Here is a 135,309-nt window from a genome sequence, read left to right on the forward strand (position 1 = left end):
TTCCTAACGAGCCTTTGACAGCTTGCCTTAGCCCCTGGTGGCAGTGTTATCTCAAAATTGCATGGCACGTCTAAGTCTCTCTCGTCTCCACCCGTTTCCACCTCTCATTGGCCAACACTTTTGCACGATGTGCAACACCGTTGATGGCCTAATCATAGCCTTACAGGGTTTGACAGGCCAACATACAACTGGGGCAACGTTCCTTCTAAATCGCACCTTCTTTCAAAACAATAACAAAATTGAAGTTCTAACGTCAACTGGGTTATAGATCAGCATCACGCTGTAACTTGACACGGAGGGCGTAACCGATCAGTGTCAAAAAGGAACTTGTCAATGAAATGAGCGTTCTAGACACGGCAGAAAATCATCACGCTTCTGATGTTTCATATTGTTGTACTTTTTTCATTGGAGTTTACCGCTGTAAATATTTTAAAAATCGCGCGCTTTTTTGTACGTTTGGTGGGCCTGTCAAACCCTGTAATGGGAGCACACATAGCGCGTTGGCCGCACCTATTAGACCGTTCGCACTATGGAGCGAAACGAGCATATTGCCGGGATAAAATTCAGAATCAAATGTTTTGCAATTTTTTCATTATAATATCGTGTAATACTATTATATTGTACGAAATTATGCATATTTTTAGAATTTTCTATGGGTGCATTATTTTTTCGATCTTTTTTTTATATTAATTAATATTTTTTTAAAGTTTGGTATAAAACAAACTAAATTTACAACAAAATTTCATTCAAAATATTTAAAATATAATATAATATTAAATATTCATCTGGAAAATAATTGATATTTAAAGCATCTAACTCGGACATAACGTTTCCTAACGAAGAGCTACTACCTGAATATTCTGAGCTTGTACCTTCATCTTCTTGGTTTTGAATTGGCAAGGGACTATTACTCGGAGTCCACACTACAGCGCGATTACGTTTTAATGTAATTAACCAAATGTAATTCAGTTATTAAACTCCGTTTTAATTGATATTTTTAACAAAGTCTTTTCAGGTGCCGAAACGTATACAAACCGCTCTTCAACAAGTAGGAGATGACGGAAAAATATATACACCTCCTAGGGTGGGGCAAAATATCGTCGATGTTTGTTTTAGGTTGTTTTCTCAGTGAATTTCCAATGTAGAAGCGCCAATGTTGTTTGTTACGGAATTGAATTCAAACGTCCATTACGAATGCTAGTTTTAATTATCATAAATTCCAAGATGGCGCTATGTTTACCTGTCAAATCGCTCCATATGAACCAACCTTGGGAATAATCCTGAATGTGCCGAAATTTGGTTTTGTTTTTGGTGGCGGTGTCTCCTATGAAACCGTATGCTATAGCTTAGGGGCAGAAACCCTTCGATTTGTCGAAAGAACCTAGTTGACATTCATTACTCGCTGGAGAACATCAAGCAAGGATTTTATTGGGGCCTGCTCGAGCAAGGCAAATTGTGCTTATCAGTGTTCCTTCACCATGGCATCAGGAAGGTCATCCATCTATCAGGATCTATCTGAGGTATGTTCTGCTATGGAAAACGCGTTTGAGATGTGCTTGTAGTTTAGTGAACAGAACAATTTAGGGAAAACTCTAAACATATCCACGATTTGTGTGCCTTTCATTTTGCGCGTGATACAATTGGCAATGGATTTTTCAAAATAGGCAGACTTTCCTATTTCATGAGTTTTAGTTCAGAGGCACTTGTACAGTATCACAGATACAAAGCATTAAAATAGGGTCTAAGCATTATCCTTCTGGGAGAAACGAAATAAAATATATACTGCTAATCTGTCAGCTCAAATTATAGGTTCTTAATTGCTTTTATCGATAACGTCTGTTTCAACACCAATTAAATTTCTAAAAAAGGCAATGTGAAACACTATCGTCTTGATGCGATCTCTGAGTAATGATAACCAGCTTTCTATTGAACTTAATTATCATGCAACCACGTTACAAATATAAAGATTCTTTCCTTATAAGTTTATCGATTTTTAGGGATGATGTAAGGGCCACGAGAAATCGATAGTAGATACTCGGACAGGTGCCCTGTGCTATACATTGCCCTGCATAGTAATCATTGGAAATGGAAAAATCGCACGCACAACTTCTACACGTCTTGGATGTTTGCATGTAGATAGTTTAGTTTTAAGAATGAAGCACTCCTGAATCTAATAATTACCCACACATATCCTACCAGCAGGCATTCCAAATACCCTTGGTAATGAATGTACATTTTCTTTTCTTGATTTGCCTCTGTTGTGTCCGGTTATTCTCCTCGCTCGTTTAGATTTATGATAATGTTATCAATAAGGTAAATTAAACATATTTTAGCCCGAAATGATGGCAAGAATTAATTAGTTTCCCTTCCTTAACGCTATTGTTTTAACAGGAACATCCTCGTAAGCTGATACCGGAGTTGTGCAAACAGTTTTATAATCTCGGATGGGTGACGGGCACTGGGGGCGGTATAAGCATTAAGCTAGAGTTCGTATCTTTACCTATATTCCCATGATATTACCAAGAAACATGTTGTTATCACTCATGTTAATCAAACATATAAAGTACAGCATTAAACCCTAGGCACTTATCTGGTTTATGTGTTTTACTTCAAGCGATGAGATCTACATTGCACCATCCGGTGTTCAGAAGGAAAGGATTCAACCCGACGATCTTTTCATACAAAACATCGAAGGAGATGATTTGCAAACCCCACCAGATTATAAGAAGTTTGTTATATTCGCCGACATATATATATTTTAATGATAAAATACAATTAGCTAGAACTATATCTTTTTTCATGTTATTTTAAGGTTGACCAAAAGCCAATGTACCCCGTTGTTTATGCTGGCTTACAAAGATCGCAATGCTGGTGCCGTTATTCACACTCATAGCCCGTCGGCCGTGATGGCGACACTACTGTGGCCCGGAAAGGAATTCCGTATCACACACCAAGAGATGATAAAGGTAAACAGGATAATTCTACTGTGTGGTGCTCAAAAATAATAATTTTATACTCACATTTTTCCAATTTTAATAGGGTATCTACGATTATGAATTGAATCGCAATTTGATGTATGATGAGGAGCTGGTGGTGCCCATAATTGAAAACACTTTGTTCGAGAGAGATCTTGAGAAGTCCATGGCGAATGCCCTGAAAGATTATCCTGGCACGTCAGCGATTCTTGTCCGTCGGCACGGTGTGTACGTCTGGGGCCACAATTGGCAGAAAGCCAAAACAATGTAAATAGGATGAACGATGGTTGATGGAGGTGAATGTTTGCTCCCAAACTAACGATCTAATTTTTCTTTTCCAGGGCTGAATGCTACGACTACCTATTCTCAATCGCGGTGGAGATGCATAAGGTCGGGCTTGATCCGAATGCAGTTCCGAAAGAATACTGAAAGTATGCACACGATGCTGTGTATGACACACATTCTTAAAACATATACCACTGTAGAATTTAGTGCAGTTAGTTGTTATCATGGACTGGTCATGAATTTGAAAGGCACATCTGGTCGCTATATTGTTTCAATCAAATGCACAATCACAGGGAGTAATGTTACTAGCATTTAATAGATTGTTGATCATCGAGTGCATTATAAATCCAATCAATATTATAGAACAACTGTTTTGTACGAAATATTAGTAGGATTCCAAACCAATACCGGGTTGCCTGCAACATGCCCGACACGACCAAGTTTTAATTCATAAGCACGAAACAACGGAGCGGTGATTTTATATAAACCATCTAATAAAGAAACAACCCCGATCTGATTGATTAATTTTGCAGTAACTGATTATTGTATTTTTTATAGTAATTAACTGACTTATTCGGGCGACTGTTTCGAGAATCCTACATTGGGTCGAGTATAAACCCGGCAAAAAAAAAATCAACCCGTTGATCCATAAGTTGATAACAACAAGCGAAGTACTTTGAAAAAAGTTTTGCCTATCTTATCATTAACAGTTCAAGGGTGTTTTACGAATTAATATTATTATATAAAATTGTCCCATGGCGTTTAATGGTAAGTGGGTTGGAGAAGATAACTTAGGCATGCATGGCATAATTGCACATCATTTGAATGCATACCAAATTTAACGTCCTTTATAATGTTGCTCAATTTACCTTTGCTATATATTTTTCGCACGATTTATGAAGCAAATCTTCCGGTCACGATAAGGACTGAATTGCCGTAATGGGAACAAACTACATTTCCCTTAGGTTTCGAATTTGCTGTATCTAAAAGCATGTTGAGTCAACCCGGCACTGGGGAGGTTCCGTTGAGGTATGAAATGCTTCATTTACATTTACATTTTGGGTGTAAAATTTTTAACAGTGTAAACCCGTACGGTTTTGGAATGGTTGGCCAATGAGCAATGTAGTTCAGCGTCGAAATGTCAAGTGAAAAGCGTTCGAAGATCCTTTCGCTCGTAAGTAGTCGAGGAAGTACGCCGTGTTTAAGAAGTTTACTGTGCCATTTCGTTGAGCAAATCAAACTATTGTTTGTAAGTAAGCAAATAGATATTTTATTTAGTACAACTAGACTATAAACTGCAATCAACATGTGAGGAGGAGTGTATTAGACAAAAATTGGAGCAATTTTTAAATGCTATTATAAATATAGTGTGCCTGTGCCAAAACACACATATTAAACCTTGCTAAAGTGCAGATTTCCTCCAGTGGGCCTCGAGTGCAATGTTCAAATCATTTTCCTAGTTTATTTTAATGCAAACGATACCATCCATGTAATACAGTCTATCGTTCTTAAAACTTGGCTTTTCGCAAAAGCTTTTCTAAGGTTTCATTCCTCGTAGATATTGTTGATCGATGGAAGGATGATGCAGATGTTTGCTGCTTTAAAGGTTATGTGGACAGTGCGTCATTATTGTTTAACCTAGGCTACCTTCGTCTTGCAATATGGTTTAAGAAATAATTCGAGTGGTACCAGCTTAGGCATTTGAGTTGTTGCCAGTATATATTTAATGTTGTATGTGCTGTGGATGGACATATTTCTTATAAGTGAAACATGTATTTTTCAACGCAATCTGGTTGCAAGCAAATTACCGAAGTAGTGCTAACCTGGTACAGTTTCTCTAAACAAATATTATTTATAAGGTTATCCGTGATAGGACACCAACTGTTAAACTGTTACTTTAAATAACAGGTCTAAACTTTTCTCATATGTCCTGTCCATTACGTCAGCGGAGTTGTCAGAATCGCGGCCATTGTTTTGTTTTGAATGTTGTAATTGCTGGGTATAAAAACATTGTATTGATATGCTGCGGATGGTTTAAAGGAGACTGTCCAAACAGGTAGCAACGTCGGTAATCCAAATTGAAAAATTCCCCAGAAATGGTAGAGAATCTTGACATATAGTTTTCGGATTCCTTAATTTAAAATTATTCATACGTTTAATGTATATATCATATTGTTTTCAAGCCTGCCTGACAATGCTGCAAATTCCCGGTAATCATGAGGAGTATGCCCCCTTGCCCTCGGATGTTCTACAGTACGTACAGTCGGTTCTTGGGGCAAGCGACCAGTACGGGCCGACTACGAGCATATCATACACAGCGGTTAATATTATCGGGAGGCCAACAAATTTCCCAACATACGGCGAGCACATTGATTCGTATATGCTAGTAAGGATTTGGCAAACGACCTTACAATCGGTAAAGGGGCGCGCTAATGTTTTCCACATCTTCTTCTTCGTTGCAGACAACACACGGCAACTGGTGGCGTGAAGCACCGTCGTTCCATCCCGAGTTCGGCCTGAAGAACGTACCGGAAAGCAAGAATCCACCGGTGCACGATTTCCTGGCCGTTGAGTTCGAACATGCCGTCGTACCCCGGATAATTGGCATCTACGAAACGTTCAATCCGGGATCCATACAGCGCATCTGGGCGTTCACTTGTACGAAAAGATGGGTGTTGCTGTGGGATGAACCGTCCGGTGCGAGCGATACCAACCCGACCGACTTAACGAGCCGCTTATTCTATCCGCAAATACGAAACATAAGATTCCACGTGCGGGTGCTGCGGCTGGAATTTAATACTAGCGAGCTCGATTACTTTCCAGCGCTCGATGGGATTTTGATGGTTGGCTCTCGGTCGTTGAGTTGCGCGAATGAAACTCTGGCAAGTTTCGCGGCACATGAAAGCGCGGCCCAGGTTCCTCCGCCTGGCACAATCAGTTTAATGCAACTGCCGAACGAAATATTGTTCGAAATATTTTCTTTCCTGGATATACCGTCGCTCAGCGCGGTAGAAATCGTGTGTCAGAAGTTCAATGCAGTCGCCCGCGATTCCCGACTCTATCGCGAGGTTAACCTCCGACCGTACTGGATGCAGGTGGACTGTAAGCGCATCAGGTGGCTAGAAACGCGCTGTACAGGGATACGCAAACTGGATCTCTCGTGGTGCGGCATGTTGACGGATCTTAACGCCAGGGATGTTATAAGGTAAGGCACGTGGTGATTTTCCAAACATTCGAAACTCTGCTACATTTGCTCACCTGTTGCAGACTCCTGAAAGCGTGCGGCGATACTATCACGCACCTTCGCTTGGATGACATGGGTTTGGAGTTTTCCGATGACGAAGTTTGCTGCATTCCCACGCTGTGCCCGAACCTGAGGGAAGTGAGCCTCCGTCAAATGACTATGACGTTGAATCCGGCGCTGCTCCACTTTCGAAATCTCACACGACTGAACTTAGCTCGCACCACGGTGGACACGGAGTGCCTTGTAGACTTGCTGCCTAGAAACCCGAGCTTGCAGCATCTCAATCTATCTTGCTGCATGAACGTCACCCCGCAGGCAATCGCTGCCACCGTCTCGGTGCACAACCGGGAACTGGTTAGCTTGAATTTGTGGAAAACCGAATTCATTTCGCCATCGGCAATACGGGCACTGCAGGCGTGCACTAAACTGAAGGAGCTTAACATCGGCTGGACCACCAATGGCACCACGAGCCTGGACGGGGCGATCGGCGATCTGCTGAAAGGCTGTCCCAACATGGAGACGCTCTTCCTCACCGGCTTCCGCTGCCTGCAGGATGCCGACCTGGCCTGCATCGCCGAGTACGGCCTCCAGCTGGCGCAGCTGGATATAATGGGGTGCATTAGCGTGACTGGTCCCATGGTTGAGCGTGTGCTGCAGCAGTGTAACAAGCTGCGCTTTCTCGACTGCGTCCACTGTGAAATCCCATCTATATACCTGCTACAGTGGAGCATATCCTACTTCAATGTCACCATCTGCCACGCGGACGACTTCTCGCGCGGCGTCTTTCCGTGGGATAATCCACTACGCAACCGTCCCATGAACTGACCGGCCCAATAGACGATAGAAGATGTGTCCTACATTGTTACCCATTCATTTATTTATCGTTGATTTAAAGTAATTTAACATGGAATTTGAATTACAATAAATTAGAGCATTTTTTCAGAGAACTATTGCTCATGGAACATACATCGCTTTTGGGGAATAGTTTCGATGCTCTTTGCTCGACATCATACTATTCAAGTTGATGGTATACATACATACACCATTCTTAATTGTTCAAATATTATTTAAGAGTTTGTTCTCTTCATCTTCTCCATTCTATTTTTATCGTTCGAATCATGTTATTTCATTAATATTTTATGTTTGATCTTTTCCACATCCAAAATGAAACTTATGAAACTGATTTATCTCAAAGTTGAACACATTTTCTCCCATAGTTTGTTTCGTAATACATATGGAGCGATTTCCATACGAATTAGTTGTTTAAGAATAATATCTCCCGTCTCAATCTTTCTTTTTCTTATATTCTCTGCTTAGTTTAAGGATTTCAGCACCTCATCAGTGATGATGGTTTTCCTCAGCAATGATTAAAATTTAATTTTGATTTAAGACCGAAAGCTATCGAGTGAGGATTTGGAGCAAAATTGGAGACGAAAGTGGAACCAACCCGTTTCACGTAAATTTGTAGCTGTTGATCGCGCTCAGAACCGCCGGAAGGTGGCGGTCGTCGATGGCGGACTCTCCGACTGGTGGTGTTTGGCGACGCGTCCGCTTCACCAGCACCCCCCCGGAGACGGGCGTTGCCGCCGTGAACGTGCTGTACGTGTAGTGCTTCGCCTTGATCGTGTTGATGACCTGCAACACGAGCTTGATGAGAAACACGGCGAAGGTGAGGAAGGAGATGGTCAACAGGGCGCCCTCGGCCGAGGGGAAGTCCATCGCGTGCGGGTCCCCTCCGTGCGGGTCCATCCAGCCGCGCTTCACCCGCCGCCGTCCGTGGCCCGCCGGAGCTGCCCAGAGAGCGGCTATACGTTTCTCTGCAAAGAGGCCCGCGACGGAAACTCGATTAACCGGGTTGACTGCTCGAATCATCTGAACTAATGTTGAACAAGGTAAGCGATTATATTTCAATCGCTAGAACATTACAAGCCTAGTAAAGTCACTTTCACACACATCGGAACCTGACATCGGAATTGAAGGATATCTTGTGATTAAAAATCTTCCCTTAGAACGCTGACATTACAACACTATCTAGAACTGAATTTCGAGAGGACTTCACGTACACACAGGGAAGCAAGGCTAGTAAGCCCTTAATGGGCAGGCATGACCAAACACGGTCGTTACGCCAAAAAGAAGAAGAATCGATAACAATGAATTTCGCTTATCACAGCTTCTTTGTCTATCTTTCAAAAAAAGGCATGTGCAAAAAGAGAGCTTAAAAGTCGGTCACCAAACGGCACAATGATGGAAAAAGTGCAAGCAGTTCTAATTTTGCCAGCCAAACGTAAAGTTGGACAGTTGCTTTTCAGATTTAATGCGTGGTTTGGTCAACTATTTTCAGGTGTTTTTTGATATTTAACACGTTAAGCGCTATGTGCAAATTGCACCGCTTTCCGTTCTGCCAGCAATTCGTAGAAACGCCGACCTACCTAACGGGCTTTGTCGGTCCGAGCAGACTGACGCCGGCTTACGGGAAAGAACACTGTCGGCTCTAAGGGACCGACGTAGCGCTTAACGTGTTAATATTGTTTCTGATGCCAAAGAAATCAGAAAACTGAAACTAGAGTACACTGAAACACTTACCTCAAGCGTATCGAACAAAATGAAATGTGCAAATAGTTACAGATGTTTGGAAACAAAAATTCAACGATTCCCTTACGAAATTACATTCCCGGATACCATTTTAGGGTTACAAAGTAAGATTTTAAAAAGGACGAGCTGATGAATTAAAAACGACGACCTCTTTTTGCTGATTGATAGTAGAATGATTGTAGGTGGTTGACAGGTGTATCTCCCTCATTCTATTCGTGAATTGGAGCTCAGGTTAAGTGCCGGTTAAGGAGGCTGGGTACATAATTTTTGTTTCGGTGTATCCTCCAGGATCGTTGGAAAATGTTCAGGAACCTTGCACGAACACGAAATGTGGTATGATGAACCCACAACCCCAAAGTTCGAGACTCGAACCTACGCACTGACGATTCGAATGAGAGAAAAAACACCTACCGATGCTGCTGAGCAGCTGATCCCGGAGGCCGGCCAGCGTCCGGATCTTGTCGCCGATGGTGTGCGCCGTTCGAAGCACAAAGTTGGCCTGCATGCGGCGAAGCATTTCGACGAACCCACCAAACCCGGCCACTGGGACGAGCGGCTTGCGCTTCCGGTGTACCACCGGCGACGCTGTTCCCGTCTCGTGCTCTTCCTGGTCGGAGTCGTCACTCTCCGCTGCGTTGATCGTACCCGGCGGTACGTGCTTTCGCTCGTCGTAATCGTCAAAGTCGTCAAAGTGCTCGACGGTGCCGGCCTCGGGACGTTGGACTGTGTACACACCAGGTTCGGATGGTGCAGACGCTTCGATCGATTCCTCCTCGTAGCGATTGCCGAAGGGTAGCAGTTGCGTTTCCTGTTGCTCCTCATCCTCGATCTCTTCCGGCTCCTGCTCGTCGTCGACGTCGTCGTCCGGTTCCCACGAATCCACCTTACTCGACACGTTGACCATCGCCACGCGTCGGTAGTCGTCGCCGAGGTGGAGGTCCACACTGGTCGGTCCACGCTCCCACTGTGGGTTGTTGTGTGTGTGCACTGCCGGGCCGGGCTCGTAGTCCAGCAGATCGCTGATAGGCGGCCGATCCGGGCCCCCCGGTCGCCACCGTCTCCGGACGGAGGTGCTCGGTTCGTGCGCGACGGACAGATGCGACAGCAGGTGCGGCGGTGTACTGTACCCTGTGTCATGCGTGCTACCACTACCCGACGGCTTCAGGTGCGGAATTTCGACCCAGTCCGTCCGACCGGCCGGACACCACAGAACCAACAGCACCGCCCACGCCAACGCTGGCCGCCCAACGCACACCGTGTACGCCGCCATTCCCGATGCCAACTGAACAGCGGACGCCACCGGAGATGCCAACCGAGGCATCGCTGCTCTCCGGCTGGCGGCCGTTTACCGCACCCAGCCGTGCATGGCATTGCGGGATTTGCAGCGCCGTTTAACGTGATCCAGATCGGCACGATGCGAGATAATGCACCGCGCCAGCGGAGTGTCATTTGTGGTGCACTCAAACTGCATTCGCCTCGGAGGACATTACCATCCGTCGACGAAGCGTATCGCCGGTAGGGTGAGTCGGGGCATAACCGTCAGGCAAACAAATTATACCGCCCATTGCGGTGTGCACATTATTTGCATGACAAAATAAAAACGACGATGGAAAAGGCCTTCAAGAAACAAACACATTAAGTGGAAGATGAAGGTAATCAACTAATTCTACAATCTTACGTCCCGAAGCTAATGTTTCGAAAGCAATTAGGGTGAAAATTCGTTGTGGACCGCTTGCAGGCACTGGGATGCTCTGGTAAAACTCCTCAAACCGAACGATGTTGTGTAAATATCTGCATGGAGGGCTTATCATATAGATCAGGGGTTGGCACTCGTTTCTGGAAACGATGGAAAAGAACCAAAAACCGCGGGCAAGATACCGATGTTTTAATGTTTGTAAAATTATGCTAACACATTTTAAAATATAATTTTAAGAACAATATACATATAATACAAGAGCATATTTTATAGTTTAACCATTAAATTTGAAAATTATCTTTGTTGAATTTTGTACATCTTCAACATGAATGTACGTTCACTGTACTTAAAATTAATCTGTTTTATTGTAACTAAAATTAACCAGCAGTCAAGTTATTTTTTCTGGCCTACGCTCGGTCATTTAAATAACTTAACTTTGGGATGTTTTGAATATTCTAAACCATATTCTGTTTATTAAATTTAATTATATCGAAAATTGCATTCTGGGAAAGTAGTAATTGTGCATGCAAAGTTAACATGTTATTTTACCGCTTGGACGAGATTCACGAGAGTTAGAAATCTAGAATCTAGATTTTAGATCTGATATGCGACCGAAAAAGCCTTATAGAAATAAACGAGGAAGTTCCCTCGGTATTCAATAGTTTCAACGTACATTTCAAGACGATAAACGAGCGATATCGTGAACCAATTCGATAAAAATGCTTGATTTTTTGTTTGTTTTTAATAAAATTTCTTACGGAGTGGATAGCCCATCAGCAAATGGACCGGATTCGGGCCGTGGGCCAGGACTTTACCGACCCCTGATATTGATGCGTGGCCAAACGATACTATACCTACCAACCTTACATTTTTTGGAAGCTGAAAAGCTATTTCCAACACTGTGGAAACGAGCCGCCCTGTTTACATTGCATTTTCCAACGAAATTGTAAATTAACTATGGCCTTTTCTATCAAACTAAACAGTGACTTGTAGAACTAATTGGAAACCAAAGCTTGTTGCAGCTGAACATGCATTGATCAGGGAACATAACACTTCAAGAATTACAAGAAATATACATACATCGGGGTCCGCGACAGCCGAGCGGTAGCGCCGGTTAGAACATCGGCCCATGAGCGCCGGGGCTCACCACCTCGACGGCGTGGGTTCGAATCCCAACCGAGACCGGACCCTCCCCTGTACGAGAGGACTGACTATCCACGTACAACAGGGAAACAAGTCTCGTAAGCCCTTAACGGGCAGGCATGACCAAGAGGTCGTTACGCCAAGAAGAAGATACATACATCGGCAATGTAAATTATGAGAATTTTAAACTATACTTTGTCATGCGATAATTTGAAGTTCTTTATTCTACACGTTTGACGAAAATTAATGAAATAAATTAATAATTCTTTACGTTCGTTTTGCGTTGGTAATTTTTCGAAGCGAGGATGAACACGCTAAAGAAGATTTGAACAACCAATTTACATCGATGCGAGCTTTCGATTGGTTAACGAAATGCGTGAGAAAGCCACAAATTTTCATTTACAAAACCAATAAATAAAACTGAAAGTAAAATCATAAGTGGTAATTTCAAAAGTAAGTTGTAATGGTTAATTCAATTTAAAGTTTAAAAGTTACTGTTGCGTTAAAACCTGGAAAATAAAAAGGATAGGACAGGTTTTGTAAAGGTATAACCGTCGCAAGAGTCAACCAAAAACCGATAAAAGGTATGATCGATACGTGTTACTCTTTGCGCCCTTGAATCCCCTATCAAGAATACGCGTCCTTTCAGCTCGTACGCTTCGTGTGTGGTGAAAGTTAACCCGCGTTTAAACTTTTAAAGCCGTCACACCACCACGTTCTACTAACCATCAGTAATCCAACCAACCGTTTATGGACAATTACTGCATCGCTGCTGCACTCTTTTTTTAAAGCTTCGTAGCTTCGTTTGAAGCTACTATCTTCTTAACAAGAGAGAAAAAGCATAGTGTTTGTCGAACTGCTTGTGAAATAGAAAGCTATAAAATAGTATCTATTTTCTGGATCATTATTTCTTCTGATATTATTTGCATGGAAAATGTGTCTTTCAGTGTAGGTACGCTATGCAAAGATGTATAATTATTTACGGCTGAACTAGGGATAATAATGCGACTAACAAGCAGCTGTGATATAGCGCACAAAGAGGAAACAACACGCAGTCGCTCGTTGATTTTTCCGATATTTTTTTTTTGTTTTTTGAATTCCGTTTTTGTGGGTTTCTTTCGTTTATTATACCTTGTTCATATATGAATGATAAAACATTGATTATATCGCTAAAAATCCTTGCTCTAACTTTGCCTCCTTCGCGCTACATCCGTGGGTGTGTGTGTGTGTATGTCTGTGTGTACGAGTTGAAATGTTCTTGCACACTTCTTGTTGCATTTGCTATGCTTAGTAATATGCTTGCTGCTTCTCGGCGTGATGGTTAGTACTTGTCCCGCATCCCGTATTCGCGCCCCCCCCCCCCTAACCAGGTCCTTCCTGCACCATTTTCCGATGCAATTTCCGCACTTGTGTTGTCGGTGTGTGGAAAGCGAACCGGGAACGCAAGGCGAAGGGCACACGGAGTCGAGGGCGAAGCAGGCCAGGAATGGAGGGGTTGGGTCGATGATGGTTCAAATTTAGGCTATGTATCGTGGGTTGCACCGTTCCAATTCCGTGGGTCGGTACGATTCCTTCAAAGACTCGATTGCGGACTCTTCCGGAAAAAAGGGTGAACCGTACGCTGCTCATATCCTGGAAGTACTCTGAGGTCCCACTATCCCAATCGAAGGGATAGTGCCAGAGGACAGGGCACAGAGACAGCAACGGTGCGACGGAAGGGGTGTCCTACTAAACTGATTTTGTCTTTCGCCTTCCTTTCCCTATCGCAAGAAACGTGTGTGAGGGGGTGGTGGTGGCTAGGGGTGAGTAAGCAGCTGTCTGGGATCTCTAGTCAACCTCAAAACAGAGGCGACGGGGTACACCGAAGGGTGGGCCGGAATTTTCTTTAAAACTTAAATTAGAATTATTTAAACAAACGTATAGATGTACGAAAAAAAATATATGGAAGTAGTAGTATGTAAGTATTAGTACTAGTAGCAGTAATATATTTGTTTTTATAAACCGGTTTTGCAGGAATATGATCGTGCCCGTAGGGAATATATTAAAAACTATGCTATGGATGATACACACACACAAAAGTGGGGAGGGGGGGGAAAACTTAAACGAAACCAAACGGAATCCTCGCCAACCGCTGCGCTCTACTTCTGGGCATTCGGCGGTTCACTCGATCTTCATCCTGCCTTTCGCACACCAAGGAAACCGTTTCGTCGGCGCTAGGCAAGGTTATGTTTCCATAGCATTTTATTTTTTAATTTTATTTTCCACCGAGCGCGGCAACTCGTTCAGGGGGGGGAGGGAGAGCAAGTCGTGGATAGTTGTGGAGCTGGAGAAGGGGGTGGGGAAGGCATTACATCAAACGGTTCGTGTATGTGTTTGTGTGTGTGTTTCGGTTTTCATAATTTTGTTGTTGATGTTGTTTGGAAGCACTTAATATTTATAATCATCGTATTATAAAAGTTGATTCTCTTATCCTCCTGATCCCCGGAGAGGTTAGCTTTTTTCATCTTTTTATACTAGAGTTATAATGTTGCTCTATCGATCGCTCTCTTTCTCTCTTTCTGCCGCATTGTTTCACACATACGCCCTCTCCTGCTGCTTCGCTGGCTATTTTTCCAGTACATTGTTAGTAGTTTCATGCATTCATGGCCCTACTCTAGTGCTCCTCGCGAGCTAAAGTGTTGCAGTTGGGAAAGAAAATAATAGTTTTTTTTTTTTGTTTACTATTCCTCCCCGGGGGGACGGAGGGGCATGATAAACAATATGAAATGGTCGAAACAAGCATATAAAAAGAAAATATATAAACTCGCCCATTGTGTGACGACGTTTCCATGCATAATCATTGCTAATGTATGGATCAATCTATTATTACTAGAGACGGTACGTGGCGGCAGCCATACGATACTCGTTTTACTTAATATTTCTCGTAAGTATGTTTCCTCGTGATACACATTTGCCATTATTCGTGGTTTATCAGGACGTGATAGTACAAGATAGGGAGAGAAACAGGAAGGAAAAATGTATCGATACACGTGAAACGGTGTACACGGGTTTCTACGCGTAGTAAGAATCGCAATAATCAAAGGGAAAAAGAGATAAAATAGCATATCCGTTCGATGACGGGTTGTGTACAATCGTATCTTGATGTTGAATCTGAATTTCGCAAACCGCTGACGCACTCTACTGCATTATGTGAAGTTGGACGATTTCAGCAACATGCGGCTGATTTCCTTCGCGGGTGCCTTCGCTGTGTTTACTCCTACAAAGACCCGAAGGCGATAGTTGCGATTGGTTGCGACACAAGGCAATGTAAAATGTAAATGTAAAGAAATCGTAATTGCCCCACACACTAAGCATTTTCGTAGCGTATGCTTGCTGTGCTGGTGGCGTGTGATGCTTGTTAAAATTTTGCATTCGATAATTCGTGAAACGAGAGCAACGGCTGCGGTGCGTGTTCACGCTGGGCGAACAATGTTTCAACGAGCGGATTAAAAAAATGGCTTACAAGCTAGAGATAGTTAATGAATCAATTCGCTGCCCCGCTTCAGAAAGCAGATAGTAGGACGGCCAATGGGCCGCTCTTTCGTTGCCCGCTGGTTGCCGTGGCCTACCACCGTGTCCCCGCTTAGAGATCGGTGTCGTACCAGGCGGCGACCTGGTTGTTGTCCTGCGGCGGCGACGGCATCACGTCCAGATGGTCGAACGTCAGCTCGCTCGCGTCCATCTCGCCGACGTCCATGTCCATGCCGTACGGGGAGGTGGGCTGGCCGGACGAGGACATACCGCTGGCTCCACCGCCCATCACCACCGAACCACCCGCGCCGCTACCGACCGACTGCTGCTGCTGGTGTTGCTGCTGCTGTTGCTGTTGCTGCTGCTGCTGCTGCTGCTGCTGTTGCTGCTGCTGCTGCTGCTGGTTGCCGAGCCCGTTGCCGGCCGGACCACCGTTGCCGACGCTGCTGCCACCACCACCGCCGATCTCAAGCCCCTGCATTGAATCTATCGGAAGAGTGTCGTACCCTGGGCGAACGGTGAAGGTCGTGAAAGAAAGCAAAACAAAAAAGATTAGATGGAAAGCGGAATATTATTGCAACAATGTGCCACACTACAATGTACAAACGAAAATAACTTAACACTAACAAGACCGGCGAACGAATAAAAACAAAGGAAATATAAAATAAAGAATTTTGCGCGTCTGGGGGAAAACATATGTCTAGCAGTACGCAGTACAAATTGAAAGAAAAAGTGAACCAAGGTGGAGAAAAAAACAAATCAATCAATCGAGTAAAACCATACACAAAGCGAACCAACTGAAGTGGTTGAAACGATAACTGATGGATGCGGAACTACAAACACAAGATATCGTAAACTTCACACAGTATAAACCAAGAGATGAAAAGCTAGTTCGCACATAATAATGCTTTACATCAGTTGGTGAACGAAAAGGAGGAAAACTAGGTAAAGGTACTAGCATACAAAAAAGGCATCCGAACGTAAAATTGGGAAGAACAAACGAAAGAGAAGAACGAAACAGCGCAAACGTTGGTCACGCTGTTCGTCTTACAGCTTTTAATCACCTCGTGCCGGACGCAACGAACAGCTCACGTTTGCTAGCAAACGCGAATACCGCCGGATGCTTGTTCTGGCCACCCCGCCACCTGTTGGCGCGCTGTTGCTGACTTGACTTGGCAGCTGACATCCGCTGGCCAACCGTTTCTTGTTGTGACGACTTTAAACCGAAAGGGTATAACATGGGCGATCAGGAAAAAGAGGATTGCCGGGGGTGGGAAGAAAGAAAGAGAGCGATAGGGAGGGAGAGAGAGAGAGAGAGAGAAGGGGACGCTGGGGAACAGGCAGGGCAAGGGGACTTTTCCCGCGGGAAAAGGTCATTGCTTCGGAGGGGTTTCCGTTCCGCCTGTTTCGTGCCACGCTCCTAATTACATTGCTTATCGTAATATCGTACTACCCAAAACAGGACATCGCTTGCCAATTGGATGTACCTTGTCCAGTTAAACGCTCTTGATTCTATCGAAATTGTCTCCACTCAAACTGCTTCACACGGGTTCCTGCTGAATTATCTACGCGCGCGGTTCCTTGCTGTTAGTTTGATTATTTACCGGTTCTACCTCAGTTTTGTCCAGCGTAAAACGATACACAAATAAAAACAAACCCAACAAACTAAAGCACACAAACTCGGTACCGATGTCATTCATATCATTCTACTTATCTACACTGGAGTAAGGATACACGTTTTACTTTGCTCTTCGCTCGGTTCTTCCTTCAATCGCGCTGCGGCGTTCTTTGCTAAGGTTACCACGGGAGACTTGGCGGTTTTTAAAAAATATCCAAACGTTCGACTGTCGCCTCCACCCCACCAATCCCTAACACGCTCGATAGCTAGATTTTGTGTTACTACGATTCATTTTTAAGTATACTAAACGCAAGAAAAGAAATACTTTGACCCCCCCCGTTCGATACCGTTTATTTTGCTACGCGTGTGTACGATCGATTTGCTCGCCGTTCACCGCACAGAGGGTGGGGGGAGAGGCTGAATGTAGGGGTAGGTTCAAAGATACACCCCCGCCACCGTAACTACTTATGACCTGTCGTATATCTACTACCGGGTTTTTCGTTGCGTAACTTTACAAACTAAAGGGAAGTGGTTTGGGTTCGAAAGGGAAAGGGGAAAGGGTTTTGGGGAAAACCAAAGAGAAAAAAAAACACATTCCCAACAGGACAAACGACGGGGAAGGAAAAAAATCGATACGGATTAATAGGTTGTTAACGGTTACGTTTTTAATCGTGAGATCTGTGATGAGTTGGCTGGTTACTTTTCAACGGTTTTTAGTGATGATATATGTTAGGCTGGTTTAGCTGGAATAAATAGAGAGAGAGAGAGCAGAAGAGATAGAAGCGTGAAACGGAAGCGAAGGAGACGGATATACAAATACTATCCAAAGAGTGTTATCCGGATATATCACAACCTGTGGTTTGAGATTAAAACCCTTCGCGACGTGGGAATATTCTAACATGAAAGGTTAAGATTGAAAATGGAAAGAGGCATGCAAAGGGTAAAAGAGTACACTTGTAACCCAAGGGAAAACATCGAAATGTGTTGAGATATCGTGGACGCCTTGGTAGAGATAATCTAAGAGCTATGTTGTCGAAAATGGTTACCAAAGGATAGACATTTTCTTACAGTTCGAATCGATAATTTGCTACATTCAATTACATTCCGCCAACATCCGGACGAGTCGATGGACAGTGAGAAACAACACGAACCAAACAAACAGAGACGGAATCGTGGTGAATCTGGAATTTACCCTATCAGTATACATCTTAATCTATAGGACCGTGCATAATGTACACACTAGACATTGGTTTGGTGCCGGTTTTGCTGCCGCTCTTAGCTAGGTTCTAGGTCCGGAATACGTACCTTGCTGGAATGCACGACCTCCGTGCGAGCTGTGCACGCTCGCGGGCCCCTGTCCGTAGAGACCCTCGTAGGCTTGCTCGGGGGACAGAATGTCCTGTGTGTGTGCCAATCAACCGGGCAACGCGTGTGGGTGTGTGGCGTGTGTTCATGGCGGGTGCGACGGATGTGTGCCGTGGCGCGGGAAATTACAAACCAACACAGCAAGCCCAAAACGTACATACATACCCCGGAGCGTCCCCAGGATTCGGGACGAAATACATCCGTTGATGTATTTTAGTTTGATTTGGTTTTCGCATATGTTTCCAATGGGACAATGGGAAGGGAGTGATGTCGGTAGTTGGTGTTGGTTGTTTGGTTGTTGTTGTGGCCAATTGCGATGCGATGCAGTGTGTATCGATGGTGCAGGGTGAGGGTCCAATGTTCAACCAATTGCGCCGTAGCCGCATTTCGTATTCCAATTTTTCCAGTGATTTTGGTTTCGTTTTTTCCACAATCCGCCCGACAGGTTTCCGATGCGCCGGTGTGTGTGTGTGTGGGTTGCCGATCATTGGGGTTTGTTTCAATTTTTCATGTTCGATTTTGGTGCCGATGGGGTGAAGTAATGGGAGCGGTGTAAAAATCAAACGCAAACGAAAAATTGCATCAGCCGGGATCAAATACATGAAATAAAAATAAAGAGGTAAAAGGAAAATTAAAAATATGAATAAATTATAACATGGCGAAGAAAGTGAATGACACCGGAATGGAGCAACGAGGTTATGATGGGGAGGAAAACAAAGAGAATAGTTGATTTGGTGAGAAAAGATGAGAAATTGATCAATAGAAACCAATATTTTAACGACGTACAAACGAAGCGTACGACAGATGAAGGTGGTGAAGTAAACCAGGAAGAGAAAAAGAGAGAGAAAGAGAACGGATATTGATGAAATTAAAACTGTTTTCTGCCACAACTTGGCACGAATGTACATCGCACTGTTGTGAAATGGGTTTGGTTTGGTTATTTTGCGGTAGCTCCAGTTGGCTTTCGAAAGGAACAGAGAGAATAACAGTTCGCAAACAATGGGAAAATTAAACGGCCTATATTTATGTGTACGTCTTTCGAAAGCCAACTCGAACTGAATTTGCCACATTTGCTTTAGTTTTTCTTTGCTTTTTTCCGTTCCAAATCGTGCTGGGGTTGTGTGTTGGGTTTTCGCGAAATGTTTTTGTTTTGATAGAAAATAGGCAAAATAAACTAAATGTGATCAGGAAAGTAAAAACTATGAATCATGGGGCGCGATTTTAATTTAGGGTTTGGTTGATCACATTCGAAACGAGTTAGTGTTTAGATTTCGACTCGTGTTTCGTTACCTTCGATATCTCCCATTCAACCATTCACCCATTGTGCCATTTGCAAGAGTTGTGGTGTTGGTGTTACGTGCCAGGAAAACAAAAAAGAAACACATCGGTACATTGTTGGGGCGACGTGTTTGTAACGTGTAGGGTTAGGAAATGTTAACACTAAATAATTAGAGCGCTAACAACGATCAAAAAAACGATGCGCCTATAAACTAACAACAAAGTAACGGAGGGAAGCTCGTTTACGGTGGAAAATGAAGTGTCCGGGCACGCAGAGTAGTAATGAGAGCAGTAGATGGTACACAATCGAGCGATATGCAAAAGAAAGGAAAAACACATTCGCAAAAGGGTAACGGCAGGGTCCTTCGATCGTCGAGGACGGGGTGCAGAGTTGTTGTGAGTGAGTTGGGGAATGGTGTGCCCTATTCGTCCGCGCCTGTTGCAACCACACAGTGTCCGATCGACCTTAGGAAAGACGTGCGGGTGCGCTTAGACTGACCTGCAGGTCCGGACCGATGCCGAGCTCGCCATTGTTCCACATGCTGTCGTCCCGGAACACGGGCAGGGTGGTCAGTTCGCTGGAGAAGCGCTTCTTGTAGTCCATCGATTTGTCCTCGCTCATCTTGAAGAGGACGGCGGCGGCGTACGTGGCGACGCCCTCGTTGGCCGAGTTGAGCAGCTCGGTCAGCGGTGCGGTGGCACCCTCGGCCTCAATCATCTCCGCCACCTCCTTGTCGACGGCCAGCTCGCACAGCACACCGGCGGCGACACGCTGCAAAACGAACAAAGCAAGAAAACGTTAGACGTTGGTTGGAACTAATCAGCTTCAAGCGTTTCGCACGAATGGGGACCGGGTTATCGAGACAAGGATACAGCGATAGTATCCCTTTTTCGCAGGGCGTTTAAAACCACGCCTCAAGAGTATGCCGATTGGCCGGTAGCCGCGTGCTAGTCTGCGTGACTGTGTGAGGGAGTCATGACAAAAATGGCAAACATCCTTTCTGGCATTCGCATTTGCGCAGAATCGCGTGTTCTCCATCTCCCATCGTGCACAGATCGTGTGTCCCTGTTTCGTACACACGCAAAGGAAAAAGCATACGGCAATTCCTTCCACGGCCAGCTGTGGATGTCCTTTCCCTTTGTCTGCTTGGGTTCCCTCGGTTCGAAGGATTTCAACTAGAGTTGGGCTTTATGAACCTTTCGACGAGATTCATCAAGGTGATTCTTTAATGAATGAATAGCGTATCTCCAACGATTCATGAACCTTTAGAGACTCCGACACGATACTTGTTCGCGCGAACGCATTGACAAATCACTTTTCCGGTAGAGAAACATACACGCCTTGTTTACAAATGTATGCGGGTTAAAAGTGGTATATGTTTGTACAGGAAACGCGGCTTGTCAAAATGTTCGTCACGGTTGAAAGATTCTTGGATCCCTAAAGATTCCGATTGCTTTTGTTTGACAGATTCATTCACGATGGAGGAATCGGAGCTACACGACTCTAATTTGACGCGACACGCACCTGAATGTTTTCGATGTCGTTGTAGAACAGCAGCTGCACAAAGATCGGGATGACGTTCTGCGAGCGGATCACTTGCCGGTTGTACTCTTCCTTGGCGAGAATGTGCAGCGCACCGACCGTACCCTCGACGATCTCCTCCATGCGTACTCCGTCGGCGTACGCACCCGGCGGCTGCGAGCCGTTCGTGGCAACTGATGCGCGTTGCTGCGTGAGTGAGAGAGAGAGAACAGAGTGTCAGTATGGTAATCGAAAGCAAGTGTCGTTTGCACTGTACCCGTTGCGTGTCCTGGAATGCCTTGAACAGCAGCCGCACGAGCAGATGGATGGCGCCGTGCTCGCGCAGTGGGGCCGCGTTGGCCGGGCACAGGGCCAGATTGCGGATCAGGCCGATGACGGCCTTGATGAGCGGCCAGCGCGACGGCGGATTGAGCAGCTTCACGATCACCGGCAGGCCGTAGCCGTTGCGGACGACGTTCTGGGCCGCCTCGGACTCCGGGTGGCGCGAGGTCAGGTGGCGCAGGGCGCACACGGCCGGCTCGGTGATCTCCTCCCGGTCGCCGGCGTTGATGATCGTGCCGACGAGCGCCTCGACGCCACCGACCTGGCAGACGGTCACCTTGTTGCGCTGGTTGTTGCACGTCAGGTTGGAGAGGATGCCGGCGGCGCACGTCACGACGTTGACGTCGGACGAGCCGAGCACGGTAACCAGCCCGGACAGCAGCGTCTCCAGCCCGTCGACCTTGGTGGCCGCGTCGGAGAGGTTGCGCAGCGTCCAGAGGCAGTTCTGCACCAGGCGCTGCGACGGATTGCCGAGGTGCATCGCGAGCGCCTGCATGCCGCCCGCCTCGACGATGGCCGGCTTGTTGCTGGAGCAGACGGACAGCACCTTCAGCACGCGCGACGTCGTCCACAGCAGCTTCTCGTAGTCGTAGGAGCGCATGATGCGCACCAGCTCGCTCGGCCCGGTCGACGCCAGGATGATCAGCTTGCTCTCCTGGTTGCCGTACGCCAGGATCTGCAGGCAGTCGGTGACGATAGCGAGAAACTTGACGTTGTTGCGCTGCAGCAGCGCGACCATCTTCTGCAGCCCGCCCGCCAGCCGGACCGCCATCTTGCTGCCGTCCTGGTGCAGCAGCAGGTTGTGCAGCGTGGTGATCGCGTAGAACAGCACCGACTCGACCGGCGACGACAGCAGCTTCACCAGCGCCGGGATGCCGCCCGACTTGAAGATCGCCAGCAGACCCTGCCGGTGGTGCGACAAGTTGTGCAGCGTGCCGACCGCCCCCTTGGTCGTCTCGAGGTCGTTCGAGTTGGAGAGGGCGCGCACGAGCGCGGCCACCATCTGCGGGCTGTTCATGATCGCGTGCCGGGACGCCTCCTTCTTCGACAGCTGGTGCACCATCATGGCGGCCTGCGACACCACCACCTGGTCCTCGTCGTTCAGCAGCTTGATCAGCTCGGGGATGGCGCGCGTCGCCAGGTCCGCGTCGTCCTGGTAGTTAATCAGGTTGACCACCGCGTGCTTGAGCATCTGGGACGGCTCGGCCAGCCGCTGGACCGCGGTCGGCTGCTGCGGGTCGAACTGCGTCGACGGGATCTCGATCCCCTCCTCCAGCGTCTCCGGGAACATGGCGGCCCGGACGCGCTGCGAGCGCGTCTGGCTCAGCTGCTGATTCATGTCGTCCACCTGGTCCTGGGTGAAGTTCTGCGAGAAGCCCTGGTCCATGTCGAACATCAGCGGGTCGTCCTCCATGTCGTCGTCCTTGCCGCTCAGCGACGGCACCTGCGTCACCGCACCCGAGTGGATGCCCGAGTCACCGAGGTAGGAGTTTTGCTGCCACATCAGGGTTTGCTCCTTGGCCGACGGCATCGGCATGTCCGACGGTTGATACGGATTGTGCGACACTGCGAAAACGAGAGCAACCGACAGGGCGTTACTTCTGGAACTTCTGGTTTCCAAGCAGGCGCTACATCTACCCGATTACTACTATTTCGACGGTGAGATAGGCAAAGTAAGTAATTTTGGAGCTACTACCAGGAAGGTCTATCCGACATGCACAAATCAAGAAATAGAAACGCTACCGGTTTGCAACAACTACAACCAATGCAATGCGATTGGTATCCTCTTCAGTAGTCCTCAAATACTCAAAAAAGATAGCTGTTAGTAGGGGACGTTATCAGTACCAGAACTCATGGAGGTTCCAACGAGCAAATGCCTTAGGTTCCCACAACTACTTATTTTGTGGAACGGCTGTTAGTAGCCCAGGTTAATTAGTAGTCGGCACACAGTTGCAGAATGGACCAAAACTTCGTACTTGGTTTCGTCGGGTCACCTTTAAGCTTCCACATATACCACCAGCCACTACTGCCGGACCGTTCCTTCGGTCGCGGGGTCTTCCCGACGCCCTCGGGAGCACTGCCCGGCGTCGGCTTTCGCTTGCCGCGCGTCAACAGCATCCGCAGCAGACCGTGCTTATTGTCAACCGGAGGCATACTGCCGCTTCCGATGGGACTAACAACACACTTCCTCACCCGAGTCGCCTACACAAAAGTTCACTGAATTTGGGGAATACGGCTGGTTGTACCCAAAACGCATGCGAATGTTAAGTGTCTCAGCTTTTCTCCCCTTTTTTTCTGATTGAGGAAAAGAATTAGCTATCTCTCCTTCGCTTTTTGCGGAACTTAGCTGAGTGATTTAGGTTTGCTGGAAACGATGTTAAGTATACGGGATTGTGTTCAGATATTAGGAATCAGGTACTTATGTTCGGAATTTAAAGATTGCATTCTATTCGCGGTAGAGAACGATGATCGAGTGGAGTCTAACCCACTCCACCGAAGCTCAGACCTTCGACGCAGTATCTAAAGATGACCTCAAAGCCCAATGTCGATGATAGCCACAGCTATCGAGTACTAACTTTCAATCTTTTCCAAAATGTAATCAAGCAACAAAGAATGGTGAAGTAAGGGATCGTTTCTAGAAAAAGACATCACAGTGAGATATGAGTACATTATAAACTAAATATTGGAAGTCACTAAAACCCATAAAAACGCGTAAACATGATTCATTGCCATTGTTATCATTTTTTATAGCCAGCTGTCATTAGCTCTAAACAGTTTTTGCCCCATAAATATGTAAAAATGCGAAAAAACGCTATAGTAACATTAAAAACAAATTCTTTAGTAGGCTAAGTCTTTGCTTGGTCTTTAAAAAAACATGTACTAAAAAAGTGTACTAAAAACGCTAGTCTGTCAACGTGTTATAAGATTGCATTTTAGCAGTAGAGAACGATGAGGCCATCGAGGTAGTATCGAGAGATGATGTTTGTTTATACTATTTTAGCTTCAATTCAATTCCAACACATGAGAAAGTAATCAAATTAAACCAGAAATTAATATCAGAAATCTGTTTCCAAAAATTAATCAAACAACGAAGAATGATAAAGAGTAAGAAACTTAATCCCAGTAAGATATGAGTACAATATAAACTAAACACTGGAAGTTGCTAAACCCATACAAACATGGTACAATATGACGCGTAGATATAATTCAAAAGCTGATAAATTAACTTAAACATCGCAAAGAAGATAAAAAGATGGAGGACAATTGAAAGAGATCTTTTAATTGCATGCAAATAAACATGAAGGGCGTCTCCTAAATGTTACCATGAAAAAAGAAAAGCACGCATGGTGGAAAATTATCGTAGCCAAAGGAAATGAAGAAAATGGTAAACGCCTAAATCGGGTAATGCAATCGCGAATTATCCTCCTTTCGGCGCGGCACGGGGAAGCCGGAGTTGGGGGAATTGAACTGGATCAAGGTCCACCTACGCCTTGCAAGGATTCTCCCTCCCTCCCACCATCAACATCAACGAGAAGAATCAACATAAGAAGCTCAGCTGCCTTCTTCCCGACTGCCCAGCTGGGTGTGGGTGGGGATGGGAGGTTAGGTTTTTTTTCCTCCTCTCAGTTTCCTAGACCATTTTCTTATGTATTTAAGAAGCGAACCAAAGGAGCGGAAAGAAAACCGATTAGGAAGTTGCGGTTGGTTTGCTTCGGGGCAAAGGTAAACAACGGTCTCCTTAATCTTTCCTCTGCATCTTCCTGTGCGTGCGTGTGTGTGTGTGTGTGTTTGCTATCGTCTTCGAGAGGAAGCACTTCAAAGGAAAGCAATAGCAACAATTTGGGGGGGCCAAGAAATGGCAATAGCCATAAAAAAAAACACACATCAAATGAGACAAAAACACAGGGAAGAGAAATAAGTCAATACAAACGACGCTGTGACGCAAGGTATTCTTCAACCGGCATGCCCCGTTAGCCAGGGATAAGTAACGCTAACACGCTCTTGATCCTCTCGAGAGGATAAATCTTTTCTTTGGCAGTTTCCGGTTGTTGCGACTAATTCCGCAAAAGGTGCTCCTTCCGTCTGGAGGAGATAAATTGCCCTCGGGGCGGGCGCGTTCCGGAGTATATGTTAGGTGTAATGCTTTGTTTGCACCTGCAAATCATCGGCTGAGGGAGGGGAAGTGGAAGGAATCACCGGTCGAATTATACTTTCTTGACCACGACAGGACAGTTCGTCTTGCCTTGCGGAGAGGCGGAATAGCGGAGAACAATCTCTTGAATCAGAAGCATTAAGAAACAAACAAAAACATTCTCAAGAGGAGGGCCTCTTGTACGCGCAGCATTGATTTTGATGGCAAAGGCGTCCTGGCAAAGGAAATCACACGGCCGGGAGGGGGAAATTGCCGAAGCGCCGGTCGAATTTCCGAAGCAACGCTCAAACGCGAAGCGAAGATATCTTGACGGTTTGGAAGAGCAACAAAAAGTCACCAAAAACGAAATTACCCCTCTCGAGCGCTTCTTCCAACGTCTTGAGTTGGGCACTCTCTGTCTCTTCATCCCGCCATTCCCTCCCCCCCGCGTTCGAGCGCGACGCTGAGAGGACGAAACTAATGACGTGAAGAAAATGGACCGTTGACGGCGCGAAGTGCCATCATGATGATCAGCATCATTATTGTCATCAATCCGTCACGCTACCATTTATTGGCACCCATCGCGGGATTTTTCTCTTTCGCTTTTTTCTTTTGCTGGCGAATTCGGTTCTGTTTCCTTTTTACCGGAAAAGCTACATTTTACAGATGGGGATAATTCGATGTAACCATTTGTTTTGGCTCATAGATGTAAGACAAGATCTAAACTAATATTAAATTTTATATTTTTAATTATTAATCAAAATGGAGCATGGAATTTGGGTAACAAGAGTTTCTAATGATTTCTAAATAAATATTATGCTTTCAAATATGTTTCGTTGCCTAGTTCATGTTCAACTTTGCTTCGAAAGCGGGTGATGTTGTCTATAACGCACTTTATTTTGAAATAACTCATCGACTGGTATTGAAATAGCTCATCGACTGTTGTCTCTAACTCATCTGAGTTTGCCTCTAACTCGAACAACAAGGAATAAAACAAATAATAAACAAAGTAATTGTGGTTTGCAAAACATTGTAAAACATCCAAAGCAATAAACATTATTATTTTTGTATGCTTTAAAGATATTCTTATGTATTTTTTTTTTAAATTAGCTGTCAAGTGGCATTCATTGATAGAAGCAAGTATCTACGTTTATGCCACCGGTATTTCTGACATTTTTGATGTTTAAAAAACTTAAAGTCGTCATTTTCTGCATGAGCTATTCCAAATGGGTTGATGAACCGAATTAACCCCGTTTCTGGAATTTACTAAGTTAGGCAATCATTTTTGACAGATTCGTGTTATAAGAAATCTCCACAATATTATGACATCTGACACACATTTGGCGTATTTCTGAAATTTTTATCAATTGTAACATTGGTTTCTTTGTTTCAACTATTAAACTCGTTGTTTTATCTTAGGTTCACACAATTAAACTATGTTATTTTTGAATTTTTGTTACGAATGAACTCAAAAGTCCAGGTGGCAATAGGATTATTTCTGTTGTATATTTAGTTGGAAATGATAGAAAATGTACGCGCAAAGTTCCCCTGTGAAAACAAAATATCAAACACCTCCAGGTGAGAGACATTGACTGCTTCTTTAATTCTATTTTGATTAATTTTATAGCGACATTCGATCGAGCTCGCTCGCCGTTTGGGCAAACAGATCGCGTTTGTTGGCGCTCGGCAAATAATTCATCCACCAGTGGATTGTTTTTAAGTCTCCCAGCTACACTCGCATGCTCGGAAACATGCTGTTTCCGGGCCGATGCAGAGTCGACGACAGTGGAACAGTGGAAAGAACTCATAAAGAACAAAACCAGAGAACCAGCGGAACGACGCGGGGGGACAAAAAAAAAGCAGGCTCGCGTCGCGACACGCGCCACGTCACGTTGCCCGCCGTCGACATCATATCACTTCATCTCATCATCACCATCATCCGTCGTGCTTCTGCCGCTTGACGGCAAGCGCGACCAACATCAAACGATTCCCGTCGAGGGTGTGCATCAAAAACAGACAAATAAAAACCCGTGCCCACCGTGTGCTCGGATGGGCCCAAGTTCCGCGGGATTTTTTTCCCCGGCTTTTCAGTTTTCCCTATTTTTGTATTGCTCCTTGCTTGCTCGTTTTTCCATCATCCCTAACGATTATGGCGATGACGGCGCTTCGGCGACGGTCGTGGCTTAAAAGAAATAGCAACGGGAGATGGGATGGGTTCGTCCTGCGCGTCAAGGACGTCGCAGAGACGGAGGAGAAATTAAAGCGCTCTCTCCTTTAGCGCCGCTGGAAAATTGTACACGCAGGGGGAGGGGTAACGGGAACAAACGCGGGACGCGGAGGGAGGGGAGAACAAGACCCGGACAAGGATAAATCCCCCGGAATAAAGGCGAGGCGAAAAGATCAAAGGGTTTTGCCGTTCCGGGAAAACCGTGGATGTACGCCACCGCATACACATCCGTATCCCGGAGCATCTCCTCCACCCCACAACCCACCTCTTCTGCACCCCTTTTTCCCCACGCTGCGGATCTGTTTCCCCTGGTTTTTATTTCTGGTTTCAGTTTTGCGTCTGCGTTGCTTTATAAATCTAATTTCAATCCCCCAAAACGACCGGATACAGCGGGTCGGGAGCTGGTGGCGAGGAGGGGGAGGAGGCCGGAACACTGGAAGTAAAAATATGCTGGTAAAACTTTACTCTAACGAGCCAGACGTTTTAATAAATACCACGTCACAGGAACACCGCTTCTCACATTCCTTTCGCAAAGGAAATGAAACATTTTGTAATCGCACATTTTAAACTCGACCAACACTTTTAAACGACCTTTGAACGTCAATTGAAACATACTCGAAGGGAAGCCCTTGCTCTTCATCATTGATAATAAAGGGTTGCGGTACTAACACCGTATAATTACACCTGCAAGGCGTGCGATCGCTTGAATGTATTAATCAGTACCTTTGACCAGTTGGTGTATGCAGCACACCGTTCAAAAGCATTAGGCTCTGTTACCTTCACTCCGGTTTTGTTCAAACATTTAAAAGTAAGGTAGCGAACAAAGAAAAACGGAATAAATCACGGGAGTTGTGGGTAGAGTTTAGAAAACGAATGATAAAACTCGTCAAGCAAACTGACTAACGGATTAAAACACTCAAGAAGCGATTATAACGATCGTATCGAACTACAAGTATAAAAAGCTTGTTGTTTAATTTAGCACCTGCGTAAATTACAACATTTATTATTGAAGACGAGATAAAAAAAACATGAAACAAAACAAAAACAAAACAGAAAACTGTGAAAAACATTGAAAATTGTTCAAGGCAAACAATAAGAACAGGGACAAAAAAGTGCATAATCGAGATTTAACAAAAAAATTAAAGCTCAAAATAAAAGCTACGGACATAATAAATGGACCCGGGCCGGTTTGTAATTAATCTAAATGATCGGCATGAATACGTAACCACCGATGAAAAAGTAACCAACCACATCTGTTGCATCAGAAACTTTAGTTTTTCTTCCGCTCGAAAATTCTGGAGAAAGTAAGCTACGTAAGTAGGAAAGTGTGTGTGGGTGAAGCGAACAATTATTAAGCGATGTTCAGTTTTTATCTTTAAACTATCGTACAACGAGTAGTTAGTTCGATGAAGGGAAGGGATAAAGTGAGTAAGAAGTCGTTCGAATGCACGGAATTATCCTTACTGTTTCGTCTTCCCCTCAATACCTGCCAAACAGTCGTCAAACGCATCAAAGGAAAAGCGTTCAGTGCCACTCCACGCGTGGGGTGGAAAACGGGAAGGAAAAACGGCGCAAAAGGAAACGGGTGGGCGGCGATGAGCGTACATATCAATTACGCCATAATTACGGCACACAAACCGAGCGTGTGTGTGTGCCCTCTTGTCCCTGTGGGTTGTAGTGAGGTTTGTTTGGCGCCTGCCGGTGCTTGTGGAAAAACCGGTGTGGTGAGTTTTAAGCACTGGGGCGGTGACATATTTTTCCCCCTGCAGCCGGAACCTGTTCCTTCACAAGCCCTCGGCCTTTTTGTACCGGAGTCCTTCTTCCCTACAGCGCTAAGATCCCTCGTTCCTACGCGGTTTAAATCAATCACCCCTCACTCTGATTGCAGTTCGGCTTTCGAATTGCGTCGAAACTAAGCACGGGCCAAGCAGTGTAGTGCAGCTCCTATGGCTGAGTTTTCTTCAAAGCGTTCTCTGGTAAAAGGATTATCTACGATTACACCTCGAAAATGTCGCTCCATTCGAATTCGTTAATGGAAAACAACGTGCACTTGTGTTACATTTTATGCGCCAAAAATACAGTCGTCGCCATCTATATTTGGCTCTAACCCATCCAAGATTGTACAAACACATCAACTTTTGTCTCTAACACATCAGCGTTTGTCTCGTGTTCATCTGATTTTGTCTCATGATTTAAATGTTGTTCCTATCTAAAAATTTCTTTGTTTTTAGAAAGAATGTAACAATGAATATTATTGTTTCTACTAAAATGTATGTTATAAAGATACCTACACACAGAAAATGAGACAAAATTATTAACAAATGAAAAGTTTGGTACTGGCCAAAATTTGAAAAATATATGACAGCGATTATGAACAAACAAAATAAAGTGACGTTTAGCACCTATGAAAATAAGTTTATATCCCCGATTTCAACGCATCTGTGCGCAAACAAAAATGTAATCTTAAAATTGGTAAACAAATCATGGTAATAGGCGCAAGTAAGGGTTAAAGCATATATTAATTTGTGTTTATTGATTTTCCAACGTAAATAACTGGGAAAACTACAATCACCCTTTTTATTTTAATCTTTTGGGCAACAGACAAAAGCAGTCGAGTTAGAGACAAACTCAGATGCATTAGAGACAAAACCTATCTATTGGCGAAGTAATTCCGTAAACCTGTCAAGTTTCAATCAGTCCCGCACTTTAATCTGTTTCTGGTTGTTTCTAAAAGGCTCCTTATCAAATAAATATTAATGCAAAGCAAATTCTTCATGTTTTATTTCATGCTAAAAAACCAATTGTTTTGGATTGGATCAAAATTGAGACATTTATAGATGGCTACGAAACAAAAATGTATGCGTTGATATCTATCCTGTTTTGCTAAATTTTCGAGCTCTATAACTCCACCAGAAATGTTATAAATAACAAAACTATGCTGGAAATAGGATGAAGCCCAATTCTTCACAATTCCATTCAGGTCAACAACAAAACTGGAGTTGAAAACTTTGAGTATAAACAATGATGCTTCGTTTTTGAAAAAGGATAAAACCTGACACAAAAACAGCTTTCCACAACGAGCACACGACGTTTCGAGACCCTGCGAAAGGCCAAGGACAAGTGGAAAATATCACCTCGAAGTGGACCTTCCGGTTCGCCTACAAAAAAACGGCATGGCCGTTGCTCTGAGTCCGACCTTCTGCTCGCCGATTTCCACCGGCGTGCTGTTGGTGTACGTAATTATCCTCGGCATCGTGGCGCAGGCGAAGGCGGAAGCAAAGGCTCACACCTACGGATCTGTTCACACCGAGCCATGGCATTTTTAAGTTTATGCCTTTGGCCGTGCTCCTTTGTTTTACCACCCACGTTAGCTTTCCCTCCCACGCTGGATGTCCTTAACATTTTCATTTCACTACAGTTTTCCGTACCAACTACTGCTTTGAAGCCGAAGGCTGCTGGAGCCTGCCACCGCCGGCTGCCATTTTGCTTTACCACCGACTGCACTCCCCCCTCCCCTGCAGCAGTCGACGCCCATGGTTACCGCTTCAACGAGGCGGATTTTCCACTTCATCAGCATCAGCGATGTGAGGGTGGGAAAGGAGGAGCAGCACGACCGGAGCGGAGGATCGGGATTGCAAAAGATCAAAGGGACAACTTTTCCTATCAACAGGGTGTACAGGACGGAGAGCGTAACGCCTCGCCTCGGGTCCACCACCCCCGGCCTTCGAACTGCTTTCACGGTTGCTCAAAATGATTCGCATTGCCGAATGCCGGTGGCTGGTAGGGGGAGGAGGGGACGGGGGAAGGGTGAGGAAACGTGTTGGCAGAAAGATGGAAAACACCTCCGCCCCGCCCCGCCCCGGTAGCAGGCTTTTCTCGTTAAGTTAGTCCGCTTTTCCCGGAGCCCGTACGACCGCCGGCGCACGCACGCACACAAGCACGTGTAAGAGGATAAAAGGACACGTTTTAAATTGTGCTGCTTTTCAGCCGGTGAAGAAAGAAAAAGAGGCAGAAAGGGGGGAGAGAGAAAGAGAGAGAGAGAGGGAGAGAGAGCAAGTTTATGGTTCACCGAAACTCGAGCGCAGAGGCGAAGATAAGTTTATTTCAAATGTGAAAAGAGCCCCCGTCCCACCCGCTGGTCACGAGGCGATGCCCGGTGAAAATGGGGAAAACTATCCATCATCATTTAATTGAACCGCAGCACCGGTGATTGAATGCCATGGCTTTTTCCTCCAAAACACAAAACAAAGCAACCATTTTCTTTGAATTCCACCGAACTAACCTAACCATTGAAAGAAAAAAAAAAGGGATAAAAAACGAGGAACACTCGAGTGCATTTTATGTAGCATAACCAACATCCATTCACTAATTAAGAAACGTTAAACTGACCTCTGGAGAGGAACAGGAAAGGGGATGTCCAGCATGGGCGGACGGGATGCTGCGGTGAAGGACAACAAACAACAGGCAACGAAAAGATGAAAAGAACAACTGAAGAGATCAACCAAGCGAACAACCAAAAAGGTAAACACTAAAGGAGTGTGCAAACATGGGAATGAAGATGTTTTAATTTCATTCCGTGTGCCATCACTCTCCTAGCAGCGTTTAAGTGCTTTGTACTAAACGTCAAATGATCGGCTTAATTTCAATTTTATCAAAACCATGGTGGATTCGACATTAATAAATTAAATTGAGCAACAATTGAGTCCATCGAAGATATTGGAAGCTCTGCGCAAGGACAAAGAAACCTCGAGAAGAACATTTCAAGTGGAGATCAAGTGATAAAATCATAAAAAATAATCACTCGAAACATTTTTCGCTACAAAACGAAAACTGGGTGACAGTAACAATAAGTTCTAAAAAGTGTTTGATAAAAAGTGTTAAATAAATGGAAATGCAACATAAAAACCATAGTAAGATAAAACCAACTTCTTTGCGAAGTTAAGTCTTTATTTGGCTTTCGAAAACCGTTGGTTTAACAAATGTTCTAACCAAATTTTATTAGAAAGAATATTGTACTAAAAAGTATGCTAAAAACGCTTGGAAGTCAACGTGATATAGAAGTTGGCTATAAAAATGATTGAAATGCATCCTTTGGGAAGTCTAGTTTTGGCTTAGTTGGCGAAAACAATCGGTTCAGATGTTTTCTAACTAAATTTTATCAAAACATATTGTACTAAAAATCTGTACTAAAACAGCGTGGTAGTCAACGTGTTAATCGGAGACAATTTTAATCCCCGGGAACAGCTAGTACTCAGCGGACGCCGGAGAGGATTGCAGATGAAGATGAAAAACGAAAGAACAAAATAAAAACACACAAATATACACACCAAATCGGAAGATCTAGGTAATCTTTTTATCTCTAACAGCAGCCAACAGCAGTGTCGCCAAGCACCGATCAGCAAAGCCTCGAAAGGAAGGTAAAGCTGTTACAACAAGTTTTTCATTTCTCTCAAAAAGAAAGTTGACAAAAAAGAAAATGGAAGATCTCGGGAGTTCGAGTCAGGGGGCAGTGCACAGTCAAAGCCCTTCTCCCACCTCCCTGGAAAGAAAAAGGACCCATCCCATGGTCGCTCGCATTCAGTCGCTCTTTTCATCATTTTCCCGCGCAAAAAGGGAATGGATCTCCGACGACGTGTCCTTTGGTGGTTAGGGTGGGGAGAAAAGCTGAAGGTGGAGGAGGTACGGAGGAGAGAGTGGCTGAACAAATAAGGCACATAGCGGGGAGGAGTCTGCATGATGGGGGGGACGGGAAAGGCAGGAACCAACCCTCGTCTCATCGACGTGATTAGAGATTCTCTTTGAAGTTGGAACGCTGGAAAGCAGCAGCAGCAGGCAGCGGGCGTGGGCTTTTTTGCCATTTTCCCACCCGCCATCCTTTCCCCGCCACCATTCCGGCTCACAATTCTAAAGACAATTCAATTCGACCTGGGACGGATGCTGATTTTGGGACGAAACGAATAACGAGCAGAGTATTGCTCGAGCTCGCTTTTCCCCAAACACACACACACACACGACCAGCGAACCCATTGGGTGCAGGATGAAAATGGCAGCATGTTGTGATACGCTGCTGGAAAATAGCACATACAAGTCGTATTACTGCTGGTGCTTCTGACGAAAGCAATCGCAGAAAAACCCTTTTTCGGACGGTGTGTGTCGCATTCAAGCCATCCAGTTCGGTCCAGTATGATCCCTTCAGAGATCCCCTTGAATTTGTAGGGTAAAGTGGGGCAAGATGCACTGAAATTTGAGCTGGATTATGCCAATAGCGTGTCTAATACAGCCTGTGTTATTTTCACAGCTCTAGTACAACAATAAGTCTGAAATCGTGTAAACTGTTTATACCATATTGCAAAGTATTGCAAGTATTAACATTCCAAGCAGACATTCATATCTGACTTGATAATGTCATGTAATTAAATATTGAACAGAAAAACTGATTCAAAAAATTGCTATATCTTAAATAATAGACTAAAATCGAAAGTTTATCATGTGAGACAAAACGCACTAGCTTACAAAATATAAACAATTAGGCATAATTCACCACCAAAAAGGATTAACACAGAGCTGCGAACACTCTGCCTTCGTAATGATTGATTTTAATGTCTCACATTGCAGATACGTTGCAAATTTCATCGAATCGGTTATTTGTTCGGTTTTGACTCGCAAATTTGGTGATTTGCTTATGATAAACAACTGTGTTTTCGTATCGTGTATTTGCATTATAAAAAACTAATCTTGACTCTATCAGAAGTGATATCTATAACGTTGATTTTGAACGTTTCGTTGAACGTCTTTCTAATGCTACAACACGAAATTGTCAAACATGTTTGCTATTTCGAACTGTTGCCTTTGATAAGCAACCTTAGGCCTTCTACTTGTTGTTTTGGGTTGTGTTCACCAGTCCGACCATTTTGACCAACATTTGTCAATGCCGTACAGGCTAAAAAATAAACTTTAAACACCGTTGCTAACAAAAGGTTTGGTTGGTGTGCTGTTGGGTAATCGTATTTTTCGTTAACGAAACCAGAAATCTGTCGACATTAAGCAGTCGAATTGTGAAAATTTTGGATTATTTTATTGAATGGAGAATTATTGGGTTTCTCTAAAGAGGTGTATATTGCCTCATCTTCCCTTAAATTGTGAAATTCGAATTGTGACTGTCAAAGCCCTGTTTAAATTGATTAGCGATACTTTCATCTGAGAAAGTTCCAGTTGCATTGAAAAGGATGAACGTGAGGCGATGTAAGCTTTACTAGAAAATTCAAACGGAAAACGTCATTCCCTCCAGCCTGCCTGGTGTGTGCTTGGTCGGCGAAACAAACTGCCATTACACGGAACGGTGCCGCCAATGTGGGACGATCACAAGTTTTCCCCGAACATATACATAAACAATGACTCCCGGCCGGCGCAATTCGCAAGGCAGGGCGTACTATCAATTATCGCCTCGCAACTGCATCACTTCCCATCGGGAAAGTGTGCCCGCACCGACACACCAATTTTCCATTTCCCGAGAGACCCCCCGGCCGAAGCCATAATTAGCCCGTTTGCCCCGATCGGGTAGATATGTCGCAGTCTTTTTTGTGTCGGAAAATTGCGGGTCTGAAAATGTCATAATCAAACCACCCGTAATTTGAATGTGCCAATCTATATTTTCCTCACCGTTTTCTTTTCAAATGAACAACTCACTCGGAAATGATGGGGTGTTAAATTGGAGAAAAAAACGAGCAAGACTTGCGGTTTAAAAGGCAGGAAATGAAAGTCGGTACGGTGTTTGACATGTTCTAAATTGTAAAATGTTTTCATTATGGGTAAACACAATTTACCAAGATAGTTCATTACGATTTATCTGGTTTGCTAGCAATTGTGTGGTGAATGTTATTGAAATGTAAATTTTAGATCAACTGAAATCATCATGCACAAACTTATACTAAACATGATAGAGGAGAAAATAATATTGACAACGTACAAAGTGGAAAAACATTAAAGGACCTCCACCAAGAGCTATATGCAAAACACTTTGATCCGTACATTTTCCTTTCCCCAGCAGTGGCCCCACTTCCCGAAGCTCAAATTTCCATCTTCCAAGTTTCCATGGCTATGGTGAACTTCCACCCGAGTTGGCAACGGAATTGGGGTGCGTTTCCCTTTGATCTACGCAGGATACGGCTACTATGGTATATAGTGGAGTCGAATTGCTCCCCAAAAACTCGCTTAGTGGCGTGCAGCGGTGTCGAACCAATGCAATGCCAGAACGAGTTCGTTACCGTTCTCTTTATTGGCATATCTTTGATGATTACGCGTCTGTTCGAATCACATTTTTGGATTATATTTTCTTGTGGCGTTTTTTTGAAGTGGGAGATGTCTGATATGCAATTCCGTTATGACTTTAGTAATACTTCGTTTGTTCATTTGTTTGGTTTTTACTTGTTGGAGTTTGTTGCTAGAGGGCTGCAGGTTACCATTTAAAAATAAATTATTAACATACAATTCGAACTCATGCCGGCGTGAAGTAAACTTTTCATCGCGACGGGAAACCATCGTTACGACGTTACGGGATAGCAAAAACCTTGCGTAACTCTTACGAAGTCAACCACCGTTCATCAACTAAATGTTAAAAATGTAATGTCGCCTACCGTCAGCTTACTTACAGGCGGACTACTATTTCTGAATGGAAACTTTATGCAAAATACGACGGTAATAGAGCAAGCAACTCCAAAGGAATAAAATCATCACTTTGCCATACCGTTACGTAAATATAAAATTAGCCGGAAAATTATTATTGCTCCACCATTGGCGTCCGTAAGCGCTTAGTAGAATGTTTGCGTGCTTCACGAGTTGCGAAAAATCAGCAAAAGCAATCAACTTATTCTTAGTTTACGTAATTTTTATTTGCTTCCTAGTGTTCCCCTTCGTGTTGGTAGAATTTTAATTGTGTTTATTGAAATACAATAAACGACAGCTGCCGACAATAATCATCATCGTTACGGACTTGTTTTATATGTGTATATTGTTTGCAACAACAAGCACAATTTGCAAACAATCTCAAAAGAAAGCCAGCGTGCGGAAAAGAAATAATTGGCGCAGACAAAAAAAACAACGGGAGCAACAAGGGTTATCGAAAAAAAAAACTGGATGGTAGGCTTATCTGAGGGGAAAAGAGGGGGTATGGAGGGGGAGGCAAAGCGATCGCCACATACGCCGATCGGTTGTTGTACACATCGAACTCATTGTTATAAACAGTAAACATCTTTTTACGATCGGCGCACGATTGCAGTAAATGTACAAACATGGAGGACTCCGCAAAAAGGACACCTTGACGACGGGGCTAAAGCGATCACGGATCTAAACACAATAGTCGCTGCAGCGAGGCAAAGTTTATAAGGTTTATGATAACCACTCGACAGACAAACTAAGAAAGTTAGAAGGGAAACTGAGAGCACGAAACATGAACCAGAATAACACATAAGCTACATCCTCCTCAGAGAAATGAGAAAGAGAGTGAAGGAAGGAAAGTCCTCGAATTAACATAGACATGCACTAAAATTGTGTCCACCAACCAACCAAAGTCAGGTCTTTAAAGCACTTTTAAACAACAGCAACACCAACTGTCAAACGCTCATTTCACTCATCCCGAACGCTAAGTTAGTATGTCTAATCGCAAAATAAACAAATTATTGTAGTTGCCCAACTAAACTTTTACTAAACATAGCCAGGCTAGCAATGTATTTCACATCAATGAAACTTGTGTAACCACTTTGCTCCAATGACAGCTTTGAAAGGAAACATCAGTATAAAGCCTTTTTAAAATGATTGTTTCGTTTGTTGTTTTGCGATTGAAGTTCACTTGAATGAATGAAAATGAATATAGTTATGAACTTTAGAAACGAAATAACTAGGCTTATTTACAATTCTGCACAGTTTGTTTATCTTTCCAAGATACACAGTTAACGTTAATTTGTATTAAATATTATAGCTAGGTACCGGGTTCGGAAACTTTCAATCAACTTTAGTCTTAGAATTTGGACACCATTTGACCTGCCTATGTCGCTCGAATTTTTACATATCTTAAAGACCAAATTTCTATACTCTCACTACACTTATTTGGCTATTGTAGGCGACATTTCGCCTAAGAAGAGATATGTAAGTTTCGTGACAACAAGCGGTGAAATGTGTGTCTTAACCGAAAAGAGCTAATCAGGATCAACTTTAAGGCGTTGAGATCGGAGATCAACGGAAGTCTGGAATTCTCGCCTCAGCATATAGCGTAATGTTATTTTGAAAGTTCCGCTTAAGCGTAGATCTCTTCAAGGAACCATGAAGGTGATTCTGTTGGCGAATATCCCGCTCGACAAAATTCCACGAAAATTCTCACCTCCGTTAGGATCAAGGTTAGATTCGTTCCTCGGAAAGGAACTATCTGGCCATAAGAGTTCACCAGGAAACTGATATAACGGTAAGGAATATGCTATTGCGGTCCAAACCGAAAGGTTTTGAATTGGCTAGATTCTAGGAAGACGAGACTTTAGTCGGTTGACAGATGGAAGAACTTCGCGATATCAGATACTAGGAAACTCAGGCTTTAAAGACAGACTAATGAGATCAAATTGGGAAACGAAACAAATGTCCTCGGTCGGTGGGTACTGAATCTCCTGTATCGGGTACTGGACTCGCTTCGATAGGATTTAATTCTAAATATTTGTAATTTGTTAACCCTGGACTAAGGCACCTTAATGCGGTGGTTCCTTACGTTCTCCGAGATATTGCAGAAACTCCATCGCATCCAGCGCGGACGGTCTGTGGACAGTGGGTGCCCGTCTGCCCGCACTCCTGGCGGTAATGTCCTCACCCTTGACCCTCCCCCTCCCTCTAGCTTCTCTCGACACTTGATCTGGTGTTACTTTTAACTCTTAACAATTCAAATAGACCGTTACTAAACCCTGCTGTCATCGAAGAACCGCAACGATAGGCAACGCTTACCACCACTGCAACCACCACACCCGGTACTATGTGTCACTGTTCCTCAACCCTACCTCCGACCCCTCGAGAACGTCTGCTATCATGGTTTCACTTCCGTTTTTCGGGGGGGGGGGAGCTCATCCGGATGTCCTCGTTTTCGTGACCGGCGCGTAACACTCTCTCGCTCGCACTTTTCTTGGTTCCTGGGAGTATCTAATTTTGGTCTGGGTCGCCACACGCGAACGGAAGGACTTCGACGCGCTGGCAGACGACGAAACGACGAACTTTTCGAGGTCGCGCGCGAGGTGCGATTTGAGTTTTGAGGATGAAGGATGTGTCGGTTGATCGGTGTTTCGGTTCGGTTGATTGTTGGAGGGTCCTGTGGTTGATTTGATGTGCTTCCTTGCTGGCTCAGAAGACGCTTACTTTTACACTGTAACACTACGAGCTCTTGGAGAAAAAACAATGTCCACATTTAAACGCGCACGACCGGGGGGACGACGACAAATCGAGGATCTATGTGACACCGGTGGTTGAGAGTAGTTCTGGGAAGCGTCTCTATCGCGGTACTGTCTAGTAGGCGAGGATCGTAACGGCCTTCTACCAACTTGGACTGCAAGTCCGCCAGGAGCCGAAAGCACAACACGCCCCTGGCCACCCGTTCCCTCCTCCCCCTCCTCCGTGTGTCCTGGTGGACGGTAGGGACTCGTCTTCAGCAAAAGGGCGCAGCAGCCAACACACCACGCGACCGAGCGGGCGAACGTTCACTAAGCGAGTTGGGCTACACGCCGTTTGCATTTATAGAAAAAGCCCAGACCGTTTGGAGTTGGAGGGCCGCCCCCGGGGGGGAAACAGAGAAAGAGCGATAGACAGGGGCGGGGATGGGGGTGGGGGGGCCTTTGCTCGACCAGGATCAAAAGTCGCCCTCCTCCCCCTTCCGCCTCCCTTCCCTTCCTGTGGTCCCTTTTGTCATCCTTTGGGACTGGCCGCCCAGTATTTTTTGTCCCACTTGCCACAACTCGCGCCAATAAACGCAATCTGCGACGTCGTAAACGTCATCTCTCACTTGCCTTTCCCCCCCCCCCCACCCTTCTCCTCCACCATCATTCTCTTCCTAATGCAGCAAGCCCGACGGAAGTGGAGTGCAGCACGGAGAGGATGCGTGCGCGCGCGTCGTAAAAAAAATATCGCCATAAAAAGAAACACAAACATGCACACAACATCCCTCTTCGCTGCCCGATTTTTCCCATTCTGATTTTATTTGTTCTCATTTACATTTATATCAGTGTTGCTTTCGAGTTGTTTGTTTTCTTTTAATCCAGAACTCCCAGGGACGGTTCGAAGAGAGCAAAGACAGGTTTCGGGATTTTAATAATCTGCGGGCATAAAAAGTACTTCCACAGGTGATGATTGCATTTGCTTTTCGCAAACTAGAACCTCGTTATTTGCAGCGATAAAACGTCCATCTTGGAATCTGTGCAAAGAAGGAGAGGACCATGCTTTCGCTTCGACAAGGGAAGAAAACGATACGCAGCGAAAAGAAAAACCAAGAAGCCGAACGCGGTATAAAAAAAAAAACCCCTCGTGACGATAATCTACGCCCCAAACAAATTCGAAAAAAGTCGTGGGAGCGTGTGGAGGGGGGACGTCACAAGGGGGAGGGAGGGAGAGAAGCTGGATGTTGCGCATTATGCTGCCGGTGCGATATGGCGCATGCAATGTCGCCCTAGCGCTCCAACCAATCACCGGTGGAGCCAGAAATAGACTCCCATCCAAAAGACGCACACAAACACAAATACACACACGTGTACGGTGGTAATAAAACGTGTGTGCGCGCGCGCGCGCGTGCCAGGACACGAGGATGCCTTTGGACGAGAAAGTGTTTTCTCCTTTTCTTTACTCCTTCAACCTCATTTGCCAAAAAGCCGATTGGATGTTTGAACGGAAAGATTGATAAAATGCGCAGGATTGCTAGTGAAAGTTTAAATGAAACTGTCGTTGTGTGAAAATAGGAGTAGAAAATTATTTGAACAATATAAATTTGAGGAAATATAAAAGCTACGAAGTAATGCTAACAGAAAATTATAGTAACATCGAACCACGCAACGTCCTTAAACGTCGCAAAGATTGTTCTTTTAAAAGCGTTTCTTTTGCCAAACGAAATATGCAAATCAAATTCCTTCAGTGTTCGGTAACCCTTTTCACTCTAACAGGATTGTTTTTCATGTGGTTGAAATAAAGAGAATATCTCGTTTGTTTCTTTTGACTTCGAAGGGCATTTAACAAACATAAATTTCATGTTTTAAATAAATAACTGAGTTCAAGACTAGCAATCGACGTTTAAATTGATTTTAGAGCATGTTAAAATTGATAACTCCCAGTAACAGCCTATGAGAAGTCTAGATCGGGAGTAGGTTCCAAAGATTTGTAGCAAAACAAAAAAGAAATTTAAAAAAAAAACCACATCAAGAAACACTTAAGCACAGGCAACGAGAAAACAGCGACCGACAAGCAGTAGGGAGAACGTGTGCTGCATACCTACAAGCGAGCAGTACCAGGCGCTAAAATCCGGCAGAGGCTAATTCCGCAGCACACAACTGTTCGGGGCAGCTTCCGGTTTTGCGTTCTAACAGCGGAAGTGGCTGCTGCCGTGCGACATTATCTGTCTGCTTTTGCCCACTAGAATTACCGTTTGCAAGCGTTCACTGGAGGTGGTGGTGTCCGCCCAAAATATCTACCGGAGAAGGTGTTTGTAACCAACTAGAAAAGAGGACGTCAGTTAAAAACATATCCCTGTGCCGGAGTGTGCTTTGGATCTTTAAATTAAGATGGAGTACACCGAAAGGGTTGGAAAACGTTTTCCAGCCTAACCTAAAAGCACGATAAATTAAACAAAAAGCACCTGGTGACACACACAAAAACACACTCACATCACACACACCCACGGGCACGCACAGACTCGAACCTCACTGCCACCGGAAATGGAGGTCCTAAGTTCACTCTTCACTTTACTTTTTTGGGATTATCCGATAGGGGGTCGCTCTAGTATTCGGTGTCCACTTCTGCAATCTCTGCACGAACGAGAAACCTATCCGCACGGGATGGATTCCGAATTTCTAGCTCGCTGTCTGGTCGACTACCCTATCTGAACTTTACTAGATCCAGCGAGAGGACCGAACTAGGGACACGCACCCGCAACCGGCGTTGGCAGATAGACGAATGACACGCAACAACGTCGAACTCCGGATGGTCAACGGTACCCCGGAGAGTTTTTCCGATTTCCCGAAAATTTCCCCGGGCAGCAGCATGCGCCCGTCCCATTCTTCCGTACGCTCGAGCCAAGCGCTTCTCACTCGCTCGCGTCCGCAAGGACTTTCTCTGCCATCTCGTTCAGGCAGTCGTGCGCTACTTTCTTCCTTTCGTTTGCATGCCAAACTTTCTCTCTTTCGCACACGTTGGCTTTCGGCCGTAAGTTCCAGGCAGCGCCCAGGATAGGTCAATCTAGTTTCACTCGCGCGCCGACGGGGGAGTCTCGTCGCCATTTTGTAGCACGCCGACAATCTGTTGCCCCAACATCGCGCGGCCCAACAACAGTAGGCTTAGGCTCCACCTTCCGCGTTGTTGCTTTGTACCCAATAGCTCCTTGTTGGAGTTTCCAGCGTGGAAGGTCCTTTTGCTGAACCGATCCCAAAGTCTGGCGATTTGCTTAGGCGTGGAGACGAGAATAAGACCAAACACTGGACAAGCGCTACCGAAATGCCGGGTTGTTCTCACACGCCTAGCGTCTCTCTCTGGAAGTCCCGGGGGCATCATATTTCCCAGCGCGTGAAATATGGCTCGTAAACATGTCAGTCAAGGGTTTTGCGCTGTATGACGCTTCACACTCGGCTCGACTTCACTTCACACCAACGAAGGATGGAGAAGGCTAAAAGCAAATGCGCGATATGTTTAACATGTTCCTACTTGCAAGTAGCAGCGTCAAATTACTAAAACGACCCGCTTATCCAGGAACCTTCTGGTCGCTGGAAAGAGAAAGCCCTAGCACTGCCTCCTAGGTTGCCCTGGGAACCTACCGTTCCGGGAGAGTAGCACCGTTTTCGGGAGTGTCTTCGGACAAAAAAAAAAAAAAAATGAGAACGCTGCGTCCCTAGACAGTGTGACGCTTCACCGAAAGTGGCAGCTCGTCGACATCTGGTTCTTATTGAATTTCGCTCCTCTTTACCTTGCGGTTGTCTTGGCGAACCCATAACCTGGGGCAACAGTGACGAAGCAACCTAGATCGTGGAGTTGGAATCGTTCGGGACATAAATGACACACAGGCCCGGCTCGGCCCGCAGAACAGGGGGCAAATGTCGACGCTCTTGAAATTGCACCACCTTTTACGAGTGCTTCGTGTGCAGAACCGACTATTAACCGACTCGAGATGTAACCAAAGGCTCATATCGATACCTTTCCGTCAATTCTGAGCAGCTCCAAGACGAACGCCCTTAAGCCATATTGTTCCAGAACGTTTGGACGTAAAATGATTTAAGATCGAAAGGGCACGACGTCTGGGCTCTGGTATTCTGGACGAGGTGCATTATGGCTCTCTGAGAAGATTTGTGGGCACAGAGCTCTGATGGGGGAAGAGTGTTTTTACATGATCCCTGTGTCCATTCCTGATCTCCAATCCTATATCCCTGTGCATCCGTATAAGATGTGCTAGACTAATCCGTCAAAGATCTGAAACCGGGCACAGTGGCTCAGAAACCGGTCATTTGGTTTGACATATCATGTAACCCATGTCCAAAGTCGGTTTGTCATATGAAAGAACGATGCCAAAGTGGTATCTTAAACATTTTTCGTAGGAATCCTCAAGAAATAATTTAAAATAATAAAAAGAAACACAAAATCTTTACTGTGCAAAGTATTATAACGCAATGCGCAAAATAGCTGGAACTGGGTGAACTTGCGATTTTGCAAGTATGAGGTATATGAAATAGTAACATCGATGACCATTTCGATGGCTGATTTAGCTGCGGGGAGGTGTCTATGATAGGTAAATAGAGCTGGGTTCTGAGACATAAAGTAGAGAGTGTTTGCTTAGACAAGATATTTAGAATGGTTCAAACCACGATCAGGTAGATCTCGAAACATCTTTTCATACTTCCAACTTATTGCAGTAAATTCAGTAATATATAGCTCCGCCACCTTTCATTAGAGGGAAAACTTGTATTTTAGTACACCATTGGTCGAGCTATAAAATTGTCATCATGTTTTCAGCTCAAATCAGAACGCAAAATGGCCCGTTAATGCCGTCACAAATGGCAATCGAAAATGGTTACGCACATTTGATGGAAGATACATTTAAATACCACCAGTCGCGCCCGGATTGTGTCCCCTTCTACTTTTCCGATCCACAGATTCCTTCTCCCGTGGTTGTTGGCATTCGAAATTTACAATCGCACGCATGCAGTTGCGCTAATGAAATATGCCCCCGGTGCCTGCACATGCATCTGGATGGCAAGCGAAATTGCATTCCCGTGTCCCCCTCTACCAACGTCTCGCTTCTTCAGTGAGTTCATTGGTTTACAAGTTTCATATGGGTTATTACTTTTACAATAATTTTTTTTAATACGATCCAATTTACCGTATCTTAACGGCGCGAAGGATTAAAAGCAAACGGGCGATAGGCTGAGGATCAGCGGAGGCTTTTCGCAAGACATCCCCCCCCCCGTGTGTGACAAAATTGAAAATCCAAGGGGCAATAAAAACGCGGGACATAATAATAATAATATTACCCGGCTGGGCATATTTCTCCCGGGGCGAATTACGACGCTCGAGGCGCGATGAGCATCTCGTTCATCTCGCTCCCCACCACCAGAACCACGCGAGCGATCGCTTAATCCTTCGGGTCCTTACTCGAATCCAATTCGATTTCCAATAGAGTAATAAAATGACACTTAAATAAATAAAGCTGGATGTTTCCCCGGTTCCGAGCGAACCCGGTTCCGTTGGCCAACAGATTCGCGGATCGGCTTTACCAGCGCCTGGCTCTTGGGCGAGTGTAGTCGAGGTGACATTCTTCTACTCATCACAGTTTTCCGTCATCTATTCCACCCCATGCCTGCAAAAGGCCGAAGCCAAAAACCCAAACCCCGGAGTATCCCACGCGTGGAATAGATTAAAACACCTTGTTGTTCAGTTTGGCGAGCAATAAAAACATTTTAGTACTCAATTTCCATACCGGTCCTGGACCGGACTACCTTTGGTGCGTATTTTTATACCTTAGCCAGTCCGTTTGCAGTTCCCATCTGGAGGTAATTAGCATCTGCAGTCAAGAAAAACATTGCCGTGTGTCGCTTCTTAGCGTACGTTAAACGGGAATATAATAAAATAGGTTACGCAGACGCTTACACTTAATCCGGAATGGTCGGATTAACACGTTGACTGCCGTGTCACCCAAAAATGGGTGACAACAACATTTGTTCTAAAAAGTGTTTGCCTCATAAATAAATGAAAATGCAACATGAAACCCATAATAATATCAAAACCGAGTTCTTTGGAAAGCTAAGTCTTTGCTTGGCCTTCGAAATCTGGCTGTTTGATAAATGTTATGAACAAGTTTAATCAAAAGAGATTGTACTAAAAAAGTGTGCTAAAAACGCTCGGCAGTCAATGTGGTAAGGGAAATTGATTTGTACTGTGTGCAATGCATAAACCTGAAATTAGACTCTCTTCACAGTATCCAAACAAAAGTAATATAAAAGAAGTTCACTGAAGGATTGACGATTTTTAGAACATGCCACCGCAAAGTTAACGACTCTTCACTTGTTATTAAAGTCGCAACACCGTTTCGGCGAGGAAGGCTATAAACATTCAGATCTTGTTTCACAAAATCCAGTTTTTGACCCAGCTGTCCCAGCTTAACTTTCCAAGAACCGAACCATATCCCCGACGAACCGGATTTGCGAGGAGTTGCAAATAATATTAAAAACCAAAAAAATACATTGCTCAGACTACCAGTCATTGCCTGTTTATGAAAGTTTCGATTTGTAAAATAGATAATAAATAGTCCGGGGAAAGCCTTCCCTTTTCTAATCACTACAAACTACAGATTAAATTAAACATAACCCAGGGACGTACCGGGGCCCTGGGAACGGTAACATGCAAAACAAACTATACACTTGTACTCACTTGTTCTATTTTGCGGCATCTGATAGCTCATGCTGATGGCGCGTACGGGCGGCGAACAATCTCACGCCTGAGGCGGATGACGAGGTTTGTTGGTTCGATCGATCGAGATCGCCGGATCCATGGAAGAGAGAGAGAGAGAGAAGAAAAGAAGGGAAGAAAGTGTTAGACGGGTGGAAGTGGAGAGTTTTGTCACGCCCGCCGCACATCGCTGCAAAACATGTGCAACGCCATAAATCACTCATGGGGCTCAGCTTTTACAACCCAAGGCGCGGAGATCGAACGATTGATAGGCGAATGTATGTGTGTGTGTGTGTGTGTTCCGCGAATCCGTGCCGATGAGTGCGAGATCGCGATGTTCTAGCGGTTCCAACCTAACCTCGTTTTCGCGAAAATAATTGACGAAGCAAGCAAACAAGGTTTGTTTCATAACCTCTCGCCCGGGGCAAAGAGTATTTTTAAAACAAGCATCTTTCCATTCCCCTATGAAGTCCCGATTAGGGTCCGATGGAATTCTTGGAGAATCGAATTGTCTTTATAGTTTGGTAACGTGTTGCCGGCCTGTCTAGTCCCTCGCAGTGGTTAGAAGCGATGTAACTCAACACTTCTTCTGGTACAACACTGCTGGAGCTCAAGAGAAGGCCAATTTGACAGCTATGTATTTTCGGAAGGATAGTTTCCTCGGAAAAAATGTGTTTTTCCCGTTCACTGGGTTGTTATTGTTTCCAACGGGAGTCCCTTCGTCGCTTCTAAACGCCGTGGAAGGCGCAAACGATTTACGTAAGAGCCCATCGGACTCGTTATCATCGCGGGATCCGTTTGCCTTTCAAGGGGTTTCAACGAGACAAATTTATTGCAAACAGATGATGTTTGACCCGGAACTTGCACGCAGGTAGGTGGGCCCGAACGTTTCCAGCAGTGGTCCAGTGGCCCGAAGAAGTCGGGTGTCATCTTCGGAGCACCCGAACAGTCGACACATTTTATCCCTCATTTGTACCCGGCACCGCCTCTTCCTGTGTGAAGGTTGGTTTTTTTTTTACCTCTCCGCACGCAAAGCGGACACATAAAGCATTAGCATATCGGTTCGGAGTCCCTTCCCGGGACAGCTTCTGCACCTCCACGCCCATCGAAATCGGGCCTGGGAGTGAGACCGGGAAGTTTTCCCTTCGACGAAACGCTACATGTCCAACCATTTTTATGCATTTTATGGACCTCAATGAACCGCCATGAGAGCTCGACTGAGCCTCCGATGCTTCACGCTCGTCGGAAGATGTGATATTTTTACATAACCTTGAAACCCCGAGAAAATTGATTCTCCGTTCCACGAAGAAAGATCCACAAAGCAGAACGCAAAACAACAATATGTCGCACATATGGTACCAATTTTCTTTCTCCTACATGAATGGTGAAAATGAAATACACACAAAAAAAAACACATAAATTGTTCCCCCCTGCTAGCGGGGGAGGCGATCGGCCAGCAAAACGTTCTATTAATGACTCGTCTATCACGGCGTTCCATAAAGCAGCGAACATTGGGACGTGCCCCACACATGTGTCGACGTCTAGACGCTATTTGGCACAAGCCGGTATATTTATCCGCCAAACGGTTGCATGTGCAACAACGAGGGGGGTGGGAGGCGACGCTAGACGAAGCAGATGCGCGCTCTCCCGCAGGTAAACAAAACAAGTGTCAATCGCAATGAAGAGTGGACGCGAAATTGTTATTGCCACTTTTTAAAATAACGATAGCAACAGCAACATGTGGCGGAAGAAGGTGTTTGGAAAACACGATTGCTGGCCGAAGAACCGACCGGGAGGGCAACATATGGGGCATGCCCCTGACGCAAGGTTTACCACCACAGAGCCACGTGCTGTTCGCGCCAATTCCTATTTCAGAGGCTGGAACAAAAACTGGGGCAATCAGAATGCAGAATTATTCGCGATCACTTACAGATGCGGATCTAATGTTATAACAGCATTCGAACTAACTCCTTTGTGACGTTTGCTTCCCTTTTGAGATCGATGTAAGTTTTAAATGCGGAGAAAACATCCATAGACAACAGCGCTGTGCCTCATTGATCTTTAGGCGATATTCATTCATTTGAATCAACTAAGATTCATTCAGATTGATTCATGAATCTTTTGGGATTTCAATCTTAATACATTGATGAAACTTTCGAAACCTTAACACGTTCACTGCCAATGACCCACATAGACGGTAACAGGCAATCGGGAACTTGTCACGAAAATCAAATATTATTACACTAACACAGTAATAGCCTATGGTAAATGTACAAATTTATCCTTAGGAAAGCTTAGTTCATTTGTTATTTGTTTAAATCTCAAAAATGATTGTACTAAAATATTGTTCTAAAAATGCTCGGCTTTGAACGTGTTAATGAATCCTCATTATTCTTTCATGAATCTTTCAGGAATCTTCATGATTGTTTCATTGGCGTGGATTAGGGGATGAAAAAAGGGTGTGTCGATTCCCATGTTTTTTACTTTTCTTGTTTGTTAAAGGAATCTTTGGGATTCGTGAATCTCTCTAAAAAAGATTCATAAATCTCGAAAAAGAAGCAAAGATTTACGAATCTCAATCGGAATTACACAACTCTAATAGACAACTAAAGACCCCACCGTTCCGCGAGCGCTGAATCACTTCCAGTTACCAGTGAGAACAGTTCCGGGTGCTAAAGTTTATTCCAGGAAAGGGAGCAATAAAACAAACATAAAATACTGCAAGCGACACCGAAACGCGAGTGTACGAGATTGGCGAAGCTTTTTTCTGCGAATTTGTGATTAGCTGATTTCCTCGTAATAAAAAAAAACGAAAAATAGCGCAACAAAACCCTGGTACGTTCTTTTGGGAGGTTGTTTTACAGTAAATCCCACATCGTGTTTTGTGTTTTCCTACTTGAATAATAACACATATTTTATCGAAAGAAACGTGACAAAGACGGAGCAAGACCCAAATCATTTGAACCATTTCAAATACACAAGAAGGGGAAAGTTTTTGTGGAACTTACAAAACCCCTTTTCAAATTCTAGTCGGTTTTGTTCAAGATTATTCTTCCCTATAAACGGTCCAGTGAAACTGTTAAATATTGACGAGAAATTCAAACTGTTGACGAGATATTCCATACCATGGCAAACTTTTTCGATCGTATTTCAATACATTCAAAACTTATTGAAGCGACTAATTACTAAGAGTACGCTTTAAAGAAAAATCACTATGATAAAACAACTTTAGGACACGGTTTCAAATATAATAAAAGAAACCCATTTAAACTATAAAGAACAAACAATTACATGTTAAAGGCGTACAAAATCTCAGAATTAGTTTTCAAATTAATTAATGGTCAAAACTTCGCAAATTTTTAATTGATATCATTGTTTCATGCTGCTTTCCAGTTTAGAAAATTGGTGCTCTTTTTAAATCGTGGTTTAATATCACTTTCAAAGTATTAAAACATCATTCAAGGTATCTGGTTGCCAGTTTCGGGCGCTGTTCATCATCTGACACCTATCGGGAAACGTAAGCAGACTCCTGTTCTAAAGTATGACGCATTTCGCACGGGCCAACTGGAAAAAAGCTGTCTTTGCACATCACAACAAAACAATCGTGCCAGTAGTGCCGACTCCAAGTGACAAACTTTACCAGCACATGGCAATTGGTATCTCGCACCTGGAAACGTGCGTCACCAAGTTGGAATTATATCGAAGTTAGTCATTCGGGCACGGCGTCTCTGGTGTTACCCCCGAGCCGAGGACGGTCACGTTGCAAAGCGTTGAAAGAGTTTCTTCACAGCATACAGAAAACGTGCGCGGTGATGGCGTCTGTATACCTGGCACCAAGCGTGTCTGCATGCGCGATGGACCAACATTTGTCCGCTCCTGTATAATCGTCGAGCAGGAAGTGGCAATCTAGTTTGTCTTTAAATTTACCGTTTTAGTAAGCCGACATTTGAACCGCACGTGACTCACTCCTTCGAAGCACTGTTATTAAAACCCTAACAAACCAGAACAATGCGTTTGAAACTGGTTCGATTTAAACTGTAAAACTTAATCTTACTAACTGCAAAACATATGACAGCGTGTCACGAACCGTACGACTCGCCGGTTCTGTGCGAACTAATCATATTCTGCGAATTTGTAGAATGTGGAAGAAGGAAGTTTTACCGCTGCCCAGAACTTTACGGGTAGAAGACCTATTCTAAATATTCGCACATCTCCCCCGTGGCTTCGCTAAATCTCCCTCACAAAGGCATCCTCTGCCTCAGAGCCTTTTTCCGATTTTGCTACCAAAAAAAAAAAAAGGTATTCCTCTTCTCAAAGCATCGTAAACCGGACCAGTGTGCATTGGGACGGGCGGATGGTGCTAATTTCGCTTAAAACAAGTGAATTATTATTTATTTTTAGAGCGATGTTTACTAAACCACCGAGAGATAAACAAACGGTCCGCAAGAAACGTGATTTGGAGTGCGCTGGTTTGGGGAAAAAAGGCGTTAGAATAAATGCGCATAGTGTATGCCGTTCGCGATGTGGTTCGAGTAGATTGTTTGTTTATTTTCTTCGCGCACGGAAACGCTACCATATGATATAAGAAAAGCGAACCATGAAATACATGATTTGTAATGTATTTTCAGTGCTGCTGAATGCACTACGCCTGCAAGAAACTTATCTGGTTAAGATTATCTATCATTATTTTTATCAAGAAATAAATTTTAAGATTAGAATACATTTGAATTTTGGGTCGGGCGTAAAACTTTCAAATCATATGCTAATAAAACTAGAACCATTAAAATAGCAAGAAAAAGATCCCAATAAGAATGCATGGCTTGCTCACGAACCCAACAAACAAAGCCAAAAAATTGTTACAGCAGTGAAAACCCAAATATAACAATTGACCGGAAGAAAAGCGACCAGCTAGCCCACTGTGCGATGTTACCCATTCCAATTGGAATTCCCTTTCGCCGGGGAAGGTAAGGGGTGCGGAACATTTGAACGTTCTTTTTCCGGTGGCGATGTTTTTTTTTCTACCAATGAATGGAATGTGCATGGATGAAAACTTCTTGAAACCATATAAGAACTTTGACGGTGCGCAGAGTGAAAACGAAAGAGGATGCTGGTTGAGGTAGATAAATTCAGAATCGCGTGCTTGAACTTGGCCAGAACACACTCTTATTATTTATTGGGGTATGACGGACGTTGCCGTATTGTTAGAACACACTCTTCAATCAAGTTAAATTCCACCAACCAACTCGATTCGATGCGTCGATAGAATATGATTTTGGAAAACAGTTTTCCCTGACATTTTGATTGTTTTCAAACACAATATTCTACCAATTCGAATATTTCGATGCGATTCTCATTTGCCATTGGTCCACACACGATGGAAGTTTTATGTTTTAGGGATGATGTTTGGTCACTTACGCGCGCACACACAACACTCATACACAGGAGCTTTAACTTTGATTGTTTACCGCTATAACGCACTTCCAGTTTTTGCGGGATTTCTTTGATAAAACGGCTGCTCTCAGTCACAAATTAGCTCCAGCGGAAAATGGATTGTTTTGGGGTTGGCTTCTATTGGTTGTTTGACACAAGTGTTGAGTTTGTTGAGGCGTCTCGAGACAAAACGCATCCTAATAAACAACTTGCTCGTGCACGCACACAAGTTGCCTGTGTGTTTGAGGCAACTGCAATGAAATCATCGATGATGCGCATTCCTCACGCTTCAGACTTCTTCGCCTGACCATCCTGCCACCAACCAGCCGCCGCGTCCTGCACTATGCTACCCCTCGGACCATTCACATAAAACTCTGCCACACACACACACACCCGTATTACCAACAAACCCCAACACAACGATGCTATACCGTTAGAGGAAAAATAGATACGAATAGAGCGAGAGGGAGCAATTTGGAAGCATACAAAAATTCGGTGAAAATTTGATGGTGCGTTTTCCACGGTGCGGCAGGTAAACCTGCCAAATGCTGGCGAAAAGCGAGCATGCAGTTCTTGAGCTGCTAAAACGGATACGGTGGTCTCGGAACCTGCATTTTCTATGTTCCTGGTGATAGGCCTTGTATGTTTTATGGCTGGAAGCATAGGGAGGAAGTTTTCCGTTGGTGTATTGTGCACTTTTCATTCGCAGCATGGCTTCTGGTGCGAGCATAACACCACCAACACCACCACCGGTTCGACTGCTTAACACGCACCCACGAGCATCAAAGCACCAGCAGGCACTTTTCGGTGACTAACATCCCGCTGAGAAGCCGTTTACTTCCATCTCGGCCATGTGCCGTCCTTTTCCCTCCCATTCCAAACCTCCTCCTCCCTCGGGCCCACAACCCGGTGCAAACCAGTTTACGCACTGGAGGGCTAGCAGCCATTTTGAAATGCTGTTTACATACAGCATCCACGGTACTTGCCTGCGCGAGGTACCTGCCTGTAAAACGGGGAGAGAAAAAAACCCACCCTGAGGGCAACCATCTCGGCTGTAAAGGCAGAACATAGGTGACAGAAACCGATCTTCGTTTGGAAGATCTTTCGCTGGAATGGTGGTAGTTTTGCTTCCTCACACAAGCAAAACGAGGCCACCCAGTGCAATACCCGTTTGTGAATTGCACTTGCAGAACATCAATCAGAAATGACTCAGCAAGGTTTCCAGGGTAACTCTGCACCGAGGTTGTATGTTTTTATATCTTATTTGCATCCCCAGGCACTGGATGGATCGATGTTCTGCATTGGAACCCGTTTCCTTCGAACACATTAAAGCCACGACGAGTTCGCTGTTTTCTGCAACATTTTTAAAAGCAGCCTTTTGTTCAATTATTACCTAAAAAGGACGAGACAATTTCTTACAATAAAGGCGATAACGGTAACCATGCTAGTTACCAGAAAGGAACTGCTCGCGAAAGATCTCTGCTTGTTTCGATCTCCAAAGCCACTCTCCTTCTTGTATTGGCATAATATTCGATTGACTAACATGATCGCAGCACCGTGTTATTCATATGGCGTTTGTACAAGGGTTGTTTTCCTCCACCGGGTCTGGGAATAATGCCAATAATAATAATGGAAAGAGCTGAGAAAACATAGCCATGGTTTTAACCATCAAAGCACCTAGATGTGCTTCTGAAATTAATGTTACCAGAGTGATGCATGGTGTATGCCAGTTGAATCAAACAAGAACGGTTCATAGATGCTTTGGAGAAAAAAGTGCATTTCTAGATGCCTCCACTATTCATGGGTAGGTAGAAGGGTATGCACCAGGGAAGGGGGAGGGGGAGTGGGGAGACATCCACCCCAATGAGTGGGTACTTATTCGAGCAGGGGTCGTCTGGCCTATCTCCTGGTCGCTGGTTCTAGATGGCGCCCCCGCTCTCCTCCCCCCGCATCCAACCATCCTTCCCGTTTCCTGTTGCCCTTCAACTGCACGGCCAACGCTAAAAAAAAACAAGGGCTCCACTCCCTTCCGCCAGCTGGCCACACCTGGCTTGTGGTGGTAGTGGATACTGAGAGCGGTGCTCCAACCGAGCGCTCTCTCTCTCTCCCAAGTAGTAGTGTACATGGGGGAGCTGCAGCACAAACACTCTCATACACGGGTCAGCAAGCCAGCTCGAAGAGGCTGACGACGACGACGACGACGATGGCGGTGACGATGTTGACCGATGAACGTTGGGGTTCGCTTTATTTATGGCTTGTGTTATGGCTCCAGTTTTCGATCCGGTTTTCGGTTGCTTGAAATGATGAGCATTGATTGGTGTGAAATGGCTGCCCAGTCAAACAATTCCCCCCTTCGTTTGGCCATCGAGCGTTGCGGATGCCTAATCGATACGTGCCTATACTTTGCCCCCGTTTGCCAAGCACCACCACCGCCGGATTATTCATCCCATTTCGCGTTACCACCGCGCGCGCTACACGCCCAATTAAGATGAAGGCTGACTGTCTTCCCAGTAAAAAATAATTTAGGGTGCTGTAAAAACCTACCGTTACGGTCGTAGCCTGAGCCTGCGTTTGGAAATCCGTGCGGTATTAACTTAAGGAAAACCCGTACACACAACACCACGCACTACTGCCCGTTTTTGGCGAGCAGTTTTGCAGCAAAAAACAAGCGTAATAGCAATCACTTGTTCACGTCCAATATCTCACGACCGTCACCACCGTACACGAACGATTTCTATGTTTTGTCACGATGCGTTTTTTCTCGGCGGTAACGACCACTGTCGCTTTTTGTTGTTTTCCTTTTTTTTTTTGAACAGCGCCCTGTCCTCACATCACACCGTGATTTGGCGTGAAAATCACGAACCACTGCCTGCCTCTCCCCCGTCGCAGCCCCGTCAGACGGTTTTGCCGAAGAGCGCCGCGTGTATGATAAAACTGTGTGTTTTTCTTACAACCGTGATATTTCCGTTACCTCCTCTCAGATAAGACGCACAACTCAAGGTGCCAGGAGAACGTTAGATTTTTTCTTTTCATTCAGCAAAAGCAATAAACGGAACGCAGAAAACTCCGGGGCGCACCGATCGCACACTTTTGGGTCTTCCGTACGGCGACGACGACGGTGGAAAACTGCTGCCTTGCTGTGTAGCTTCTACCTTGCTGCTTGCTGCTGCCGTTGCTGCTGCTGCTGCTGCTGCTATTGCTGGAGAATCCTTGTTGGTCGTAACGAGGGGGCACGACGAAAAGAAAGCACAAACCAATTAAATCGGTTCGGCTTGTGCGATAGCGAGAACGGGAGGGCGATAACAAGACTGAATCGTTCAATCGCGCAGGGGGTGAGGTGGGTGGGTGACGGCACGTGAGCGGGGTTGTCCTGGTGTTAGGTTGCGGGGAAGGTGGAAGGTGTGGTGCATGGGAAGGGGACATCAGAAAACCCCGGAGCAAACACGGAACGCGAGCCAGAGCGAACCAAGTGCGAGCGAAAGCCATTTGTTTTCCTCTCATGCTGCCCTAAATTCTCACGCATACCACGTACACCTGTACATGAATGGTTCCTTTGTGTACCCCACGGGTACACGGATAGAGCGGATATTGGCGTACTACAAGCGCCATCGTTTTTACTACGATTCAATTCTTCTATTCGGCGCTCTCTCACCTATACCATCGTAAAATCGAACCGTGGGAAACGCGAGCGCATTCATACGCACGCACACACACACGCGAACGTTATCTATCGAACCGACATGAATCGATTGGCGTTACCATTACGTTCGATAACGCCTGTAACGCTTCACAGTTCGAACCGGTCCTAAAATCGGCAGAATTACCCGACGCTAAAAAACGCAGAATTCAAATTTAAAATTTTAAAAACAACACTTTTCACTTAGTTTCAGTTCTTAAAGTCTTATGACCAATAGAAATAAATTTAAAAACTTCTAACAACAAACGTTAATCGATGTCTAAATAAGATGTTTTGCCATAATCGGGTACGTTGGTAGCAATTCATGTAGAAACAGAAAAATGTATAATATATGTTCTTAGGATTTTCGATTTTGAACATGTTTTTTAAAGACGTATGATTTATAGAACCGAATATACCGACTTTAATCGTATAAATTGATAAATTTCCATACAAAATGATTCCAGAAATGCTGGTTGTTAATGTAAGGGGTGCAAAAAGGCAAATCAACTTTGGCGAACAAAATTTCACCCACTTCGTAAAAGCAATCACATGCAAGAACTTTTTCTTTTTTTTAAATATAGGAAGAAAGAGGGACTTTTGAGCTCATAAAAGCAGCGTCTGTATAAAAAAATGGTTGCGTTAATGGTATCGAGCATAAAGCGGCAAACTCGAGTGTAGAGTAATTCTAAGCTTTCGTTTCGTTTCATAGTTTTGAGTTTATGTAAAGTTTTCATTGAAAAATCATCAATTCCAGATCACGCTGTCTGTCGTTATTTTGGCGCAAACACTAATCCTAGAAACCACGTGCCGTTATTGCAAGATCACATTCGGCAAGGAGATGTGCTGCAAAATATGCACGAACAAGCGCAACATAGCTGCTTATGCAACATATCTCACGTCTCTAAGCTTCGAGATAAGTACTCTACAGAACCAAAGACGTCCCCATTGTATCTTCAGCTGTTTTATGCAAACTTCTTCCGTAATATATGTGAACGTTAGTCCCCTTTACATGTTGAAGTTAGTGCGTTCAACTCTTTTCAGTTTTGTACGATTGGACGAGAGGTCTTACTAATTCACGTACGCAAAAAAAAAACCCTTAACATATAGATATGACCGAAGACGATCATGGTACGCCTAAAATCGAATTTTTTCACCCTGGTTGGGTTACAAGATTTCAGTGGATATTTGAGGCAAGGGTAATTAAAGAGAGGAATGGAAATAACACTCTTTTCAGATGTTGTTAATTCTAGTCATAGTCTAGTCGTGTAATATATTGAAATTAATGCTTCAAACCTTCAAAGGGTGCTAGTAAAAGAATTTCGAAGCAGAGATGTGCTTTTCTTCGGATATCTCCAAGTTTAACTGATCTTGATCTGACGCTAAGGATGCCCATAAACATATGTTTGCTATTGAGCAGGAGTAATCGTTAAAATATTGTTCAACTTTTTATCAACCATCAATTTAGATTAATTTTATTTATATATAAAATGGATTTTTCTATATTTTTATTTTATGTATGTGCTTCCCTGTCTTGATTTACGTGAAATTATTGTTTAAATAATTTTACAATTGATTTCTTTCGAACTATATGATATGATGACAGTGAGGTAAATTTTGTAGCAATTTAGAACTTTTAGTGGACGTTATAGTATGGTTTCACATGTTGCAAATAGAAGCTGGTAAAGTTGGTCGGCGTAATACTTAGGGCAAATAATACATTGAATATGAATTTCGGAGGAAGTAGAACAACAATTGATTGTAACCGCACAGCAAAATTACTTGCTCAACAGGGCGAAGACTTCTAATTTCGTTTTGCATTTAATTGAAAAACTGTACTGTTGGAAATAATAACTTTATTGCCGATGAGCGGATAAAAAAATTTCTTTTATAATAATGTTTATTATTTCTTTAGAAAATTAAGTACACTGTTTACCCCTCAAGACACTTTTTGGAATGTTGGCACACATGATTCGAGATAGCTTCCCTAACTTTAATATCGTGGTAACTTGTTCTAATACTGCTAACCAGCGTGTATAAGATATGATGAGTAATATAATCACACGACATACGAAAAAGCCCAGTGATTAAAACCGAGATGAGTAATAATAATAATAACAATCTTATCCCCATATCTAAAACCATTCAAATACAAATATCAATACCGCATATTTAAATAATCAACAGTGATGAAAAGAAGCGCAGTTGCGGCTCTTTTCTACATTTCGCGTAAATATTCGCGAACATTTTCCAAGTTAAATTTGTTAGTGTATTCGTACATGCGTGACATGCTATAGTAGCCGGTAAGAAAGATCATGCCTATGATGGCCACCATTAGAAAAACACCGATGAGCAAACTTACGAGCATAACCGAGGCCGCAGTGATGAGGGCACCTTCAATCAGCACGAATCCGGTGAATGCCATTACAGCTGTGGTCATGGTGAAGAAGATAAACACCAGAAACGGAAGGGTGAAGGTGAAGATCACAATCGCAACGCCAAGTGCCAATAGGGGATACTCCTGAAGGCTGGTGAAAATTGCCTGTGCAATTTCCTGCAGTCTATATCGAGCAGCCATTTGCGACAGTGCTTTGTTGATCCGGGTGACTGGAAAACAAATGCAGTAACATGGATCAGATTTTAATCGATGGGGGGTACGTCCTACTTACGATAGATTGAAGAGCGGCTTAGAATGAATCGAGCCAGATCCTCATTTCTCCTCTGACGCCTTTCCATTTGTTCTCGTTTCTGGCTTTTATAGTCGACTTCATTGGCCTGGAATGAGAGAACTATGTACAGTGTTCGGCTAAAGGTTGTACCCAGCACACTGACCTCTACTTCAACGCCTTTTTCGGTGGTTTCTGAAGACATTTTTGCCGATAGAATTAGAATATAACTTGCAATTGTGCGGGACACTTTATTCCAGAGCCAAACCAAAGCTTGACACTGTCCAACGACTGTCAACAAGGTGTTTGTTTACTATCCGAAGCATTGTTGGTGGATGTCACTTGTTTGAATGAACGGGTACAAACAAGAAATTATCCAAAAATTGCTTAAATAACCCATACAATATCTTTTATTAATTTAGAAAATTAAATCAACAAATAAATTTCTTCCAAAACCATGCTATATTGGCCGTCAACGATCGTGAAAATGAGCTATATATTTGTGTGACCATACCCTACAATAAAATATGTTGTCATTTATATTACCACAGTAGAGCAACTAACCAAGGATGCTTGAAGCAAGGTTGGATTCGTTTCAGCAGCCTTGTAAAAGATAGACAAATAACCGTATGAAATTTCCCATACTTTTTGTCTGCAAAACGTTTTATTCTAGTATTATTTTAACGTATAAAAAGAAAAATATGTCTATTGTCTTCAAAATTGTATTTTAGACTATATATTAAAAGCATGAAGTCATCATTGGGTTGGAATTCGATAGATATTCGGCCATATGGTATTGATTAGTAATAAAAAAGTAGGTGCGTATATTCAATGGATTTTTTTTTATTTTTCATTTTAATTATTACTATTAAAGATCACATTAATTCCATAAATGAGAAATATTTTATGTTAGTACTGTTAAGGCAAAAAAAGGACGTTATTTCATTTGAAGCTTAATTTGAATGGTATGAGCTGAATCATAACTAAATTCAGTGCAAATAGTAATAGACTTTAGAATGAGGAATGACTATGACTGGTTGGCGATCCAACCAATTTACAGCTCGTCCTCCAGGGAAAATTCTTCTGGTGGAAAATCGCCTACTTCTACCGCTTTCACAGCTACGAAGCTGCCGTACTTGGGACCGCATTCAAAGTACCGTTTGCCATTAACACTGCCATCGTTAACCCCAAGCGGCTCATCAAACTTGACGCCGAAAAACTTTCCCTGCTTGCTGTCGAGTGATCCTTTGTACATGATCGTACCGAGACGCGTCGGTTGACCCTTGGTTGTAACACGGCAGCGCGCCCCGATGGCCGTCTCTGAGACTTTTTTCTCTTCCTCCTCCTCCTGCCGTTTGCGATCCTCTTCCAGCTTGCTCATTTCTTCCTCGTTGTACTTGCCGAGTTTGTTTTTCTTAAGAAAACTTCTCAAACTGTCCGCCTTTTTGTCGTATTCCTCCTGCGACAGCTCAAATTTGGCCACATTCTCTTGGATGAACTGAAAGTTGTCAGTAACGTGAATTCGCATGCCGTCCTCTATTGGAAAATTTGCGAGCGATTGGCTGTCGTCATCCAGCTTGCACACCAATCGGGAACCACTATACAGCTCCAGCTTCATCGTACCAGCGCATCCTCCTGTGATCGTTTCTAGTTTGCCCTAGAAAAAGGATGTATTGATGTTACAGATGAATAGGTCAGGAAACATTGAACAATCCTTACCTTAAGCTCGGCTATCGTCATCCCCCGACTATACTTCCGCTCGAAGGAAATCACATCGTTGTGCGAATTTGAAATGTTGATTGTGACTGTTTCAGATCTTTGAGCCGATTCGGTAGGAGCCATTGTAACTTTTCTGTGGATTTTAATGCGATGCGGCAACAGCAGGTTAAATATTCGACTACACCCGACCGAGTTTGATGTTCTTTCGTTTGACGTTTCCTTGGTGTTGTCGAGTGATGCGCGGTAGAAGCCACGCACACCGTCGCCGGCTTGGCTAGCAAAACAGAAAGGAAACTCAATTACATTTTCCGTTTTAATTTTTCCCCTATTTAGCTTCATATTTTATTTTTTTATCCTGCTTGGTAACTATCTACAAAGCCCACGATTTGTAGTTGTCTCTCGAGATGGACGGCGACAATTGAATTTAATTTAGTAGCGGTATGAACCTAGCAGAGCATTTACCGATTTATGTTAAACTGGTGGGTTCAACCCACATAGGTTTATATAAACAAAATTTGTTTAAAAAGTAAACCATAATTTCAAAATCTATTTTTCTTAGCTTGCTATGGTACAACGCAAATAGTTATATCGAACTATGCTGACATGTAGAATATCTAATTTAATCATTGTGAAAACTGAATCAGCAGAAAAATTGAATCACTATCTGTTTAGTTTCTATACCCATCTCCTCAATGTTCGCAGTGTTCGCTTTAGACCGACAAAGTAAGTGAACGTTTATTTAATTTGAAGCTGCACATATTGAGTTGGCCATAGTGCCACTGGTAGGTTGATGTATAAAATCGGGTTTGTAGAGAAGTTTTTGTTGCTTGAATAATTTCTGTCTATCCCTCACCCAACCAGTAGTTTTACGAAAAAATCGGTTTACAAAATTATATGGATATTTTTTATGGACATTATATACATAGTTTTTGTGCAAACATTCGATTCGTTAGAGCAATTTGATCAACAAAAATTTGGACTTCACGAAAATAAAACGAGTAAAGGGGTTTGCCAACGCTACATCACTGGTTAAGACCAGCATGTACTGTGTTGCACTCGCATCAACCAATTCCCCGTCGCTGCCAGACACTCGATCGGCGCGGCATCAAATTAATCAGTTCCGGTCGGTCATGACGGTTGACGCACAAGCTTCGGCAGCAATTGGAGCCAGCAAATAGCTAGATTCGTTCAGTCAACGCACTGTACCCGGAAGAGGAGCTGTCCGTTGGTTTCTGGTGTGCTGTCTACAGGTCCATTTCCGTGCCGTCAACGATGGAAGAGATAAAGACGGCGCTCGCTGAGGCGGATCCTTTCGCCAGCTGGTGGCCATTTGTGTTGGCTGGGATCGTATTCGTCGTTGGCACCGTCAGGTAAGGTTTCGCAGAGCCGGAGAGGAAGAAGGCTGCAAAGGCGGATGTGACTGCAATCAACACCTGCCCTTCCATTGTAGAACGTTCATGGGGGGTCAGCCGTGTCCGAATGGGAACACCATCCCCGATCGTGTGATCGTTGTGACAGGGGCATGCGGTGGAATCGGGCGCGAACTGTGTCGAGAGTTAGCGCGCCGGAAAGCGCACCAGCTGGTGCTCGGTTGCCGCAGCACGGAGAAAGGTGCAGCGCTGAAAGAACTGCTGCGTCGTGAAGCGGTCGAGTGTCGGGTGGATGTCCTCGCGCTTGATCTCCGTTCGTTCGACAGTGTCCGAAGGTTCGTGCGGCAAGTACAGGCATCGTATCGGGCGGTGGATGTACTGGTCAATTGCGCCGGCGTCATATTTCATCCACCGGAACGCACGCCCGATGGTTTCGAGCCGCATCTGCAGTGCAACTTCCTATCGCACTTTCTGCTGACGCAGCTGCTCCGCCCGAACCTGGTTCGTTCGCAGTATGGTGGTGGGCGAGTGGTAAACGTGTCCGCACACGGCTATACCGCTGGCAAGATAGCGAACCGTGAGGATCCACTCAACCTGCGCCTTTCGACGCCCGTCTCCGGGCGGGATGCGTTTGCCCACTCCAAGCTTGCGATCGTGCTGGCCACTCGGATACTGTCACATAAGTTTGCGGCCGGACTTCAGGGGGACCGCTCCAACGGTGTCACCGTCAACTGCTGCTCACCGGGGCTGGTCAGGGGTACCGGTCATCTGCGCCATTCGCCCATCATGAAAGCACTGTTCGCGAAGGTGCTCACCTACCCGTGGATGTGGCTGTTCATGAAAAGTCCCGTCCAGGGGGCGCAGACAATCGTACGGCTTGTTACAGACCCCGAGCTTGCTGGAACAAGTGGGGAGTTTTTCAAGTAAGTACCACCTTACATTACCCCCGTCCACTGGGCAATATCTAATAAGGCGATCTCCTCTTCCATTCTCACGCCATACGGACTTTGCACAGCGATTGCGAGCGCGTTGAACTCTCCGAGATTGCCAAGGATGACGAGCTGGCCGAGCGGTTATACCGGGAGGCAATGAAGGCGGTCGGTCTAGATGAGGATGCGCCAAAATTGTAGAACCCGGGGAACTACGGAGAAATCAATCATTAAATTCTTTTGTTTTTCAAATAATAGAACGTGGATTTAATAAATAAGTTTACCTACCTTGGGTGCCATCTACATAATCCCTTTACGGTTTAATTAGTTGTGCTAAAATTAGAAAAATGTTTAGATGTTAATGGATCTATAAAGAACGGACGTCGTATAAAAAATAGTTCTTACCAATCCTTGCCCTGTTAATTTACATCAGGATAGCCCTATGCCAGGACATTCGGCGAAAAATCTGCAAACCATCTTCCACGAGCGTTTCGGATCATCCAAAAACATAACATGGATTGTTTATGACATTTCGCTTTCGTCCATTTTATTAAATTCTGATATTTCTTCTATTTCTCTAGATTTTCTTTTTCTCTTGTGTATTTTCATCCCTCGTTTCTTATGTTTTGTTATTGTTGATTTTTTTATTTTTAGTTTTTGCACGTGTACAAACGATTCCCCAGTCCATTCGATATTTACGCTTCTTAAGACAAATACGTTCGGGTAATGTTTCCCTGATCGTTTTCTTTATCCCATCCGGCAAACAGGGTAGGGCGGTGCGATGTGCGACTGTGTGTTTGGAAAACGATGAGAGTGTAGTGTTCGAATATTGTGGGGGAGGCTAAGTAGCTTTGTGTCCGGCCACGTGTTTTGGTCTGAATATTATAACTAGTTTTGCTTAATTTTACACACTCCGTCAATACTGAGCTTTTCCTTTTTGGTTGGTTCGTTTTGATCACTCTTTCCGTGAAATGTTGGTTGCTAAATAGAATAGAATACTTTTTTGCTGTGTTTATTATTATCTAACTTGTTTTTTCCACTTTGTGAGCCGGTCTTGTGCTGGTGTATGATTGTATCGCTTTTCCCCTTTTGCTACTTGCATTTTGTGCAACCATTTTACTTCACATGATATTTACGCTAACGTTCGTTACACTGTTGTGCGTACACGTTCCCGGGGTGGGGAAATATGATGTTGAGGATTTTTCGACGACGTTCGAAAAATGGAGGGTCAACGGGTTGAGATTGTACACATGGATGCAAAACGAAAATACTAAACAGTACACTGCAAGATGATCTAAATAATGGAGGAGTCGAACAAAAAAAAAAATGAACCGTTATGCTTCCCTAACTAACTAGCATTTTTCTAACCGTTTCGCTCACTCCCGCGAGCGGAACTAATTTATCTATTGATTTAGATATTTGTTAATTTTATTATTTTCGTTTTTCTCGCAACCATAAGAGTTTGTTCTAGCACACAGTGCAGTTGTGTTCGCCCTTTGGCTTCGTACATTCTCTATCGACTGGTTGGTTAAATTACAAAACAAGATCCTATGGAGTTTCAAGATTCTTCTGCGCAAACTTCTCATTGTTAAAAAGGCTTCCGTGTCTCCGCTAAGTCTACCGAGCGAAGATATTTTCCTCTGCGGTGATGTTTATTTCTCTCGCTTCTTGAGCCTGCGCGAGATTTAAACTAACGTTTGATTTAACACGTCATATGAGCATGTTTTCCTTACGATCGTGTGCTACACCCATGCTGCGGCCTCGTTTTTCATACAAGCATCCAGTGCTGTTTATAGTGCGACCTGTCTCATGAAGTAGTTTTACTTTTGTTTTGTTTTTTTATTTAGATAGAAACTAACTAACAGCAAGAAGTGTTTAGAGTTGACATTTGGTATGAAAAAAAAATCAAACTTCTTCCTATGTGGTCTCGACAACTCGACTACGATTTTGTAGAGCAATTGGTTCATTTGTTTGTGTTATACAGTTTACCACGTCTCCCCAATCTCATCATTGATTTCTTGGTTCCACGATGTTGCAGGTTATGTACTTTTATATAGTATCAGATTGTGACGAAATAGGTTTTTTTGTTGCTGGAATGTTTGCTAATTTAAATTTCATGTTTGTCCTTCACTTTCTTTAATTTAAATTTTTATCTTTAAATCGGTACCGCATCGATGCATTCTCGATTGTTGTGTATGCTTTTAGTTCGCGACTATGCCACAATCTGCTGCTATTGTCTTTTTGCTTCGTGTTTGGCCTACCCCTCCCTAATTGACCCTTCCTCCTCTCTCGTGTCCCCCCACCCACTACAGCCCCTCGCCGTCTCACTCTGTCGTGGTAGAGTTTTGCTGCCACTAGGTTAATGATAGATGTGATATGTCGATGTCCGTTTCCGCCCCTTTTGCCGCCGGTGGAGCTGCGGGTTTTCCAATCCCGCATCCTGCAGAATAAATCTAACGTTTGTGGGGATGTATATGTGTGCGTGTGGGATTTAATGTACAGACAGGAGCATCACATACATTATAGGCGAAACTTTAACTCTTTGCTGCCCTCAAGCTAAAGCGAATTAAATTTGAACGCGGAACCGTCAATATTGATGTAATGTGAACCAAACCCATCAAGATTCCTGATTTGTTCATTCATAGTTTTTTAGTGTTTTTTTCCTCTGTCCCTAGCACTTATGGATATCTTCTCCTCCCTATCTGGACCTATCTTTTGTTTAACAAAGATTAGTACACACTAGCAGAGTATCACAAGATTGTATTTTTTGTGTGCACCGATTGGTTGCTGGTACTTGGATGTGCAACTTTTGGGTTCCTTTCTAACTTATATGTGTATGCAGGTGTTTTTACGTGTGTACGTTGCTGTGTTTTGTGTTTTTTTGTTGCTATTTTTGTCTTTTAATTTGAATCTAAACCTTTAATGGAATATGTCTGTTCACTGCACCTTTAAAATACAGCATCATCCCCTTTCATCTACGATGCCCCATCATCCCAGTGGAACGATGCCGATTTTCACTCAGTTTTCCAACGTACATGCTTGTATATTAACGCCATATTTATGTGTGCCTTCGCTTGCAATCGCGTTCCGGGTTCTTCTGATTAGTTTGAATTTTGTCTAACCCTTTTTCTCCTACCGCTAAATCGTCTAAAGCATCAATTTTTCACTAATTATTTCAATAACATTGCCTAATTTATGCAACCGGCACTCCTAACAGCCACTCGCGCGCACCACGTTGCAATCTCCCGGCCGGCAACAAAGCAAGGGTAAAAGCGCGTTTCCACAAGAAGGCGATAAGAAGGACTCAATACGTGTCTGGTTTTGCTTCCCATTTGTTGGATTTCTTTCGTTCGACATAGAAAAATATTCGCGTGTAACCGGGTAAACGCAATCGAAAAATACAACGAGATTCAATGTAACCTTGCTATGACTAGAAGAAAAGCGTTAATGTAACAATAATGTAATTTGTACTTTTGTACGTAGTTTTATATACAGTAAAACCTGAACGAAATTGTACCGTGCTCCTGATGGGCCGCTACTACTTGATCTATCACTCAGGCTTGGCTGTACCTATATTTGCTAGCTTTATTGAGACGTGTGCGACTTGAGCCACATAGGACATGTGATGTTTTGCTCTAACTTACTTTCGGCATGATGGTGCAGGCTCGTCCCGCGTGTTATTGTGTTGCGTGTTCATCTACATACGTTTGCTATGGCTACAACATACCATCCTCAATCTACTCATAATCGACTAGATAATTTGAAAACTCTTCCGTGTTTTCGATTCCTTTTTCTCTATAAACATGAGATAGCAGGCGAAACTTAGTCGGCATAAAATAATGCAGTGACAAACCCACTTATCGAGCACCAGAAACTGACGTTCTGCTAGCGTGTATTCACAGTTTCATACTTCACAAGCTGCGTTTTTCTCACTGCCCGTCTCTATCTATCCCGAATAAATCGGTTTGCGCTGTTTTTAAAATAAACTTAACCCCAAATAATTGCGAAGCGCAGGGCGTATTCCCGATTGCCATTTGCGAAACCGTTCGTAGCTTTCTCTAAAGCTGACAACGGTTCAACGGTTCATGTTCTGCCTAACATCAACTAATATTGTGCCCCATTCTAGCATCACGTTTCCCTTTTGCCGTTAAAATGACTCTTTGAGCGCGTGAGACTTGTGTGGTATGTTAATAAACTATTAGGATGATTTTCTAGCTTCAACGACTCATAAATACTTTATTTTTCCATCTCTCGCCAACGACTTTTTTTTGTAAGCGAGAATCTTTACGCACCTTAGGCAATCTTTCGTTTTTTTTTGTCTACTCTGGTAAGTGCCTTATTTTTGTTTTTGTTTTAATATTTCCTATTCCATACAGCGCTTGGTCACGGCTTTGTTTTACTTTTCACGCATGTTACTGTTTACCACTGATTAGGAAGATCGATAAACCAGTAACTACGCGCAAGCACGCCATTTATTTCGTTTTCTATTCATCCGCTGACTAAATCCACATCTCTTCTCTGCCTCTACAGAACATCTCATACAGACCTTCATTAACTTTTGATATATAACAGTTGTGGGTAGTGTGCATTCGTGCGGATACAATTTGTTCCCGATTAAGAGAGTGTAGAAGTTTATATGCCTCTTTTTTTAATGGCTTCGATTAGGAAGATTTGTTTTGGATAAGATAAAACGGTTAAGTGTTTTAGTCCACGATTCGATACGCTAAGGTTGACTTTTTGCTTTAAATGTTTTCTGCTCCTTGTCCGTTTTTATTCAGCCTACTCTACTATACAGTCATGGAAAACTTAAATCTGCTTCAACTTGTTGTAACAACGTTTTCGCCCCCTTCTCTAACTGCTTTTTGTTTGACTTTCGCGTTTGACACTAACTTAAAATGTTCGTTACGATACTTAACATATTACAATTTGTGATAAATTAGGATAAATCATATTTTTGATCTAACTGACTTTTACATACATTTGACTCAACATTCTACGTTTCATTTGAAACGAAATAAGCTCAGACTTAGTATCACTCCTCCATTACTTCTTTCTATCTGTGAGTATTGATTTTTAAAGTATCGTGTTGGCGGGTATTTATGTCACGTTGAACAAAATTAAAATAAATAGCATTGAAAAGCAGGATCATTTGAAATAAAAAAAATGTTACAAACTTGTTAGATACAATGTTCTTGTTCTTCCGTATAGTGCGTGCACTATTAAAGCACAGCCCTTGGGTAGATAAAAATGACCATGATCGCTTGAAAGAAGGATGGTGCATCACGCACATTAAGAGCCCATATAACCAGGGCAATTGAAATCAGATGTCGTTGTTTTGTGAAGTAAGCTTCAATTGCAAATGGAGAAATAAAGAAGGAAACACCACCTCCGGTTGACACCACCTCCCAAACACTCGGACCGTTTGGGGCAGAGTTCCCGAAGCTTGAATTTTAATTCAAAGAAGTGGATACGACATCATTCTCCCAAATCCAAACCATGGACTGGATATCAATCGGCAACTATAAATAATTCCCCAGCTGAAGCTGGACAGAGCCCGGTCTTTTAGTTTGACATTTGATAAAATCAATTTGCAAAATCTCTCCTCTATATGAAAGAAAGATAGTTTAATAAGAAATCTCCAGAATATTATCTATTCTAATGCACAATTTCGTGAGATATGCATCATGAAAGTTGGATAAACAGAAAAACATGAAGTATGCTTTCAAATCTTTGCTCGTTCTGCAGTTAAATTTGTGGGATTTACATTACATGTTCAAATCGTTTGACATATTAGAATATGCAAGCCACATAACGGACAAATATAGCGAAAGTAAAGCATGACCGTAACTAAATTAAACCAAGGAAAGCGCGCTACTGTGGCGCCTCTAGCGGCGTCGAGCAGAAACTAATATTTTTAGTTCTTCTTCTTGGCGTAACGACCTCTTGGTCATGCCTGCCCGTTAAGGGCTTACGAGACTTGTTTCCCTGTTGTACGTGGATAGTCAGCCCTCTCGTACAGGGGAGGGTCCGGTCTCGATTGGGATTCGAACCCACGCCGTCGAGGTGGTGAGCCCCGGGCGCTACCGCTCGGCTGTCGCGGACCCCCCGGAATAGTTTTAGTAGTATTAGTAAATAGTAACAATGAAGTTGTGAAAGTTTCAGACCTGTACTATTTTTTTTCGCGAAATGCCGTACCGTAGATGTACCATATTTGGCGCAGTTAAGGAAATTCTGCATAAAAAAATGAATAACAAAATCAATTTTCGGTCAAATCATACCATTTTTTTGCACAGTGCTAGCCTAACTACCATAGAATATAAGAATAATAAGCGAGAAACTCTTAAATTTATATTTCTTCAAGTTTCAGAAACTCTTTGTGTGGCACATTATGTTCCTAACTCGGCGCATGGTTTTTGCAGTGTTCTTTACTTGGCGCGTTGTGTTCCTAACTTGGCGCACTTAAAACAAATTGGATGTAGTTCATGATATTCAACAGTTTTATTCAAAAGTCAACTTAAAGCAATAGAAACACTTTTCAACAGCAATTATAAAAACAATTTAGCTGTTTTTGCATCGGACTTTGGCTTCTCTGGTGGAAATAAAACTCATCACAAACTTTAATAATCTCATTCATCAAAGTCTTCTATGATTCAAAAATATCTAGCAGCGCAAACATTCATAGTCTCCACGGTGAATAATTAGGAACACTGTGAGCCAAACTTGGCGCAAAATATTTTCGCTTCAAATTAGCATAAATAACTCAAAAAGCACCGAATCTAACCACGATTACCACGATAACATGTTTTGACTGCATATTTTAGGCTGAAATGCTTTGGAAATAGTCTAATATCGAAGAAAATATTAGAGAGTGCGCCAAGTTTGGACCCGCGCCAAGTATGGTGCTTCTACGGTACAATGAAAATTGAACGACCAAAAATGAATGCGCACAAATAACTGGAAAACCAAGGTAATTGAGCAAATTGAATAAGCCCATAAAAAAAAACAATAAAAATGAAAAGTATTTTTCTTTTGTACAATTATGCATGACGATTGTTATAAAAATAGGTTTTTAGTATTCTAGTGTTCACTGTTCTTATGAATTCACGTATTTTGTGTTTTGGTTCCTGCATTAGCGCTCGTATCGTGGAAAGGGGCACCACGTTTTCGCAACGTCAGTTCACTTCTTCTTGCCAAAAACATCTCTAACTGTTCCACCACTTCGTCTAAGCTAAAGTTTTGTGGTTTTCCAGATTTTTTCGATGGGGCAAAACTCTGGGAAATTTCATTGTTACTATTTTAATACTACTAAAAATATTAGTTTCTGGCTGACGCCGCTAGAGGCGCCAAGGTAGCGCGCTTTTCTTGGTTCAATTTAGTTATGGTCATGCTTTATTTTTTTAACACTAGAACTACCGGACCAATCATTTTGACTGGTCACATACTTTTCCAATCACATTTATTTTTTAAGATGTTCAAGATGTGACCAAATGCCAATGCATGACGACTTTCACACATCCAATGGAATATTTATTTGGACTACTTTATTTTTATGTATTCAAAAATATTGAACATAAATCGCGGAAGTTCTAGTGTTAACGCGAGCTGCGTTAGTTGATGATGATGAGTCCCACCTCTTACCCCAACATAGAGTTACGGTATGCACCAAGCAATAACTGCACGGCAAGCAGTTCAACGACACCGCATGGCAACGAACAACAGTACCGGCGCCAAGCAGCGTCAGCAACGCAACGGCAGCCGAGGGCACCGTACCTTCCAAGCGGAGTCAGCGGAAAGCGACCAGCCGATATGCAACATGTGCAGGAAAGAACGAGTAGGAATAGGAACCACGCAGACCGGCTCCATTGCTTAGTTAAAAATAATTGATCAGTGTCATTTTGACTCTTGAGGCAACAGGTCCACCTGTTGGGAATAAAAATATTGTTTTAAGATAACCCGTTAACCCTTAACGTTTTTATAGGTTTGAGAATGGCGGAGTTAGCTTAAGATATTTGTAAGCAAAAACCTGTAACATCAGGATCGAATACCGGTCGTCATACGTCATACAAACCTTGTCAACCGAACGTCAGGCCGTTTGACAACTGTTCACGTCGAAAACTACCGCCCCAGAGCCTGCTTGTGAAGATAGTCGTGACACCGCTATCGCCATGAGGCCGCAACAAAATGGCGACACCGCCATCTTATCCCAACCTGCCTCGACAAAGCGGTTATAAAGCAGGACATCTCTTCCAAAGTACTTCTTTTCCTCTGTCGTGGTAACAATGTTGACAAGATGTTGTCTCTGACTTCAGAATCAGGGGCACAGAAAATCCAAAAACTGAAAAATACGTACGGTCTCATGAACAACGTTGGAAAGGGTGGAAATACAGTAATCACCCTTTCACGTGTTGCTGCTGTCTTCTCGCTGGTCACTGCTCGCATACTTGCTTGTGAAAGTCTCCCAATACCAAGGGGTGTGACTTTATCTTCGCGAGATTTTGGAGAAGCATTCCCCAGAGCAATGCAGACGGTAATAGTCGCTTCATTGTTCCCCAAAGGATACATTGGCCGACAATTAATGAAGGCTCTCCTGCTGTACTTGATTGATGAAAACAAGCTTCTCAGTACGGAAAGATTGGGAGATGATCAGGCAATATTGACCAAGGTCACTTCATATGCTCGAGCATCATTTGTATCCACGATGTTCGACCAGACTAGCCGAATCAAATCTTGTCAGGCTTTGAATCTCATCACTCCGGAAAATAATAGCCATGCGAGTGTGGCAACTGCTGTGTCTTCTTTTAATTCGAAGTTTCCTGGAGAGAACCTTTCCTTTGTTTAAATGAAATAAAATTCCATTTCATAGATTTAAGTCAATTAGACACTAAGACCAGCCCTATAAGTTAATTCTTATATGCTCATATATGAGTGCCATATTTTAATCCAATGACAGTTAATCCAATAATCAAAGAAGGCTTGGCAAACCGACATGGAAAAGTTAAAGAAATAGGGCATTTGCAGGCAAGACTTTGTGAGAAGTTGTAGAAATAGTATTTTACAGGGTCTGGACGAAAATGCCGACAAAGCGAACCGGTAAACCGGTAAACCGGGCAAAAATCATGAATTGTAACTAGGTTAAACGCAGAACAACGCAGAGTCGACCCACCCAAGTTTATAAACAATTCAGGAACCAGGAACCACGAACCAAAAGACAGTATACATAAACCGACGCACCCGAAGTGCAAGTAGGGCAATTCAAAACTAACCAATCAGGAAACCGATGATGTCAACTAACCCAATTGTACGACCCGATTAATTATTATAAAATAAAGTACATGGCAAGTGGAGGACGCCCAGTCTGACCGCAACGCTCAGGCAAGAGAAGTCGCGTCTTTTGATTCCAGTTTGAGCGACCCCGTCAACGTACACCACGCTCCTCAGCGACGAAAAGAACCAGTCCACCTATCGCCGACGGAAGCAAAACCGCCGACGAGGCGCATTGCTAGTAGGACGGCCGGTAGGAACTGGACAAAATGCCGACCGAGCGAACCGAGCGAACCGGTAAACCGGGCAAAAACCCAACTGTAACTAGGTTAAGAATGACTATATAAGCTTAAATATATCTTATATTAGACCAATGAAGTTAGTATTCAACAAACGACAACTCGCCTATTAGCTCCTTCGTCGGTGGTAGTGCCACTCGCAGTTTCACGAAAAATGTTACGATGTACTGTTCCAGATGAATCAGCCCGCCGGAATTTATAGTCAGTCAGAAGATACTGCCAGTAAGGATGAAGATAATTTGCAGACGTCCCAGCAACAAAATTTAGTCCAACAACATCAAGCACATAATCAAATACAAGAAACACAGGACATCTAATGCGGCAACAAACAAATCACCTATCCAGGACGAGAGCTTGGAGGATTACAAAGAGATGTAGCTACGCAGCAATACCTCTCGGGGTACATGAGCTTAAGGCAAGCGTACGCAATCATTTCGGACGAAAATTATGGCCTAGTCGGCGAGGCCCTCAACCGTAAAAAGAAAGAAGAGTATTGGACCTAAATAAACTGCAGAGCTGTAAGAAGAACAGCAAGTCTAGCAAAAAAAAATGAGTGTATAGTAAAAGAGTGTAATATGCAAAAAAAAATCCCACGGGGGATCCCACGATGCAAACACAGAGAGCGTTAGGGATAAACATAATAAATTAGTCTGACAATATGACGTGTCCGTTATCCATGAAGCAATTGATCGCGTAGTGTCAGCTAGTGGACATTAAAAAAGAGCTGGTTTCTAATAAACTCCAAAGTGCGACAGCAATAAAGAATCACCTCACAACTTTAATGGACGTATCTATGCAAGCAGCCAAGGAAAATATCTCTACGACAGTGAAAACCACGACATCTACCATATCGTCAGACCTGATTAGTCTGAACGACGAAATCAAACAACTTTTAAACATGACTATGGATAGATTAGTTAACGCCATGACACATACTCCTTTGCTGACCAGCGACAATTGCTCCAACTCGGTGTTGCGGTTCACATTATAGAACACCAAAGAACAACAATGCAAAATCTGGAAAGGGAAGTAGGAAAGAACTATTTAATGGGGAGCCCGGGGTGAAAATCATTCAGAGCAAAATGGAGGCCGTTCAGAAAATCCACAATTCGCTGGAAGCAGAGAAGGGACCCAGAGAAGACGGCAAGCGCTGGGGGAAATATCCCGTGCCCAGTGAGCCCGAGTATAGGGAAGCCCTCGGGGAGGTACTACGACTACTAGAAACCTATAAGGAACTGGAGCCGTCGCCGACAGTCGTATAGGCATCTATGCATGCACCTAGCGAGAGGCCCAGGTAAAAGAAATAGCACCCAATAAAATAGTCATTGAAGAAAAAACACTCCCGTCTAATGAGAACATTCCGACCCAAGAATGTGGGTCCCACGAGAAATCTGAGAAGTTGGACAGGAAATCAAAGCAAACAACGTTTCAGGTGATAAATATACGATAACACCAGAAACACTTTGCAAAGAAAGGTAGGAGGGAGAGGGGAGAAAGCAACGGTTAGGAAAGAACTATTTAATGGGGAGCAAGAGGTGCAAATCACTCAGAAGCAAAAGAAATGGAGACTCTAAAGCAAATATATGAGTCACTGGAGGAGCATCAGGAGCCGAGAGAAGACAGGCGCTGGGGGAAATATCCCGTCCTCAGCGAACCCGAGTATAAGGAAGCCCTCTGACAGGTGATTCGACTCCTGGAGAGACATCAGAACCTGGAGCCGTCGCCGACGCTCGTGGAGTCGGCAAAAACGTACGCCGCCGGATACATACGTAGCGGACAGGCTACCAATTAATTAAGAAATCCCTGGAGGGATAAGAGAGATGGAGAGAAGAGAGACCGAAGTCAAACAAATAAAGAAAACTGAATATTTGTTTGAAAAATGTAATACCTTGTTTAAAATTCATTTTACGAAAGAAAAACATTATCACAAGAAAGAAAAAAAAAATATGTATATTCAAATAAATTTTCCAAACTAAAAAAAAGGTTTAAGGAAGTTATCACAATTTAAATAATAAATGACTTATTAAAATCTCATTTTCAAGTGCACAAACTAGAGGAACGTTAAACTAACTACCACTAAGTTCTAGGAAGAAAGAACCACTCCCGTGGTAACTCTTTCCGGACACCGGGTTGCATCCAGGCGAAGGCCGCTTTATCTTCCCACTTAGTCAACATCGCGTCGGATTTTATTCGGAGTTCGAAAAAACTCAACTGGAACTATAATTTAGCGGTAAATTTCAATGCTCCTTGCGACGGAACGACTTATGCCAGGTCGGGTAATCCAGGTCGCTGGGCTCCCGATACACAGGGAGGAGCGATAAGTCTGGGCCGCCAGATGAGGTAATCGTCCAGGTTTTGCAGCTGAATCATGTCATTCCTGCCACCCACAATCCAGGCCAGATCCGTAGCTCCGCGGGTACCGACCAAAAACCCGAACTTCTTGCCGACAAAATTCATGTTTAAGCTTTGCTGAAGAACCTGACAAACTGTACTCTCGTCTTCGTCGTCATTCATGTTTAAGCTTTGCTGAAGAACCTGACAAACTGTACTCTCGTCTTCGTCGTCATTCATGTTTAAGCTTTGCTGAAGGAACGACTTATCAGGTAACGACAGGTCCGGTAATCCAGGTCGCTGGACTCCCCATACACAGGGGGGAGCGATAGTCTGGGCCGCCAGATGAGGTAATCGTCCAGGTTTGCCAGCTGAATCATGTCATTTCTGCCACCCACAATCCAGGCCAGATCCGTAGCTCCGCGGGTACCGACCAAAAACCCGAACTTCTTGCCGACAAAATTCATGTTTAGGCTTTGCTGAAGAACCTGACGAACTGTACTCTCGTCTTCGTCGTCATTCATGTTTAATGACCACCTTGTGTACCAACGAAACAAACGAACTACTTATTTCGCCGCCATTTCGTGGTGTGATCGAAAGCATGATAGACAATTACAACAAAAACAGGGGCGTAGTGAGAACAGAAACGTGTCCGATAAAGTTGGAAATAATACCCGATGCGCAAATTATGCCTTTTCGTCATACGCCAAGCAAGTTATCGTTCGCGGAAACAGAAGCCGTTGAAAAGCAAGTGCAGGAATGGTTGCAAAAAGTCATTGCCAAGTCTCTTATACAACGCCCCGGACAAGCAATCAGTACCAACAGCACGACCGGAAAATACCAGCGATGAAAATCGTATATTCGCTACGCGGACGGCTGACAGAAGAGATCACCGCGGAGGATACCCGCAGAAGGAGGCCATCAGTGCGGAACACCTTTGAAGTCCTGAGCAACACGCTCAACATATACCACAAACTAATCGCACAGGAAGCAGCCGGAGGAATACTCGAAGTCATGGAGGAGATCGAAGCGGCCGCGGAGTCATACCAGAAGGGAACAATGAAGTTGTCCCAACTGTACGCAATTTTGGCAGACTGCCGACTTTGATGCTACACGGACGGCTGGCAGAGGAGATCACCGCGGAGGATACCCGCAGAAGGAGGCCATCAGTGCGGAACACCTTTGAAGTCCTGAGCAACACGCTCAACATATACCACAAACTAATCGCACAGGAAGCAGCCGGAGGAATACTCGAAGTCATGGCGGAGATCGAAGCAACCGCGGAGTCATACCAGAAGGGGACAATGAAGTTGTCCCAACTGTACGCAATTTTGGCAGACTGCTGACTTTGATGCTACACGGACGGCTGGCGGAGGAGATCACCGCGGAGGATACCCGCAGAAGGAGGCCATCAGTGCGGAACACCTTTGAAGTCCTGAGCAACACGCTCAACATATACCACAAACTAATCGCACAGGAAGCAGCCGGAGGAATACTCGAAGTCATGGAGGAGATCGAAGCGGCCGTGGAGTCATACCAGAAGGGGACAATGAAGTTGTCCCAACTGTACGCAATTTTGGCAGACTGCCGACTTTGATGCTACACGGACGGCTGGCAGAGGAGATCACCGCGGAGGATACCCGCAGAAGGAGGCCATCAGTGCGGAACACCTTTGAAGTCCTGAGCAACACGCTCAACATATACCACAAACTAATCGCACAGGAAGCAGCCGGAGGAATACTCGAAGTCATGGAGGAGATCGAAGCGGCCGTGGAGTCATACCAGAAGGGGACAATGAAGTTGTCCCAACTGTACGCAATTTTGGCAGACTGCCGACTTTGATGCTACACGGACGGCTGGCGGAGGAGATCACCGCGGAGGATACTCGCAGAAGGAGACCATCGGTGAAGAACACCTTTGAAGTCCTGAGCAATACGCTCAACATATACCATAAGCTAATCGCACAGGAAGCAGCCGAAGGAATACTCGAAGTCATGGCGGAGATCGAAGCAGCCGCGGAGTCATACCAGTAGGGAACAATGAAGCTGTCCCAACTGTACGCAATTTTGGCAGACTGCCGACTTTGATGCTACACGGACGGCTGGCGGAGGAGATCACCGCGGAGGATACTCGCAGAAGAAGACCATCAGTGAAGAACACCTTGGAGGTATTGAGCAACACGCTCGATATATACAACAGGCTGCTCGCCCAGGAAGCAGCCGGAGGACTACGAGACACAATGGAAGAGATAGAAGCGGCAGCAGAAGCGTACCAAAAGGGGACGATGAAGCTGTCCCAACTATTTGCGATATTGGCAGATTGCCAATGTTATGCCATAATAAAAGACATAGAGGTGGAAACCTCTCACAAGTAAGCTACAATTCATCTTATTGTTTTCAATTCAAAAACGGAGAAAGAAAGAAAAGATGCTATAGGGATAGTAGCAATAATGGACAAAAATATATGAAGAATGAAATGAAGAGAATATGAAAGTTACAAAGCAATGAAGAATAACCATAATATAGCCAAACATCTATGAATAAGTAACAAGCATTGGGGATAATATGCGTAATAATGAGAATTTCTACAACAAAGTGAAGCAATGCAATCTTGCGTACATGGTACCCGATGGACCTTGGAGCGCACCGCCAAATCAGTTAGTTTAGCGTAGGAAGTTCTATATAAAGACGCCGTCCACACGACTACACGATTCCCTCCGAAACGCGGCCCGCTACAAAAGCTTACAATTAAGCCAGCAAATAGTTGCACAATGAACGATGACAGACAAGATTAAACCCGCGGACGGAATTAAAAAATTAGAAAGGGTCTTGGATAGGATTAGGGATTATACGAAAAGGCATAGAACAGCCACATTGAGAGCAATCGAGTTAACTTCAGAAGAAACCTCGGACCATGAAATAACTGCATATATGGTAGCAGCATAGTACACCCAACCACTTGTAAACACATCCGAACACCAACGCATGACATTCCAAGTACTTACCAACCACTAAACAGTAAGAACCGACCATAGACTATTAGTTTACTAGAAGATCACGTCTTTTTTAAAAAAAAACCAAAATTTAAATTATTACATAACTATATACCACTCAATATAGCGAAGGAGCCAAAGTTGCTCAATAAGTATAGTTAGAGATAGCTAAGGACGCGAACTGAAGACGCGAAGGATCCAAACATGCTCAAGTAGGGACAGTTAGGGTCTGTTTAAAAAAGCATTAGTACTAGGGAACCGAACGGGTTATGCCCGAGGAGTATCCGTACTCCTGGATTCCTTTAACCAACTATTGTGTTAGGGCTGGGTTCAACTCCCAGTACCCATTCGGATACCGTAGGTCGATTAGCAGACCAAAAAAAAAATAATAGGCCGCTCAACATAGCGAAGCAGCCACCAACGCATGCTCAATACTGTTGTAAAGGGGGAAAACCACGGAATAGACCAGAGAAGAATTCTGCGGAAACTGACCGGACGTGGTCGTAATGCCCGTCGCGTGTCCTGTTAACTAAAAGATCAGTTTTCCGAGTTTTAACCTAAGTTCTACACGATGACAAACCCTCCGCTTGGAACAGTCCGCGAACGCGGAAAAGGGGACAAAGAGGGAGACAAACATAACACCGAAACTGATCGGTTGGTCGGATGACAATAACTTTGGGCAGATCACTAGTTTGAACCGACAAAAAAATAAAATTATTCGTTTATCCTAATAAGAATTACCGGGCGACTGGATATCAACCATGGGTCCATGTCCATCTTCTTTTCAACCGAGTGAGAAGTACACGGGGGCGTTGCTATGGGATACGCAACTGTCAAAAGTGCACGATGCTGCGTTGAAGAAAAGATGTCGAACTATTTGATTATGCTTATACTTACATTAATTTCGATCACGTGCATAGTGTTCGAAGCACTAGGTAGTAGTAACTGGCCAAAAGCGTATGCAAGCTTGTAGGAAAGGCTTTTATGCTGAGCCAAAGGTGTATGCAAGCCGAAGAAAGGCTTATGCAGAGCCAAAGGCGAATGCAAGCCGGGAAAAAGGCGTATGGAAGCCGAGTATAGATGTGTGGGTGGTAAAGAATATGATAAATCATTACAGGAAGATGGCGAAGTTCGAGATTCCACCATTCGCGTTCAAACAACGAGGTCCGCGGACAATGGACGAAATGGAAGGAGAATCTCGAGTACGTGGTTGTTCTGAGCGGGGAGACCAATAAAACACGGCTGAAGTATGTGTTATTGGCGAGGGCTGGACCAGATGTGCAGGATGGTTTCCAGTCGATTCCGGATGCGGACGAGCAGGAGAGAATGAGGATGCCACAATAGACCCATTCTTGCGACCGGAGCGGAACGAGAATTTAGAAAAGTTCATGCTTAGGGCACGAGAACAGGCATATAAATGCAACTTCGGAAAGTCATCACAGGAGAGTCGGGACATCAGCGTAATCGACAAGATCATATTGTTGGCCCCGACAGATCTGAAAGAGACACCACTCCAAAAGGGGTCCTTAGAACTGGACGAGGTGTTTAAGATGGTTGCGGCTTATCAAGCTGTTAAATTTCCCCAAGACCAAGTGGGCTATAAATAGACAGGGGACAGAAGAAAATCAACCTCAAACCTCGTCTCAGTCATTTGTCATACGATCCAAAAGGCCCGGCCAGAGACAGAGAAAGAAATTATGCAAGTGTAAAGGTCATTTCGCAACGAAATGCAAAACGGCTGGTGCAAAAGGGTCTCCTTTCACTCAGGGTTTGCTCTCCGATAGAACGAAGAACCCTAGTTGCTGCACCAACGAGGTTAAGAAATAAGCCCACTATAGACAATTTTGGATAACTGTAACATTTCGGTAACCGGTACGATCGTTGATCCAAATAAAGAAACTTTCCGAGAGGGACGCGACGTACCGGAAACCAAATGCCCAAAAAACAAGTTTCGCAAATAGAAGTTAATTTCGATGGCTGCCGCCGTGCTGCACCGTGCTGCATCAGCGAGTTAAATGCCGTTCCGGGTGACCCGTTGGCGCGTATTGCTGCGTCAATACAACCCACGGCGCACCAAGTGTTCGGCCAGCTGCGCGTTGCTGCGTCGGCATCGTTGGCAGGCCGGCTTACTGCCCTACTTATTAATAATCAATACACCCTACGGTGCGCCAAGTGTCCGGCTCGTTGTCTTACTTTTAAAAACATAAACAATGGTGACAACCACAAATGTGAAATTTGGGTATATAAACGGTAAGAAATTTTATAATAAATCAGTGTTAACCCGTACTTCGACTTGTCGTTTTATACGTTCACACTCAACTGCCATATCCGAAAAGCTTGAAGCGCCCAGTCCCCCCTTTCGAAGCATAGGCCTCCTCTATACGCAGAGGCAACTAGCTTGAAAGGTAATAGGGATCCAGGGACTTCAGCCATTAGCCGGCAGTAATTAACTTCAGTTTCTCTCCGTTGCTCACCCTAACCAAGCTAGGAGGTCTTCCTTCGCGGGACCTGTTTGGTTAGACGTGAAGTAACAACCCTCCTCAACGCTCATGCAAAGTCCCGGAGGCACACGGTAACCCGCAGAAGGAGGGCAGCAGCAACGTGAGCCAGACGGCCATCGACCGAGGGCTGCCGACGCAGCAACACGCGCCGACCGGACACTTGGCGCACCGTGAGATATGTCGACGCAGCGATACACGCCGACGGGTCATCCGGGAGCACCGTGGAACCTGCTGAAGCAGCACGGTGCAGTTCTAGGGAACCATTAAGGTTGAAAAAAAAATTATCTTTTTTAAAAACCTCGTCCGCTGGACAGACTCATAACTTATTAGAAAAAATAAAATAAAATAATAAATGTCACAGCACGCCGAGTAGAACACTCCCTTGCGTGCTTGACGAAAGATGATGATCGAACGATCGGAACGGTTTGACTGCGTTGCACCTTTCATAAGAATTAAAACATCGCTTTGTCGGCATGTTGATCAGGTCGCGGTTTTAAGAACAAAAAATGTTAAATGTTAAATGTGAATCAAAGTAACTAACACTGCCATGGACCCCAAAAGCGACAAATTAGCTTTAGATATTATGAAGAATAAACTAAAACATAACGGGGAAGATTATGAGAATGATCTTCTTTGGAAGGAGTCCAACATCACCCTCCCTAACAGTTACGAGCAAGCCTTAAGAAGATTGAAGCCACAAGAACGAAAAATGGAAAAAGACAGCTCATTGGCTGTATGTGAGAAGATCAGAGTCCCTTCCTCAGTGGGGCAGGAAACGCGTTCTAGACGTAAACTTCACCAGGGAAAGGCGGCACTATTAGCATACAGACATACTGTAACGCACTGTACTGTAACTGTATAACGCAAATCTACTAGCAAATATAAAAACGCCACGAAGCTTAATTTAAAAACAAAATTTAGCTCTTAATGGCTTATGGTTTTCTTATAAGGAACGCGTTTTAAACACTCTTTTCAATTGCTTATGGATTATATGTTAAAGTGTTGAATAGAAGTGTAAATGGCTAAATCCATGATCGAGGAAACATAACATAACAAAACGTCGAATGGAGTATCATTAAACGATTTGTTGAAAGTGGGTCCAACTATACAGGATACTTCTATGGCAATCCTTATGAGGTGGAGGACGCGACGTATAGCATTGGTAGCTTTGGGATATCTTCCGTTTATGCAGGTAATATACTGCCTCTACGGAGTGAAACAGACATGACCGAAGCTGGTTTAACACCAAGAAAGAAGATGAAGAGCCACACATTTGAAAATTGTTTAGTCCTCTTGCTTAGGTGAAGTAGTTAGAAAAAGGATATCAAAATTATTAGATCAATGCGTGGCCTTCTCTAGTCCACCTGTAAATTATCCTCCCTTCAGTATCATAATCATCTTAGGCTTTTACTTTGCCTCGCACATTCCGGGAAGAACAAGAACATTGATGAAGTGAAGCATGTTAATTAGTTCATCGTCAACGGATGCATCGATGTAGATAGCGCAAAGACACGACATAAAGGATACCCGCACTCTACACGTACGTAGAAGCATCGGTTTGCTTATACCGCGTAAGAGTATTGAGATAGAAAATAAGTAGGAAGAAAGATACCAAACCTGTTATCCTGAATGATCGCTGCGCCTAGGAACACAATCCTGCCGGGGACGAAAAACGCTTCACCTTTTCTTTTCAGAGTGCTCTCATCTACTCCCTAACTTCAGCTTCAGCTACTCGATCGGCTGCTGCCAGCTCGATGATGCACACCGAGGTACTCGAAAACTGTTCAGTAGGTACTCGAAAACTGGAAATATAAATGCGATTTCAGTCAAAGAGTGAATCAGTTGGGGACAAGGTTGAAGGTTCTTACAGCTCGGTGCGTTCTCCTGATCGGCTAGGTAGTGGGCGTTTCTGGTGTCGAGGAGAGATTGTTGTCGGAGGTCGAGAGCGGCCTACACAGGCCAATGCGGGCCGGACCGAGTGGTATGCCCTTCAGTATGCTGACCGCCTGGTCGAGGGTGGCACTCTGCAGGCTGTGCCCGTTGACCGAGACGAGCCGATCGCCCGGGAAGATAAAGTTTGTCGTCTCCGCCGACCCGCCGGGGATCAGCCCCCGTACCACAATGACGGTGCCTTCCGTGTCGAGCGGATCCTGGTAGTCGAGAATGGAGAACCCGAAGCCGCGCTCCGTTTTCTCGATGTCGCAGTACAGCACCTCGTTGGTCCAGAGCGCCAGCCCGGACACCTGCTCGACCGACTTGGAGCGCTGCTGGTCGGTGAGTGTCGCCGTGCTGGACGTGTACAGCGAGCTCTCGGACTGCGCCTTGGTCAGTATGCCTTGCAGACTCTGCAGGCTTTGCAGCCCGCCCGCCAGCAGACTGCGCGCCTCGAACGCTTCCGCGTTACGCGACGTGTTGATCACAGTAGGGGGTGAGCTGCCGCGCGCACAGATCACACGCACCTGCGCCGGCAGCTCCTTCAGGATCTTCACCACCTCGATGTGCTTCAGGCCCTGCAGTCGATGTTCGTTCACCTGCAGCAGCTCGTCGCCCGGCTTCAGCGAGCCGTCTCGTCCGACCGGCCCATCCTCCAGGATCGAGCGAATGTAGTGGTGAGGGCGCACCTCGACGCCGCCCTCCACCTCGACCGTACCCTCCAGGCTGATGCCGAGACCGGCCAGCTTTCGAATGTCGGCGATCACGATCTGACTGTGCGGTACTTCACGCGCCCAGCGTTCCACCACCGGATCGGTGGCCACTTCGCGGCCACGCGGCATCGATCTTGTATCACAGCTTATAGTACCATTGCCACCGCCACCACAACCGGCGTTGTTTACCGTCGTCGGTGTCGGGGCCGTCACCGCAGACGACGCTACCGCCGCCACTGCCGCTGCTATTACCGTACTGTTTTCGTACAGCGCCGGATCGCCACCCTCGCCGTCATCGCCGGACAGCGTCTCCGCGGTACAGTGCTCCAAGGCGAACACGCTCGAGTCGAACGTTGTTCCCGACTCGAGTTCCGGCTCGATGGTGCCGCAATCGTAGCCACCGCACTCGGTTACGATCGAGTCCGCGTCGGACCGTGCCGGACAAATAGATAGCGTTGTCGCCGAGGGCGATTGGACGATCGAGCAGCGCTGGGATTGGCACTGAGATGCACAGTGCGACAGCGTTTGCGAGTACGACGTAACCATCTCACCAAGCTCACCGACGACGTAGTGTCCCCCATCGTTGTCGTGCATTGCTACCGAATGCGAGCTGCCGTTGCTGATGATCCGCTCCTGCGAGCAACCGATCTTTCCGGCGGAGTTCGGGCCGCTCGTGCCATGGCAGGGCATCGCGACCGGTACCGGATCGATGAGCGCTACCTGCAGGTGTTCGTACTTGCGCCCGCGCAGAAACCGCTCGAGTGTAAGCCGCACGGCGATATCGGTGTTGCGTAGGATCTCCACTGCCTGGTGGTTCGTCACGCCGGCCAGCGATCGACTGTCCACGGCCACGATGCGGTCGTTGATCGCTATTTTGCCACTCATCTCCGCCGCGCTGCCTTCGATGATGCTTTTCACAAAAATCCCGGACAGATCCTCTTCCTCACACACGTACCCTGCGACGGTTATGCCGAGGCCGTATACGTTCTTGCGTAGCTCCACTTCGTACGTCTCCGTTTCAGGCGTGTCCGGTGGCCCACCAAGCATCTCACCGTACGGTGACTGGGGCGTACTGGCGGGCTCGATGCTCAGACCATCGTTGATCGTTCCTTTATCGGACGAAGTAATATTACAGCCACCGATCACCGGCTGATGCTTATTGAAGTTGTTCATCACCTGCACCAGCTGACCCGGGGGGATCGTTACGGTGGAGGCGGGCGCCATCATTGTTCCATTGTGCAAACCTTGCTCTACCAGAGTGCCACTGTTGAAGTTGTTGTTCACCGCAACCACCTCGATGTGCGTCGGGCAGAGACCACCGCCACCGCCTGTTCCGCCGCTGCCCGATTCTCCCGCAGCCGCCAGCAGCCCGAGAGTCGTTGGTGCTATCGGCGGCAGCGTTGATTCACCGTTTCCTTCCACCGCTCCCCCGCCATCGCCCCCAACCATGGACTGCAGGAACGCACCGGACGTGTAGCCGGCCGTCTGCAGCAGTGTGCGGTCCAGCTCGTCCGGATCGGTGAGCATTTTGGTTGGAATGATCGGGGCATGACTGGCGATCGCTTGGTAGTCGGGCGAGGTAGGCTCGACCGGGCGGGCAACGATAAGGCGTACCTGCTGGCCCGACTGGCGCAACACCGTCGCAACCTGTTCCGAGCTGAATCCGCGCAGATTAACGTCGCCGATCTGTAGCACATGGTCGCCGCTCTGCAATCGGCCATCGCGTTCCGCAACCGATCCCGGTATCAGTGCCTTAATGACGACGCCCGTGCTCCGGCCACCTACGAGCATAAAGCCGAGCCCGTTGCCATCGTTAATCAGGTCTATTATCTCCACCTGCGACCACTCCGTGCTGAGCACCATCGCTTTTAGCAACCGCTCCACCTGCTGCCACCTCTGTACGTGCGGATGCGGCTCGAATGTCTAACTCTGGCGGGTTTTGTTGCTTCCACTGCTTCTGAACACCAGTCAACGACACCCGATCGGATGCTCATACTTGCAAACCTAACGGTAGAAAAAAAAACAAACCAAAAACTCATTAATAAACTCCAGAGGACAGGCAGGAAGGGGTGGCATAAAATAAATCTAACTAAGCAAATATTGAAGGATCATATTTGCACGATAAAACGCTCTATTGCCGTGTTGAATGAATGGTGAAAAATTAAATCCTCAACACAGTACAACATATTTGCTTATTAATCAAATTATTCATTTGACGTGCTATATTATGAATAGTGATGTATCAGCCACCGGGTACACTGGTCTTGTTCAGCTGTCGTTCCATGTGAATCAGCAAGGTTAAACAGCGAATACAACCGTTAAAACGTTAAACCCCATGTCTGTCCCAAGGAACTGACAATAAACCTTCCTTTCAAGCTGCATCAGCCCCTAGTGGCTAACATAAACGAATGCATGAGTCTCGTTCGCGTCGGTCCGCAGTTCAAGGAAAACAATTTGAAATCATAACTTCAACCGGTTAAATTAACCAGTGTTAAACAAAACTTGAAATGAAATCATATTTAATACCCATTAAAAACTGAACGTAACACATTAACACTTAACACAAAGCACATAGGATACACAATGATCCAGAAGCAGCCAATATCATTTTTAAAACGCACTTCAAAAAGAGCTGTAATAAGCACCCATACCAAAGACATTATTGTGGAAAATATTCTCAAAAAAAGAAAGTGGACAAATATACTAAACAAGAAAAAATACAGCCCTGGGGGACGATAAGGTCACATACGGCATGTTAAGATGTTTAAATACTTAAACACAAAACGAAACGAAACTGCAACAAGTGACTAACACCTTTATCGAGGAAATCGTAAATCTAGAGCTGGCCATTAACGACGAAAACATTAAATACATGCTGGCGAACCCCTGAACTCATCCAACAACACTATGTATGGCTTGGTTCAACTGTCAAGCAATCCAAGAGCAAGTATGAAGAAGGCACCTACTACTAAATGATCGTTTGACGTTTTACTTACCTCCAGTTTTCATAGGAAATTCTGCACTCGATACGGTAGGGTGCTGAAAAAAATAAAGAAACAATAGTATGAATTGTGAAGTATATTTAGAAGATATTTCTTAAGAAGAACAGGAGTTATAGCAAATATCAAATAAATGGCTCATATGCATGCTAAATAAGCACTCGAAATATTCACAAACCACTGATTGGCTCGGATTTCTATACACACATTCTACTGCATTTGGAAACCGAATTTACGACTTATCGCTACTTCAACACGTCGTGAACATAGAGCAGTTGGCATAGAAAAGTTACACAACTAAAACTGCTTATCTTGGGTGATTTGCGTTCTTTGACAGTCCAAAATGACTTTTCCAACATCTAGTGGGCCAAGAGACCCGGAATGAAAAAAAAAAGTTGGCCGTAAGCCTCCAAAACATCCTGTTTTCCAGTACCTATTCCTAGTGCTCCATTGCACCAGCACAGAAGATGCATACCTTGCAAATAACTATATTGTTCGCAGTGCTATTGAATTCTTTTTTTCTTCTTCTAAGAATTAGCACATGGACGACACGGGTTCAGTTCGGCAGCCATTTCTTGAAGAGTTGGCAGCCACAAGAGAAGCACCATGCCACAGCGACGCCATGCGAAACGATATCGAAAAGAATACTAAAACTGCTGGCGCGGCTGTTCGCATCATGAAAACTTTCCACTGTTTTTTTATGCTGATGTTTCTCGTTTTGCACTGGAAGTTGATACTTGATAATAATACCTGATCGCAAAAAAGCAGCAGCAGCAGCACAATGAATCCGAACTGCACGGAGGACAGGTTAATAATGACCTAACCAGTACGGGCAGGACGAACGTGTGCCGAACAGGATTCAACGTGAACACACATGCAAATAAACACGCAATGGCAGAATGCGCGCGTGCGTTCCACTGATTCTCCAGAATACCACAGTTGATCGCACAGTCAAAATTATAATGACAGCTAGCCTGTTCGTTTACATCAGGGTTGCCAAACTCGACGATAGCATGATATTCAAATAGCTCGTTACCGCTGTTGAAACAAATTTCATTAATGGAGTGTTTATTGTATTTCTTCATAATAAAAAAAACCACAATGTCTGAAACATACTTTGTAGTTATCTTTATAAAGGAACTCAAACAAACGAAGCAAATTATTCCACAAAAATATTGCTGCCATCTTCCAGCACCACATACACATTTTGTAAAAGGGCCGTTTTTTATCAAAAGAATGCAAAACAAAACGTTTTCTTAGTGCCATCGCTTCGCATATGGTAGCCTTTGTATTAAATAAATATTTAAACAAATTTCAAGCAGATTTCGGTTTGGCAATTAAAGCGATAAATCCCGATAACCTCAAAATGGGCCATGTTTCAACGTCCAGGTGTTGCTCATTTCTAAAGTACAGGGCAGTGCACACAGGACACTGTGTGTTTAAACAAATTTCGATTAATGCGATAAATCCTGATAATCTCAAAATGGCTGATATTTCAACATCCAGGTGTTGCTCATTTTTGTATTACAGGGTCAATGCAGCCAGGACTTCGTGTCTTTTTTGTTATGTGTTGGGTTAATATAGAGTATGAAGCGACGGAATGTGGAACAAATGATACCGTGTTTTTAACACGCGTTATGATACTCAGTAAAGTATCACAACGAACAGACTTTAACAGAAATATTTTGGGAAAACATGGAATCATTTTAGGTAAAATATATGGAACATGTGTTGTGTAAGGCCTGTTTTTGATTACTACAATATTGCGAAAAACGACCTATGTTCTTGGTACCATCGTTAAACATACGGCAACTTTTATATTGAAAACATTTGTTTAGACAAATTTCGAACGGATAGGGGATGTTTAGCAATTAATGCGATAAACCACGATAATCACAAAATAACCGATGTTTAAACATCCACGTGTTGCTCATTTCTATATTACTGGGTCAATGCACCCAGTACACTTCGTGTGCTTTTTGTTTTGTGCTGAGTCAATATAATGTGAATGCAGCAACGGCATGCAGAAAAATTGATACCGTTTTTTTAACGCACGTTATGATACTCGGTGAAGACTAAAACAGAAATATTTTGGGAAACATAATCGTTCTTACCTTTTTTACGCCGGCTTATCTCTATGCACCGCATGCTGCAAGTTGTTCTCGCGTACTATCGGTTGTCAAACACACTTCACATTGTCACATTGAAAACTGTAGTAAATAATAGCCGAGCCAGTGTACCGATAGAAACGAACGGCAGGAATTGAGTGTACATGAAACAGATAAGAAGCAAGTGATAATGCAAGCGTTTTTGGTGCGAAATTGTCTTACGAAGCGCTCGCTCGTACCTGCACTACCGTCTTTCCGACCGGACGGTTCGGATGCTGGAACATGGACTCCGTCCATAGCACGTACGGTTAGCAGCAGCGACTATGCGCCTATCAACAGCAACTACGGAAACTGTTCTTGCTGGAGTGGCTTTGCAACACCAATACTACCAAGTGCGGCATCAAAGTAATAACTCCGTACACTGGCACTGCGAAGCCCTTTCCACCATTCCAACGAATCGTACTTTCACTTATAGTGGGGCTTTTGTGGGTTTTTTGTTTCGCATTTAGTCATCCCGACAGCTTCCGAAGGTGCAGCCTCCCGACGCCATTGCTCCAGATTAGTCTTCGATCGACCAACATCAGCAGCGCTAGTATTCGGTGGTTTTCGAGGACAAGCACTATCAGCAGGAAAATGGTATGGCTTCAAGAAAACCTATTGCACCGGATTGCGAACATTATCACGTTTTTCCCTTTCGTTTTCTCACAGCTATCAAAGCTTACAGAAGCGCAACGGACGGAGCAGCTGAAGCCGCTGTTCGACAATGGTTGGACCATGGTCAAGGACCGCGACGCGATCTACAAGGAGTACCTGTTTGCTGACTTCAACGAGGCGTTCGGCTTCATGACACGTGTTGCGCTCAAGGCCGATGTGATGAACCACCATCCGGAATGGTTCAATGTGTACAACAAGGTGCAAGTAACGTTGGCCACGCACGATTGTGGCGGATTGAGCGAACGGGATGTAAAGTTGGCCCAGTTTCTCGATACACTGGTCAAATCCGGCAAGTAGCGCGCAAGGATGGGGAAGCTGAACAAGATCTGAGGGCAGCTACAAGTATGGGTCGTAGATGTAAATCAAGAACGCAATAAACTCAACGTACGTTTGCTTCGACCGTAGACCGCTTCTTTTACTTCTTCTCTATGGTAGATGTCAAAAAAATATGTTGAGACTGTCTAATGGATCAACCATATCAGAGTCGAAAATGTATTGTTTCGTTCCGTACTGTAGGGTAAGGTTTTCCAGCATGCAGTAACAGGGCAAAAACGCAGAAATATGTTGGTTCTGTGACATCCGGACTTTTTCGATTCTAGACGTCGATGAATTTGAATAATGGGTTTACTTTTCCAGCACCAACTCTATTGGATAGCAACTGGATGCTGAGTATTCTTGCATTATTTTGTTTATCAGAAATATACTCATTCCATATTGGGAGCGCATATTGGATCAATTTCTCCTACCCACCAAGGGCAGGAGGTCGTGAAGAGCAGGTCTCCTCAGATGATTATATCGAGTACGGGGTTTGTGTTTAAGGCACAAAATATGAATGCAAATAGACAAGAAGAGGGACGGTTACCAAAAATATATCGTACTATGCATTAATTGAACGTAATTTCCGATCGAAAACAAATGCCTGCACCGTTTCATTCCGCTCGTGACAGCCATGACATTTGGCTGGCGATTTGTTGACGTTTTCCTACAGGAAGCAACGCAGTGTGCTTTCAAAACCTTGCTTGATCTCACCTGTCTTTCACCTTGTCGTGCTAGCTGTGTGTAAACGGAATGTTCCTTTTGCAAAAGGTGTTGTCGATCGTGAAGACTTTCCCACAAAAGAAAAGTTGTGCTGGCAGCAGTAGGTGCATGCAGAGTGATTAAAAGATTTCATTGATACTTGATTGGGGGAAGTTTCATTGCAGCGTTTGTTGTGGCGTTTGTTTCCAGGCAAACCCATTCGTTAATTACGCGTTGTTTTGCTGTGTTCCGCTAGCGCATGCGAGTGTGCATGGTGTGTGATAAAACAATAGCAAACTCTGGCCTGTGATACCAGCTACCTGTTTCTTGGCACTGCTTGGGAAGCGAACGACGGGGTTCAAAGAGCATTTCGGATCACGCGCCTAGCGAAGCGCGACCGCAGAGCGTCAGAAGGAGCGGAGTGTGCAGGTGGTGGATGAAGGTTGCGGGTGGGGTCGGTGATTACGTTTTTTTCTTCATTTTCTATCGCCGCGCGATTTCGCTGCCGCGAGTGTTTGTGTCCACGCGCGACCGCGGAACCGGTTGGTGTTGGTCTCAAGGGTTGGGACGGCGCTGACATTTGTACGCGAGGTGTGAACGCCACCGGAGCTTCAACGCCGGGCTCCTGCACAGGTTCGCAACGGTTCGACCGTCCCAGAGGTGCACCAGACAGCTGACGGTGAAGACGACACCGGTGCTAAATGAGCGAGACATCGGAAGCGAGCGTGTAAAAGAGTGTGAGAGAGAGGGAAGAAAAGAAGGAGTGAGAGAGAGAGCAAGCGAGGGAGAGAGAGAAGGAGAGTGTGTGTGTGTGTGCTAACCATCGGCGGAGAAAGCCCCGTCGAGACAAACTCTGGGAAAGGGGGCCGCTGGTGTGCGCCGGAGCAGGGAACCGCAATCAACCGTCTTGGCCAGATGATTGGCAGTAGGCATTGGAAACAGTGAAACATTCCCACCTTCTACCTCCAACGATCAACGACCAGTCAACCGACCTTCCTCCCCTACGGATCATAACGTCGTGATCCGGCCGGAAATTGTGCTCCTCTACATTCCGACCTCGCACCTAGAACCAGGTTTACGCTATGGCGCCCACTCTGAGTAAGCTGCTATCGAACCAGAATGCCGTGGTCGGCATTGCTGGCTGCACCGTGGCCACCTGCATCATACTGTACGGCAAACAGGTTCACAAAAATCGGTAAGTGGCACCGGGCCGACCGGGCCGGGCGGGGAACCAGTTTCCCACCAAGGTCAGGGCAACAGCTCAGTTCGGAACGGCAAAAGCTGCTCGACGCGTAGCTTTTCCGTAACATGGTAATTCAATGTCAGGCAGATTTTCTTTCCGTCGCGAGGCACGTTATAACGTATTTAACGCTTGCGACATTTCCTCAAACAAACGCTCCAAATTATTGGCTTTTGAAATGTAGCTAAAATAGCACATCACGATTAGGTAGGGCGGGAAACATCACCCTCCTTTCCATCGTTAACTTTCGTCGAATTCATTGATCATTTATCGAAATAGATATGTGAATCGTTACGTTCACTAATGCGTCCGTTTCTATTTTTTTTTTCGATCCCCTCGGAATGTAGCAAGCAGCGGCCGGAGGACGAAATACAATATTTCATCAGCGACAAGAAGGAGAAGCGCAGCCCGAAGGCCCACGTCAATGCTGTTTTCTTCAAACAGCTACGCGCACTATTAGGTAAGTTTGGCGCGATTGTATGCGCCCGTGCGTGCGCGCGCGTGTGTGTGTTTGGGGCTGGGCATTGGTGTGCCCATGTCCAATGTCCAATGTGAGGCAGGCCAACTCAACAACAGCGCGCTGTGCCTATCGGGTTTCTAATTGGTGCGCGAGCGCGGAATGAGTTGACATGATTCCGGCTCGCGTTATGCGCAAGAGTTCAGACACCCGAGGTGGCCGAAAAAGTGCGAGCACGCACGGTCCAGCGCGGCACCGGGCGGAAGGGAGGGGAAGGGTGCTGGTAGGCACGGGTTGATCAGGTCACCTTTTCCCCTCCACCCCTTACTCGCACCACGCCTGCCCGATGTTTGTGTGTGTGTGTGTGCAGATAACGGACAAGAGCCCCTCGGTATCGCCAGTCATCCCACCGATGGCAGTCAGCAGGGCAAAGAATCGAGATCGAACACTTCCTGCCAAACTGGGAACTGACTGCGGCTAAATATGATCTCATAACGCACCTGGAAAAGGGGTGCGGGAGCACGATTAGGAATAAAGCTGGAGCTTTTGTTTTGAGATAAGACAAGAAAACGACCAGAAACGAGCAACGAGAGAGCGAATGGGGGAGGTGTTCCTCATCGGGCAACTGGAAGAGTGGCAGCAAGAAGATTACTTACTTCCCATGCCCCCGGACATTGGATGGAGCAAACGGCACTTTTCTTCATACGGCAAGGTTGGGTCGAGGACATTACCCCCGATCAGTGGAAAAATCCACACTATTTTTCCACATACAAAAACAAAAAAACCCCGGGGCGGGTGGCAATTTGCAAACACCGGTGGCAGTAGGACACGGAGAAGCGTCGCTGGCCTACCGGTATGAATAATGCAACCGGCAACCGGCCGTTGCACCAACCTGGACCGAAGGGTCCGGTCGCAAATGTTGTTTAATTAACGATTCCAGAATAGTCGAAGTTAGTCGAAAGGTTAACTGTGATCGGGTACGATTGATTGCGTACCCCCGGGGCTGCTTGCACAAGTCCAATGGAACGGGTTTCTTCTAGTGGCCTAGCGGATGATTCCAATGACAATCTTTTCAAGTGTCTCGGAACAAATCCATGAACGCATCATAGTTCGAATAAGCATGGTTTTCAGATAAAGCAGAACATTTTTATTTGATTCCCATTTTTAGCTAGTTTTTATTATGTTTTCCCAAATCATGGACCGATGATTCGAAGTAGACCAACATTTTGCGTATCTAACCCATGGCCAATTTCGAAATGAAATTTAAACAAATAACCCCGTATCCGCCTACAAACATCCAAAGCCTTCAGTGCCGAACTGCAGCAACACTAGCATCCGACGCTTCGTCGGAAATCATTCTTCGTGACGTTGCGGTCTGGGTCGAATCGAGTTTCTCCAACCTGTGTTTTTTTCCTCGTTTGCACAATCCGGTGATCATTGACGTAAATTCTGCCACCCGAGTGCTGCTCGAGTGGTTATTAGTAGCAAAGGAACGCCCCGCTCAAGAGCATGGCAGCGGATATAAACTGCTCCATCATTGACTTGCGGATGCTTCTTGCCTCCAGTTGCTCGAATGTCAAATGTTACGTAAATCCAAAACCACACACACGCACACAGTTCCCACTGGGGGCATTTTTGTTTAATCGTTCTCGTTCCTCGTTCTTGTCGGAGGTGCCAACAAGTTTACCGTAAAAAAATGAGGATGCTTAGATTGGTAAACAACAAAAGGATGGGCAAATCTTAGCATGTTTTTGCTCGAGTTTGGAGACCTGTTTGAATGACGCTTGAAAGGCAACCGGGCAGTTCGCTATTTACCGGTTGTCGAGCAACGAATGCATGCCGATTTCTGAAGATCGCAGTAAAATGGCTGTGGACGTGGATGTATACCGTGTTCCATATATCATCATACTCTTTTTATTTCAACTTTTACTCCACTTCATATATTTTCTGCATATTTTTCGTACATTGAACGAACGAACTGTTTAAACAAGACTTCAAAAGTCCTGCAACAATCTCAGGCTGTTCAAAATTGAGATTTTGAATATTCAGACACGAAAAAGACGTCTATAACGGGTTTTTTTTTGTAGCATTTTATGAAGACTTATATTGGAAAAATATTGAGGACGGATTATGAGGTGTTTACACAAGATGAAACACTTTTTAAAACACAGCTTATTTGATCCCTAACCGTAAACGGGCAAATTTGACTGATTTTTTAGTAGAGAATGGTTGACCTCACAGTTCACCAGATCTCAATGTAATGATTTATTTTGAGTGGCGATACATGGAATCGAATATAAACAAGCAAAACATGTCCCCTTTGGCCTAGTTTTGTGCCACAAACTTGAGAAAAAATGGCGATCGAAGTGGTGGTTGTCGCAAAAACGGGTTTGAAAACGTTTGATGCAGGTAAACAAATTGGTGTCAGCATTATTTTAAAACAAATGCGGTAATTGATCTATAATAATGTTACTTTCAATTAAGAAAATGGTCAAGAAAACTCAATTTGATATAACGATACGTGTAGATACAAGAACTTATTTTACGCAAAAACAAATCTCATTCCGTCTACCTGCTCTTCAACGTACGCTATGCTGTAGCTTCGTTGTAAATTATTCTCAATCAGCAAACTAATTGCAAAATGTCCACTCGCTAACACGCCGTCTATCTGTTCTCGTTTTCCTCCCTCTTTGTTTTGTCTTATTCAAACGCAACGTCTGGTGTGGACCGCACCGGCATCAACGCCAGGCATCATCATACCGAAGGCATGGAGCGTGGAGAACGGTTTGCTGGCCGTGATTGCACTGTCGCTGATTGCCCGCTCGGTCAGCGATATCTGGATGATACAGAATGCGACGGCGATCGAGAGCACCATCATTACGATGAACAAGCAGCAGTTCCGCTCGTCGCTGGTCAAGTACCTTTCGGCGCTGCCGGCGGTAAGTTCTTTCCCCCCAACACCCAAAGGCGACCGCGAGTGTGCCATAATCGTATGCTCTATTGGCTAATTTGCGACTCGCTCGCCTCTCTCTTTGTTCGCTAGATTGCTGTTGTTAACAATGTGCTAAAGTGGAGCATAGGCGAATTGAAGCTTCGTTTCCGAACGAACCTGTCGCAATATTTATACAACGAGTACCTGAAGTAAGTCCGTCCGTCCGTCCGCGGGTAGTAAGCCCTACCAAAGTAACCGGTGTCTTTTCTCCTCCCTCCGTTTTGCAGAGGATTCACCTACTACAAAATGTCCAACCTGGACAACCGGATAGCGAACGCGGATCAGCTGCTGACGACGGACATCGACAAGTTCTGCGAGAGCGTCACCGACCTGTACTCGAATATCTGCAAACCGCTGCTCGATATCGTGATCTACGTGTACCGGCTGACGACCAACCTCGGCGGCACCACGCCCGGCATCCTGCTGCTGTACCTGTTCTTCTCCGGCGTGTTCCTGACCAACCTGCGCAAGCCGACCGGTCGCCTGACGGTGATGGAGCAGAAGCTGGAGGGCGAGTTCCGCTACGTCAACAGCCGGCTGATCACGAACTCGGAGGAGATCGCCTTCTATCGCGGCAACAACCGCGAGAAGCTCACCATCCTGGCGAGCTTCAGCAAGCTCGTTGGCCACCTGCGCAAGTTCCTCGAGTTCCGCGTCGGGATGGGCATCGTCGACAATATGGTGGCAAAATGTATGATGCGGCTCTTTTGCTGTCACGAGATCGATCCCAAGTACTCATTTGTTTTGCTTCTTTTTAGATATTGCTACTGTCGTTGGGTTCTACGCCGTCTCCCTACCGTTCTTCGAGAAGAACCATCCACTGCTTACTGGTAGTCAGCAGAGTGAACGGTTGAGCGTAAGTAATGCCGACGGTGACGTCCGTTTGACGACAACTATCGTCCGTTTTGACGAAACAAATCGATTTCTGGTAGAAAATAGGAGCATTTGGTTCGCATTTGGGGAAAACAAGCATGGCTTTTACTTGTTTTATAACGGCATCATATCACTATTGCATTAACCCGCGATGAATCCCTATTTAAACATCCAATACGTTTGCTGCAAAACATTATAATTGAGGAAATATTCCACCCATAGCTGTGCAGTGTTGTCTATGGGATGTTTATTGTTACACCCCAGATAGGACCGCATTCTTGCATTTAAAAGATAGTCTTTGTATAAAACCGGTCCAGTATTGGCATGCAAAACATGAGTTAACCAATGTACTTCAACTAGAAGCAAATCATGTTATCTCTGATATATGCATCGCCACTTTCATTTCAACTTAATAACTGTCATATTTAGTTCATTTCTAATTTACAAAATCTACTTCAGATCTAAAGAGCTTTTGTTTTTACCTTTCTTAATGTTGTGTCACTTGAAAAAAAAAGGTTTGCAACCCTTACGTACTTCGCTAGTTTTGGACGATGTTAAATCGATGAAATCGAAGCGTGTTTCAAAAACAATATTTGAGGGTATTATAATTGGGAGCGCGGAAACGATACACTTCTCGACACTGCCCCATACAAAAGGTAAACAGCACTTTGAAAAAAGCGAAAAAATGGCTGGCCGTCTCGACTAGTGTTGTGTAGTGAGCAGATGAGCTACCTGAGCCGCTCTGCTCACCTCACTGAGCAGAGAGCTACCTCTCTGAAACAAAAACTGAGGTGGCTCACCAACTGAGCTTGCTCACCTACTGAGGTGGCTCACCTACTGAGGTGGCTCACCTACTGAGGTGGCTCACCTACTGAGGTGGCTCACCTACTGGTGGCTCACCTACTGGTGGCTCATCAGTTGTGCGGTGGCTCAGTAAACTCAGTTGTGCTGGTGGCTCAGCAAACTCAATTGTGCGGTGGCTCATCAAACTCAATTGTACTGGTGGCTCTTCAAACTCATTTGTACCGGTGGCTCAGTAAACACAGTATGTTTTATGTCCATGAACCGACAATTGAGTAACATTGTAAAACTGATAAGTTAGATTCAAACATGTTCGTTTAATGCGGTTGGTAACACGTTAACCGCCATGTCAGTCCCTGAGGACTGACCGTTTCCGTTGGGTGAAGTTTTCGTTCACGCCACGTAGGTCCCTTGGGACTGACAAATCTATAAGTCGTGGCGGTCGATCAGTGTCGGTCCGTCAGTGTCGGTCCGCCAGTGTCGGTCTGCCAGTGTCGGTCTTAGGCAAAGTTGAAGGGTAAGACTTTCCCCTTCGTGTCCTCCTTCTTGTCTCTCCTTAGTTTTTGCAGGCCGTTTGCTCTGAGCGAGGCGCGGATATCGCGGCGCGTTTGGGTTATGTTTCTTTTATTTTTATTCTCTTTGTCGCACTTGTACGGATTGCATGCGCGTATGTGTGATTGTGCATGGGTCTATTGGACCCGTTAGTTTTTTTGGGTTATGTTTTTTTTTGTTTTTATTCTCTTCGTCGCACTGGTACGCATTGCGTGCGCGTATGTGTGATTGTTTACGGGTTTATTGGAACATTTGTACCAGCTTTGTTTCTATAAACTGCTGTTACTTTTTCGTCTGGTTTGCGTTTGAAGCTTATTCGTGTTATTGCTATTTTTTAATATATTTGTGCAGCAGAAGCATGTAGCGGAAAGCATGACAGTAAAAATAAGTATGTTTTATATTAATGATTTGGCTCTAATTAACGTCGCTACACATCTGTACGGATTTTTACGAAAAATAATCAATAAGGTCCGAGGCATGTAAAAATACACTGGGCCCAAAGTTAATCCGGACGCTAAAAAATGAGCATGCGTCCGACTTTGTCCTCGATTTTAGAGTACTTAGAACTGATAATAATGATGTTTGTTCATTGCATCTTCTTGGTGCACCTTGCTACGAAGTACGTGCAAAAAAAGGTTTAAAAAATCCTCCAAAAGCGGCACTATAAACAATAGAGTGGAAAAGGTCAGAATGTTGACGGCCAAACGTAAAGTCGGATAGTTTGATTTCATCGTATTTTTGTTAGCTAAAGTGGTATGTAAGTAAGGTTCGATTCATGATATTTGTTATCATCGATTCAGACAACTCTTGCGCATCGTTAGAAGCTTCCGGATGATTCGATTTCGATTATTGAAGTTTTCGTTGAAATATGCGTCACACAACTTTGCTGGAACGAAAAATCATCATTTATCTATCATAACGAATCTATCATAACTATCATGGAAAAAGTTTTCAAACATATGGAATTAGCCTTACATTAGCAAACTATCAGTTTTAGACATCATTAAATAGTATAAAACTTCAAAAAGTATCGCAAAATCTCCGAAGAACTGCTCTTTTTTTGTGCTGCTAATCTGATCCAATCAAAAACAACAACTTTTACACAATAAATTCAATTGAAGGAGAAAAAACCTACATTCCGAATTACAAACAATTCCATTCACAAGCAGATCAAATCAACAAGCAAGTCGACAAAATGCTGAAAGACAACATTGTAGAACATTCTGTCTCAGTATACAACTCACCAATTCTTAAGGTACCGAAGAAATCAGATGAAGGAAACAAAAAATTGAAATAAGTTGTAGATTTTCGACAGTTAAACAAGAAAATCGTGACTGACAAATTTCCATTATGAAGGCTTAACAGAATTTTAGATCAATTAGGAAGAGCCAAGTACTTCAGTATTTTAGACTTTATGTCAGGCTTCCATCAGATCTCTCTCGACAAAGACTCGCGAAGATATACAGCGTTCTCAACTCCTTCAGGCTATTACCAATTCACAAGAATGCCATTTGGACGAAACATTAGCCCCAACAGCTTCCAAAGAATGATGGCAATACCCATGGCCGATTTATAGAAACAAAGCTGGTACAAACGTTCCAATAAACCCGTAAACAATCACACATACGCGCACGCAATGCGTACCAGTGCGACGAAGAGAATAAAAACAAAAAAAAACATAACCCAAAAAAACTAACGGGTCCAATAGACCCATGCACAATCACACATACGCGCATGCAATCCGTACAAGTGCGACAAAGAGAATAAAAATAAAAGAAACATAACCCAAACGCGCCGCGATATCCGCGCCTCGCTCAGAGCAAACGGTCTACAAAAACTAAGGAGAGACAAGAAGGAGGACACGAAGGGGAAAGTCTTACCCTTCAACTTTGCCTAAGACCGACACTGGCGGACCGACACTGGCGGACCGACACTGGCGGACCGACACTGGCGGACCGACACTGGCGGACCGACACTGGCGGACCGACACTGGCGGACCGACACTGGCGGACCGACACTGGCGGACCGACACTGGCGGACCGACACTGGCGGACCGACACTGGCGGACCGACACTGGCGGGCCGACACTGATCGACCGCCACGACTCATAGATTTGTCAGTCCCAAGGAACCTACGTGGCGTGAACGAAAACTTCACCCAACGGAAACGGTCAGTCCCCAAGGACTGACATGGCGGTTAACGTGTTACCAACCGCATTAAACGAACATGTTTGACCATCTAACTTATCAGTTTTACAATGTTACTCAATTGTCGGTTCATGGACATAAAACATACTGTGTTTACTGAGCCACCGGTACAAATGAGTTTGAAGAGCCACCAGTACAATTGAGTTTGATGAGCCACCGCACAATTGAGTTTGCTGAGCCACCAGCACAACTGAGTTTACTGAGCCACCGCACAACTGAGTTTGATGAGCCACCAGTAGGTGAGCCACCTCAGTAGGTGAGCCACCTCAGTAGGTGAGCCACCTCAATAGGTGAGCCACCTCAGTTGGTGAGCCACCTCAGTAACAACAGCTCAGCTCAGTAGCAAGCTGAGCAGCTGAGCTAGGTGGCTCGCTCTGCTCATCTAATTGAGCGAGCAGGCTCTGCTCTGCTCAATGAAAAGAGCTACTTGACACAACACTAGTCTCGACGATCCAAAACGACGCCACCTACGTGTCGAGACGATGCGCGGAAACGAAACGACGCGGCTAGCCATTTTTTCGCTTTTTTCAAAGGTGTTGTTTACCTTTTGTATGGGGCAGTGTCGAGAAGTGTATCGTTTCCGCGCTCCCAATTATAATACCCTCAATTATCTTTTTCCTTATGCTGTTCACAAAGCAAGCTTACAACAGTGCCTGTAAGAATACGTTAACTGCCTACTGTAGGTTAATAACTTAATGTTCGATTGGCAATAGCCACGCAGCATTGTTCGTAAAAAAACTAGTTTTGTTTTGGTTTTCTCAATGCATACAATTTTAACTTGTTTGGGTATATTGTACTAAGGAATTCACAGTCATCTTAGCTTATATTTATTTTAAAGATCCTTATTGAAGGGTCGATAATATTTTTCGAAGATATATTAGTTTTAACATTTCTCTTCTTTCGATTTTCACCTTAAGGTGGCCATAATAATTTACTATTGTTTATTGCATTACAGCGCTACTATACATTCGGCCGCATGCTGGTGAAGCTGGCGGAAGCTATTGGACGGTTGGTGCTGGCGGGACGCGAGATGTCCCGCTTGGCCGGGTTCACGGCACGCATGACCGAGCTGACGGTGGTCCTGAAGGATCTTAACTCGGGCCGTTACGAGCGCACGATGGTGAGCAACTCGGCCATCGCCGACGCCGGTGACATCGGGCCGGGCCGGGGTCTGCTCAAGTTCCAAGATAATCTGATCAAGTTCGAGCACGTACCGCTGGTAACGCCGAACGGGGACGTCCTGGTAAAGGACCTCACGTTCGAGGTGAAGTCTGGTATGAATGTGCTCGTGTGCGGACCGAACGGTTGCGGCAAGAGCAGCCTATTCCGCATCCTCGGCGAACTTTGGCCGACCTGGGGCGGCAAGGTGACGAAACCGCCGGCCGGCAAACTCTTCTACATTCCACAGCGTCCTTACATGACGCTTGGTTCGCTGCGAGATCAGGTACTTATGGTTAACCGATGGTTGATGGTTAAAACAAATTGTGAACGTTGTTGTTTTCGCCTCAGATCATCTACCCGCACACGCACCAGGAGATGAAGCGCCGCGGCAAGACGGATGCGGACCTGCTGAACTATCTCGATCTGGTGCAGCTTACCTATCTGCAGGTGCGCGAGAAGGGCCTGGATGCGATCGAGGACTGGATCGATGTGCTGTCCGGGGGTGAAAAGCAGCGCATTGCGATGGCACGACTGTTCTACCACAATCCGCAGTTTGCGATCCTGGACGAGTGCACGTCGGCGGTCTCGGTGGACGTCGAGGGCAGCATGTACGAGTACTGCCGCCAGGTTGGCATCACGTTGTTTACCGTCTCGCACCGAAAGTCGCTGTGGACGCACCACGACTACTACCTCAAGTTCGACGGCCACGGTGCGTACGAGTTCGCACCGATCGACGGTACGCAGGACCAGTTCGGCTCTTAAAACCGCAGCAGGCAGCGCGGTATGGTCCGGCTACTCCTTTCCCCGTTTGACATTAATTTACTACGGATGCATCGTCATAAAAGAAGGGATGTTAGCGGATCCGATTAGCTATGTTACCGTTCGCACACGCCTGAATCGTTGGTGACGATTCGAGCGCATAGGTTTTGTTTATTTTTTACCGTTTTAGCATTAAGTAGGTTTGGTGGTTACAACGCTATTTAACAAAACAACGATGTCTATCGCAAAGGGCGCACTTGCGTACGCCACCTATAGCGGGTCGCCTTTGCTCTTTATTTTAAACTTCATTCACTGTTTTCGGCTACTATAGCTGCAGCAGACGGGCGGAAGCGTGTTAGTTGTCTTCGGTTGTCAGATTTTTACGGGTGCAGGAAACCTTATATTTTTTTATATATAATTGAGCATGTTTAGAGTGCATCGTGGTGCCGAGAAGGGTAAGCGATGATGCAACGGTTCCGTTAGTGTTTTAGAAAACAGAAAATTTAATTTGAGCTTGATTTTCTATTTGTTGCTGACGAACATACACGTCGTTGCTGGAAACCATAAGCGAATGAAATGGGAAGTATGGCGACAAATGCTAACGCAGCTCGTCACAAACAGCTAAAAGTGTATGTACAAGTTTATTTAACCATCACCTCATTCGTGCTGTTCCTTCGAACCGCAACCACCACAATTGTCTGTACTTCGCTTCCCCTGCGCAAAAGTGACAACACAATATAAATATATAGAAAGAAAAACCAACAGCTTGAACACAAATCAATTGATTGCTTCGAACTTGTTTGTTTGTCATCATGCAGTGTGCAAAATTACCTTTGTCTCTAGTGTGGATTATTCACTACATCGGGAAAATTCCATACACTTTCTTGTCCTTGGAATTGTTACATAAGGGAATGTTGGTCGTTTTCACGTATCATGATGACAAAACCCGCACATAGCAAAAGTAAATGATTCTATCAAGCTGCAAGGCGTTTCACGGTTCTCGATTTGTTTGCGGTTTAGATGTTGAGTACATTAAATACATCATTAGATAGTAAATGTGCCTGTATCATTATCTTTGCTGTTATGAATACTGCTGAATGTGTTATGAACTCTGTGCACCTGAATAATGCATATGTTCAACTACATTTTTTTTACCATAGTGACAATATTACAAATTAGTTAGATAATGATTGTTTTTTGGAGACAGTTTAAAAGCTAACTTTATAAAGTTTAAAAAAGAAACATCACATCAAACCATGTACTATTTTGAATGCTAAATATTTTATCGCATTTTACCCTAGTTTGGTGAACTATTCAAATAGCATGATGAACTATTCAAGTATTTTGACATAGTATAACAATTAACAGAATTATAATTTAATGTAACCGTGCACTTCATAGGTGATGTGGATTTTTTTTTTTCAAGCGCATCGTGGTTAGAAATGCTATTTGAAAGTTGATTATGAGGTACAAAACACCAATGCAATCGTTCCTGCTTCAGCGTTATCTTGTTCGCTGCATCGCTACGAGAGAATTCAAATTACAATTAAAAAGATGCACTGTCATGTTGACGGCACGCTTTGCTTTCGATACTAATATGTGTAGTAGATAAGATAAATGTTTACTCTTTTATCTATCTTCAACAGAGAACGCCACCGGCAGCACGGACCTGTTGAATAGTTGCTCAAGCTTTAATTGTTTCAAGCAACGTCGGATGAATCCGGTTAAAAAAGTCTCACGGTCCGTTGACATCATCGAATAATTTAAAATAGATCTCTCTAGTCAATCATCGTGCGTGACGGGTTAGTGATAAGCTAGGCTTGGCTTTCTGCATTTGTGTGCACGGAAATATCGCGGGTTCGGTCGAATATCCAAAGGACTTTACGCTCCTTGCGACACGCCAACTCGGGCAGTGTAAACGGAAAGGCTAGGGGGGCATGATTGGACCGCGTTTCGGCGATAAGCTGTTATCTATTCGGCGTACAGGTTAAATCGATTCCACCTCGGCTGGGAGCGCGTAGTACGTTCGCCGGTCGTCGTTCCGTTCGGAAGTGCGTTTTGGAGGTTGTGTTCTTTTTCATTCAAGTGTTTGGAAGCTCAAGATGGTTGTCGGTCGCAAGTGGGTCTACGTGAAGCCGTTCGATGGGTTGCCGAAGGATGAGAACTTTCGGCTCGAGGAGGAAGTGTTCTCGGACGAGCTGAAGGAGAATGGTAGGTGGTTTGGCGCTCGAAGCCTCTGCGTGTGTTTGGGGCTTTGTGCTAATGGTTTTCGTTTGGGTATTTCAGAGTTTCTCACCGAAGCCGAGTTCCTCAGCGTCGACCCGTACATGCGGCCGTACATGGCCTCGTACCCGGTCGGGACGACGATGATCGGCGGACAGGTGGCGAAGGTGACGGCCAGCCGGCACCCGAACTTCCCGGTTGGTGCGTATGTGTTTGGCAACTTTGGCTGGCGGACGCACTGCCTCGTTGACCCGCGGAAACTGCCCGCCGAAAGCCAACCGTACGTGCTGCCGTCGTTCGGGCGCCATCCGCGCTCGCTCGCTGTCGGCGTGCTGGGCATGCCGGGCAACACGGCCTACTTTGGCTTCCTGGAGCTGTGCCAGCCGAAGGAGGGTGAAACGGTGGTGGTGAGCGGGGCGGCCGGTGCCGTCGGTAGCATCGTTGGGCAGATAGCGAAGCTGAAGGGCTGCACGGTGGTCGGTGTGGCCGGTACGGACGAGAAGTGTGCCTGGTTGCGGCAGCTCGGTTTCGACGCCACGATCAACTACCGTGCGGTGGGCGAGAGCGGGTTTGCCGAGGCACTGAAGAAGGCCGCACCGAAGGGCATCGACTGCTACTTCGATAACGTCGGTGGCTACATCTCGGCCGCGGTGCTGTTGCAGATGAACCTGTACGGGCGCATCTCGGTGTGCGGCACCATCTCCAACTACAACGATGGGCGGGTGAAGGTGTCGGATCCGCAGCGCGAGTACGTGTTCAAGCAGCTGCGCCAGGAGGGCTTCCTCGTGACGCGGTGGCACAAGCGCTGGATGGAGGGCATCGAGGCCAACCTGCGGTGGATCGAGGAGGGCAAGCTCACCTATCAGGAGACCGTGACCGAGGGCTTCGAGCGTATGCCGGAGGCGTTCGTCAGCATGCTAACCGGTGGCAATACCGGCAAGGCGGTGGTCAAGCTGTGATACGGGTTTCGCTCGAAGGAATAAACACGATCAAACGGTTCGTTGTAATTGGATGTTTTATTTATGATAAAAACCGATATACATTTCGCCAGCGGTTGTTAACCGTTCCCCTACGATCCACGGTAGGTCGAGTAGCCGAACGGGTTCAGCAGCAGCGGGATGTGGTAGTGCTGGGTGGGATCGGCAACGGCAAACACAACCTACGAGCAAGTAAGAGACAATGGCGTTTCGTAAGGCTTGTCACTGTCCGATAACACACAACCATCGAACACTTACCTCGATGAACGGGTACAAACTTTCGACACTCCGGCTGCGGAAGTAGCTACCCACCTCGAAGTGCAGCTTGTACACACCCGTCTGTAGCCCGGGTTGTGGCCCGTCGGTGGCGAAGAACTCCCGGAACCGACCATCGCCGTCCGTGATGCCGGCCCCGATCTTGGTCCACGCTTGGCCGCCCGCTTGCTGGCGGTACAGCGTGATGGGCACCTCCGGTGCCGGCTTACCGCGGCTCGTGTCGAGGATGTGCGTCGAGAGGTTCTGCATCGTACTGTCGCTGCCAGCGCTGATCTTGACAGCTGAAGCTGCAGCTGCCTGCGCGACCGAACCGGACCGAGCGATAAGCAGCTCCAGCAGGACCAGCACTGCTGCTAGCAGTCGTAGCGGATGACGTGTGCGAACGATTGGGCGAATCATCCTATCGCTGGACAAGCGAAGACGGGACAAAAGAAACAAACAACAACAACCGCAGCCTCCGTGGAGGAGCAACAAAGTGAACCCTCGGATGGTTTTGGTCGGTGCTTCTGCTGTTTTTATTGTGCTCGTACATATTGCGCGGCTTCAACATCGAGGGCCCACCCGTCATTAGTGCATGCTGATTACCTTGCCTGCCTCATCTAGCGCCCTCTTCTCCCGCCGGTGAATGTCTCAGCCATCGTGACGTGGTTATCACATTGATACCGATTGCCTGATACGATTCGAATTTCAGACCTGGTGCCTAGCCTATGATGTCATTTACGCTTGCGCTAAGAATCTCGCTCGATAACGCGCTTCTAGATGCGTCCGTCTTATCTGTGTGTGCTTTCCGATACCACAAAATCGACATCATTCAAAGTTGAATCCTTGCCCTTAGCACTGCGAGAAACACCGTTTTGTTTGCTTTTGTTTCAATTGAACGCCTTAATCGATATTTGCATACTGTGTACGAACAGTGTGCGCTAAAGGGAAAAGGAAACCGCAACTACATTTGGAGAACCTTAGCAGTTAGAAAAGAAATTTTGTGAACGTAATATAACTGTATGAGACTGGAGAGACCGGCTGTTTAAGGTTTTGTATCGAATGTGAAATATTTGGATTCCTTAGACGCACAGTTCGCACATGTATGTGTGTTTCATATAAATGTGATTATTAAGTGATAAAACGACCGCAATGCAAACATGAACATTTTAAGGAACTCGACTGCAAACATGAACATTTTAAGGAACATGACTGAAATGTGTCTCGTACGATTTTGTTTTTCATCGTACGTTCTAAATTGTTGTTTCAAACTATAGTTGATACGTGAATGTTGTTTGTTTCAAATACTCTTAAAGCAAATTTTTTGGGAAATAATTTTAAAATTTGTTGTTCTATGGATGCACTCGGCCGTCTTGCAAATATGTAAATATTATTTGGATTATTGTTATATGCCTTAACTCTAAAACGACCCAATTTAGAGATTAAAAACTGGTAATGAAAACGTGTTGAAAACGATGAATTTCTTTTTCCTGTTCGAGAATTCCTTATCAATTTTGATGTCTCACTCGCCCATCGAAAAATTGTATGATGTTTAAGTAGAAAACTTTTTTACTTTTTAATTAATCGTGACTCTTTCGTATACATATTTCCAGAAAGTTTGTTTTATGCTTTTACGAGTGATACATTTTAAAGCAATGGAATATTGTTTGTTGCACCGGGTCGGTTTGTGCACTCTTAAAAGCAAGTTTGATTACACATATATTTTACTCTATAACGACCGCAATGCAAACACATTTTAAGGAATTAATTCGAAAAGTTTCTCCGAGATGTGTGTCTCCATCGAATTTTGTTTTCGTCATTCATACATTCTAAATTATTGTTTCAAACTGTAGTTCGTATGGGAATCAAAGCATCTGAATGATGTTTGTTTCAAATACTTTTAAATCGCAATTTTTGGGAAATAAGTTTAAAATTTGTTGTTCTATGGATGCACCCGGCCGTCTTGCAAATATGTAAATATTATTTGGATTATTGTTATATGCCTTAACTCTAAAACGACCGAATTTAGAGATACAAAACTGGTATTGAACACGTTTTTAAACTTATCAAAGCTTGATCTTTTCCTGTTTGAAAATTGCAAGGTAATTTTGGGTTCATCACTCATCGTTCTAAAAATTGTATGATGTTTGATTAGAAGATTTGTTTACTATCCTTTAATACTTTGTTTGCCTTATTATTTCTCGAGTAATAAATGTTGTTGGTTTTTCCATCCCTCGGTTTGTATACACTAAGTTTGTTCATCCATTCCGTCATCCACATCCATTTAAATATCGAATTGTAATTTTTAGTTCAATATGATTTTTGAAAACGCCAACAATGACCTTAAGATGCACAAGAGTTCCAAACAATTTTTGATGTCGCACACGTCGTACGAAATACTTTAGGATGTTTGATTATAAAGCTTGTTTACCATGTATGAATTTCCAAATTTGTTGTCTTATGCTTTCACGAATGATGAATTTTCAAATGGAATGTTTGTGCACCGGTCGATTTGTGCATGCTTAAAAGTAAGTTTGTTCGTTGCTGCCAGTCAAAAGGATTAATTCGTTTCCAGGGAACGCTCACGGGCTGGTTATTCTAGTGTTATTTGGGAAGAAAATATCAATACTGCCTTTAGGAAATAACATTGGGGAAATATTTTTAGTTTCACTGCCTACCGTTGCCAAGTTCCGGGTTGGCCGGTGTGTCAGGTTCATCGCGTCCCACAAACACCTGAGGTCCTGGAGCTGAAGCTGTGGCTGGGCCTTCGGTAGCTGTGAATCGAAAAGCGTAATGAAGTAGTGATGTGCAAACTGAGCCAGAGTGAGTGAGTGAGTGAGTTGATTCTTGATAAAGAGTGAATAGGTTCAATGCACCAAGATGATTTATTTTGGCTCATTTTGTGTGAACTGACTCAGAAAGATTTGGCTCACGAAGAATGGTTTGGCTCACGAAGAATGTTTAGTGGCCGTCGTTACTCACCTTCGCTGTATTCGTTGTCTGAAAAAGGATAAGAAAAACAAAACGATATGTGTTAAAATTGGAACCTGGTGACGGCTTTAGTACTCGCGGCAGAGATTAGTACAACCTTTTTCATCGGTTCCATCGAAGGTCGGGGCGGCGGCGGTCGGTAAGAACAAGCCAATGGTGGTGCGGCCGGCCTCCTTAATTATGCATTCCCTGGCCTCCCCAAAGAATCCCGTATTGCGGCTCTGGGCCTCGTTCAAAAACTGCGCCAGCTCTTCCGATCCTGGGCGCGGCGCAAAGAATTGCATGCCGGGCGGTGTCCGGAAAGGGGTTTCTGGCGTATTCGCTTCGGATGTTTCCGGCGGCGGTGGCGGCGGCTTCACCGGCGTGTGGTTGATGATGTGGTACACCAGCGCAGATTGCAGATAGCACATCATTATCGTGCAAATGGTGATGATGCCTGCCGGGCACGTCTGATCGTCGGTCAGTAATCGGTAGATGGAAACCGCCACCAACACGCAGGCTAAGAAGATCAGATTTTGTCCGATCGTGCGCTTATAATCTGCAATGAGTGAGAATTGGTAAAAATAAATTCATACCAAAACTGGGTCCGAGTCGTTGACCGTGAACCCTGCCGATTTTTCCAGACCATTTCTGGCATAGAGCATTTTCGTTTCACATTATTCAATAGTTACAATGATCAGTTTGAGAAATGATTGAGATGGAAGGTGGAATGACCAGAACTTAAGCACACGTCACAAGTTCAGTAAAATATGCTCTTGAGTTGTGCATTGTGAATCTTTCGGGGAGATTCATTCATATGATTTTTCAACCAAGATTCATTCCGATTGATTTATGAATCTTTGAGGATTGGAATAAATGTTGTATTTATTTTTTTTAGATTCTTCGGACTTCATGAATGTATTCTTCACAGAATCATGAATCTTTAGCAATCATGAATCATTCACCACAGATTGATGAATGCCAAAATCGAAGCCAAAGAAACATTCCGATTGATTCCGATGAATCGGAATCGGAATCACCCTACTCTAGTTTTAACGGAATTTCGTAACGGAAAAGTGCTAGGCAATTGCATGCAATTTACTTGCATGGAACCTTGAATGGCTCTTTGTATAGCCCCCGGGAGGGGGAGACGGTGATCGCCTTGAAGGCTTCAAACGTGACTCAACTAAGACGTTTAGCGAAAGTCTAATTCCCTCCACCACACGTTCGCTGCGCGTCTTCCCAAGCCATAAAACGATAAGTTGCGCGAACTGCTAAGGAGCAGCACTAGACGCTCGCTAGACGTCTTCCCTGCACACGATCGTTATAAGAGGTGTTAACAGTTATAAGAGGTGTCTTGAATAATTTGGTTCACAGTTACCTCGCAGCAAAGAGGTGAAAGAGGCCACCCGGCTCAAAGCCTCTATAAAACATATTTACTACTACTACTTACCTCGCAGCTGTGTACCTTCCATAGTGGACCGGCGCTAGAAGGAAAGGAACAAGAATTAGTGTCAAATTTGTCACCTTTGCAGCGCAAAACTTTTGTTGGTGGATAAAGGAAAGCAAAGTTTGCGGTTAAAGCTGGATGGTGATGATCGGTTGTTACTTGATGTGCGTGAATTAAAAACAGACTGGAAAAGTTAGGTGCAAAATTTTCAAAATTTTCGTGAAGATAGTCTCCTTTGACATTTTTTCCCCAACAATGATCCGGCCGGAAAACAAAGCCTTACTATTTGCTCAACTATGCACAACACTAGCAAAGTTTGTTAATGGTTGGATTAACCCTGGAACTACCGCGATTTTGACGCTTGAAACTTTACTTTTAACGATTGATGTTCAATATTAAAAAGAAAATGTTATTTTTAAATACATACAATAAAGATTCCATTGGATGTGTGAATGTTGTTTCAATCTTACGAAATAAATGTGATTGAAAAAGTACCTAACCAGTCAAAATGACTGTTCCGGTAGTTCTAGTGTTATGCACAATCACTTGGGGAATGTTTTTTATCTAACTATCTTCACGTTTCTAGCTCCTACGGACTAACTACACCGGTTAAACTTACCACTGGTTTCACTGCACTTAGAAACTGCTCACACTAGTTCACAAATTGCGCAAATCACTTGGCTAAATTCTGGACTTCACAGATAACTGAACTGCAACTGATTTGCACTGCACTTGACTGCAACAAAAATGGCGCTGCAAACGCTGAACCGCACAAGCTGAAAACTCACCTAACAGTAAAGCAATCCGTGCTGGCGGGTGCCTTTTATGCTCCGGAGATGATCGCCTCCCAAAGGGGCACAAAGCCCACACACGGGGCGGCAGGTGAAAGAGAGATAGATAGTGAGATGTTCGTGCTAATATGTCTGCATGCGGCTGGTGGAATATGTTTGCCGCCTAAGCCGCCTAACGACCACGACCATAAAACCTCCACACACCAAGCGACACCGGTACACGCTGTACCTATACAGAAAATACAGAGTGAAACAGCGAACCGTTTCGGAATATTTGTATTATGGGTCGCCGTTTGACACGTTCAAATTCAAGGGGACACACCATCGGGATATTTTTAGAACCTGAGGATGTGAACACGAATGCCCACCACGTTGCACCACGGAAGAAGCGAGCGGATAGTGGAGGGTGCCGCTGTCTCTAGTTGCCCCCTTCCCACCGAAGGCCACACCCACTTTCTTCCGAACGCAAAGATGGGTTGAAAAAAAAAAACAAACAAATGAAGCAAGCAATAGGGGAAATGTACCCCCTCCCCCCCACCGTCAAGGGGTGCAGCTGGATGATTTTCCTCAGTATGGGTGCCGGAAAAATGCTGTGAATGTATTGTGGTGTGCATGGAAAGGCACGCTGCATCGCTCGCTGCAGTTGTGTGCAAGTCGATCGCATATTCAAATACAGTCGCAAACACAACTAAGCAGCTATGTGCAACCTAAAACAATGCAATAAGTGTACGACGGCCCTTCACCGTGGATTCCGATGCGGTGACTCATTATGTAGTACTTGCAAAAGACGACAGGCCAGTTCCAACGAACAGTGCAAAGTACAAAGCTGTTGACAGAGTGGAAGAAACATGGAGGAAGAGTTCCATTGGCATGACTTTCACATTGGACACGAATAAATACTTTCAAAATTTTTTAACATCTTTCACATTCAACGTTCAATTAAACCTAAATATACCCTGAACAAATGGAAAGAGATAAAACAATATATTACCATTGATATGACACGAGCTCTTGAAAAACAAACTGCCAAAGTGAAGCAGATTAATTATTTTATGAAAAAAAAAACTGTCCACGGAACTGTAGGGTCCGAGCTGTCCAGTCGGGAAAGCTGCCGGAGATTAACGTAATCAAAACATGTTAAAAAGTGTTCTGAAAGTTTTGTTTTTTGTGTGTGCATTGTGTAGACCAGGGGTCGGCACACGATTTCTTGAAAGGGGCCAAAAAAGCCAGCACTTGCATATTGGCGCTTTTTAAATAGAGTATCAATTGTCTAATCTGGAAAGTAACATAAATATATGGAAACATATTTCAAAGTATTACTTTTCACCAATAATTTTGAAACGTATTTTCGCTGAGTTTGTGTACTTTTTCAACACATTGCTCGTTTGTTGTACTGTAAATTGATGTACTTTAATATCCTTGAAATTAATCATCTTCTGACGTCGTTTTCCCACAGCAAGGTTTTAATGGCGTACACTCTGTAGTAAAAACAACTCCTCCTCGAGATATTTGGAATATTATTTTTCATGTCATGTGTTCATGTGTTCCATGTCAGAAAAAAGCAATTCACAAGTACAAATAAAAATGAAGCTGCAAGCAGATCTTAAAGATTCCATTTTCGATTCCGATCCGTGTGAACCTGACACCGTGTGGTCTAGGTATCGTTTCATTCACCCTCCGCTTATAAGCGTTCAGGACAATCTCGGTAAGACTCGCTATAAAATGGAATTACCCCCAGCATGAATTGCCAGCTTCGATTCGAGTATGGATGTATGGGGCAGGGGGCATGGACCGTAACTATTCAAGAAGCTCGATCGCTTAACCTCTTCATCTTGTTCGCGCATCTAGTCCGCCAGGGAACGGTAGCAGATCAGTGGTGTTGCAGAAACGCGCTAATAAATTAAAAGATTAGTCCTGGCTACCCCGGCAGTAAATCATCTTTGACGGCATGCTGAATACAGACCGTGCCGCTAAATTTTTTCCTCCAATTTATTTAGTTTGGCATTTTTGCTTTTTTTTGCAATGAACATGTTTGGTAGCGAATTTAAAATTTGCCTTTTTTTCTTCCACACACACTGGTGAAAACACTGCAGTTCTTCAAAGCTGTGATGTAGGTTTTTTTGAGCTTCCAAATTAACTAAATATGAACGACAGAAGTGGTGCGGAGCATAACATAACGAACACGAACCCTGTTGGAAATGTTAGAGATAAAGTCATTTATTTGAAATGGAAAAATATTGTTCGTATAAATATTAGTTACATACATTACATGCGATGTGTTAGATATGACTTTCAAATGAGATAAGATAATAATAAGATAAGATGATAAAATGTTGGGATGAAATTATACAATGTTGATCATATAAATGTGAAAATATGATAACTTAAACATTCGAAAACGAATGTTTATTTTGTTAGTTACTGAACATTCCTGTTTTACTTTTGCTTCCAATTAATGCTGAAGATGTTTTCGTTCAATTTTGAGAAAAGGATAAAATGGTTATACTAGGAAAATGTTCCTCTTGCACCAACGATTAGGATGTAAAACATTCAAAATAGATCGATTTGCGAAAAATGAGTTTTTTCGCCCTCTTTATAGCTCCTTCTTTTCCTCTTTCTATGTCTTTCTTTCCCACATTCCCTTCAGTTTAGCTTTGATCGTACCGAATGGCGAAACTAATCCTGCGAGCGCTGAATAAGAATGGAGCGGAAGCCGAACGATTAAGTTGTCCATAAATATTTTGTCCGGCCCGGGGAGCGCAGTCGGTTGATGGTGGTCCACCAAATGTTCCGAGCCTCCGGAGCTTAGCGTCCATGCGTCCATGTACCAACGCTGGGGGGGACTTTGTGTGCGGTTCGGACATAAATCAACCCGGGGCTGGGGCGGTGCGCGGAGGTGCGCTCGTCCTGTCGGGTCCCGGGAACGAGAAATTGCGCTCGAGCATCGTCTCGACAAATGCAATAGCCGTGTTTTTACGAGCGTCGGCAATCGTTGAAAAAAGAAACGGGACGAAGATGCGCGAAGGAAGAAGCGAAGCCAGCCAGACAGCGCGCTCCCAGGGTACGCGGGGTCTTCCGAGGTGTCGTTTGTCGGCATCGGCCCGTTTCTCGGAACACAAAACACTTCGGCAGGCACTTCTGCATATCTTCCACTAATTTAATATCCAGCCTCTCGAAAGCGCATCGATGCGCAATGGTATCCGTTTTGGGGTGGCCTCGCCCAAACTTTTCCATCGTCGTTTTTCTATCGGCGCGACCAAAGTCAACGCGGATCGTTCGGGGTGAGGAAACCGGACTCGTCCTTCTTCGCTCCAAGCTGCATCGATGGCCGACGTCGTCGTTGTTGGTGGGTTGGTCTTTTTTATTTTACGGCCTACTCTTTCACACCACATAAGTCACCCCCTTTTCCAATTCGAGGAGCGAACAAATGAGTGTGGTTCCTTTTTGTTTTGTCTTTGCTTCTACTGCTTTTCAAGGTTAAGTTGATTTTAACTGAAAGCACAAAAGGCCAGAGACGAGAAGTAAATTTAACATGTTGGTTGCTTGTTTCCGTTTCAACTCGAGCTTTTCATACTGAATGATTTTCAAATGACAAATTCAATCGTTTCAATCTAAACACAGTACATTGTTTAACACGTTGACTGCCATGGCTATCGTTTTTGATAGTTAGTTGTAAAAAGTTTTTCCCCATAAATAAATCAAAATGCAACTGAAACCTTTTTAGCACACTTTTTTTTTGTTTTTTTTGTTTTTGTCAAATTTGCTTGTAAAATGGTTTTGAATCAACGGTTTTCGAAAACCGAGCAAAGACTAAACTTCCTAAAGTATTAATGTTTACGATTACTTTAGCTTTCAGTTGTAAATTTATTTGTTTCTGATCCAAACACCTATCCTATCAGTTTTTAGTCGTAATTTTGATCTCTCTTTTGAAGATACATTTTGATACATTTTTCAAATCTGTAAATGACTGTTTTTTAGCATATTTGTTGATTAATCGTTTTGCGGTTCTTTTTTTTGTTTTTTGATACAGCTCTTCATCATTCCGCTAGCTTGGTGTGAAGTCATAAAGAGCGAATTTGATTTTTTTCAACTTTAATATTCAACCGTTTTTGCGATATTAATTTCGAAAATTGCCTTGTGGTCAACATGATCGCTCACAAGATGAGAAAAAACTTTCTAAAATTGCTATGAACAAAACGGTAAAAATTTAAAATAAAAAGATAAACCTTCGATAAGCGCTCATAATGAATATGAATTCATCTTTTTCCGATTTCGCGTCCGTTGTTGGCTAATCTTCATATTTTCATTCGTTAAACGACTATGATATTTCAACAAATAATCTCAAAACTATCACTTCATATTACCATAATCAAATTATCATGTTTGTTTCCCACCTTGTTGCCATTCGTACGTGATGTGCTTGCAAGCGACCATTGCACTTGCTTTCTAATTTATCTTGCTTGACATGGAAAAGCCGTGTATACAACCCAGCGTTTCTTCGGGAACGTGGGAACGGAAAAATCCATAGTTTTGAATGTAACAGTACTACGCTTTGTACAGCATTTTCACCGTTCACCCAAGCGACGCCTTTCACCCTGAATGAAAACCTTTCACCAGTATTTTCCGGGGCGAGTTCTCGCCTGTTGGCTTGGTTTGCGGCTAGAAAATTACCAATTAGATATGGTTTCCCGTTCAGCAATAAGATGCGGTCTACCCATACTTCGTGGAAAAGCTATCACAGTTTCCCAGTTGAAAAAGCCAGAGTTAATTTTCGATATGAAAGGCATATTGTTGCGCTGAGTGGAGCTACCGAACGATGTACGTGCTTGGCCGACGTCGATGGGTTGTTCACCTTCGAATGCGTGGAAAATTTACATTATCCGTTTCGAAGACAAGCAGCTGCAATGTTCTACCTTTTTTCTATTCACTATCCTTTAAAATGAAATATAATCCAAAACACTTGAGAGATTTAAGAAAATAATCGCATCAACTTGCTCCACCCGGAATCTCTTCTTTTATACATCTTTGAGACTTAAGTCATGAAGTTTTTGGAGATTCATTAGTTCCCCGTTCCATATAAAGATAAATATTCCGATTGATTCTTTCAGCTGGTGTTTGGGGAAGGTGTTTTTACTCGATGTTTTTCAAACTGGAACTTTAAGCTAAATTTCAATAGATTTTTAGAAATTTTTCTCGTAGTATCAACATTGGTTGGAGGTTTTTTATCGTTTCAGTTCTTGTTTTTTTTCTTGTTATTATTTTTTTTAGCTTCGCATTGAATTCAATCGGGACAATTTTTACGTTTACCTTGTTGATTTTGATAATGTGAGGAGCATAACCTCAATTTCTATTCTAAACTTAAATTTGAACATGCATTTTTATTAAATTTTATGACTGCCGATCTCATAACAATGTTCATTACTTGTATGAAGTATTTTATCATGTTTGCAAATCTTATTAGAAACCTAAACTTAAGATCACGATGCTTCTTGTGTACTCCAGCACCTCCATACTGAAATTCATGTAAGTTCAACGCACAAAAAACCGATGAAAGGCGGAGCTTACGACATTGTGATTACATTGTTACACCTGAACGCATTTGTTTTGTTCGCGACGCGTTGAGTCAAAATGGCGCCAATTATGTTCCTTCGCTTCTCACTCTAGCTCTGAATTGTTCAACGAATATACTTGAGAACGGGTTGAATAGACAAGAAACTACGTGTTTTAACCATTTTCCGGATGTCGTACTCTCATAAACCACCCCGGGGGGCTACTCGTCTTGCAAGTGTCATCCGTTCGCGTCCGAGTCCAGGAAACGGGGCTTAATAACATAACCGTGTGAGCCTCTCCTCTCCCATGGTAAAATATTTTATTTAAAAATATATCAAACTGGAGCCCGTGACATCTAGAAGAACCTTCTAACTTTGGAGGAACACCAACGTCGGCGCGTTGCTTAGGGGTAAGCTGAACAAGATGCGCACGTTTTTATCTAATTTGAAGTTATGTAAAGTTATGGAATACCGGTATTTTTGCGTGAATAACGCCTTTTTCTTCTGCAATTTTTGTTTTGAATGGATGACTTTTTCGGCTCTACATTACAGTTTGAAAGATTAAACAAGATTGGGCAAATAAAGTAAAAAATACGATACTTTAAGTAAAACAAGAGATGAAATGAAGGTTTTCAATTAAACATGGATACTTTAAGTAGCTCAATATATTACTTATCGAATACTGAAAGGAAAAGGATAAATAGTTTATGAGTTCTGATGGTACAGGTGTAAAAAAAAACTAAAACATACTCATACAGAGTTTGTGGATTTATTTCACAATTGTGAAAAAAATATCATTATAGTTTGAGGATAAGGAACATACATGGATTAGCAGAAGTAGTTTTAAAACAACTAAAAAGTCACTTAATTAAAATGTGGAAAATTAGATTCTCTTCAATTTTCTTCATAGAAAATTATCTAATGGATTATCTTGGATTGATGATTGAAACATGAAATAAATAAAAGAAAACCATATCGTGCAAGAGTTGTGCTAGGAGCTCCCAAAATAAAGTGTTCTAACCTAATTACGTTGTATTTTAAGGAAGAGTTTCTCAAATCCCCGATGTCAACAAACGCTAGACTTCAACTTGGACCTGATATCGAGCTCAACGGCTCCTGAGTTTTATTTTGCAAACTTCACGCAAATGTGTTTATCGACGTGTGTCGTTCGGATTAGTCATTGAACAGCGGCCAGGTGCGATTGTTGACCCGCGCGATGTACACCTTCAGATCCGGCATCACCTGGAATTCGCCTGCGAGCCCGGACTGCTCCATCAGCTGCAGCATCATCGTCCAGCCGACCACCATCAGGTCGACGATGCGCAGCAGGCGCGGCCACAGACGATTCAGACAGTACACCACTCTGAGCACCACCAGGATCAGCAACACCTTCACCAGCCTCGTAAGGCCCGTCCCGCAGCTCTGCATCCATCGGCGAAGCCGCCCAACACTCTTAACCGGAGCTTTGATGGGCGTACGGTTGGGTTTACGGTGCGATCGCTTCGTCATCTGCGATTTTGAGGAGGTGCACGAATTAGAACTGCTTTGCTTTCCTACCCCAAAACACCGCCACTTACCCTTAACGTTGCACCGTGGAGGAGAAAACACTGAACACGATACGGACAAACTGAAACCCGAAAAATTACGCTTCGAAACCGATGAACATCCACCTCGGATGCTGGTTGGCGATTGAGTAAAGCCGGACGGAGAGCAAACCTGAGAAGGGACCACGCCAAAACAGCCTCGTCTGCCGATGGCAACAGGGAACGAAGGAAAAGGGATGGCACGAGGGGAATGGAGAAACCCAAAAAAAAACGCTGGACACTGGATGGATGCTGCGTGTGTGTTAAAAAAACAAAACACATCCGGCTGCCGGCGACTCGCGTAAATGAAGAAGCGGTAGCGAACTTCTACCAAAACAAAATCGTACAAAACGCCGGTCCAGCCCGTGATGATTTGTTTTCCTTCTTTGGTTATCTTTCGCAATAGCGTTTTGCGATCGCCGGAGCCGAAAATATTTTGACAGATGTTAGATGTTACGCCGGACGCGTTACGCAACGGCTGCAGTTTTCGCATTTGTGTAAACCATTGCTACAAGATCGATCTAATCCATCCATAAATAGTAGAACATATGACGCTGCAAGATTGCAAATGTCTAAGGGTGATGCTCCTGCTTGGATGTAAGTGATGCATAACGTTATCATTTTATGGAAAAAAACACTATATGATATCATCCAGCTTGACTGGTTGGGTAACAAAACTATTCTCAAGTAAATCAACTTCAACTTGATAAGGTCGAATCTGAAGTTTATTAAAACGTTTCAGATTTTACAACGGAAACTAGAAAGCATACAATATAAAAAAACAAACAGGTTAATACGAAAGCAAACCCAAAAGAAACACTTAAAAACAAAGTCCCCACACTTGAAGGAAACGTTCACTTAACATCATTTAATTTGAAACAGAAGCAAAAACAGGAAAACTTATCTCAAACAAATCTAAAACACAAAACACTATCACTGGAAGCTTGCAAACACTCAATCACTGAAATGACAAAACCGGCCAAGCTGCTCAGCCCGAGCGAATCATTTTTGCTGATCGTTCTTGGATAGTCGAGATCACGAAAGAAAAATGTAAAACAGAGTAAAGCAATACGAGCAAATAGAGTACACAAAAAAGCAAACACATACCCCCAAATAAAACACTATCACGTGCGAAAACAAAAAAACACACAGAATCATGCAATGGAGAACATATTCATTAGAAATGTGTAAACAAATTATCCGAACACTAAATTTAGCACAAAATATCAATAATAAAAATGTATGTAATAACTAATCAATGATAACGCATGCTAAGGTAGTCATCAGAATAATCAGATTTTTTATTAAACGCGCACAAGTTAGCAGAGCGATAGCGTTATAAAGAATTAGCAAGGCTGTTTCTACTAAATAACTTCACTTGGTTTTATTCATTAGAATTTCCCCACAACATCCTTTTGATCTAGCTTAAACAAAACTTAATCAATGCGAAAAATGTAAATCAGATTACATACCAGCTTAAATCTTTAAAAAGCAGTCAAATAAATAATACAAAAGTAAAATAAGATGTAACACATTTGAGTGATGATTTAAAAACAAAGAATCTTCATCATTATTGGTATTTACCATATTCCAAACACAATTCGTACTTTGCATCCAGTATGTAGAGTACTTGTATGAGGAGGAGCACTTGATTCGACCAACGCGTCAAGTGCCGGATTGCGTGTATCGCCTTTTCGGTAACACGATTCCACTTTTCTTCGGCACAATTTCCCTCGTTTTTTTCCCAGTAGCCTTTCTTCCTTTTACATTGTGCCGCAGAGAAGGCTGACCCCGGAGAGTGTGACACATCTGCAAATTGATCCCTACACGTGCAACTTGACCCGCCAGGCTGTCTGGTGGCAACTTTCCGCACGCAGATCTCACCCTACTTCTGAGATGAAAAGGACAAACCGGCAAAACTGCTTCCCTATCGAATTGTTGCTGGTTGTTTCTTGGAAAAGCTGATGTTAACATGCTTTTCTTGCGATGATGGTTTGGAAAGGAAAAAGGCGTCAAAATGGCTGTTGTTCGTTGCTCGGCCTACTCGCCATGCCTTCTATCTTCGTTTGTTTTCCCACGGCGGATGGAAAATTAACTACGTACTTGATTAGACAAATCTATACCAAAATCTTATATTCGAATAGATTGCATATATTTGTTTTTGCATTAAACTTGAGAAATCGAAAAGTTTCCACAACACTTTTTTTATATTTTAAATCCACTTTATCACTCGCTCCTAAGAGAAACAGATCGAATAAAAAACATCCATCAATCTATTCGAACGAAACGTTACTTGATTCACGAAGACATCGTTTCGTTTCTTCGTTTTTTAAGAATTCAATCCTTTACGATATGTTGGACTTTTGTTTATGAAAACTTGTTACCAAATATATTTACCCGGATATACACGTTTGGATATTCGGTTTCGAAACGAGAAATTCAAATTCTCTAACGTTCGTTTCCAACGATGTCGAAAACAACGGTGTCAACCAAGTGGTGTATTTTTGTCCGCCGGAACGGAACGTCGTTGTGGACACAGGACGTGCTTTTTCGAGGTCGCCAAAACCCGTTAAACATAGTACGTGCCAGATTCCCAAATGCTGCCCGGATGACCACCCAACACCGGAAGGTTGTGGTAGATTTCATGTGCTCCAGTTTGATATATTTAAACCAAACGTCGTTGCCACATCCTTTGCCCGAGGAGGATGTAGGAGAACCCCACCAGTCGACCGCGACGCTATCGAAACCCGTCTTTTGGCACGTTTCTTGTATGGCGCCAGTAAGACGAGTAGCTCCCGGGTTGGTTTATGAGGGTACGACATCCGGCAAGGGGTTAAGAAACGTCGTTTCCTGTCTATTTCACCCGTTCTCAAGTATATTCGTTGAAACCTTCCGAACTAGAGTGAGATGAGAGAACGAACACATTTGGCGCCATCGTGATTTCGACTAAACGCGTCGCGCACGAAATGGTGCATCACAAAGAGGTGCGCTCAGGTGCAACAATGTAATCACAATGTCGTTAGCTCCGCCTTTCGTTGGTTCTTTGTGCGCCGGACTGGATTGAACTAAAGTATGGTGGTTATCATTAATGCCAAATTTCCCGTATTCGAATGCAGCTAAAATTAAAACTTTCCTTTCTAGTTCAATACCCAATACCTTTTCCTAACTAGCTCAATACCCAAGATGAAGCAAATAGAGACAAACTTTATTGAATGCTCTAGTTTGAACCCGCTTTTTTGTTTTATAATTTACTTTTCCATTATTTGCATGTTGTTGTAAATTTATAATTTAAAAAAGGCTTTTAAAACTCATTTGATTCAACAAAGCATTCTAAATAAGTCAAAAATACTTTCCTACCATTCGAATCTTACTGTTTATTATGGCCTCCAAACCCTCAACCGAGACGACATAATAATTTGCTTTTGGAAACCTACTCTTTTTAATACTTTTCTCCTTCTCGTTTCATGTTTTTCTACTTCGTTTAACAAATTGAAATTTATTGTACTGTTAAAAGAAGATCTTTTATCGGCTTCTTCTTGGTGTATTTAGTGTAGTTCTTCTTGGTGGTATTTAGTAAGTCCTTCAAACGGCAGGCAAAACCAATACGGTCGTTGTATTGGTTTTGCCTGCCGTTTAAAAGACTTACTAAATATCCCCTCCTTCCCCTTCAGGATCTTTTTATAAAATTCAAAAAGCTACCATGTAATATTTTTAATGGTCCCACAAGACATTTGAAATCGCTCTCCAATGATTAAATCCTTTGATTAGTTTGATGGTCGATTGGGAAAAAAGTTACATGAGTAACATAACATGTTTAAAAGTGAAGAAAAAGTTGTTCCGCGAATAACCCGAAAAGCATAATCAAAAACCTCAACACCGCACTAAAGAGAGACGCAAAGTATTGTAAAAAGTGAAGCTCAAAATAAATAGTGCAAAATGAGAAGCCATTTACTTCACTAGAAATAGATGCAGGTGAAAATTACCTAAGAGTAACTGAAAAATAGACTCAATAGACTGGAAACTCAACTCAATAGAGTGGAAAAATAATATAAATTATCTAAGGATGAACTTTGAGAAAAAGCTGGCGTTCAAAACTCAAAATAGCAAGACCATAAATTGGATAGCTACACTGACAAAAGTGTTTTATCTCTTTATAAGCAGGAAGCCGAAACTAAATCAGAAAAAAACAAATGACTCCTCCTCAGAAAAGAAATTAAAACTGCAGCTGCAACTGAATTGCAATTACACATCGCTCCAATCGATTCACCTAAAGGAAAACTAAGGGCTTTAAGATCATCTGCATGTTGTTTGACAGAATTAATTCAGCCCGACGCTAATGAATGTGGTTATTTTCGTACTTCAAAGGTGTATTTTGCTTGAGAACTTCAAAGTGACCAAGTTATCCAGCAATAAATCACATCAAAAGGCAAGTGTGCAAAATACTTAGAAATATGATGAGACCAACGGATTGTTGTTTGTGCAACCTCCACTAGGTAGGTAGTTGGTGGAGAAGAAAGGGGGGGGGGGGGGGGGACTGGTGGTGTTGGCCTCGAACGGTCGTCGTTCGATGCGATGCGAAGCGAATCGGACGCCATGCGAAACAACAATCAGCTAGACAAAACAGGATGCAGCTGCATTTGCAATTTTCCACGCATCGCCGTATGAACGGCCTATCGGCCTCGGTGGAGCATGTGCATCGGTTCAGGTTCAGCATCGAGACAACGACGACGTTTTACACCATCGTTGGCGACACAAAAGTCGACAAGTATAGGAACCGATAACGAACGTCTTGCGAACGATTCTCTCCCTGTGCTCGATGTGCCAAGGAAAAGCACAAAGAAAACGAACACAGAATGGGGTAGAGATGCTGCTCCATCCCTCCCACCAGCATCCCCCCCCCCCCCCCACAATGCAGGCGCATTATGTGCGGTTCAAAATTAGCCACGCACTCTGTCGAACCGTTTGCACATGTTTCCATCCTTTCCTGTGGCAAATTTTCCTTTTAAGTGATGGAAAGGAGGAAGGGAGGAAGGTGGGGGAGGTACACAGAGTTGCCCAGTTGAACACAAGACGATACGGACCGATGCATGCATTTTCTATCGAGGTCGATAGGCCGTTCACCTTCGAATGCGTGGAAAATTTCCAACACGCCGTCCGGGAGACGGCGTATCTGCAGCTGCAGCTGCAAACATGCATCATTTGCCTGGTTGTTGGTTTCGCAAACCCCCCCCCCCCCCCCCCCCACTCCTTTCACCCATCTTCGATCGCGGTACAGCATGGGGCAAAAAGTCGCATATAGCCGTCCTATGTGCTTGCTTGGCCGATGTTAGGCAAAGGCGACGATGCGCTAATTTGTGCGACAAATTGCACAACAGAAAAAGAAACCTTGACGAAAACCAAAAAGGGAAGATGCGGGAAGTGCGCGAACAAAAATAAAAAAATTACAGGGGAAAGTGGGGCAAGATGCACAATGCAACGGCAAGATTGAAGTAAAAATTGTATGAGAAAATCGTCACTATATCATGCACATACTATGTGAATTTCGCGGCTCTAGATTAAGATTCCGACAATGAAAATAGTATAAAGCAAATTCATCACCAACAAATCAAGTGGTAAAATAATATATTGCATTCGTGAAGTAACGAATACTGAACAGAATTGAATTCATTCATCCTTGCATTCTAGTAGCGAAGTCAAAATTTAACTTTTCTTCTGCATTGGACAATATACACCGGCTTATGTGGTCGAAAATACTCTACTGCCAATATTAGGCAACACAGTTACGGATTGAAATAAATAAAAATAAGATAAAAGATTAATTTTTGATATTTCATATTGAAATGTACGATGTGAAATTTATAGCAGAAACATAAATTTGTATATGGAGTTGGATGTGCATTTTACTGAATTTGATGATACTTTTAACCTTGTCTTAGAATTTAGAATACTCAAAAAATATCAAATCTTGATAGATAGCTCAATATAACAAGTTATTAATACGGACACGGTGGGTGACGCGGATGAGTAGTGCATTTATATAGGATAAGGCTATAGTAGCTTCAAATGCATCCTCTGGGAAATCTAGTCATTGCTAGTGTATTAAAACTGTTTTCTTTTTCATTTTTGATAAGTTTTATTTATTAAACGAATGCTCAGACTTGTTTTAAACCAGTAACAAATAAATTAAGCTTCCCTAAAGATACTTTTTTATAAAGTGCAATACTACAGGAAAACCGTGGCAAGCAATCGGCTAGGAGAAATTAATTGTTTTTCACTTAATGGATGCATCATGCCCCACCACACCTTAATCACACCGAATGACCACAAAAGGTGAGAAAATGTTTGAAAAGTAAAAAGGGAACAGTTTCTTGCAAGCAAGATAAGAAAATCGATAAACTTGTCAACCGTGTCGAACCGGCTTATCTTAGTCAAAGGGTTTTCTCCCTGCTTTTTATCTCCTTCGTCCGTTGGCGGGATGGGGATTATTATTATTTTTTTTGTTTGCGCAATTTTCTCGAAGGCAAAAGCTTTTCTCAAACCCTCATGTCGCCCGGCGATGGTAACCGATTCCTTTATCAGCAAAAAACAAAAACCGGTTCTGTTCCGCTGGGAACGTTTTAACACTTTTGAGGAGTTTATGGTTTTGCAAAAACCGAAAAGTAAAAAAACAAAAAATCCGGTTTGAGCTCGGGTGTAGCTGGAGATAAAACGGTCGCTTGCGCTTTCGAACCATGTGAACAACGAGTTGGAAAGAGCTCTGCAAAAGGTCCATACATAGAGTCAAATATATAAGGTAGAGTTTGCAAATGAGATTTTCTTTCATTTAAATAAATGGTACGACAATTTTTCTGGGTTTTTCGTATGCCACGAAGAATGAAAAGCGGTTTATTTCATGATGCTTCGATATCAGGTGGCTCGACAGACGACTGACGTCTTATAAATGCAGCGTTCCCGGCTGGATCACTGGAAGAACAGCGACGGCACGACGTCCCCGTTCATGTCCATCAGCCAGCGGATGGTGTCGTTGAGCTGCTCCACGTCGGTCAGCAGGTTCGAGTTGACCAACACCTCCAGCATCACCGCCCAGCCGACCATCATCGTCTTCAGCAGCTGCACCAGCTGCAGCATGCCGGAATACACGACGTACAGGGCGTACAGCAGCCCGATGAACAGCGCCAGCTTCGCCAACGGGATCACGTGGTATTTGGCCAGCACGCCCTTCTCCGATGCATTCTGGTTCTTCATGGTTCTGCAGCGACGAGGTTTGTTTTGCTGTCGATGAGGATGGCGTTTTTGGGCGACAAAACCACCAGAATCAGCTCGATGTCTATATGTCAGGGCGCGCGTCACTTAAGACTACCTACCAGCTTGAGATTTTTCCTTCCAAAGGGACGCTTGAGCGAGAGTCGACCGTACACGATGAAGGTGCGCACGCAAGTAGCTTGTCCGAGGATCATTTTTGGACTCGGAGGCGTCCTATTCCTGGCGTGCCCGGTGCGCTCACGCACACCAGTTCACAAATTCGAAGCACGCATGGTTTCACGCTCTCCTTCTCGCCTGAGCTTCCGTTTACGGTAAGTGTAGATATGAGTGCTTCAGAGCGAGATGGAACGGCGTCTAAATGGGCCGTTTGGAAATTCTCTTTGATTTTTCACGCGCACGCCCAATGCACTGGCATGGTATATGTTAAATTATGCTTCCGCTCGGAAAATTGCTCGATTTGATCATGCTTCATTTTTTTTTTTTGAGGTTAAATAGACCTCTAAAACAAGAAGAATGCTCAACTATGCTTTACAGCTTAAGGCAAAACCATTACGGTGGTTGATGGGAAGTTTTTAAAACATCATTAACCCCTCAGTATAGTCATATTCAGAAAGCAAAAAATACATGAAAACAGTGGATGCACACTGATGCAGTGACAAGTCTCTTGATTGGTGTGTCTTGCGAACGAAGTACAAAACCACAAAACGACGAGATTTCAACAGATGAAAGAAGACGAAATGGGCGATCGAAATAGTACCACTTAGTAGATCAGGGGTCCGGCACACGTTATCTGCAACGGGTCGAGATGATAAAACAAGAGCCCGAAACCAATCATTTTTGATAACATTTATAAACCGATTGTTTCCGTGGACCAACTCAGCTTCTCTATTAATAAGTTTTTAATATTACTTTAGTTTGTATGTTACATTTTTATTTATTTATGGGGCAAAAACTTTTTAGAACTAATGACAATTAGCTATCAAAAATAATAGCCATTGCTGTCAAACGGTGTTTTAATGTTTAGAAAGTGTAAACCTTTTTGAAAGGGAGTATTATTTTTCTTATGCTGAAAGTATCATCAAAATGAAACAATGTCATTTTACTTTTAACTCTTAGTTTGTGTAACTAGTTTTGTAGCATTTTGTACTTTTCAACATAATTGTCGTTTGTTGTACTTTGTAATTGTATTAGTTGTAAAAACTAATTACTTTTGTTAAGTTGAAATTGATCGTATTTTGTTTTGTAATGGTGTCGACAATTGTATTCGCTTAATAAAGTTATTGATTCTTGACGAGTTTCAAGAGAATGGGAAATTTTAAGAATGGTAAATAGTAAAACTGTGGTTAAAAGTAAAGTAATGTGTGTGTTTTTTTCGTAGTTAGTCCAAACGTTTTCGATTTCGTTCGATTAACCGCGAGTGACGCTTTCATGATCGGCAAACTGTTCGAAAGATCAGCGGAACAGAACGAAGCAAAACTTGACAAAGAAGTATAAAAATACTTATTACGAAGTATTAATCAAATAAAAACTTTGATTTTAACTTTTACAACATCGTTTGAAACAATGATGTTGCATTAAGAGAACATAAGGCCTTTCAAAAGTGTGTGAGTTGACACCTAAGTGGAAATAATTATCAGTACATTTAAATTTCACGGAACATTTTTTCCACGATTCGGTTTCTTCGTAAGGAGTCATGAAGTGAGTAACAACGAAAAAAAGAGGAAGCAGATAAACGGGAAAGGGAATGAATATTGAATTCGAATAAAAGCAGTGTAGAAATGGCCTTGTTATATTGATCAACATAACTATCTCCCCAAAATCACGCACCCATCGGTGCGTGATGCCATACGCTCCATTTTCTGATACGTGCCGAAGTGGTCGTTTTCAAAATATGTTACATCTCGGTTCTTTGTTCAAGGCTAGCGCGGCCTCTTACGATGACATCAGCCGGTTCGTATAATTTTGTTGAGGTCTTAACTCGACCAACGGACGGTCTGGATTTTTCTGCACACCAAAGACTTACCCGCGATCAAATTTCCATTTCCCTTCCCTAACGATGTCATCATGTTTTTATTTTCCCTCCTTCCAAAGAAATGAAAGTTTTTTGTTTTTTTTTTGTTTTTTATGGGAGGGTGGCCAGAAAGGGTGGAGCCGGTTTACAAATTTTATTATTTTCCAAAGATTTTACACTATTGCTCGTTCTCGGTGGAGGATTGCTTTGCCGTTTTCTTAAGTATTAGTAGCTGCTCGTGGGTATGTTAGTTGATCGAGGGAAAGCACGCGGTTGAATTCGGGAACAGTTTTCGAAGTGGTGGGGTGGGTTTGGGGTAGATGAAACGGATGGCTGCTGTTCATGAATGATTGCACAAGTTCCGTGTTGCGGTGTCCTTTTCTCCATCGCCGGGTCGGTGCCATAATTGGGATCGCGATGTTTTTGGTGCTTTTTCTGTACTTTTTATACTTTTTTTGGGCTTTGTTTTGTGTTGTTTTAATGATTTTTTTGTAACTTTTTTTTCTCCCTCGGGAGGCTTTTTTTCTTTTAATGATAAGTGATGATACGATTAGGGTGTTTACCGAGCGTTTGTTGATTTGTTCCGTTTCCGAGATTGCGGTGTCCTTTTCTCCATAGCCGGGGTCGTTGTCAGAAGGTTTTTTGTGTTCGATGAAAGGTGAAGAGAGATAGCTACCGTGCGTTGAAGATTTATACCAATTCCGAGATGCGGTTTCCTTATCCAGGCTCGTCGGTCTCAGCGTTGGTATCGTGATTAATTTTTTTGCTGTTTTTTGAACTTTTATACTTTTTTTGGTGTCATTTTGTGTGGTTTTAATGATTTTTTTTTGGTATTTTTCGTTTGCAACCCGAAGACACTGTTTTTGGAGGATTTTTGTGTTTTTTAAATTTTTTTTGGGTTTTTTTATACTTTTGACTTTTATCGTGACACTTTTCGGTGTTTTTTTTTTCGTTACTCGGGAGTGTCCGGCATCGGTTCGGAAAGCATCAGCACCAGCTCACCCAACCGGTCGGCGATCTCGCCGATGTTGGCGCTGGTTATCATCGGCTGCGTGATCTCCATCAGGTAGATGATGTGGTTGGTGTCGTTGCGCAGCCCTTGCAGCAGATGGACCACCCGGTCGTTCCGCAGCCCTTGCAGCAGAACGACCACCTGCGAGGCGACGTGTGCTTGGTAGACCATCGCGCTCGCGATGATTACCAGCAGGGCGATCCGAAACAACGCTTGGCCGCTCATTTCCCGTTTCATCATCAGAAACACCGGCGGACCTGTGGCGAACATGGTTTTTTAGGCTTCACTGGAAGTACGACTAGCAAACAACAACACCGGGGCACGAATTAATCAAGGCAACTCACTACGCGACACTGCTTGCCACCAAACCTAACCACCAAAACTAACGAAAACCCACCCCCAAGCAGCTGGCTTACCTGTGTGAAGGTTCACTTTCGAAGAGCTGGAAAACGGCACAAAAAGCTGGCTGGAGAACACTGACCGAGCACGACGAAGGCGCGAATAAAAGTAACCTTCCCGGGGGTTGACAGTTGCCTTTTAAAGGCCCCGAAAGGCACCCGAAGGTTTTGTTTTTTGTACATAAGCGGTCCGGGAGGTGGAAAAACATGCCATACAACCCCCCCCCCCCCACTTTTTCCTTTCACTCGTTGCAAGTAGGGGGGCAGCATGATCTATGATTCCAGTGTGTGTGGGTTAGGATAGCATACGTGTTTTACATACGGTTGTGTTTTTTTTATGACAGTTCTCTTTTTTTATGGCTGCGTTTGAAAGCAACACAGCATGTATGTATTGGCAACGGCAATGTTTCCCCAGTTTTCCATGCCCACGGGCGTAAAGTGCACGCACACTACGCTTAAACGGGAATGCTCGGCACCGTGCTTGAGACAGTTGCGCATGCGCATTTGCAGAAAAAAAAGGTGATTTGTTCAATATACTTTTCCGGATATCTTTCCGAAGATCTCAGAGACTCCCTCTGCGAATGTGTCGCCCTTTGTTTGGGTAAATTTTAAATCATTTCTTTGGTAGCAAATCTTCTCAGTCTATGGTGCATATTGCAACGAATTCCCCTAACGATAGATCTCATCAAGCGATCGAGATGCGTTGAGGGGGAAAAAAAATGCTAGAGAAACATGCATGTACAGCATAAGAGAAGGAAGATAAAAGCCGTTGGGTTTTTTGTCCCGCTTGATGAGCGAGAAACGAAGCACAACGAAGCGAGACAAACGCGTGTGTATTAAAAAAATAAGAGCATTACAAAAAGTCACGTTCTTGCATACCAACTAACTAACCACGTAAAACCGATAAGCGACGGTTAACGCCCGATTTCCCCTACCCGAACATTGCTAGAAGCGATCGAGGAGAGGCTAGAGGAAGTAAAATACTAGGGCAACATGCGTGTGTATTAAAAGAGGTAAGCATAAAACTGTCGCGTTCCTGTACACCAGTACTCGTGTTTGTTTTAAGGCAAAGTAACAAACAACAACGGTTTATGTGCAATTTCCCCTACCCGAACGGTTCTAGAAGTGATCGAAGAGTTTTGAAACGAAAAAGTGTAGATAAGAACGTGTGTGTTGAAATGTCACAATATTTAAAAAAATAATGTTTCTGTATACCAACGATCGTTACACGTACTTCTTAATACATGAGAACAAAGTATAGCAGTTGACGTACAATTTCCCCTACCCGAACGTGCTAGAAGTGATCGGGGAGAACCTAATAGAAAAAATAACTAATAGACCTTGAAGACGTTCGTGTACCTTGGAGCATTCACGTTCCCGTACACCATCGGTTGTTTTTTGTACTATGTATTAAACATAAGATATGAAAACGACGGTTGAAGAACAATTTCCCCAACGTAGCTGGAAGTGATCGAGGAGATTTGAAAGGAAGGAAAACACTAGGCCACAACGCGTGTGTGTAAAAGAATAAAAACATTAAAAAAGTTACGTATACCGCAATTGATTTACTCAACATATAAGGAAAGAAAAGAACGGTTTACCCGCTATTTCCCTGCACCGAACGTTTCTCGAAGCGATCGAGGAGATTTGAAATGAAAAAAAAAAATCCTTGTGCAACATGCGTACGTTTTAGAACATAAAAAAAACGTTATGAAAACATAAAAAAATAGATGTATGAGACCATATACGATCATAATAAAGACACGATTTTGCTCGTTTCTTGAACTTCTTAACACATGAGAACAAAGAACAGCAGTTGACGTACAATTTCCTCTACCCGAACGTTCTAGAAGTGATCGAGGAGATACTAAAAAGAATAGAAAAGAAATTCTAGAAAAAATAACTATATGCTTGGACGATGTTCGTGTGCCTTGGAGAATTAAGAAAGTCACGTTCCTGTACACCATCGGTTGTTTTTTGTACTATGTATTAAACATAAGAAGTGAAAACGACGGTTGAAGAACGATTTCCCCAACGTTTGCTGGAAGTGATCGAGGAGATTTGAAAAGAAGGCCACAACGCGTGTGTGTAAAAGAATAAAAGCATTCAAAAAGTCACGTTCATGTATACCGTATTTCATTTTCTCAACATATAAGGACAGAAAAGAACGGTTTACGCACTGTTTCCCCTACTGAACGTTTCTCGAAGCAAGGAGTTTTGAAAAGATAAAAAGTGATTCCCCTACCCGAACGTTCTAGAAGTGATTCCAACAGAAAAAATAGCGATCGCGGAGATTTGAAAGGAAGGAAAACACTAGGCCACAACGCGTGTGTGTAAAAGAATAAAAACATTCAAAAAGTCACGTTCGTGTATACTGGAGTTCGTTTTCTCAACACATAAGGACAGAAAAGAACGGTTTACCGAGGAGTTTTGAAAAGGTGGAAAGGACAGAAAAGAACGGTTTACGCACTGTTTCCCCCCACTGAACGTTTCTCGAAGCGATCGAGGAGATTTGAAAAGAAAAAAAAAAATATACTTGTGCAACATGCGGACGTTTTGGATGTATGAGAACATAAAAAAGACACGATCGTACTCGTTTCTTGCACACATAAAAATTAAAAACAACGGTTGCCGCACGCATACGGACATACTTTGCGGTTGCGGTGGATACAGTAATGTTCGGCTCGAGAACCGAAGGAACGGAGTTCGGTTGAGTGCTCGCTGTCATTGCTCTCAGTGAGAGTGAAAAAAAATCTAAACAAAAATTTATCACTTTATGCTGCATATAGGCACGCATTAAAATTATACACTATCGACATAACGTGATAACATTGTTGTATAATTTCATTGTTTCTTCACAAAAGATTCAAGATATCTATTTTTATTAGCCACCAAATGTTTATACTCAAATTTCCGTTTGTCCTGTTTGAGATCCGATTAGGTGAAAATTACGTTGAGTGAGATCTGGACAGGTGTAACGAGGCGTCTCCATTTAATTAATGAAGAACAGCTCAGGTGTTTCTTCTCTCAGAGCGCCATCGAACACATTCTAATGCGTTCGACGAAACGGCATCAGCTGTAATCATAGTCCAAGCTCATACACCCTTACACAGGTGACATTTTGGCTACTTTGAGTGATCGACGGGTTCATTCACCTGCTATCAAATTAATTTGATCGGTGGAGGCGCCCCGTCTTTTTCGTACTACTTCGAACTGACCAGTACAAGCACAAAACGAAATGAGAAAACCATACAGCTTTTCCATAAAACTCATTTTCCGCCACCGAAAGCGGTCGCTCCGATTGAGTGCCACCACTCAGACACTCGGTGGTGTTGGTGAAAAATCGTCCGTTCGTCCACTCGCTTCCATTGCGTTCGGCGTTTGTTTTCTTTCTCCCGCAAACGCTAGCTACAGTGCTGGACAAGCATTCAGCTTCGCTTTCTCATCGACGCTCAGGGAAGGTTTAAAAATGAAAGTAATAATTATTTGTAAAAGTAAAATTTATTTGTTCGAAATAAAAAAAAACCAAATGAATGGTTTTATTTGAGAATATCACATAAAACCTATAGTGGAACCTATAATACTTTAATGATTACTAGAATCCTTGAATACGTTGACTGCCAAGGTTTGCAGTTTTGAGGTTTTGGCACACTTTTTAGTACAATATTTTTAAAAAAAATTTGTTCATAATATTTGTTAAACCGATGGTTTTTGAAGGGTAATCAAAAATTTAGCTCCCCAAAGAATTGATATTCAATATTACTATAATTTTTATGTTTCATTTCCATCTATTTATGGGATAAAAACTTTTTAGAACTAACGACAGCTGGCAACGTGTTAAGTTTGCTTAAATAATATAAGTTTCAAATATTCCACTGTCATGAGTTCTTAGTTGTGTTTATTGTTGTTTGTTGACAAATGATTTGCCAACAGCTCAATAAGTTAGACAATTAAGAGCACCGCCAAATGTGTTTTCTCACACTTCGGGAGGAATTTCTAAAACAAAAAGAAAAAACCTCTACTCAGATGAATTATTCTCGAGAGAAAACTAAGCCGGCGCATTTGTTCCGTACCACACTGTGCTTGGAAACGGTTTGCGCGTGTTCTTTCGCGGCGGTGTGTGTCTGTCTGCGTGACGCTTCCGGGTCGCGTTGGCTTTCCGATCGTCGCGTTAATAGTTGGAAAGCGCAGTCACTCTGCATCGTGTCTTTGCCACGGGTAGTTCACCCATTTTTGCAGCTCGCGAAGTTTTCCGTGCCTTTCACCGAGCCGTGAGTCGTGATAGTAGTGTGCCAGTGTACGTGCAGTCGATGACGGTCCCGTACGGGAAGCCGTCCTCGCAGCAGCAGCAGCAGCAACAACGACAACAGGCCGTGAATCGGGCCAACCGCCGACGTCGCAACCTGACGGGTTTGCCGAACCTGCCGCAGAAGCGTAAGCTGGAACGGATCCCGGAAGATGCCGAGACGGGTGCGGATGTGGGTGCAGGTGCCTCGGCCCAGCCGCGTCCGGCGGCGCCGCCGCCGCCGGCCGGCAATGTATCCGCCCGCCCGGCCCCGCTCACTCGGCCGTTCGCGACCATCCGCTCGGCATCGCGTGTGCCGCTGGCTCCAACCGTCCACTTCTCGCCGGGACCGAACTTTCCGGATGCGATGGTGGCGCGAGCTGCGGCCGCAACCCGCCGCCAACTACCACCGCCGCCGACCACCGCCACGCCCACCGTTGCCGCCGCCGCCAAGACCGCCGCCACCACCGCCGCCGGGGTCTCCGGAGCCGAGGCGGCGACACATTTCGATAACAATACGGGGGAATCTGCGGCCGTGGCGTCACCGACTACCGTCTCTCATCCACTACGTCATTCAACCAATACTAGCTTCGCTTCGGATGTCGTTGTCATCCGTCGCGGAGCACATGGATCTACGCGAATTTTATCGCCGATCCTGGCGAATGATGGAACGCTTATAGGATATCGGACACACCCCTCCACCGCCGGCGAACCCCCGCAGCACACCCCCGAACCCGAGGAGCTCAGCTGGTGGCTGCGCTGCCTGCTGTTCCTGTGCTGCTGCCCGTACGTGACGGAGGATGACAACTAGCACCCGGCCCGGCCGCACTCTTTCCCACACCATCACCCTCCCCGGCACCGCTTAACAATTGTACATTTGAATTGCACATTTTAATTTTTTTAAACACAATAAATCACGTAAAGAAAAAGTATTCTCTTCTCGTTTTTATTTTCGCATTATCATCATCGACATCCGAAAGCAAAACGGGGTGGGGAAGAGGGAGGAGGGGTTGATTGTTGTTTTGATGCTTTCACAGCTGAGAATGTCTGCTACACGCTTTGGTACATGATCTTGACAAAGTCTGGTATACACTTAAGTACATTTGTTTGGTGCAATAAGTTTTTCGCGATTTTCCAAGCAATTTATTTATCTGTTTAAAAGTAGACTAAATAAATTAGAAACAATTATCTGTTGAGATGCTTAGTCTGTTTGTGATTAGTTTATAAACAGGTCACAACTATATGGAATATATTAGTTCATTAACACGTTGACTGCCATTGCTATTATTTTTGATAGCCAGCTGTCATTAGTTCTAAAAAGTGTTTGCCCCATAAATGAATAAAAATGAAACATAAAAATTATAGTAATATTTTAGATCAATTCTTTGTGAAGCTAAGTTTTTGCTTAACCTTCAAAAACCGTCTGTTTAATAAATGTTATAAAAGATTTTTATTAAAAAAGATTGTACTAAAAAAGTGTGCTAAAAACGTGTTACCGAGTCCAAACTATATGGAATATATGAAAATGGTTTTTCCTTCGAAAATGCCTCTGCGAGAAACCTCAAAGTCACAAAGTGTTAAATAAACAACTTTCGAAAGCCAAGCAACCCAAAGTATTAATGTTTGTTAAAAATTATAGTCATTGTACTTGACATGCCTAACTGTTTAAAAATAGTATTTTTCAATCGTTTTGCTCTTTGTGCGTTCCCCGTTGGTTATTTCTCCCCCCAAAAAGCAATAGAGATGGATCGCTCGGCAGGCATATGGTTTTTTTTTTTTTTTTTTTTAATTTGCAGTGCCTCGCAGATGCTCCGATTGTTGATCCAATTGTTGTTCTCATACAAACATACAGCTACACTTGAAAAAACATCCGCCGGAGGTGTGGAGCCGTAGATATGGAAGTCTGGCTCACTTCCCGCCCGGGACCGAGGGGGGTTTCCGATGGTTCCGGGACGCTCGAAACTGGAACCCGCTCAGGTTTTTGCACGTCCGCTCCGATCCGCTCGGAATCGGTGAAACGTGCTCACATGGCTAAAACTCGAAAAAGGAGACGCCGAACGGGAAGCGGGAAGCATAAAACCGTGTGCGATAAGAAGGAAAAAGGGTTGGGGGGGTTGAACAACGGCGCCAACATATGTCAAAACATGACGAATGCGACGGCACGCACCGGCAACACCGTTGGAACAAATGGAGGAATAGGCGAGGATGGCAAAACATGTCATCCGCTGAGTCGAGAAGGGTCTCAGATTGCCGACGGCGTTGGGTTTGTGAAAATAAAACAGCAATTAATGAGGGAATATAGCACGGAAGGCGATGGCAAAATGAACAGGGGGATGTTATTGAAACTCTACGAATGCCGTTGCCAGCAATGCAGTCTTCTTCCAGGAAAAAAAAACGGTCGTCTACACAGATGGAGACCGTGACAGATTGTTTTGATTGTCATTTGGAGGTGGGGTTGAGTTTAGATACTGTTCAGAATGCAGAATGACGCAAGCCAGCTCGAAGCCAAAGGCTGCAAATGATGTCAATTGCTCGATTCGTCACACAAAGCGTCTGGAACTGATTTGACTGACCGAGGGTGGAGCTCGTTTGCATACAGGGTCATTAAAAATGACAAACCTTTCAAGAATTTCATCATCCAACAAAAGTACACATCTTTGTACGGGAAACATAGCGAACCTTGTTTACGTCCACTAGCTAGAGACGAAACCATTTGCATCGACTTCAGACTTTAACCCTATCACGTTCAAGGACAGTAACGTTACTCATGCTCGGTGATAAATGGTTCAACTGTGTCAAAGGAAGCAAAATAACCATATAAAAGGTTCCGTTTTTAAAGCGAAAACACTACGAACACTTCATTTCTTTGATTACATTTTCAAACCCAGAGCACCTTAAGAAAACGAGGAATAATTACTTGTCATTGACGCTTTTGCTAATGGGAAGTCTGACAAAAATAAATCACTGTTTGTGCAGACTTCACAACATGCATTTTGAATCGCTTGTGCTTCCCACTAAAATTAGCAATAAATAAAATAGACATTAGTAATAAATGAAATTTATGTAAATTGAATAGTGATTTTTATATTTCTTAAACCACGGTCAAGCATTTTGTTTGTTGGTCATCTCTCCAGATAGATACCTTCTGAACGATTCAATTTGAATGTAAAATTTTAGCTTTTCGAAAGACAATTAGAGAGTGACATTTGCATCATTTTTCATTACAGAAAATATTCGTTTACGGTGTTCGGGTAGGGAACATAACAGTAATAATAAATTACACTTCATTATTCTACTGATTGCTTTCTTCTATTTTTAGTTTTTTAATCGGTTGATGCTTACATGACATTAAACAAAGACGGCCGCATCGAGCACAAAGGCCACCCTGATGGTCGCCATTACGGGTTTCGGTTGATTGCGCTCGCTTCATAGATTCGTGTCGCGGACACACACGACGGCGGCAGGTGCTACATTGTAATTGTAAGCTCCGCCTTCTCGAAGCGCTGCAACGAGCGATGGTGAAAATCACCGTATCAAAGAGGGTAATATCGTGTCGCAGCCAATCGTGGGCCGAGGAGGGCGCGGGCATCGGAGGGTGCGGGATCCGGGGGTAAAAAAAACATCACATACCCTCCGATTGGGTGGTCCGGGCTGGCGGATGGAAAATACCTAACTTTTCGGTGAAAATTTATAGCGCGCAGGTCCGCGCAATCGCACTGGCAGTGTTTCTCCACCCCCCCCCCCCCCCCTCTCACCTACCACCACCCCCACCCCTCCTTACCGAATTAATGTGGATTATTTGCTCACCTTCACCTAATGTCTCAACCGTCACCCAACGATGCATTTCGTACCACACAGATGAAGAAAAGTTGCGACAAAAAAAAAGTTGCGCTGCACCGACACGGTTTTTACAGCGACAAAATAGAGTCATTAAAAAGTGCACCCTTCGTGTGAATATCATTAGCGCTCCGGTCCGGATGGAAACTCCATCGTCGGATCGTAAAACTATAATCGGCGGTAATGGGGCGCTCGACATCGGTGACAACGTAATTAATTCTTTAACGACCGAACACTCCGCTGCTCAGCTCGTTTACGTTTTGCACTGAGACGGGTGTGACCTGAGAAGCACTTGTGTTAAACACCCTTCGAAAGCGTGTTTTCCAAATAACTGAGAGTTGTTTCCTTGCCGAACGTACGCCTAAGTTGGTTAAAAATTTAATTTATCTCAGCAATGAAAATTAATTATTTAAATTGACCTTTTTTGCAGAGCTATTGGGGCTAATCGAGTTGACTAATCATTTAAAATAAGCTAAATCCCTCGTTGGTCATTAAATCCACAACAATCAGTTAGTTTCTCTATTTTATAATCATTGGAACTTGAATAATATTCGACTCAGGAACTCCCTATTTCCAATAACGCTCTACGAACGATTTGTGGAGAAAGTAAAAAATGAGACAAGTCTAAGTCTGGCAAAACTTTGGGCCAACACTAAATGAGTCTCGAGAAATTTTAAAGTAACTATAAACATTTGCATTCAAAGTAATTTTAAAGTTTTAAAAGTATGCTTCTCTCGGCATCGGTGCGAACTTCCAACGCTGTGAAGGATATAAAAAAGGACATAAACGAGGGATGATTATAATCCCCACCTTGGTCTCATTAAATTGTCGGACATGCTTATGCAGACGAGAACTTTATCGAAAATGTCCACAATGTCGGAAAACTCGTATTAAGAACTAAAACCTCAGGGGTGGTTTATGCTCAAA

General features: G+C 44.0%; 12 protein-coding genes across 14 annotated transcripts; 6 read left to right on the forward strand and 6 right to left on the reverse strand.

Moving 5' to 3' along the window:
* The first annotated feature begins 1,287 nt into the window (after positions 1–1,287).
* Positions 1,288–3,779, forward strand: LOC131290746 (probable methylthioribulose-1-phosphate dehydratase). Of its 2 annotated transcripts, XM_058319917.1 has the most exons (7): positions 1,288–1,520; positions 2,290–2,313; positions 2,392–2,486; positions 2,615–2,728; positions 2,813–2,966; positions 3,040–3,242; positions 3,317–3,779. In XM_058319917.1, exons 1-7 carry the CDS (start codon positions 1,479–1,481, stop codon positions 3,402–3,404), a joined length of 720 nt encoding a protein of 239 aa, XP_058175900.1. In that variant the 5' UTR covers positions 1,288–1,478; the 3' UTR covers positions 3,405–3,779. The 2 variants fall into 2 exon arrangements, with proteins under 2 accessions (XP_058175900.1, XP_058175901.1); XM_058319918.1 differs by lacking the exon at positions 2,290–2,313.
* Positions 3,780–5,449: 1,670 nt separating this feature from the next.
* On the forward strand, positions 5,450–7,329 carry LOC131291151 (F-box/LRR-repeat protein 4). The gene is made up of 3 exons (XM_058320343.1): positions 5,450–5,646; positions 5,723–6,465; positions 6,528–7,329. Exons 1-3 carry the CDS (start codon positions 5,455–5,457, stop codon positions 7,327–7,329), a joined length of 1,737 nt encoding a protein of 578 aa, XP_058176326.1. The 5' UTR covers positions 5,450–5,454.
* Positions 7,330–7,956: 627 nt separating this feature from the next.
* On the reverse strand, positions 7,957–10,366 carry LOC131291152 (uncharacterized). Its single transcript, XM_058320344.1, has 2 exons — positions 9,508–10,366; positions 7,957–8,321 (listed from the first exon to the last, which is right to left on the reverse strand). Exons 1-2 carry the CDS (start codon positions 10,364–10,366, stop codon positions 7,957–7,959), a joined length of 1,224 nt encoding a protein of 407 aa, XP_058176327.1.
* Positions 10,367–15,549: 5,183 nt separating this feature from the next.
* LOC131291385 (armadillo segment polarity protein) lies at positions 15,550–54,615 on the reverse strand. 2 transcript variants are annotated; one of them, XM_058320586.1, is made up of 7 exons: positions 54,054–54,615; positions 46,062–46,128; positions 21,506–23,136; positions 21,232–21,435; positions 20,206–20,478; positions 18,369–18,462; positions 15,550–15,952 (listed from the first exon to the last, which is right to left on the reverse strand). In XM_058320586.1, exons 2-7 carry the CDS (start codon positions 46,090–46,092, stop codon positions 15,558–15,560), a joined length of 2,628 nt encoding a protein of 875 aa, XP_058176569.1. In that variant the 5' UTR covers positions 46,093–46,128; positions 54,054–54,615; the 3' UTR covers positions 15,550–15,557. The 2 variants fall into 2 exon arrangements, with proteins under 2 accessions (XP_058176569.1, XP_058176570.1); XM_058320587.1 differs by lacking the exons at positions 46,062–46,128; positions 54,054–54,615 and adding an exon at positions 27,374–27,401 and having other exon boundaries at positions 15,550–15,756; positions 15,859–15,952.
* Positions 54,616–57,095: 2,480 nt separating this feature from the next.
* On the reverse strand, positions 57,096–58,135 carry LOC131290935 (uncharacterized). Its single transcript, XM_058320122.1, has 3 exons — positions 58,018–58,135; positions 57,855–57,960; positions 57,096–57,792 (listed from the first exon to the last, which is right to left on the reverse strand). Exons 1-3 carry the CDS (start codon positions 58,054–58,056, stop codon positions 57,404–57,406), a joined length of 534 nt encoding a protein of 177 aa, XP_058176105.1. The 5' UTR covers positions 58,057–58,135; the 3' UTR covers positions 57,096–57,403.
* Positions 58,136–58,873: 738 nt separating this feature from the next.
* Positions 58,874–59,693, reverse strand: LOC131290929 (tubulin-folding cofactor B-like). The gene is made up of 2 exons (XM_058320117.1): positions 59,571–59,693; positions 58,874–59,508 (listed from the first exon to the last, which is right to left on the reverse strand). The coding sequence occupies exons 1-2, from the start codon at positions 59,691–59,693 to the stop codon at positions 58,906–58,908; spliced, it is 726 nt and encodes a 241-aa protein (XP_058176100.1). The 3' UTR covers positions 58,874–58,905.
* A 1,149-nt stretch (positions 59,694–60,842) lies between these two features.
* Positions 60,843–62,070, forward strand: LOC131291153 (retinol dehydrogenase 13). Its single transcript, XM_058320345.1, has 3 exons — positions 60,843–60,940; positions 61,021–61,863; positions 61,956–62,070. The coding sequence occupies exons 1-3, from the start codon at positions 60,843–60,845 to the stop codon at positions 62,068–62,070; spliced, it is 1,056 nt and encodes a 351-aa protein (XP_058176328.1).
* Positions 62,071–81,132: 19,062 nt separating this feature from the next.
* On the reverse strand, positions 81,133–84,921 carry LOC131290351 (patj homolog). The gene is made up of 2 exons (XM_058319501.1): positions 84,895–84,921; positions 81,133–83,902 (listed from the first exon to the last, which is right to left on the reverse strand). Exon 2 carries the CDS (start codon positions 83,759–83,761, stop codon positions 81,146–81,148), a length of 2,616 nt encoding a protein of 871 aa, XP_058175484.1. The 5' UTR covers positions 83,762–83,902; positions 84,895–84,921; the 3' UTR covers positions 81,133–81,145.
* A 2,239-nt stretch (positions 84,922–87,160) lies between these two features.
* On the forward strand, positions 87,161–88,123 carry LOC131290730 (putative pterin-4-alpha-carbinolamine dehydratase). The gene is made up of 3 exons (XM_058319898.1): positions 87,161–87,410; positions 87,515–87,641; positions 87,714–88,123. The coding sequence occupies exons 1-3, from the start codon at positions 87,196–87,198 to the stop codon at positions 88,014–88,016; spliced, it is 645 nt and encodes a 214-aa protein (XP_058175881.1). The 5' UTR covers positions 87,161–87,195; the 3' UTR covers positions 88,017–88,123.
* A 1,060-nt stretch (positions 88,124–89,183) lies between these two features.
* LOC131291402 (ATP-binding cassette sub-family D member 3) lies at positions 89,184–100,549 on the forward strand. Its single transcript, XM_058320609.1, has 8 exons — positions 89,184–89,931; positions 90,324–90,436; positions 93,182–93,372; positions 93,477–93,574; positions 93,653–94,116; positions 94,184–94,281; positions 98,814–99,302; positions 99,368–100,549. Exons 1-8 carry the CDS (start codon positions 89,819–89,821, stop codon positions 99,779–99,781), a joined length of 1,980 nt encoding a protein of 659 aa, XP_058176592.1. The 5' UTR covers positions 89,184–89,818; the 3' UTR covers positions 99,782–100,549.
* A 1,223-nt stretch (positions 100,550–101,772) lies between these two features.
* Positions 101,773–102,977, forward strand: LOC131291386 (prostaglandin reductase 1-like). The gene is made up of 2 exons (XM_058320589.1): positions 101,773–101,989; positions 102,065–102,977. The coding sequence occupies exons 1-2, from the start codon at positions 101,881–101,883 to the stop codon at positions 102,958–102,960; spliced, it is 1,005 nt and encodes a 334-aa protein (XP_058176572.1). The 5' UTR covers positions 101,773–101,880; the 3' UTR covers positions 102,961–102,977.
* A 22-nt stretch (positions 102,978–102,999) lies between these two features.
* On the reverse strand, positions 103,000–107,678 carry LOC131291154 (uncharacterized). The gene is made up of 7 exons (XM_058320346.1): positions 107,657–107,678; positions 106,419–106,762; positions 106,216–106,233; positions 105,912–106,007; positions 103,982–104,028; positions 103,237–103,624; positions 103,000–103,160 (listed from the first exon to the last, which is right to left on the reverse strand). Exons 1-7 carry the CDS (start codon positions 107,676–107,678, stop codon positions 103,071–103,073), a joined length of 1,005 nt encoding a protein of 334 aa, XP_058176329.1. The 3' UTR covers positions 103,000–103,070.
* Between the last annotated feature and the right edge of the window lie 27,631 nt (positions 107,679–135,309).

This window comes from Anopheles ziemanni, chromosome X, assembly GCF_943734765.1.
Source record: "Anopheles ziemanni chromosome X, idAnoZiCoDA_A2_x.2, whole genome shotgun sequence".
Lineage (NCBI taxonomy): Eukaryota > Metazoa > Arthropoda > Insecta > Diptera > Culicidae > Anopheles > Anopheles ziemanni.

Excerpts from the sequence above, each read along its gene's own strand:
- LOC131290935 (XM_058320122.1), bottom strand. The coding sequence starts at position 58,056 with ATGTCTTCAGAAACCACCGAAAAAGGCGTTGAAGTAGAG. Across the intron at positions 57,961-58,017 it reads AAAAAGGCGTTGAAGTAGAG|GCCAATGAAGTCGACTATAA; the intron begins GTCAGTGTGCTG and ends CTCTCATTCCAG. Across the intron at positions 57,793-57,854 it reads AAGCCGCTCTTCAATCTATC|TCACCCGGATCAACAAAGCA; the intron begins GTAAGTAGGACG and ends TTTGTTTTCCAG.
- LOC131290929 (XM_058320117.1), bottom strand. The coding sequence starts at position 59,693 with ATGGCTCCTACCGAATCGGCTCAAAGATCTGAAACAGTCACAATCAAC. Across the intron at positions 59,509-59,570 it reads TGACGATAGCCGAGCTTAAG|GGCAAACTAGAAACGATCAC; the intron begins GTAAGGATTGTT and ends TCCTTTTTCTAG.
- LOC131291386 (XM_058320589.1), top strand. The coding sequence starts at position 101,881 with ATGGTTGTCGGTCGCAAGTGGGTCTACGTGAAGCCGTTCGATGGGTTG. Across the intron at positions 101,990-102,064 it reads GGACGAGCTGAAGGAGAATG|AGTTTCTCACCGAAGCCGAG; the intron begins GTAGGTGGTTTG and ends TGGGTATTTCAG.
- LOC131291151 (XM_058320343.1), top strand. The coding sequence starts at position 5,455 with ATGCTGCAAATTCCCGGTAATCATGAGGAGTATGCCCCCTTGCCCTCG. Across the intron at positions 5,647-5,722 it reads ACATTGATTCGTATATGCTA|ACAACACACGGCAACTGGTG; the intron begins GTAAGGATTTGG and ends TCTTCGTTGCAG. Across the intron at positions 6,466-6,527 it reads AACGCCAGGGATGTTATAAG|ACTCCTGAAAGCGTGCGGCG; the intron begins GTAAGGCACGTG and ends CACCTGTTGCAG.
- LOC131290746 (XM_058319917.1), top strand. The coding sequence starts at position 1,479 with ATGGCATCAGGAAGGTCATCCATCTATCAGGATCTATCTGAG. Across the intron at positions 2,729-2,812 it reads ACCCCACCAGATTATAAGAA|GTTGACCAAAAGCCAATGTA; the intron begins GTTTGTTATATT and ends TGTTATTTTAAG. Across the intron at positions 2,967-3,039 it reads CACACCAAGAGATGATAAAG|GGTATCTACGATTATGAATT; the intron begins GTAAACAGGATA and ends CAATTTTAATAG.
- LOC131290730 (XM_058319898.1), top strand. The coding sequence starts at position 87,196 with ATGCAAGCGTTTTTGGTGCGAAATTGTCTTACGAAGCGCTCGCTCGTA. Across the intron at positions 87,411-87,514 it reads CTACCAAGTGCGGCATCAAA|TCATCCCGACAGCTTCCGAA; the intron begins GTAATAACTCCG and ends TTTCGCATTTAG. Across the intron at positions 87,642-87,713 it reads GCACTATCAGCAGGAAAATG|CTATCAAAGCTTACAGAAGC; the intron begins GTATGGCTTCAA and ends GTTTTCTCACAG.
- LOC131291153 (XM_058320345.1), top strand. The coding sequence starts at position 60,843 with ATGGAAGAGATAAAGACGGCGCTCGCTGAGGCGGATCCTTTCGCCAGC. Across the intron at positions 60,941-61,020 it reads TTCGTCGTTGGCACCGTCAG|AACGTTCATGGGGGGTCAGC; the intron begins GTAAGGTTTCGC and ends CTTCCATTGTAG. Across the intron at positions 61,864-61,955 it reads ACAAGTGGGGAGTTTTTCAA|CGATTGCGAGCGCGTTGAAC; the intron begins GTAAGTACCACC and ends GACTTTGCACAG.
- LOC131291154 (XM_058320346.1), bottom strand. The coding sequence starts at position 107,678 with ATGGAAGGTACACAGCTGCGAG. Across the intron at positions 104,029-105,911 it reads CAACCCGGAACTTGGCAACG|ATAAGACGGACGCATCTAGA; the intron begins GTAGGCAGTGAA and ends AAGCACACACAG. Across the intron at positions 103,625-103,981 it reads TATCGAGCGAGATTCTTAGC|TCCGCTACGACTGCTAGCAG; the intron begins GCAAGCGTAAAT and ends TCGCACACGTCA.
- LOC131291385 (XM_058320586.1), bottom strand. The coding sequence starts at position 46,092 with ATGAGCTATCAGATGCCGCAAAATAGAACAA. Across the intron at positions 23,137-46,061 it reads GATGCCGCAAAATAGAACAA|TGTCGCACAATCCGTATCAA; the intron begins GTGAGTACAAGT and ends TCGTTTTCGCAG. Across the intron at positions 15,953-18,368 it reads AGGTCGTGCATTCCAGCAAG|GGTACGACACTCTTCCGATA; the intron begins GTACGTATTCCG and ends CCGTTCGCCCAG.
- LOC131290351 (XM_058319501.1), bottom strand. The coding sequence starts at position 83,761 with ATGGTGCTCAGCACGGAGTGGTCGCAGGTGGAGATAATAGACCTGATT.
- LOC131291152 (XM_058320344.1), bottom strand. The coding sequence starts at position 10,366 with ATGGCGGCGTACACGGTGTGCGTTGGGCGGCCAGCGTTGGCGTGGGCG. Across the intron at positions 8,322-9,507 it reads TCAGCTGCTCAGCAGCATCG|AGAAACGTATAGCCGCTCTC; the intron begins GTAGGTGTTTTT and ends GCCTCTTTGCAG.
- LOC131291402 (XM_058320609.1), top strand. The coding sequence starts at position 89,819 with ATGGCGCCCACTCTGAGTAAGCTGCTATCGAACCAGAATGCCGTGGTC. Across the intron at positions 90,437-93,181 it reads ACAGCTACGCGCACTATTAG|GCATCATCATACCGAAGGCA; the intron begins GTAAGTTTGGCG and ends CATCAACGCCAG. Across the intron at positions 94,282-98,813 it reads AGCAGAGTGAACGGTTGAGC|CGCTACTATACATTCGGCCG; the intron begins GTAAGTAATGCC and ends ATTGCATTACAG.